The sequence below is a fragment of the Chenopodium album genome, chromosome 7 (assembly GCF_948465745.1).
Source record: "Chenopodium album chromosome 7, dcCheAlbu1.1, whole genome shotgun sequence".
In the NCBI taxonomy this organism is placed as follows: domain Eukaryota; kingdom Viridiplantae; phylum Streptophyta; class Magnoliopsida; order Caryophyllales; family Amaranthaceae; genus Chenopodium; species Chenopodium album.
In genome coordinates this window covers 73476582-73611484 of record NC_137840.1, presented here as the reverse complement: position 1 = coordinate 73611484, position 134903 = coordinate 73476582, and the positions used below count along the sequence as shown (strand labels likewise).

The 134903-nt window shown below is 34.4% G+C and overlaps 13 protein-coding genes and 2 pseudogenes across 17 annotated transcripts; 5 read left to right on the top strand and 10 right to left on the bottom strand.

The window, feature by feature from the left end:
- Positions 1–1662: 1662 nt before the first annotated feature.
- On the bottom strand, positions 1663–5027 carry LOC145638503 (cytochrome P450 704C1-like). The gene is made up of 5 exons (XM_081689480.1): positions 4422–5027; positions 3593–3877; positions 3160–3498; positions 2628–2831; positions 1663–2465 (listed from the first exon to the last, which is right to left on the bottom strand). The coding sequence occupies exons 1-5, from the start codon at positions 4941–4943 to the stop codon at positions 2274–2276; spliced, it is 1542 nt and encodes a 513-aa protein (XP_081545606.1). The 5' UTR covers positions 4944–5027; the 3' UTR covers positions 1663–2273.
- Positions 5028–5228: 201 nt separating this feature from the next.
- Positions 5229–9903, bottom strand: LOC145639503 (uncharacterized). Its single transcript, XM_081690759.1, has 5 exons — positions 9567–9903; positions 8442–9425; positions 6452–6529; positions 5630–6352; positions 5229–5532 (listed from the first exon to the last, which is right to left on the bottom strand). The coding sequence occupies exons 1-4, from the start codon at positions 9702–9704 to the stop codon at positions 5999–6001; spliced, it is 1554 nt and encodes a 517-aa protein (XP_081546885.1). The 5' UTR covers positions 9705–9903; the 3' UTR covers positions 5229–5532; positions 5630–5998.
- Positions 9904–22584: 12681 nt separating this feature from the next.
- Positions 22585–29844, top strand: LOC145639502 (uncharacterized). Of its 2 annotated transcripts, none has more exons than XM_081690757.1 (14): positions 22585–22773; positions 22921–23254; positions 23974–24065; positions 24182–24201; positions 24922–25159; positions 25299–25394; positions 25480–25595; positions 25686–25766; positions 27062–27185; positions 27337–27386; positions 28548–28638; positions 29050–29085; positions 29201–29298; positions 29388–29844. In XM_081690757.1, exons 2-14 carry the CDS (start codon positions 22923–22925, stop codon positions 29502–29504), a joined length of 1491 nt encoding a protein of 496 aa, XP_081546883.1. In that variant the 5' UTR covers positions 22585–22773; positions 22921–22922; the 3' UTR covers positions 29505–29844. The 2 variants fall into 2 exon arrangements, with proteins under 2 accessions (XP_081546883.1, XP_081546884.1); XM_081690758.1 differs by having other exon boundaries at positions 22918–23254.
- Positions 29845–30799: 955 nt separating this feature from the next.
- On the bottom strand, positions 30800–33224 carry LOC145640657 (bidirectional sugar transporter SWEET6b-like). The gene is made up of 6 exons (XM_081691898.1): positions 33182–33224; positions 32173–32209; positions 31558–31774; positions 31308–31475; positions 31063–31182; positions 30800–30964 (listed from the first exon to the last, which is right to left on the bottom strand). The coding sequence occupies exons 1-6, from the start codon at positions 33222–33224 to the stop codon at positions 30815–30817; spliced, it is 735 nt and encodes a 244-aa protein (XP_081548024.1). The 3' UTR covers positions 30800–30814.
- A 4852-nt stretch (positions 33225–38076) lies between these two features.
- On the bottom strand, positions 38077–41595 carry LOC145640656 (growth-regulating factor 9-like). The gene is made up of 3 exons (XM_081691896.1): positions 40613–41595; positions 38970–39413; positions 38077–38495 (listed from the first exon to the last, which is right to left on the bottom strand). The coding sequence occupies exons 1-3, from the start codon at positions 40839–40841 to the stop codon at positions 38077–38079; spliced, it is 1092 nt and encodes a 363-aa protein (XP_081548022.1). The 5' UTR covers positions 40842–41595.
- Positions 41596–43432: 1837 nt separating this feature from the next.
- LOC145639501 (uncharacterized) lies at positions 43433–47784 on the top strand (annotated as a pseudogene). Its single transcript, XR_014114892.1, has 2 exons — positions 43433–43547; positions 43785–47784. The product of XR_014114892.1 is annotated as an uncharacterized LOC145639501 (transcript).
- A 1726-nt stretch (positions 47785–49510) lies between these two features.
- Positions 49511–51075, bottom strand: LOC145638502 (fasciclin-like arabinogalactan protein 10). Its single transcript, XM_081689479.1, has one exon. The coding sequence runs from the start codon at positions 50993–50995 to the stop codon at positions 49742–49744; it is 1254 nt and encodes a 417-aa protein (XP_081545605.1). The 5' UTR covers positions 50996–51075; the 3' UTR covers positions 49511–49741.
- A 3644-nt stretch (positions 51076–54719) lies between these two features.
- LOC145638500 (uncharacterized) lies at positions 54720–59770 on the bottom strand. 2 transcript variants are annotated; one of them, XM_081689477.1, is made up of 7 exons: positions 59393–59770; positions 58323–58780; positions 57764–57878; positions 56014–56673; positions 55664–55747; positions 55330–55440; positions 54720–55139 (listed from the first exon to the last, which is right to left on the bottom strand). In XM_081689477.1, the coding sequence occupies exons 1-7, from the start codon at positions 59702–59704 to the stop codon at positions 54858–54860; spliced, it is 2022 nt and encodes a 673-aa protein (XP_081545603.1). In that variant the 5' UTR covers positions 59705–59770; the 3' UTR covers positions 54720–54857. The 2 variants fall into 2 exon arrangements, with proteins under 2 accessions (XP_081545603.1, XP_081545604.1); XM_081689478.1 differs by having other exon boundaries at positions 54999–55201.
- A 1107-nt stretch (positions 59771–60877) lies between these two features.
- LOC145638499 (uncharacterized) lies at positions 60878–63756 on the bottom strand. The gene is made up of 4 exons (XM_081689476.1): positions 63360–63756; positions 62411–62650; positions 62061–62278; positions 60878–61239 (listed from the first exon to the last, which is right to left on the bottom strand). Exons 1-4 carry the CDS (start codon positions 63636–63638, stop codon positions 61056–61058), a joined length of 921 nt encoding a protein of 306 aa, XP_081545602.1. The 5' UTR covers positions 63639–63756; the 3' UTR covers positions 60878–61055.
- A 2223-nt stretch (positions 63757–65979) lies between these two features.
- LOC145638498 (peptidyl-prolyl cis-trans isomerase CYP18-1) lies at positions 65980–69123 on the top strand. Its single transcript, XM_081689475.1, has 5 exons — positions 65980–66115; positions 66229–66303; positions 67854–68015; positions 68395–68553; positions 68794–69123. Exons 1-5 carry the CDS (start codon positions 66113–66115, stop codon positions 68875–68877), a joined length of 483 nt encoding a protein of 160 aa, XP_081545601.1. The 5' UTR covers positions 65980–66112; the 3' UTR covers positions 68878–69123.
- Positions 69124–69685: 562 nt separating this feature from the next.
- LOC145638497 (uncharacterized) lies at positions 69686–73548 on the bottom strand. The gene is made up of 2 exons (XM_081689474.1): positions 73391–73548; positions 69686–70999 (listed from the first exon to the last, which is right to left on the bottom strand). The coding sequence occupies exon 2, from the start codon at positions 70867–70869 to the stop codon at positions 69835–69837; it is 1035 nt and encodes a 344-aa protein (XP_081545600.1). The 5' UTR covers positions 70870–70999; positions 73391–73548; the 3' UTR covers positions 69686–69834.
- A 1244-nt stretch (positions 73549–74792) lies between these two features.
- LOC145639500 (uncharacterized) lies at positions 74793–83486 on the top strand. 2 transcript variants are annotated; one of them, XM_081690755.1, is made up of 13 exons: positions 74793–75249; positions 76851–77035; positions 77238–77347; positions 77482–77562; positions 77799–77902; positions 78041–78127; positions 78866–79068; positions 79440–79641; positions 79780–79830; positions 79968–80066; positions 80180–80239; positions 81031–81155; positions 81971–83486. In XM_081690755.1, the coding sequence occupies exons 1-13, from the start codon at positions 74983–74985 to the stop codon at positions 83124–83126; spliced, it is 2730 nt and encodes a 909-aa protein (XP_081546881.1). In that variant the 5' UTR covers positions 74793–74982; the 3' UTR covers positions 83127–83486. The 2 variants fall into 2 exon arrangements, with proteins under 2 accessions (XP_081546881.1, XP_081546882.1); XM_081690756.1 differs by having other exon boundaries at positions 74794–75249; positions 81034–81155.
- A 10003-nt stretch (positions 83487–93489) lies between these two features.
- Positions 93490–106038, top strand: LOC145638496 (kinesin-like protein KIN-UB). Its single transcript, XM_081689473.1, has 19 exons — positions 93490–93917; positions 95565–95665; positions 95799–95921; positions 97511–97696; positions 97855–98076; positions 99502–99649; positions 99866–100015; positions 100271–100359; positions 100701–100904; positions 101070–101192; positions 101395–101529; positions 101670–101801; positions 102058–102193; positions 103321–103413; positions 103540–103665; positions 103774–103899; positions 104414–104557; positions 105234–105362; positions 105456–106038. The coding sequence occupies exons 1-19, from the start codon at positions 93767–93769 to the stop codon at positions 105614–105616; spliced, it is 2679 nt and encodes an 892-aa protein (XP_081545599.1). The 5' UTR covers positions 93490–93766; the 3' UTR covers positions 105617–106038.
- A 3871-nt stretch (positions 106039–109909) lies between these two features.
- LOC145638495 (AT-hook motif nuclear-localized protein 22 pseudogene) lies at positions 109910–111798 on the bottom strand (annotated as a pseudogene).
- An 18531-nt stretch (positions 111799–130329) lies between these two features.
- Positions 130330–134491, bottom strand: LOC145638494 (NADH dehydrogenase [ubiquinone] 1 alpha subcomplex subunit 2-like). The gene is made up of 4 exons (XM_081689471.1): positions 134333–134491; positions 133942–134038; positions 133642–133748; positions 130330–130748 (listed from the first exon to the last, which is right to left on the bottom strand). Exons 2-4 carry the CDS (start codon positions 134025–134027, stop codon positions 130645–130647), a joined length of 297 nt encoding a protein of 98 aa, XP_081545597.1. The 5' UTR covers positions 134028–134038; positions 134333–134491; the 3' UTR covers positions 130330–130644.
- Between the last annotated feature and the right edge of the window lie 412 nt (positions 134492–134903).

The following is a 134903-nucleotide window of genomic DNA, read 5'->3' as shown; positions in this document are numbered from 1 at the left end:
ACATAAAAATAACAATATGTTCAAAATTATACTAAAAATTTTCATACACAAAGCTTCTACTTTTTTTTTTTTTTTTTTGAAGGGGAGATTAAAATTCATTAATAATAAGCCATACGGCACTTACATAAGAAATCGTAATCGAACAATACAAAGGCAAAAGAACCAATTACAAGTTCGAAATAAAGGAAACTACAATTGCACTCGCAAAATGACTTTCTGAAATACCCTTGGCTCATATAACGTTGTCCTATGCAGCCTCTTGCAAGGGGGTCTGGCAATATGTTGTAGTTTCTGACGTGAACCTTCATTGACTCAGAATCCCGTACTCCTCGACCAGAAATCAAACTTGGTGCCATACACTTCACCATTGACAATACAATCTCTGATTCAAACACGGACCCCAGCTTGGAAGCATAACCCTTCAGCCCAAACCAACAGAAGATCAAACCAAAGCCCCATAGCCAAAAAACCCGGTTCAAAACATGCACCAGAAGATCAGCACACCGATCTGCACACCCCATAGCACACAAACGCACCACACAAGAAGAAAAAATAACAAACCCTAAAGAACAACACACACAACGACTAAAATAAGAAACAGACAGAAAATTAAAAACGAGAACTACAAACGAAACCCTAGCAAACGACCCCGCAGCCAATCCGAGAACCACCATCCAAGCACCGAGGTTCACCAACCCAACCCATAAACCACCGTACAGGAAAGCCCGACCCGCAGGAACCCGCCCGAGAAGCCCAAACCCCACACAACCCTGAACCGCGGCAACGACGGCTGGAAACACCAGACTGAGAACGGCCCTACACGAGGGACTTAGAGGGAAATAACTCTCCCTCCCCGTTCTCCTGCAAAACGTCGCGACGACGACGGCCAAGGCGGCGGTGGAGCAGAGACACGACGGGGAAGCGGGGAATAAGAGCGGCGGCAAGCCGGCAACAAGGCCGGTGAGGAATAGCGGCGGCCGAAGAGGGGAAGCGGCGCAAAAAGCTAGGTCGGCCGGACAAAAAACCAAAGCGAAAAAAGAAAAAAACACCTCAAGGAGGTAGATCGGAGGCTCGCCGACATAATGGCATGGGCGGTGAGCCGCACACCCGCCGGCGAGCCTCATTGCCGGAGCGATTTTGAGAAGACGGTTGGGTTTTTTTTTGGGGGGGAGAGAGAGAGCGTTTCTAATTTTGTGTTTTGGGTTGCTTTTTTTGGGCACAAAGCTTCTACTTCATCCTATTATATGTGTTACAAGTATCAAAGAGTCATACATAGTTGTATCTATCCAACATGAATAAAATTTGTTTATCTGCATCATCTATTCTACGAGTATTTTTTACTTTACGTCTTTTTATTGTATTATCTTTACTAAAATTGAAAATACATGTATCTAACACTCCCTATGCTCAATAATAGCTGTGAATCAATGTATAGTAGCCTTGTAGGTGATACTTCATATGCTCCATAAAAGCACCCCTTATTCACAGATAAGTTGATGGAACTTAGACATGTAAATGTGCATAAGTTGGATATTGATTAAATGGAGCTTGTTTTGAGCTATTGCTCAAACTTTTTTAATATTGATTAATTTAGTGATTAATCAACACTTACATGAATGTCAAAGATGTCATTTGCCTTAAAAATATGCAAAACAATCCTGACGAGTTTTGCAGCACTTCTCCTGAATGCAGCACAGCTGAAATCTCGGAAGACCAGGTTAGACCTCAGACTTCAGAGCTCGAAAGCTTCCTCTGCTGCCTCCACCAATCTCCATCAACAGCAAAGGTTCCTTCCCCAAACAGATCTCTTGTATACTTGTCAAAACTTGTTTTCAGAATGTGTTCTATGTTTCTGACATCAGTTGTATAAAATTAATTGTGGTCAGGAGCTAACAGCCGAAAAGTAGGATGCTTTCTGGCAGTCTCAGTTTGTTGATCATACAATGTGTTGAAGTACAACAGTTGGCTACTGGTGGATATTTCAGATAACAAATCTGACTTACTGGAGTACATTCTGATGATTAGAGCAAAAGCTTGTAGCAAAGGTGACCAAACATCCTTAAATAGTACACGTTCCTATTATTATCCGAAAGGGGGGTATAATAACATTCAAAAGGTACGAGTAAGAGGATTGTAGGAAATAAAACTACAGAAGAAAAGGGCAGAAAACCCCAAAAGACTAGCTACTCTTTTAAGTCCTAAATTTGTTCTTTATTCTGTTCAACAGATATGCAGTTGTATAGCTACTGCTGACCATGAGTAGAATCCTTGCATTACCGAATTTCTGTCCTTGGCAAAGCGCAAACATGGAGACCTCCATCAATGTGAAGTGTAAGCATAGTTCTATAAGTAACCTTTCGACTCTCATCCCCCAACTTAAAGCGAAAGAATCGAAGAAGTGCAATGGAGACAATCTTCATTTGTCTGTAAGCAAAGTCTTTTCCCAGACAAATCCGTGGACCCGCCTACCAATATCAAAATTTTCACATAATATTACCATACTCATATCAGAGAATCAAGATATGCAATTATAACTTCTGTTTGGTTGTAATTATCACATTATTGATTCAATTTGAACAACCAGCGTGTTTGTTCCGGATGGAAGGTTATAAAATCAGAGCACTTACATGAAATGCTATGAATTTGAAGGGTGATTCTTGTTGGAAAACTCCATTTTGATCAAGCCATCGTTCAGGGCGAAACTCCTCTGCATCATCTCCCCATATGTAAGGCATCCTTCCCATAGTATAGGCCAAGTAGTTTACGGTTTCTCCCTTCATAACCTTGTAACCATCTGGAAGTACATCATCTTCAAGCGCTGTCCTCCCATCCTGCCATTATGATAAGTTTGCATGACATCAAACTAAAGAAGTTGAGTGTATCAGAAATTAGTTCACAAAGCATAACACCATACACTGATTTCTAATTTTTCTACTTCAGATCAACTATCTGAAGCATAGTAATTAACTAATAATTAGCCTAAAAAAATTCCAAAATAAGTCTACAACTACATGCAACAATCAAAATGCTAAAAGGATAGTTAAGGAGGTAATAACAATAAAAATTACCCTAATCAAATGTGATCTATTATTTGGGAACGGATGAAGTAATAAATTCAAAGACAAATTTCAATACATAAAAGAGATGCATGGAAATTACCACTGGAACTCCTGGATAAAGCCTCAGGGTCTCTGTAAGAGCAGCATGAAGATAATGCATCTTTTCTAGTATATCATCACTAATTTGATCCACAAAGTCATCGATATTGAAATCATTGTCTGTTCCAGCAACATAATCATTCACTTCTTGGAAAATCTTTTCCTGTATTAATGGATTCTTACAAAGCATGTAAAGAAACCATGAGATTGTATTTGCAGTTGTATCTTTGCCAGCAATCATAAAGTTCAGAATAATGTCCCTCGGATATTGATCAGTCATCTGATCCGGATCTTTCTTGCTTGCCTCTAGAAATCTATATAGTATATCTTCCTTCACATTCTGCAATATGGCAGCAAAAACAATATCGTTATACAACCCATTCAAATTATGTTCGACTATATTTCATTATTAATTTGCTGTAAAGAATACTGACAGAATCTTGTTGTTCAGCCAGTTGTTTCTTCTTTGTGCTGATTACTCCATTTACAAATGCGTCAATGACTTTGATGTTTTTCTTAAGCATAGCCTCAGAACTGATGTTAAGGGCTCGCTTAAGCTTCCAAAAAGGATCAACATATCGCCAGTACACAAATGCATTAGCATCATCAAAGGCCTTCATAAATTCAATTCCTTCCTTGCTTGATCCTTCAAGGCAGTTCAAGTCAACCCCAAAACCAACTTTGAATATAGAATCTAAGGTACACCTCATTAACATATCCTGCAGTGTTTTGAAGTATTATAAACATAAAGTTATGAACTTGCTGAATCATATACTTTAATCCTAACTAAACCGTACTACTTTAAGCATACAATCTGTTTTAAATCAAAGAAAAACTGAGTTTTTTATTTGATGCTACTGCAACATCACTACAGCATCTTTACAAAAGCTCTTATTCTACTAGGCATAATAAAATGGAAAATCATTGCTCAAAGTAATTTTCAAAATTTGGAAAATGATACTATATACAATATAAAACGACAAACCTGTCAATGAAAATCAAGCCATTCAATTTGTAAAAACCATTTTACTCGACATTAAAACAACTTTGATCACATAGTATTGGTTTAATCAATAATTAAGCAGTTCGGTTGTATTCAGGTGAAGATAACAGCTCCTTTGTAGCTCTTATTATTCGTGGTAATAATAATAAACAAAAACACAACCTGAAGACAGTGGATTTTTGAACATAAATAAATATTGGCATCAATTCTATTCCTTTTAACAATCTAATCAGAATCAATATTAGCTATTTAACACTTACATGGATGTCAAAATTGTTATTTGCCTTTGATATCTGCGAAATAATCCTGACAAGTTTTGCAGCACTTCTACGGAAAACAGCACAACTGAAATCTCTGAGGACCCTGGTTGAGAACTCGACACTCGACAGCTTCCTCTGCTGCCTCCACTTATCTCCATCAACAGCAAAGATTCCTTCCCCAAACAGATCTCCAAGTATATCTCTGTCATGATCACCTTTTGTGTAGTTGTCAAATTTTGTTCTAAGAATATGTTCGATGTTTCTGACATCTGTTGTGTAAATTTCACTCTGATCAGGAGTTAGAATGCGAAAGGTGGGATGTTTTCTGGCAATTTCAGTAAAATAGTCATATAATGTGTTGAAGTAAAACAATTCATTGAAGACTGTCCCTTCCACAGGAGGATAAATTGGATTGCTAATCGACTTCCCGGAGTATACTTTCAAAATTATAGCAAGAACAAGTACTAAAAACAAGAAAAGAGCAGTTGTTATGAAGTAAAAGGTGGCTAAGAAAAGATCCATGTTTGTTTTGGTTGAAGTTGTGCCAAACAGCCAAAGCAAATATGGAGTATTCTATATTGATAATGAAGAACAAAGTGTGTACAGTGTATGTTCTCAGTTTCTATCGTTTAAATTTAAAGACAAATCTGAACCGTTCATTTATTTGCAATGGTTGTGATGTACAAAGCTTTGTATTTATTTATCATTGACTGATTTATTAATGTCAAGACTCAAGAATGTCATTTTCAGTAGAAGTCAACGAAAAATGGAGATACAGACTTAATAAAGCAAACTGAACAACTCCACTGAAAACTATGATTAAACTTGGATTAACAATACTAGTACTCCATAAAACCATGGGCCCTAATAAGCAACTTATAAAGCAACCAGCGAAAGTGTTGAATCCAACCAAAAAGAAGTAAAGAATAACACACCAGGACCAAGGAACGAAGACAAGCGAAAGCAAAAACAGCATACAATTACGAATAAGAATGTAGCATGCTATCTAAGTACATAGAGAGTACAATTTATGGGTTCGGACATCACATTCATCGTCGAGAACATGATCTGAAACTCCATCAAAACTGTAGCTGACGATCACCAAGCGCAGCTGCATGAGTCAGCAATCAACAGAACATGTAAATCTCACAGAAAAGCTTTTTGTCATGCATCATCACAACTTCGCATAAATTAGGAAAAGGAATTACCTTAATACTTGCAAATGGCTTCGACTGGGCTCACCTGCATTATATCATCACATACATCATCACTTGCTTTACTAATTGATCATTTGCATACTAGATTTTGACATCGAAATTATGATGACTTCCTCAGTATTCAAGGGTGGTTTTTTCTACTCAAACCTTCATTGCTATAAAGCAGAAGGAACAATTTAGCTGTTAAAAGATACTGGTAATACAGATAAGGTGACTAAATTCGATACCGAATGATGATAATGCAATTACACTTTCTTACAAATAACATTAGCGTCTAATTGAGTCCTCTACAAATTTCATCCTCTCTAAATAAGCACTAGACCTAATAATCAACATAATCAACAAACTTTATCCTACATCTCACAATTGTGCTTCACTTGACGGTATCCAACTAACTGGCTGTTGGGCTTCAATGGTCGGAGGTGGTCCGTACAATGGTGCCGTTTCATTCATTGTGGGTTCAGCTATGCTAAATGGTACAACAGGTGGGACCATAGTTGATACAGTAATATTCTCTGTTTCAGGTTGGACTTCAACGGTTGGATTCACATATGTAGTTGTCATTGGAGGTTCTTCGGGAGTTGGAGATGGAGATCCAGTTAAACTCATTGTTGACAGATGTTCGAGTTGTTGCAATGCAGCCAATGCATCAGCTCCACCCTCATTAGGTACAAAAGGCCTAAGCACACCTACAGCATCTTTGATTGTTGCTTGCTGCAATCAAATTAAAGACAAGGTTTAACATATAGGTCAACTTTTAAAAGGGACAGTTCCAAATAAAACAGAAAATATGAATATACACATATGACTTACCATGTTTTCTACCTTCTTCATCAACTCTTCATTTGCTGCCACTTGCTCAGACGTTTGCTTCCCCACAGGTGAAGCATTCTGACAGTTGAAATTAATCAGCATGAGAAATTTTAAAAGATCACATGATATTCTTCACATGCACATTAAGCAAGATAAGATTTGTGCAATAAATTAGTGCTTTAGTAAAACAGCAAGAAAGCTTTTAGAAGAGTAGCGACAACACACCAGCATGCAGCATGTAATACAAGAGCAGAAATATGTTGCAAGTGAATTGATACTTGATGTCAAATTGAAAGTGCCTACATACTATCTACTCTCATAACCATATTCCTATGACATCAACACTGTCTCTTTAATTGCCATCTATCTAGCTTTGAATTACTGTTGTATGCTGGGTATCACATGTCGGATCCTCCGACACACCATGAGCAAAAACTTATGAACTTTTAGAAACAGATGCATCTTTCAAAAAGTTCATCAAATGTTCATTTACTGGGCTTTATTAAAGTGGTCAGACCTTTTATCCCCAAATTTGTTAGGGAGAATATCCTGGTTTCTAAGAAACCAATATTCTCTCAAAAGGTTTACAGAACATAGAAAGATAAAATGTAATGAAAGTTACAAATCAATCTTCATGAATAGAGGAGCTACTTAGACCCAAGCTGACAAATTAAACCTCCCTCCATTTTACTAGCATGCCCGTCCAGAATAAAACATGAAGTAGAATGAATCTTGATTTAAGAGTTAAAGAATTAGCTACATATTATACCTCTCAGACTAACCTCCCAACCCACCAGCCTCCTCACTCTCCTGTTATACTATTAATATGGTTGGACTGTCTTCATATGTTTGTATAAACATCTATTCATCTCTATTAAAAATAAAAAAAAAAAATTTTAAAAAAATTCAAAGCCAGCAATCTGACAAAACCTGAACTCAAATGGCTCTCAATTTCCCCCAAATATAGTATTCTTGTACCAATAAAAATGATTGCGAAGTAACAGTTGCATAAGAAGGGAAATTTCTGGGTGGGGGTGGAGAAGGCAGGGCTTGTATATAATGAAGTTAGCCTTCCATCATCGTCATATAGAAAGACTAGCAGCAATATTACTCCCCATGGTAACATAGAAACTGATACATTTCAGATAACTAGTCAGTCCATTGCCTGCTTATCTGCTGCTCTAATGCAGTAATGCACTAACCTAGAGCAACCTCTACAATAGCCTAAACACATATCACTGCCTCACCACTGCAACCTACTTAGATTGACAGGTGATTATGACTATTACTACATTGGAGTATGCTTCCACAAAAATGCTCACAGCAGAACATCTAACCAAAAATTTCTCAGGAAAGCCTTGTACAGTTATAAAACTATAACTACAAAGCTGTACCCCTAGAATGGGCCGATCTTTAAGGGATGGAGGGAGTAATGTAAATATAAAATGTTGACTCCCCTTCACAACTCAACTCAACTCAAAATTCATGATTAATTTATTTATTAAAGGAGTCCTACCCAATAAATTAAATATATTTACAATTTCATGCAATATTAACTAATTCAATTTGTATTCAGATAATATGACAAAAACCACAAATAAAGATAGTCAAACAACAATGTTGATAATTAGAAAACAAATCCAATTTTATCTACATTTAATAACAAACAAGAACCCAAAATAAAGACTTTAAATTTGATAATAACTATAGCAAAGAAAGGCAAGAATATCTTATAAAGATAACATAGTACTTGTATTCAGCTCTAATAATTTTCTTTTTCTTCTCAAATCTCAATGAATGGACTCAACAGAACACATCAGCACTTTACTATTCCAATATTCCTCAACAAACTAATTTCCAATTATGCCCCTCCAACATCCATATTTAAACATTCAAATTATATAACATGACAATTAATTCAAAGGTGCCAAAATTCAAATTCAAACAAACTCAAACTTTAAGAGGGAAAAAAAGGTCACAGCACTATTACCTTCCTAGGCCTGCCACGGGGCTTGCCAGAATACTTCCTCGCCGGTTTCGGTGGGGCCACACTCGGGACACTCCCCCTAGGAGGCCTACCGCGCCTCTTCCCACCAGCAACACCGCTACCAGGAGCCACTCCCGCTTGCCTAGGCGGGCGTCCACGCGGCCTTTTCCCAACCGGCTTCGCAACAGGGGCTAATGCACTCCTTTTAGGCCTGCCCCTAGGCTTACCACTCCCTACAGCAGCAATTCCGGGGGCAGCAGCCCCCTTAGCCTTAGGCGGTCGCCCTGGCCGCTTCTTAGGAACCCCGGAAACTGTACCATTCACAGGAACAATCGACAATTCTTGCTTAGCAGGCTGGAATTCAGCTTGTGCCTGATAAATCGGCTGCGGCACCGGCTTATTCTTGAAAGGGCGGCCGGGCCGCCTCTTAACAGACTGTCCATTATTCAAACCAACATCTGGTGGTGGTGGAGCATCATAAACAGGCTGAACAAACGGCACCTCCGCAACAGCCGGCTGCTGCTGTTGCTGCTGCCTTGGCGGCCTACCTCGAGGCCTTTTACCAGTTGAAGGCCCATTACCAACTCCAGCCGCAGGGGCCGGAGATGGGCCAACAGGGACTGGACTGGGCTGGCCCAAAGGCTTAACCTTTGGCGGGCGACCCGGTCTCTTTTTCGGAGTCATCGAATCTTGTGACTGAGGATTCAATTGCGAAGGTGGTGCAGATCTAAGAGGAACAGCAGCAGCAGCAGCAGAAGCAGAGGCAGCAGCAGCCGCAGCAGCAGCAACAACAGGAAGTTGATAGGAATTCTTAATCATAACGAGTTGACCAGAATTCTTCAACCGCTTCAAATGGTGAGTCAACAAGGCCGAGTGAGTTGGAGGAAGATTGGTATAAACTCGGTCAATATACTTTGCTATTGCTCTCTTGCTTGATCCTCCTGCTTTCCCTTGTGAACTGTCCCACATTATTGCTGCTGTTATCATCTGCATAAATTATTAATTACCCATTAAAATTAATTAAATACCCACAAAAATTAATTAAATACCCATAAAAATTAATTAAAACCCATAAATTAAAAATTAAAAAAATAAAAATTAATTTGGGATCTAGAACAAAAATTAAACCTCGGCGTAAGAAGGGTGAGTTGGAGGGGGGAGTTGGGGCTGAGTTGGGGTTGGGTTTGCGACGGCGGAAGGCTGAGCATCGGCGGAATTCACGGCGAACGGCGGCGGAAGGCCGCCAACTTGCTGGTGCTGCTCCATGGAAGAGGAATGAGAAAGAGGAGAGATTTTCGGGACCCCGAAAATTGGGGTTTTCTTTATGTATTTGTATAATTTTCTGGGTATTTTCTTGGAAGTGAAAAATGAAAATGAAAATGGAAAATTAAAATTAAGGAGAGAGAAAGAGATAAAATAGGGTTTTTGAAGAAGGATTGGATTTGTGTAATAGAAAAGGGTTTTTTTTTTTTTTATTGTTATTTTATCTGTATAAATCTACAGTTGTATTTATACTCTGTATGATGTTTATTTTTATTTTTATTTTTGACGGGATGATGTTTACGAAGTATTTACTTACTTTGTTGTTTGGATCTGAAATTTTGATCGGACCGTTAGAAATGCTTTTCTAGTGATAGGAACCAACTACATGACGTGGCTTTTTTTTTTTTTTTTGAAGGAGGTAAAAAACTAAAAATATCTATTAAAGGGTTTTTCACTTTTTTATGAGGAAATGAACTTTTCCTTAAAAAAAATGAGGAAATGAACTTCACAAACTTTATGATTAAAGTAGGTGAATCAACTCAATATTATCCTTCCCAAAAAAAATCTACCCGGTTTTTAGCAAATGAAAATAAAAATAAAAATTCTTGTTGAATGTTTAGACCAATAAGGAGATAATTTTAGACAATAATTTGAAAAGAAAAAAAAGAATCAAAGTATTAAGATTGAAAGAAAATTATTTTTTATGTTAGAAATTTTAAATTATGATTTTTAAAAAAGTAGCTGTACATAAAACATCTATTATTTCCTAAAATTTGATCAAAAGTTACATTTGAAATGAATAAAAGTTTTCCTTATCTATTAACTATTATTAAAACAAATTTTATTTTTCATAGCTTAACAAAAAATGCTCTCGATGGCCGCAACTGGTGAAAATGGAAAATCAAATGAAGAACATGACCAAATTGCTCGTTCTACTAAGAAGCCTAAGAGAAAAATTATTCATCAAAACTCTGGTGGAAGCCAAGGTTTCAATGATGATGTGATGGAAGTGGAGAATTTGCATCAAGGGGCCAATTCTAAGGCTATGGAAAATAGCCCTAATGGTGTGTTCAAACCTGCTGAATTACCAAAATCCCAGCCCTCGTTTAGAGATCTTCTGAAGGGATATGGTAATACTCAACTGATGCATCAATCTTTGACTATTGGTAGGGAGATTGAGGATGATGAGATTTCGGATGATGAGGAACCTCCGGAGGAAATCCTCAATGACAGCAGGTGCCCTGTAATTAGCCTTTCGAAAGAGGAGAAAAAAAGACTAAGACAACCATGGACTACTTCCCTAATTATCAAGATGTTTAGTGGAAATCTTGGTTACATGGGCCTGATGAGGAGGTTAAAGAAGAAATGGAACATTCGTGGAGAATTGGCTCTGACTGATATTGGCTGCAATTTTTATATTGCAAGATTCACTAATGAGGCTGATTACAATTATGTTCTTACTCAAGGCCATGGTTGTTGGATGATAATTATCTCACGATTCGAAAATGGGTCCCGAATTTTGTTCCTGATGATGCACCTATCAAGGTTCTAACTGTATGGATTAGGATACCCAATCTTCCAGTTGAATACTTCGATATCAACTTCCTTAACAAAATAGGGTCGAAAGTTGGTAAGGTGTTAAGGGTGGATAAAACAACAGCACAAGCAGAAAGAGGACAGTTCACAAGAATCAGTGTTGAAATTGATTTATCTAAACCCTTACTCTCGAAATTTTGGCTTAAGGGAAAGGTTTGGAGAATCCAATATGAAGGAATTCGTATGGTTTGTTTCAAATGTGGTAAACTTGGACATGTTGAAGATGACTGTAAGCCAGATGAGGCTTTTGAGAATAATCCTCATGTTCGAATTGAAGAAAATCCCCTGTTTAATCAACAAGGAAAGCCTGAGGAATTGGAGAACTTTGGCTCATGGATGTTGGTGAAAAAACCAACTAGAAAGTATGCTCCTCGTCAACCTAAGGGTGCACCAGCTGCTGAAAAACTCAATTTGGGTGGTAATGGGGTGGCGCGTGATGCTCAGAGAACTCAGAAGGAGGGTGAGATGGTTAAGGAAGGTAGCGGATTTCAAGGGGGAGGTTCTAGATTTTCCATATTAGATAACCATGATAATATGGAAATAGAGAATAATGGGAGTGATTTAAGGGAAATTGTTAACTTGGATGACCCTTCACAGGCAGGTTTAGGAGATAAATTTGCAAATTTTGATGTTGGTAATATTGATGTGGGAATTAGGAAGGATTCGAAAGTGACAATTAAGAAAAAATCTTTTTCAAAAAAGATTGATTCGAAGATAAGCAAGGATATTTGCAAATCTTTTTCCCAAGATTCTATCACTCCTCTCTCGGAAATTAATCCTAACATTCCAAGAAGCCTTTCCCCCTCTGCTGTTATTCATGCCAAAAATAAGGAAACTACTTCTCTTGACCACCAAGGCGTATCTTTGAAGTCATTGCAAGTCAACCCAGGACACTTCGAAGCTATTGAAAGTACTACTCAAGCCATCGATAGCCAAGAAATAGCCAAAACTCATGTCTCCTCAACTTTCCCCGATAAGTTTAGTGATCCCTCCAGACAAAACACTATGTGTGGGGCAATTAATGGAGAAGCCATACTTGGTGATGGTGAACCCCCTGATCCACACTCTGGAAATCAGGATAGAGTCCTGGATGCCACCGGTTTCGGACCCCCCGGAGCTGGTAATGATGATGGGTATACCTGTTGAAACGCAACGCTTGTTGCGGTTAATAAGTCAAGCATATGTGACAACTCTCCCATCGATACCTATGTCTATGGAAGATACTCTACCTAATTTAGCTCCAGATTCCTTACCAATCACGTGCTTGGTGTGGAATGTTCAAGGTGCGGGTAATCGCAATTTTTTATCTATCCTTAAGGATTTAATTCGAGAGAATAAACCCAATGTCTTTGTTCTTGTGGAGACACACATGGGTGGTGCGCAAGCTGAAAAAATTGCCTCGATGGTTGGCTATTCGGGTCACTCAAGAGTAGACGTTGTTGGTTTTAGTGGTGGGATTTGGGTTTATTGGCGACCGGATGTTGTTACTGTCAATCCCATTCATAAACACAAACAATATATCACGATGGATATTTCTAGACAAGGAGCTGTCCCCTGGTACTTCACTGCTGTATATGCGAGTCCGGACCCTTCCCAACGCCAAGAGTTATGGCAAGAATTGAAAAACTTTGCAACAACCCACAATAAGCCTTGGCTCATTGCGGGTGATTTTAATGATACGAGGTTCCCCTCGGAGAGGAACTCATCCTGTCGAGAGACTACTAGGAGGTCGCGTTTGTTCAATGATTGGGTGGAAGAAATGGATCTCATTGAGGTTGAATTTATGGGAGCAGCCCACACTTGGAGCAGGGGCAATTCTGAAGAGACGAGAAGAAGTGGCAGGCTCGATAGAGCGTTGTGTACTGACAATTGGGCTCTTCGATTCGATAAGGCCAAGGTTAAACATTTGCCTGCTATACATTCTGATCATTGCCCAATTTTTATCTCACCAAATGGTTTTGTACCTTTACAAGCCTTACACCGTCCATTCAGATTCCAAGCAACTTGGTTAACGCATGAAAATTTCAAGGAGTTTGTATCTCAAAAATGGGATTCGAATGGTACACTCATGTCTTCTCTGTCAAAGCTATCGACAGACCTTCAATGTTGGAATAGGGATGTCTTTGGAAATGTGTTCAAGCAAAAGAGAAATTTGATGGCAAGGATTGCAGGGGTTCAAAGAAAACTTGATGAGATCAGATAGAGGTCTCATTAAACTAGAAGCTCGTTTGCACAAGGATCTTGATGAGATTTTGGATCGTGAAGAAATTATTTGGTATCAAAAATCCCGGGTTGACTGGCTTAAAAATGGGGATAGAAATACTACATTTTTCCATTTAAGCACCATAGTACGAAGGTGGAAAAATAAGGTTGTTGCCATCAAAGATGAAAATGATGTTTGGTTGGAGGATAAATTGCAAATTCAAGACCATATTGTTCAATACTTTGCCAAGCTGTTCACAGAAGAAAATGAGCCGAGTTCTTTTGATATTCCCCAAGACATTTTTCCGGAGCTTTCTACCCAGGATTGGAGTGGGCTGGTTCGACCTTATTCGAGACTAGAAGTTGAAGCTGTGATAAAGGAAATGAGCTCCCTAAAAGCTCCGGGACCGGATGGATTTCAAGCCCTTTTTTACCAAAAAAATTAGGATGTGGTAGCTAACACGGTGTATGATACAATTATGCCTATCCTAGAAGGTAAGGGTATCCCTGATCGCCTCAATGAAACATACATCACATTGATACCAAAAATCGATAATCCAGAGCTTGCGTCTCACTTTCGCCCCATTGGACTATGCAATGTGGCATATAAAGTGGTCACCAAGGTGATTGTCAATAGACTTAAACCGGTCCTGCCTCATTTAATCTCTAATACTCAAGCTAGTTTTGTACCGGGACGCCAAATCACGGACAACATTGTCATTGTGCAAGAAGTAATTCACACGATGAGACGGAAGCAAGGAAAAAAGGGGTATATGGCAATCAAGATCGACTTTGAGAAAGCATATGATAGATTGCGATGGTCATTTATTAGGGATACCATGGTACAAATGAACCTCCCTATTTTTATGATTGAGGTTATCATGGAGTGTATTTCCACAGCTTCTTTGCAAGTATTATGGAACGGTGAGCCCTCAAAAAGCTTCAAACCAAGCCGAGGTATACGGCAAGGGGACCCTCTTTCCCCATACCTCTTTGTAATGTGTATGGAGAGGTTCTACCAAGTAATCGAGGAATCTATTATTCAAGGTAAATGGAAGCCTATATACGCCAGTCGAGATGGTCTAGCCTTATCGAACTTGTTTTTTGCCGACGATATAATTCTTTTTGCTGAGGCTACAATTGAACAGGCAGAAAATATTCATAAATGCCTAGACCGATTCTGTCAAGCTTCTGGTCAAAAAATAAGCTTTGCCAAATCACGAGTTTATTTTTCAGCAAATATGGATGATGATTCTCAACAAGCGATAAATGTAGCCTTGCGTATGGAAGCTACCCCTGATCTTGGTACTTACCTCGGTATGCCCACGCTTACAAGTCGAGTCACAAAGGAGACGTTCAGCCACCTCTGTGAAAAAATAGATAGGCGATTGTCGGGTTGGAAATCAAAGTATTTGTCGTTGGCGGGCCGTATCACTTTAGCTAAGTCCTCCATCTCAACCATGGCTCTTTATTCTATGCAATCGGCTAAGATTCCGAGATCAACTTGTGAAGAAATTGATAGAAAAACCCGTAGATTTATTTGGGGTGGAAGTGATGAGAAAAGACGAGTGCATTTGCTGTCATGGGAGGTGCTGCAACGACCCATTGAAAAAGGTGGGATTGGTATTTTCTCGGCTAAACAGGCTAATGCGGCTTTCTTAACAAAGCTTGGTTGGAGAATTCTCTCGGAACCTAATGCCTTATGGTCTAGAGTGTTGAGAGCTAAGTATTGTAAGGGCCGTTGCGATATGGATATGTTTGAACATAAGGTGGGATGCTCTAATGTGTGGAGTGGGATCACAGAAAATTCGAAAACGCTTAATGAAGGTCTAAGAGTTGCGGTGGGCAATGGTGGAAAAAATTTGTTTTGGGATCACAAGTGGGCTACTAATGAACCCTTCAGAGACCTCATTACCCAACCTCTTCCAATGGAATTGGCAGGTTCGACAGTGGGTGAGATGTGGGAGGATGGGCATGGATGGCGTTGGAACATCTTTGCCCCATTCCTTGATCAAAGTGTTCTTAAGAAAATTCAAAATTATGAGGTGAGACTTGATTCCTCGATTGGTGATTTGGTGTATTGGAAGGATGGTGATAAGGGGAAGTTCAAAATCAAGTCGGCCATTCAGATTATGCAACATCATACCGATGTCGTAGATGAAGAATGTTGGGATGCGGTTTGGCATGCCCCTGTCCAACAGCGTATTAGAGCTTTCCTCTGGTTAGCTTGTCACGATAGGGTGCTTGGCAACTCAAATATGTTCAAGAGGCGCATGACTGACAACCCGAGGTGTTACATATGTGGTGGTGCTGATGAGAGTACCCTCCACATTATTAGGGACTGTGCGGCTGCTCGAGTTGTGTGGCGTAATGTGGTGGATGACTCAATTAGGGACAGATTCTATCATGGCAATTTGAAAGAGTGGATCACTGAGAATATAAAAGAAGACTCTTTGGAAGGAACGGAGTCTTGGGCAACCTTCTTTGGAGTTGCGGTTTGGTGGATATGGAGATGGAGGAATTGCTATGTTTATAATAGACGCAATGAACTTCCCATTGATGCGGGAGCGTTTCTTCAAGTGAGGTATGAAGAGGCTAGACGGGCAATTTGGGATGCATTGGACGACAGCAATGCAAAGCCACGCTATAAGGTGCCAGTCAACATCACTTGGCATGCCCCCCCTATGGCTGGTATGTGCTTAATTGTGACGGAGCTGCTAAGGGATGTCCTGGGCCAGCTGGGGGAGGGGGAATAATTCGAGATTATGCTGGAAACATGGTGTCTGCTTTTGCAGCTAGCTTTGGGTACTGTTCTGCATTTCGAGCTGAAGTGTTGGCCTTAGTTCGAGGGCTAGAAATTGCTCGCAATCTTCAGATTGACAAGCTAGAAGTCCAAGTTGATAATCAGGCTTGTGTACACGCTTTGAACACGCAGCAAGTTGCTTATGGGGAGAATATCCATGACATCAGGCAATGTTTAGATCTCCTTAATGACAATCGATGGCAAGTGAAGTTGGTCCATGTGTTCCGGGAGGGCAATAGAGCGGCGGATTGGTTGGCCAACCGCGGAGTCATTCAAGACTCTCAACTTGAAAATTTTAATAATAACATTCCGGTGGAGCTTAGTCGTATTTTAGAGGAGGACATTCGAGGTGTGGCTATGCCACGGCTAATCCCTCCTTAGTTAGTTTGCTTTGCTTGTGTTTTTTTTTTTTTTTTTTTTTTTTTAATTTCGGTATTTTCTTTTTCTTTGGATGTAAGCATCTTCACTTGGATCAAAAAAAAAAAAAACTATTATTAAAACAAATCATTACTGACATCATCTCTTCTCTAAACTATATATGTGTCGCTTTCTTATAAAAAAAAATTCTGCCTAAAACTATTGATGATGTCATTTTTTGTGATAATTTTTTTTAAAAGGATTTTTTTTCCTTTTATATAATACTTCGTAAACAAGCTTAGTAAGTTATTTCAACGACTTTAATATAGAAAATCGAAGTATCGTAAATTGAAACTATATTTCTTTCTTTGGATTTAAAGATCTATCATTCTCTCTCTTCAATTTCTTAACACTAATATTCAAACATTCAGAAATTTCCTGAAATATTCAAACTGTATTCTATTTAAGAAATTTCTTTCCCTAAATTTATGGCAAAATTTAAAAGATTCATTATATATTAGTATATACGAGTTCTATACTATTTTTTTTTTATTAAAACCGTGCATCGCACCGGAATAATCTAGTATACATTAAATTTACTACACGTATAATACTAATTATTTGGGTCTAATTTACTCCAATTAAGTTGGTCTAAAATGATTCAATTATCAAGCCCAAAGCAAAGGTTCAAGTCATGCCAAGTCAGTCAAAGGCCCATTTAACGTGGCAAACCCACTTGACTCAAGGTCTATTCCTCCTATTTGTGCATAAAAGCATCACTTCTCTATTACATTCACTCACACAAAGCCTCAAGCAATTAATAATCTTGCATAGCTTTCTCTCTATAGACATTGTACTGACTTCGGCATCAGAGCGGTCTTTCTCGGCACAATCTCCAAGGCCAATTTACGTGTGTTTACTTTACAGAAAATCCTCGGTCCAGTCACCACTTAGCTTGGACCGAGATCAGTCTTTGACCCACCGTAAGGACCTCATCCGTAGGTCCATTGTTTTCACCTAAAACACTAATAACAATTATATATATTTTGTGAATAAAGTTAAAGCTTTAAAGGATTGAAATCAAATCTCAATATATTAACCTTATTTCATCCCGTCACCCTTTAAAAAAATAATAAATAAATAAAACTCTGTAAAATATTAAAAAAAAAAAAAAAAAAAAAAAAAAACTTTGCCTATTTTACATCAAAATCTTATGAAGTTTAAAGTTTTTCTTTTTTTTTCTTCTCTCTATTTTGAGACAACCTAAAGTTTTTTCTAATCTTGTTTAAGGTCACCAAAAATAAATACTAAATTTTCCTTATTTTTTTGCTGAACTGAAATTATTTTTACAGAACTGAAATTATTTTTGGTGAAATTAAATTATTTTTACTGAATTGAAATTATTTTTGCTGAACTAAATTTGTTTTTACTGATTTCATGTTATATTTTCTCTTTAACATTACTGATTTTTATTGAAATGAAATTATTTTTACTGAACTGGACTTATTTTTACTAAACTGAAAATACTTTTACTGAAACTATTAAAATTAATGTTTTTAAACTAAATTACAGCAAGTTTAAGAGTTTTTATAATGCTGGAGTTTTTAAGTAGAGGCTAGTTACCCATTATTCGGGAATAAAAGTATGTGGTTTAAATTAATTTTCAACATATTTTAGAAAGTTTAAAAGTGATTTAAAGAGTGTATATATTGTTGGAAATTTATTTTTATTTTTTTGGTGAAAAAATATTAATTAAATTTATTAGGAATAGGTATTAATGTCCCTTTATAATTTTGAGTGGTAGGAGACTTTCAAGTTCCAAGTGAGTAATTTTCATGTAGTCGTAGCGATTTTGAGATCATATTCGAGGTACATTTGTGTACTCGGTAATTAATTAAGTGGGTAGAGGCATGTTAAAATTTGTTTAATTAATTCAAGGTAGTATCATGATAGGGATTGATTAGAATTGTTAATTGGATTGATTTTAGTGATTGACACAGAAACACGTCGGGTATTTGCTGAAGCTGAGATAGGTTTGTAGTGGACTGAATTATGAATTATTTGAGGTGAATTGTTGATTGGAATTAATTATAATTTAAACTTATCATCAATTTTACTAGTATGTCATTAAAAATTTGAATAGAGTATAGCACTGGCAGAGCAAGGGACAGCTTCCCCCACTTTTTTAGAAAAAATTCTTTATATTTATTTATTTTGCTAAATGATTAATAATATATTTAGTGCAATGATCGTATGTATTTTTTTTATTGTTTTTGGTAAAAGTCAATATATTTTCAAACAATCATTTTCTGTCTCTTTTAGTTCTACATGAATAATATCCCAAATTCATGTTGCATTCATTTTCTTTTTTTTTTCTTTTTTTTTTTTACTTATTTTTTTAATGTAATATATATATATATATATATATATATATATATATATATATATATATATATATATATATATATATATATATATATATATTTAACAATTATGCCATATATATATATATATATATATTTTTAAATGTAAAATATAGTATTCTTTTTTTTTTAACAATTATGCCAAATTCTGGTTATAATAGAGATCGAATTATGAATTATGCATTTTATTCAAAAATTCTAAACCAATAAACATATATTAATGGAGGAAGAGTTTGTACATGATGTTGGAAGACCAATAAGTTCTCTGTATTTTGGAAATTTTGAGTTGTAATACTTAAACAATTTAAGTATATGTATGTTCCAACATATTTGTCTAATTAAGTGAATTTTATTTTTTTTTCCCCCGATTTGAAATTCCCGGCTACGCCACTGAGCCATAATATTATTCGGAACACAAAATTGTAATAATGCGCATAAAATCACATAGTGTATAATAGGGCTAATGTCTTAGATAAGGATTAGAAGAGGGGTATATTGCTCCAAAATAAGCCCTAACCAGCTAACGTGTCATATTTATAGGCGAGAGGAAGGGTGTAGATACTAGATATATCTACACAAATTTTCTACAATAAGATTCTAGAATTCTAACGAACATTCATTCTACCATTCTTCCAACCAATCATTGTGCTAAAACTTTCCAAAAAACTTGAGACATGAGTAGCTGGGCTTAAAGGAAATGAGCCACACTAAACCCAACAGAGCTCAGCATCACGTAATTGATTACTTATGTAAGAAATTTTCAAGTTATCATCAAAACCATAAGGAATGACAATATTTGACTGTTAATTTGTTTAATGAAAAATAGATTAATAGTCCTGTAATAATAGAATAATTGTACAAGTATATAACAAGGGAATGCCATTTATATTATGAACCAAAAAAAAAAAAAAAAAAAAAAAAAAAAAAACAATTTACTCTACAAGACTCGACTACTTCATATTATGTACTTTAAATGGAGAGAAGGGTTAAGCGTAGTCTAGGTTAAGGGGGTAAGGGCATGTTCACATTTATTGAGCTGAGCTGAACTAAACTGATTAGAGCTGAACTGAATAAAACTAAAATAAATATTTTATGCGAGAGAAATTAAGAGTTGAACTAAATTGAATTGATTGTAGCTAAAATGAACTGAAATTAAGTTGAACTGAACAAGCCCTAAATTGATTTAAATTATGAAGAGGGATTATGAGCAAACAAAGAAAATTAAAGTGCATTACAAGATTTGATCCAACAACAATTATTGTGAATTCAATAAATAGTCCTTAGGGCCAACAAACATGTGAATATGGGCCTATTCACATTTACTGAATTGAGCTGAACTGATTGGAGCTGAACTGAACTGAACTGATCTGAAATAAATATTTTATTAGAGAGGGAAATTAAGAGCTGAACTGAACTAATTGGAGCTGAATTGAACTGCTTGGAGCTGAACTGAACTGAACTGAAATTAAGTAAATGTGAACAGGCCCTATGTGAGTATGTAACCATTGTGCTTAGCTTAGTCAAATTTTTATTTGATAGGCAGATTTTACAGAATACAGAGTAGTAATTTTTTTTTTTATTCATTTTTTATTTTGATTTTTAATACACTAGACTTTTATGTCAAAAAAAAAGGGGGACTTTTAGGCCTTTAAAATTTGGATGTCTTATTTTATGTCTCCAACAGTCCACATCCTATTAGCTATATTTAGAGTATGCTAAAAACCAAGTTAATATGCTTACCTTTTTTTACTTCAATCAAGTTAATATGTTCACCATTTTCATCTCAATTAGCACCAAGTAATTACGTTTGAGATCCCATCACAAAATATTTTTACAAGAAAAGTTATTGGCATTGTTTGGCATAAAAAGGCAATAGATAACAAATTATGACAAATCTTCCAAGAATATCTTCATATAATTATTGTAATTGATTTTCATGTGATTTGTTCGCAATAAAAGTATTATGGTGTAACATTCTAATCCATAGGTCAGAACGATTACAAGTATAAAAGGAGTATAACTGATTATTTAGATGCATATCATTCCTATACCATTTTTTTTTTTTTCCTTAAACAAAAACTTCAGCCATCCATTCACATTACTAGGCCTAGAAAAAAAAAAAAATCTACAATGGCATCTTCACAATACATAGCTCCAATGTTGTTACTCTTACTCCTCGTTAATTTTTCAGGTAATTATTTTATTTACTTTGTCTTGGTTTTTTAAAACTTACTTTACAACTCAAATTATTACTTGGTAGTATCATTCATTTTGATTCACGTATTATTATGAGATATATTTTGTACAATGGATATAATTTTTATGATGGTATTTAACACTTTTTTTTTTTTTTTTTTTAATATCTTATTGTAAGAAAAGTCTACTACCGCATCATATACTCGTAATACGTAGTACATTATACTTGAATTGAGGTTGATGTAATTATAATGGTTGTTATGTTCAAAACAGGTATCTTATCAAGATCATTGATTTCAATTGACGAACTATCTCAATGTCAACCTAGTAAAACTCGTCCGGGATATAAACTTATTGAATGTTTTGCCGATGGGTCTATATGTAACCCAAATGTGTGCCAAGAACATGCCGAACGACTTTATAATACTGCAGAAGGCATTTGCGAGAGTAAAACATGTTGCTGCTCTTATTATACAAAGTGATCTTAAAAGATTGGAATCTTATGTCATGTAATTCACGTTGACTCAAATAATATATCTTTTTTAAGGATTAATGTATGTACTTTTTATTTTGACGAACTTTTCTAAGTTATAAGGATTAAGGTATTATTATAAGTAGTATCAAGAAAAGGTTTAAAAACACATGTATGGTTGATTTCATAGTTATATATTATGGAATATTTTAAACGATTCATAAGTTAAAATTGTGCAATAATTCATTTTTTTTATATAATGAAACTAACACTAAACATGCTTGCACAATTGTTGACTTGGAAAACAATATATTGCTTTCTCTATTACTCTATATTGAATAGAGTCTATACTATACACATCTATTACTATTTTCTAAAACCAAAATGTGAAAGTCCTCTGTCTGTATCTTTCATGCCTATAAAAAACCAAAAATAAAAGCATAAAAAATAAATAAAAAATTCCAATCCATTATAAATCATTTGATTGATTCTAAATTAATTTCAAGTTTGGATACCAAAAAATCTAAATCATGTATAAATAATTTGATTTTAATTCTAAATCATTTTAAAGATGTTATAAATTACGGAAAATACTATGACATTATATGGTATCTTTAGGATTATAAACAAGCATTTTATGATCTTTTCTAATTTTGTATTAATTTAAAAATTTGTAACAAAATATACACAAATCAGTGTATTTAAGAGTATTATTTTTCATTTTTTTCATTTTTATAGTATTTTTAATATTTTATTTAATTTTTGAAAGAAAATGCGCATTATACTTTCGAATGAGCAAATAAGGAAATACTCCAACCATAATACGGAGTACGAATAAATATTCTAGGATTTCGTATCTTTCCTTTTGCTTCATTTCCTACAATAATCACTGTTTAATTTAATTGACCTTTCTTCTGCATTAAATATTCCGATCATCAAATCCGCCATTTTTATCTTCTCTCTTTACTACTCTTCTTCTTCCTCTTTACGATGAACTTCTGCAACAATCTCCATCTCCAGTTGGTAAGCACTTCTCTCAATCTCTCTTAATCGCATAATTTTTATTTTCCCCTTTAAATTTTTTTTTTTTATTCACAAATTTCGCATTTACAATCCACAATTCTGATTCAAAAAACCCTAATTTTGCATTGAACTTGCTGTAATTAGCAGATATGAGCTTCTGGAAAGGATTAATCGATTCATTGAATTCGGTATTCTCAAATTCTGATACTTTGTATGATTCGAACTGTAACGGAAACCCTAATTCTTCAATTAATCGAACTGGGGAAACAATGGAAGTAGGTGTAGATGGGAGTAAGGTTTCGAATGAGAGAACTGCTGGTAAATTGAAAGGCTACTTTGATTTGGCGACAGGAGAGATTGATAAGGCTGTTAGAGCTGAAGAATGGGGTTTAGTTGATGATGCAATTTTGCACTATAGAAATGCTCAGCGTATACTTGCTGAAGGTGCTTCCACACGGCCTCCGTCGTTTATTTCGTCCAGGTAGTCGGGAAATTGATGATCTTTACTTGGCTGTATGCAGTTTTTGTGTTTGATCATGCTGTTATTTATTGGTTTTTCTGGCAATATACTATTTTGGAATGCGCGGAACAAGTTTATGTATTGAATTTGGATGAGTAATGTGACTGAATCTTATGATTGCAATTTATGATCACCTTGAATTTTATGGGAGATTTTGAGCATGTCAAAAATATGTCTGGACAGAGAGAGTGTGCCTGTGTGAGTGTGTGACTGTACTTTATTCTTCTTCTCAGTGTGTAGATTTCCCTCATATGCTTGTATGTTTTGCTTGGAATGCTTGATCAATGAGTTGGCTACTGCAGTTATATCTATCAAACGAAGAAAACCAATTTAGCTACAGAATCGGAAATATTACTGCATAAAGTTGATTAAATTTTGTAGTTTTATGAGGCTGTACTCTGTAATTATGGTTAGAATTCTTTTGTTATTGGCATCTTTTAAAAGTTTTTGTTATGAAAAAATTGGTACAACTCTTTAAATCAGAGAAGGATTTGACTATGTATGATCATACCGTAACTCCTTTCTGCTTAATATCCACATTCAAAAGATTATAGAAGCTAAGTGTAACAATATATAAGTGTGCATAAAAAATCTTGTACTTTTGAACTGTTTGAGGGGTTGTTGTGTTATGTGATTTGCCTGCGGAAACTAAATTTGACTAATTCTTCAATTTGCTGTAGTGAACAGCAGAAAGTTAATTCCTACCATCAGAAGATATCGAAGTGGCAGGGACACGTGTCTGAGAGATTACAAATCTTGAGTGCAAGAATAGGTTCGGAAAATGTGTATGCTCTATTCAATTCCCTTTTGTAGAATTTTCATAATATGTTTGATCCTTGCAAAGTAATGATTTTAGTTCTTATCTTTTTTCCTTCTTTTGCTTTTCAGGTAGCAAAACCACCAGCAAAGTATGTCTTTGTCTATGTTATGGCCCTTATGGTTTTATGTAATTTGCAAGTTGATTATTTCATTATATATTCGTTGTCTTGAAACTTTTGCATCATATGGGTCAAAGCTTCGTTTGATCAACTGATTTGCTTCCCTTACTCCTCTATTACATTGTATCTGCTGTTTGGTGTGGGACCAAGTTACTTTGCTTCTGGAGAAGTTATTGGTGGTTTTAACTTCAATGCGTGTAAAATGATGTGACATTGCATTTTGCTTGATTATTTATCTGGTATTTGCGCACAAACAACCTGAATGTGGAAATCGTGACTAATGCAAAATCTTGAATTTGGATACTACAACCTCATAAATCTGTTTGGTCGTGGCTGGAGACTCGTAAGCAAGACATTTAGAGTCCACTTTTAGAACATATGTTTATTTTCCAGAGTAAGGCATGTCGTGAAGATATAGTCCACCTCTCTATTTTAGTTTGTCCCTGCTTGTTGTCTTCTTTGGCTAATAAGTGTTTATTAATCAATCAATTTTCTCTGCACTCTACTAAAATATTTTTGGTTGATTCCCTCCATTCTTCATGTGTACTTGTTAATATATGTGAAATGTCAACAAAGAGTGTATATCATGTTGGTGTATATCCTCTTGCCCATTTACAATTAGGTCTGTTGTTTTTATATATCATGCTAATAAATTAAATTTTTTGAGAAAGTTTTCAATCCACCTTTCAGATTACTTCTTCACTACCACAAGCTTCTAAGGGCTTCTCAAAACCATCAACTTCAATAAAAACTGTTCCACAGAGGCCATCAATTGTTACAAAAAGCAGTTCACTAGCTAGAGATCGAATGGATAAATCTGGAGCATCTAAATCAAACCAAGATACTGGTGGTTATGATGCAAAATTAGTAGAGATGATAAACACAGTAGTTGTGGATAAAAGTCCTTCTGTCAAATGGGAAGATGTAGGTAAGACGAGTGGGTTCTTAGTTGCAACTATTCAACCTGCTTTGTGCTTTGTTTAATCATCATTGAAAGTTTTGTTATTTGACCTTGTTTTATAATCTGTACTATGTGCTAAATTATCATTGAAAACCTTTTTTCTCAGCTGGTCTTGATAAGGCAAAGCAAACTTTGTTTGAAATGGTTATCCTGCCCACCAAAAGAAAAGACTTATTTACTGGCCTTAGGAGGCCCCCCCGAGGTATAGTGTTCTAGACTGCTAATATGAGATGTGATAACTATGCCTAATTACTTTTGTGGTAATTTTGAGTATTTTCTGCTTCTAGGTCTGCTTCTTTTTGGTCCACCCGGCAATGGGAAAACAATGCTTGCTAAAGCAGTTGCTTCGGAGTGTAATGCAACATTTTTTAATGTGTCTGCGTCTACCTTAACATCTAAGTGGGTGGGTGTTCTAGCCTCGAGTGCGTTGGTATATTCTTGTTTTTCTATAGCCTGCATGTCATGATCAATTCCTGTGCTATGGTCGTGATAGGTTGGTGAAGGTGAAAAGCTTGTCCGGACCCTCTTCATGGTTGCTATCTCGAGGCAGCCTTCTGTAATTTTTATGGATGAGGTATGTTTCTGTTCTGAATTCCAAAACTGATTATCTAGATGGTCAAATTCTTCAAAAACTATGTGAACAACTGTTCTGTAATGTTGTATGTTGTGTTTGGGTGCACGTGATATATATACATGTTTTATCATTTGCAAGTTAGAACCCCAAATATACCATAAGTCATTCAATAGAAAACAGTAAGATGTTACTCAACCCAGATAATTGTTTGCCGCCTTTGGAATTTGTGGTTCACCATGTTTTGCATTACCAAAATTCTAAACAGGGCAAGCTAGTTGAGTTTAAGGAATATCTTTATTTTTTGTGTGAGTGGTAGTCATGAAATGGTAAGTTTAATCTTGAAAGGTCTTATTGTGCCATAATGAATTAATGATAAAGAAGTTAGGCCTGTGAGTTTAATCTTGAAACAAGTTGGATGACCTGGAAATGTCTGGCTATTTTTTTATTTTTTTTAATGATAAGTCATTGCCATGAATGTGGAGCAGTCTGATATCTTTGTTTTCTTGTTTACTGAAAGTTATACTCTCTTTTTGGTTACAATGCAAGCCTTTGTTAACCTATGAATGAGTTCATCATATGGAGTATTATTGCAAATTTATGCCCTTGTGTACCTCTCAGGCTCTCACTTTAAAAGACTGTGAAGCTTCCCCTTTTTATGTAGCAAACACGTTTTGAAAAACCTTCTATAATAATTGTTCATTTACTACTGATTATATTATTTTTCTTCATTTATGAATGTTATCGATATAATTTTGAAATTCTGTTGCTATTAATTTATTTTGGTTAGGGGCTGGTAAGATCAAAGACTTTGTTTCTAATTAATGGATATTATGCTTTTCACTCTTTGGAATATGTTGCCCATTATCAGCCCATAGTAATAGAAAACTGTATGGCCATCCTTAGTCCTTACGATTACGGATTAATACCCCCTATCAATTCAAAATTATACTTCGTAGGAAAATATTTTGCTACTACTTAATAAATGTTCTCCTTGTCAATTTTTTCCAAGGATTCTGATGTCCAATCGTAGTTTCTGATGAAGCTCCTGTGTATTTGGCAAATAAACAAAAAAACATGTATGAAGTGGCAATTTCGTAAATAAATCAACAAAAAAAAAATCTCAGTCAGCATGGCATTGGGCCCCACGTTTTAATAAAAAGTTGTTGATTTATTTATGGAAGTGCCACTTGAGAAACAGTTTTTTATTTATCTGGCAAATAAACTTGGATTTTCTTAAATTCTTACCTTAAAGCATCTACTGATTATGAGTATGTTCTGCCTTTTTCTTTTGGCAGATCGATAGCATGATGTCTACTAGAGAGGCTAATGAACATGATGCCAGCCGAAGGTTGAAGTCAGAGTTCCTTGTTCAATTTGATGGTGTCACCTCAAATCCTGATGATCTAGTGATAGTAATTGGTGAGCTCACTACACTTAAGTAGGTTGAAAAAAAGCTGCTTTTCAGAAATGCAGAGAGAGCAAACCAAAATAGTGCGCCTTCTTATAAAATAATCTTCACATAGACTTATTTCTTATTTTGTTTCATCCTCTCTTTTCTTTTCCTATACAGGTGCAACTAATAAACCACAAGAACTCGATGATGCAGTTTTGAGGAGATTGGTACTCTTTCTTACCTACTCCCCTACCCCCCAAACTGTTTTACCTGTTTCACTTTATATAATAAGTCTTCTCACTTTGATATATTGTCAAAAATTCTTGATGTTGTATCTACATTCATTATTGACCTCACTGTGACAGAGAGATCTTTCAGTGATGTTTATCCTGGTGTCCGAGCTTGGATTGATTTTAATTATTAGCTTATACCTAGGCAAAACTCCACTTATGTTTGTTTCTCTTCTGTTTGGTCTTCTGTGCTCATATAAGGTTGTTAGGCCTGGCATATAGACCAGCATATGATTAGCAATGCTTGTGTATATATGAGCTCTTGTGTTTCTGAGATAGTTTGTCATGGATCCAAGTAACCCACACATCAATCCGGGGTCAAACCTCAACTTGGGTCAAACCCAGCCTGGTCAACCACCTTTAGTGGTGTATACGAGGCACAAAGGAAGGAGCAAGCATGAGCAGCAACAAGCAACAGCAGCAGGGGGCATTTCTTAGCAACAAGACAAACTCCATTAAGAAGAATAGAAGGAAAGGAAGGCAGCTAGTTTCTTTGTGTTCTATTTATGTTTTTCTAAATTAGCTAAGTATCACATGTTAGCCTTAATGTCAGCTTGACCATTTTAGTATAAGTATGGTAGTATGGGTAACATAGAAGGCAGGCAGAAATTGAGTGAACCTCTTGAGAGACTTGTAGCCTCAAGCTACTAGAGAGATTTGTAGCCTAAAGCTACTGAGAGATTCATAACCTCAAGTTATGGCTATCCTTATGTAATCCAACCTTTAATCAATCAAATGTTCAAGCTTTTAGCCTTAAATTACTATTAATCGTGCTTAATTAAATCAGTAGAATTCAGTCTATAACATAGTTTCTGATGGCGAGGACATTTTTATTGCTTATATCATTAGGTGGATCTAGGATTGTCATTGAACCTGGTTAAATTTATGCAAGTATTACTTTATTCGATCCATTTACTTAGCCTCCCTTGTTTAGCAACTTCATATGTTCACTGTGTACTCAGTTACGGAGTATATAAGAATCTTATGTATATATATTTGGGGCTCTTTTGGCTGATTATAGTGTTGGGACTTCTTTATATGTACCACTATCACATCCTTGGTTGCTTCTATGCTCATGTTATAGCAATCTTTGGCCAGGTCAAGAGAATATACATTCCATTGCCTGATCAAAATGTCAGGCGGCTTATTCTTAATCAAAAATTGAAGGGTCAAGCATTTTCCTTGCCTGGTAAGTATAATTTTACTCCATACAAGATATTTTTTTTAGTCCTATCCTCTCTGCGTTTTGTTTTGATGTATAATTATTCATTAAGTATATTGTACAATGATACTTGTATGCTGTTCTTATACAACTGTTTTTACTTTAGCTGTATACATTCAGGAGCTTCTTGTTTATTCCCACCATCTACTAGTTCAAATAGCACAAGTCTAGATTACTTAAAAGAATCTAGTTTGATTATCCAACCTTGTATGTTTTCTTGATGTCTTCCAGACTATTTTAAATGCTGTTATAATGTATTTGAACACTCTTACTAATGATTGTTTAAGAATCCATTCATGTACTGACCTTATTTTTTCTTCTGTATTCATTACTCAACTGAAACACTATTTTGACCCATCTACTGTTTTTTCTATGCAGGCCAAGATTTAGAAAGGCTTGTGAGAGAAACAGAGGGTATGTTATTCTTGAGTCTCATCTGTGTTCTGGTTTTATGGCTTCAGGTATTACATGCCAGTATAGTTTGTCAATATTTATGTTTTAAGTTGCTTTATGTTTTGTCTATCTTTAGGATACTCCGGAAGTGACCTGCAAGCCTTGTGTGAAGAAGCTGCCATGATGCCAATAAGAGAACTTGGTCCAAACATACTCACAGTCAAGGCTAATCAGGTTGCTTGATTGTTATGCGGGAATCATTAATTTGTTTTATTAAGCAATGATTCTTAGGTATTTATTTGCTTGTTTATTTGATATAACAGGTCAGACCTTTGAGATATGAAGACTTTCGGAATGCTATGACTGTAATTAGACCGAGCTTATCAAAGAGCCGATGGGAGGAGCTTGAACGGTGGAACAAAGAGTTTGGATCCAGCTAACCCACCATTTAATATGGTTAAATTGTATTTTGCTGACCAAGCTTGATCCAACTGAAGATTAGTTGTGGGTTGAGACTTGAGATAGGGAAGAACATAAGCTTGGATTCTTTTTTTGTTTTGTTGACTATTTATGTAAATCTTGTAAATGAATAAACTTTACTGATTAAAACGAAGACGAAGTACATAAGAAAATAGGTTGTAGGAGGTTGGCTGTTATTGAGCATATTTGGTCAATATATATATTTCCAACCTGCTGTTGGAGGCTGGCTGTAACATCTTGAAAGTTGTATAATTGAATTAATGTTGTTGACATTGGCTGTAACATCTTGAAGCTGTAAAATTGAATTAATGAATGGATAACTAGAGGATTTGCGCACTGCGCTCCTTAAAAAAAAAAATAAAAAAATGATAAGCTTGTAATAGCACACGGATAATGTGGAACATATTTCTACTCCCTCCGTCTTTAATAGAACGATCTTTTTGGACATTTTTCACAGGAGTACAATTGTACATTGACCGTAACATATTTGATATCTAACCTGACCCCTATTGTACATTGACCGTACCAAAAAATCTAAGCAAGCAAATATTGAAATGTGGTCATAGGCTCATAGCTCATGGAGAGAGAAAATAATAAATGTACATAGTTTTAGAGACAGAGGGAGTAAAATACGGGTAATAAAAATGCCAAACATCTCATGAAGTGATTTATATAATTAATCACTTGCATAGTAATTGTCTATCCTTCGTAACATTTCTTACCTTTGTGCTGTAATTATTATATCAATCACACACCAATGTGACCAATCTTCGATAAATCAATAATACAAAAATCGAAGAAATCCTTATTTTCCACATAAATTATGCTGGATTTGTTAGAGGTATCAACAACTAACTATGAATTGAACTAACTACTCATTTTCCTTTAGCATTATCTCTCTACATGCATAGATAATGAAAACATCGATCAATAATCGTTTTTGGTTACAAGTCATTAGAACTGAAATTAAAAAGAGAACTTGAATAATGCAAAGTAAGAACAAAGGTGAAAGGATAAAAGGTTTGTTTATCATATTTATATTCCAACCCTATCATATGAAATGATTAACCTCTCTTCAATCTTAAGAAGAAAGAACGCTCGAATTAATTAAGGTAATCAAGAAATTCCTACCAGAAAACACAACACAGAGTACTATTACTGTTTTTAAGCTATAACCAAAACCACTACCTACGCTAGCAAAAAACACACAAGCTAGCCAACACAAGAACAGATTAAAATGGCTAGGGACAGATTAAACTGAGTATCATCTTTAGACGGCAGAAACAGTCATCTGCACTTGTGGTGCTGTTGGCTTCACCGGGTCCTTCACGGGCTTCCCCTCCTTCGGTGTAGACCCATAGTAGCAAGCGTACAAGATCAGTTGTGCTACGGCAAGTATGGCTCCAACCCCATTGCCAATCTGCGTGCAACAAAGACACATAGGATTAGGATACTAATTACAAGCATTGTAACATGCACATTGAGAATGACTAAATGAAATGAGGTATAATTGATTACCAGAATGTAAGGATCAAATCTGATGAAGGCGTATGCACTCCAAATAACTCCATTAGACAAACCAGCCAATGAAAGAGTCAATGGCATGAATTCAACACTCTTCGTTTTAATGACCTTGTACTGTTGCGCCAAACAAACAAATTTTCATAATTCAGGACATGATATACATGTATAACTCAAGTAATTAACAGCTACTTTACAAAGCTAACATCGAAAGAATACAAGTACAGATGCAAAATTCATACCATAACAGTGAGAGGTGCACCATAGAGAATGATCCCAAAGACGTCACAAAAGATCCCAACAAAGGTAGACCTCGACGTATGAGTGTGGAACGCAAGGAGTGTGATGCAGATCAAGGCAGCCAAAAACACAACTTCCGCAAGATAGTACATGAACATTGATTTCTGAATTACAACAACATAAACCAGTAATCATCATCACAACAAAGAATATGACTAAAATTCAGGGGAATTAATTTTCCTCAATTCTTACCCTCTTCTGATTGTTAGCATATCTCAGGTATACTATGTTGTAGCAAATGTACATAACAAGTCCAACACTGTTAATGGTGGTGACAAGAATGCTGTGAGGATGCACGAATGGCATCGAGTAAAACACCCACATGAAACAGTTGATTATACCAGCTACAATAGGGTGAAACTTGAATTCCTCCACTGATTTGTTCTTAAAAATCCTCCACATTGTAGGCCTGTTACATACCATACATCGTTCATATATACATTTCTCGTTTTAATCAAAATCGTACCATACATTATATATTACCGCGTTACAACTAATATATATACTCAATCTAAACCTCCATACTTTGGCATAAGATTCAATCAACGTATGCAAAAATTATAAATTAGATTCATCACTAATCTTTTGTTAAATTGGTGATATCACACACATCCAATATACATTATCACACCCTAGAATCACAAGCAATTATTATAAACGTACACATTCAAATTAAAATTATTCAATATAGTTATAATCCAGTCCAACTTAATTAATTCAGTAATTATCTCACAATTAAATCACTAATTAATATAAAAACACAAGAGGAGAGAGAAAGTATTATAAAAAATAAAAAAAAATACATACGCAGGGGAGCAAAACAAGCAGAAGGATGTAACATTTCCTGCAAAATTAATCAAGGAATCAAAATTAGTTACTAGCAGTAAATAATTAAACAGTGTGATTAAACAAAATTAGTTATTATCAGAAAATAATTAACAGTGTGATTAAAGAAAATACAAAAAGCGTGGTAAAGAAGAAAACACACAAAAAGTGTGATTAAGCAAACTGAAAGTTGCACTCTAGTACTCCATAGTACATGCATCAAATTTTGGTAATAAATACAAATTTTAATAACAGAATTACTACTTGTAATTATAACAACAACCTTATATTTCGCCGATTTTTTCGCTCGCCGTTTTACTCACGACTACCTCAACTCTTCAACACGCCGTATTTTTTACTTTTTCACTCAATCATTACCAATTATTAATGAAAATTAATTAAACTACACTGTCTTTTTCATTATTTTGGAATTTTGATCAAGATTTATTATTAACAATGACCTATTTTGACGTAGCTTAATCAAGTTTTGGATACAAATTAACTCCATAATTACGACATTTATAGAATTAATTATTAGCTAACTTCTTGATTATAGTCAAGACTAGTATAAAAAAAAAGGTGATTAAGAGAGTTTGATTACTGTAAAATTACCAAAAAAAAAAAAAAAAAAAAAATCCTACTAAGAAAGTAAGTAATCAAAATCAAATCGATATTAACCTAATTTTCTTTTTTTTTTTTTTTTTTTTTTTTTCATTTTTTACTTCTTGATTTAAAAATAAAATTTTTTAAAAAAAAACTAAGCAAGAATTTCATGATAATTTATGCAATTTGAGCTACTATTACTACTACTATAACGTAATTAAAAAAAACTATTTCGATGAATTTCATGCATTTAAATGATCAGTAAGATAAGTTTGAATTAATTGCATGTAATTAATAGAAGATTTTCAAGAATAATAATGCTAATTAATACAATTATTTTTTTCTAAAAAAGGAAGAACAAAATTAAAGTAGAGGAAATTAATCATACCAATAATTCCGAGAATACTACGAATAACATCAGGATTCACCATTGTTGAATAGCTTCAAGAATCAACAGAAAGAAGACGAGAAAAAGAGGAGAGAAAATTTAGAGAGAGAATTTAGAGAGAGAAATTAGAGAGAAAAAAAAACGAATGAATTGAAAAGTGAGAGAAAAACCGAAGAAAATTGGCTGAATTTATAGAAAAAAGTTTGACTCAGAAAGACTTGCACTTAACCCTTATTTTGTGTTAACATTATCGGATTATAATTAATATTTTACCATATATATAATGAATAATGGGAATTGTAAATATTATCCAATGTTTAAGATCTTAATGTAAAAGGACTAAAATCTCATTAGAAAATAATTATCTATTTTTTCTTTGTTATCTTATAAAATATAATTAATTTATCTTTAATATGGATACTTATAATGGTGTTGATCTAATTATTAGATAAAAATTTCAAAGTAATTAAGACTAGATGAAGCCTGTGCGATGCAATAATTTTTTTACATATATTTATGTGCTAAAATTTGTCATATATTTAGATAAAATTTCTTATATCAATATAATATTTTTATATTTAGTTAATTTAAACTGGAAAATCTCTCATTCGCCAATTTTGCTTACGTGTCATTTAAATTATTTAATTCTAAAATAAATTAATAATCTCGTATTTAATATGGATACCTTATAATTTAACCTATGTTGATCTAATTATTAGATAAAAATTTCAAAGTAATTAAGATTGTGATAGTAGTAAAAGATTTCTTTATTATAATAAAGATAGATTAATTTTATTGGATTCTTGTTTGAAGTGGATCGACTCTGATGCACGATATAAATGCTCCATGCAACTTATTTTCTGCTCCTAAAGCAATTAATAACTGAATGTACGTTTTTAATTTCTGTTTGATAATCGAGCAACTGAATAATGTTGTTGCATGCAATGCAATATGAGTGAGCTTGAGTGCTTGACCACATTTCTCGTGAGAGTCCGGTTTTGTCCGACCCGTGTAATTCATGCGTGTGTGTTAACATGTGACTACGTGGTGAACTGTTGAATGCGTAGTCTCATATGCACCGTATATATAAACTTTACTATGTACGATCTTATCCCATCGTAGTTAATAGTTGTCGTACGTACGTAGGTATTGATTGAATTAGATGCAATGTAAGAGCTAACTAGGTTGCACATGTTTGGCTAGACGAGTCCCTTAATAAGAGTAGTTATTGATTACGCTTGCATTGAAACACGTGGAGAAGCATAGGGTGCATGCAACTAACCCTGTGCACAGTAGAGAAAGCTAATTAAGCAAAGGTTCACATTTTGAACGTTATAGTGTGTGCATTCTATGGATGTTATAGATACACGATTTATGTATGAATTTACTAGCTAAACCAATTAACAATAGGTAATGTACTATAGATTTAAGTTATGGATTGCTTGTACTTATAAGCTACAAAAAAGGCTTGTACTTTTTTATTTATCCATTAATAAATTAGTTTATATACACGTAACAAGTTTTAAGCTCTTCGATCTCTCTTTTTCTTTAAATGGTACCGCCAACTTTAGATTACTTTTTATTGATGCAACAATTCTTATATATAATATTGATTGTATTGTATTTAGTATTTTCACAGATTAATAAACCTTCACAACAGCACAAAATAAACCAATTAAATTGAAATCATTGGTAGAGAATGAACTTCTATGATAAATCGATTCCCTTAGATAATTTGTTAATTATTAGTTACGATTAAGAGACTCGTCTACGTATTAAACCACCCTTATTAAATTCAATCTAAAGGAAAAGACAATTTTAGTAAGCAACTAACATATTTGTTATCTAACATGACCCCTCGTACAATTGTACATTGACCGTACCAAAAAATCCAAGTAAGCAAATATTGATATTTGGTCATAGCTCATAGCCTCGTAGTCATAGGAGAGTTTGCAGATGAAAAAATGTACTCTGACTTATTATTATATCAGTATTAATTGTTAGCTTGGTTACAACCATGTTATCTTTTAATAGCTCAATAAGTCAATGCAAGAAATTTTATTATTGAATTTTTTTTCAGAAATTTTAAAATTTCTATGAAGTTAAATTGGTTTGAAAATTACATCTATACTGATTAGGATTATGACATCTATATTGACAATTTTGTGCGAATTACATCAGCATCGACCCAAATTCCATTTGTGCGGAAAAATGTAATTAGTGTTTGTGTAAGTTTAGTATCCCAAAAAAAATGCAATAGAACCCTATACTTATCTTATCCTACGAAGTAATTAATATAATCCATAGAAAGCCAAACACGTACCTAAAAAATTAAATGGAATGCCAAAAACTATTGTAATTTGTTGCCTCTATAAATATATACCCTGTAATTAAGTAGGTCCTTCATCCGTCTTTAAATAAAAGTCTAATTTGCCTGTTATGGGATTTGGTTAATCAATACTCCGAGATTTAGTTTTGTTGATTAATGTGGATAATTTTTTTTTTTTAAAAAAAACCTAAGGTAGAGTTTGATTAATTTAAATTCAAGAGTATAAAAAATATTAAAATGAGGCTTTTATTTGAAAGTGGACAAAGAGAGTATAGAGTATTATTTTGTCTATTCTAACTAAATATAGTTCTTTCAAAAAAAAAAAAAAAAAAAAAAAAAAAAAAAAAACCCTAAATATAGTTAATACGGAGTAGTATTTATCATATACTTTGCGATGTCAAATAGCTAGGCTTGTATGAAATTTTTGGCAAATTATCCTTCCATACAAACCAAGTTATCCAAAAATTTTACCAAATAAACTTTATAATATACGATTAAATACTCTAATCGACGTAGATGGGCACTATAATAGTAAGAAAGCACTTAAATTTGGTGAAATGGTGAGTGTATGATCACTCCTACATAAATTTCGCCCATCATACGCAGACGTAAATGTAATGGTACAAGCAAAGTCACAACAACCTCAAAATTGGTTAATTATATAAATTAGCTCCTAATTACTCCGTATGATATTGTACGTATACGTGCCTTCGTCAGCACGTATGATATTCACAATGAGATTTTGTATTACGTACCTCCTTGTCTTCACAAAAGATAAATTTTAATAAGTAAAATCACTTAATTTATTATAGCAAAATCAATTATGATAAGTACAAATTAATTTAATTATGGTAAAATATTTTAATTGTAGGTACTTTCTTTATTTTTTTTTTTTCGACGCAACAATTTGAAATTTACATATATGATATACATACAATTCATGTATACTTGTATAGTCATGTGCAATATATTGTAAGATTATTCAACTCAATTTGTAATTATATTTATATACTCCGTATTAGATTTTTATGATTTTGACATATTGATATACTTGTATAATCAAAGATATTCATGGATAAAGTCCTTAAAGATATACTGGTATATTGATATGCATAATTTTTTTTTTTTTAAAATGGAATCTCTCATCTAAATTAATAAAAAGGTGAAATTTAGAAGACCAATTATTTACAATAAATTTAAATAAACTCATGCCTTATAATGCATGGCAGGGCAAGAAGGCCAATTATTTTTTTAAAAGCAAAATAAATAATAATACACACCAATCATAAGTTTATAATAACAATATCATTATCCGCGATAATAACACATGAAGTCCATCTATCCGAATGTCCCATTCATCACGATTATCATGTCTTACCAATGCTTGAAGGTTGTTTGAGGGTTCAGCCGTTCAAACAAGACAATGTCTATGTATGAGTATGACTAGTATAGTAGTATACAATTTAGAAAATAATCCAAGATTGAAAAAAATTTGTTTTGATATTGCAGATTGACAATGTGTCATTTGGATTCACATTAATAACGATAAAGTTGAAGATATTAATGATAAATTTTTAATTTAGAGGAACGAAAGTAAATGAAACATTGCAAATTACGTACTCCATCAATTTCAAAATATTTGACCTGGTCGAATAGTCATATTGAAACTTGTCAGCATAATTTCAATGTATTCATTTACTTTTTTTTTTTTTAAAAAAAAAAAAAAAAAAAAAAAAAAAAAATGTTGACTTTGGAGATTTTGTGATAAATAAATTAATAAATACACATTTACAAAGTCATAACACCACCCAGCCCACAAGGCCACTCAACCAATGGTCATAACACGGTAATAGCACCACCCAGCCCACAAAGCTACAATTAACCAAACCGCCACATAACAATAGCCAAGTGCTTCATGCAATAGTTCTCAGCGCTTAACTCCTATATACGAAGTCATCAATATAATTTTACGTGATTCAATGGTCCGTAAAAGTATTTTTAAGGATTACAATGTTATTTTTTTACGTACCACTATGTTGATATATACTCTGTAGAACGTTAAAAGTATATGTCAATATTTATTTACAATGTTGTCATCCTATTACCGATTTACATTAAAACACATAGGCCCAAAAATTCCCCGTGTTTATAGTTCTTCACAATATCAATACTAATCGATGGTTGTCCTAGAGCCCAAACACGGCCATGTTCATATTCGGGGGCAAGCAAACCTGCACGACTATGCTGGCTTTAACCCAAACTCAGTAACGACTTAACAGAGGGAGGGGATCTACATTGGACATCTTTGAAATACTAATGTGGATTGGTTTTTTATTTTTTTTAATCAAACATACATTCAAACAACCTCAGTACATATATTTCAATATTAATATGTTCACATCTGATCAGCAACATCAAATTCATGCAAAATGAGGTTAAAGTTTCAGCATTAGTACTCCCTACAAAAAGCTGAATGCAAGCACAATGATACTGACCTATTAGCTGCCCTTTTATATACTAATATATACATTTTGTTGAGCTCCAAAAACTACGCGTTGTTAACCTCTCAAGAAGAAAGGACAATTATGTCTGAAACATCCATGCTCTCATCACTTTCAGTAGCTTCAGTGCTTGAGCTACTGCCACCATTCTGAGACATGCTTCCTTTGAAGATGTTCCTTGGATCATCTAGTCTTGTGGGAAGCGAGATCTTCAGCCCCAAGCCGACTTTGGCCTGTCCTGTTCCATAGATTTTGGGGCTGGATGTAGAACCATAGGCAGCTTGGATTTCCCTGGAGGATGATGAGCCTATAGATCGCTTCTTTGAGCGATATCTGCCTCTGTTGACATGTTGTGCACAGTACTTTTGATATGGTAGAACTTCCTTCTTGCACCGCCATTTCTTCCCATCTGTTCTCTTACACCTTGATTCAGATTCTGTGTTGCTCTGGCAACTTTGAACACTCGGGCACCTCATTCCTGTATCTAAAAATAGACAGATAACATAAACTATTAGCAGGTAATGAGGTAAATAAGAGAAAGAATACAAGAATTATTTAGAGTCAAGAGAAGATTCATCGTGGCCAGATCAGAGCTCCTAGAGTAGACTAATCAGCTAGGATACAGTATATATACCCTCAATTCGCGAACGTGGGACACAAAATAAAAAGATGCAACTAAATGTCTAAAAGTATAAGAATTAACAGCAAGTCAGTATAATAGAGTTTAGAAGGTTTGCTGTCAGAGAAATATACATTCTTAACAAATGACCCACCAAATGATGCAAAAACCAGTGGAATATTTATCAGGTGACGATTGAGGTCAATGATGAATTGATGATGAATCTTGAATTCAAACCGAATCATTTATATATTGTGGAACACATACATCAATAAATTTTTCGTAACAGGAACGACATTTCAATACCATAAAAATAGTCTTGTAAGAAAAAAGGCTAACCATTTAGAACACTTTTGGGTGAGAAATCCAACCCTGATGTTTGGTTGATGACAGCAATCCTATCTTTCGCAACGACACACTTTGCCTCATTGTTTTGCTTGTTGTTCCCATAGCTCACTGCAGTAGAAGTGCCTAAGTCCTGAGCTCTCTTCACAACCTTAGCTGGCTCTTTCGGACCTATATTTTCTGAGAGTTTTGGCCAGATGTCTTTGTTAAGATAAATGTTTTTGTTTAAGTTATTGAGGTTGGTGGTTCTAGAATATGGACAGGCTTCCACAAGCTTTCTTGAACGATTACTGCCTCGATGCATGTGCTTCTCGCAGTATTTCCCATTAGGAATCACAGATTGGTGGCACCTCCATTTCTTGCCATCAGTCCTCCTGCATCTCCCAGGCTCCGGATCTATCATCTGCCGGTGATGATCAGATCTCCCGCAGAAAATTGCTACAACCACAAATCATGATAACACGAAACAAAATCAACAATACTCATACACTCATCGCCTCAGGCACTCAACGGTCAACACTCAACATCATTCAACAAAATACACTAGCAAGTAGGAAGGTTAAATTCTTAAGATTGTCTTTATTTTTGTCATTATTATTATTATTATTATTATCAATTGCAAAAGTTCAATATTGTAGGCAGAAATGAATGCAAATATAGCATAACTAGTAAAACCAAACCTCCTACATTCATGATTGCTCAAGTACCTATATAATAATGTAAAACTTAAGTAATCAGTAATGAAGACGTTTGAGTATAAGCGACATTGAACAATGATTCATAGACAATCATAGTACATTTGGCAATCCCACAAACTGTAAATCCGTAATCCATTAATCAAACACATCCATTAGCACTTTGTATTACAAACTCATCAACCAAAGAGTAAATGCACACAAGTACCCAACTTTGTAGTACAAACACATAATTTCCTACCTTAATTGAAGATCAATCTCTAAAAGGAGACTAACACAGTAGGGTTTTAGCATCCCCTCACAAAAAGTCATCAAAGTGACCAAACCCACAAAAGACCCTAGGTCCTCATTTGAAATGATAACAAGAAAACACACGTTTGACACGTAAACCTTATGTTAAGGCGCTACTCGGTTAAGTCTCAAGATATTCATTCAATAGTCCCCTACAAGGGACAAATTCTGATATGACATAGAGAAATTCGCAAATTAAATCCCAACTATTGTCCGTTTTCTCATAACAATTCCAACTACAGGGAATGTATTCCCAACATAGTCTTCAAAATAATCCTATAACCTTTATCAACCGATTTTGAAAAACACATGTACAAATAAATAAGCAAATAAGCCAAGTCAACATATTAGCAGTATATACCTAAACCAACCAAGAATTGCAGTCCAAAATGCAAACTACAAACAAAAAACAACAACAACAAAATGAAACATATTTTACAATTTATAATCCAAAACTTAAATTAAAACCATAATTCACATGCATATTATCAAAACTTCCAAAAAAAACTAATTAAATTAAAAAGGGGAATTATAAATGAAACAAAACAAAAAAATAAACATATAAATAATTACAAAATGCTACCGAGTAAACAACATAAACATAATTAAATTGAGAACATATATCAAATAAATTGAAAAAAAAAAACTTACAAAAAGGAGGAGATGATCTTTTGTAGAGGTAAAAATGAGGAGGAAGAAGGTGAAAAGGAACAGGTAAACCACAAACCAAATACTTAAATATCAATAATTGTTTGTTTAATTCTTGAACCTGATCCTCTGTAAACCTGACCACTGAATTTATCCTACACCCTTTTCTCTCCACCACCGCTTGATTATGATGATCATGATCATCAACTTCCTTGTTCTCCTCTTTCACCATTACAATCCTGCCAAAGCTGTTGTCTTTTTCTCTCTCATCGGACCCACCAATCCCAAGAGCAAGACTGATCAACGGTTCTGATTCTTCCTCTGTTTTTTCCCCCTGTTTTTCTTCTGTTTTTTTCCTCCACCTGTCCTCCCCTTCTCCTTCATCACAATTCAAAAAAAAAAAAAAAATCAGATCATTACAATAAAATTAACCAAAGATGTTAGTGTTAGTCGTTATGTGGTACACCAACAATGTGTTGGCTACATTTGAGAAAGAAAAATGTGTTACTGACCTGAAGAAGTGGGGAAAAGGTTAACAAGAGGCTTCATTGTGATAATTTAGTACAGGGAAAGAAGGTTGATATGTGGGTGGTTAAATAAAAATGAAGTAGAAAATGACAAACACTTGGAAAAAAAAAAAAAAAAAAAAAAAAAAAGGAAGGCCTGAAAAACCAAAGTCATTAGAGATTGTCAGAAGGGGTGAGGACATCTGACAACTGGAGAGGATGAAAGGAGGAGAGAGAGAAAAATGAGGGGTTTTGGCAGGAAACAGAGGGGGCAAATACTTGTCAGAAAGAGTGAGTACTGAGTAGTGAATAAATAGTGAGTGAGTGTGGTGTCAATATTTTTGTTGTGTGTTTTGTTTGATTGATTGCTTTCAATATTTGTGAGTGGAACATGCTCCATAAGATAGATCGATGGATAGTCTTCTTACCTTGACATGTAGCCTTGTAGGGAGGGAGGGATTGAATTGCGATTTTTCTTACCGTCGTTCTTGTATAATCGCAACACGTTAGCATGACATGTATTTAAAAGATTGGAAAAGGCAAACTAACCTAGGAAAGATTTGTCCATGTACTCATACCCCACTTAGAAAAAGAAAAAAAAAATAAAAAAAAAACTTATACTCTATGCTTGGTTAGTGCGTTACTCGTATAGTTTTTGGGTATTATAGGACATTAACATTAATCATATCGATTTTCAAGTAAATAATCTATCAAAAACAATTTGATTAAATCAAGCTATAATTAATTAGTTTTAACCGTCTTTAATATGGAATCATATTACAACTGAAATTAGAAAATTTAGCTTTGGGCCTAAGTGGACTTGGCCCATTAATCATTAAATTTGATTAATAGGTTTCAATTATCTACTTAATTTTTAGAGTTTTTTACTAATGTTCAGTCCGAGCTTTTATTGGCATATTGCTTATTTAACATTCTCACTACTGTTCTCTTCAAAAAAAAAAAAAAAAAAAAAAAAAAAAAAAAAAATCTCACTAGTGTTTTACTATGTCAAATTTTAATATTAAGTTTATAAAATCTAAATCTACAAAGATTATCAAAAGATTTCAATGAAATGTGGGTCAAAGTAGGGTGTATAGATGCAAAGGTTAAAACATTCAACTAAACCCAAAAAGGCTTCTTGAAGATTCGAGTTCATACAAATTGTGTTGCCCTCCTTGCTCTTCTTCCCCCTTCTGGTCCAATGGAAATTTCAGCTTGGTGGCTCATTTAGGAGTTGCGGACTTCGGTTCAATCTTCTTTTGTTTGCCAACTTCGAAAGGTTCCCCGTTTATGGGTTACTCCAGCTCATTGGTTGGATAATATGACTTTTTCATTTTTAAAAATAAGAGAAGACGAAATGTTTATCCAGAACCTCAAGAGATCTTAGAAAGTCATTTGGATAGTTGTAAATACACTTTGCTTTTGATCTGTCAACTTAGCAATTTATGTGCCACAGTACACATTTTCTTTCATCAACTCAAGACAACCGCATATCATTAGTCCATTACGTGATCAACTAATGATCGTATGTGGTTCCAAACAATATTACTTGTATATGACATTAGGATGTAATCCTCGTCGTCACTTGAGTTTCAACACAATATCTAAAATCTCTGAAAAATGGTTTGATTTTGTGAATAAAATAACCTTCAGATTTAGTCAATAGAGACTATTTATGGATTTGACAAACTCAAGCATTGAGGTACTCTTATGGTTTCCAAAAATGTCTCAATGGCTCTAATTGATATCTGGAACCGAAACCATCTTATTCAAGCCTTGCCCTTGTCGGCAACGAGGGACATTGTTTATCTTGCCTTGCTTGTTTGTGTTGTTGCCATTGTTGGCTATGAAGGACTAGAGGTAATCAACTATAGCCTGACACATAAGCCCGACCCGATCCACCCTAAAAGCGGACGAGTTTGAACAAGCCAAAAAACACAATTCAGTTAAAAAAACCCAATCCGATCTGAAAAAGTTTAGAGCGGCACTTTTTAACGGGTTTGGACATGAGTTTCCTTAATAAAGTCCGTCTAGTTTGAATTTTGATCACCTCTATATGGGACATTGTTTATGTAAACTTTATTTTCAAATTGTAATGAGGAATTAATCCAAAAAAAAAAAAAAAAAAAAAAAAAAAAAAAGAGGGTGTTTTTGACGAATTTAATTTTGGAGACTTTGCCCAAAATAAAAATTTTCACTAAATCAGTTTTATTACTATTTTACCCTTTTCCAATCCTCTCTCCACCGCCACCCCCTACACCGTCATAGGGCCACCCAGCACACAACTAACCAAACCGCCACATAACTAACAATTACCAAAAGTTTACATCTTTCATTTTTCCTTTTTTGTAGGGGTTTTAGAAACCCTGATTTATTTTTTTCCCTCTCTAACTTCCTCACCATTATCGCTCACTGCATCTCTTGTTTTCCAGGTATCTAATTCTCTCTTTAGATTCTTGTTTTTAATTGCTGCTCATACTTTTCTGATTTGCAATTTCAATTCAATCTCTTATTGTATTTCTTTTCTTGCAATTTTTCTGTGAATTTGTGATTTGATTATTATAGCATGATTTTTCTTCTTTGATTGAGATTATTGTTTGTGTTTAAATTAATTAATCGACTGAATTTTGCTGGTTAAACTCATTAGATTTTATCTGTTTTTGATATAGATTTTTGTTGAAGTAAATTGGAACTAGGGTTATCAGTTTAGAATTGAGAAATGGCGTCGATAGACCCAGAAATAGCGAAAACTCAGGAAGAGAGGAAGAAGATGGAGCAGGAATTAGCCTCTCTTTCATCTCTTACCTATGATACTGATCTTTATGGGAGTAGTGGGAGGGAGGATTATGTTCAGTCAATCCCTGTTGATGATGATGAGGATAATACGGATGCTATGGATAATGAGGTGGCTCGTAAGTTGGCTTCTTATACGGCCCCGAAGTCTCTTTTGAAGGAAATGCCTGGTGCTGGGGCTGATTATGATGATGGGTTGAGGAAGCCGCAAAGGATTATTGATCGTGAGGATGATTATAGGAGGAGGAGGCTTGACCGGGTTATTTCTCCTGCGAGGCATGATGCTTTTGCCATGGGGGATAAGACCCCGGATGTTGGTGTCAGGACTTATGCTGATGTGATGAGGGAGGAGGCGTTGAGGAGAGACAAGGAGGAGACGTTGCGATTGATTGCTAAAAAGAAGAAAGAAGAGGAGGAGCAGAAGAAGAGTTTGGAAGAGGAGAAAGGAGCTGCTGCTGCTCAAGCTCAGCCTTCTCAGAAGAGGAGGAATAGGTGGGATCAGTCTCAGGATCAGCAAGGGGATGAGGGCGTAGCAAAGAAGGCCAAGTCTTCCTCTGATTGGGATTTAGCTGATTCTACCCCTGGAATTGGAAGGTGGGATGCCACTCCCACACCTGGGAGACTTGGTGATGCTACACCATCTGCTCGGAAGAATAGGTGGGATGAGACACCAACACCTGGCGGTGCACAAGATTCTGATGCTACTCCGTCTGCTGGTGGGCTCACTCCTGGTGCCACTCCTGCTGGATCAACGTGGGATGCCACTCCAAAAATCACTGGTATGGCAACACCGACACCAAAACGTCAGAGATCAAGGTGGGATGAAACTCCAGCTACCATGGGGAGTGCAACACCCATGGCTGGGGCAACTCCTGCGGCTATGACCCCTGGTGTGACACCTGTCGGTGGGGTTGATATGGCTACACCTACTCCTGGGCAGATTAATCTGCGTGGCCCCGTAACTCCTGAACAGTATAACTTGATGAAGTGGGAGAAGGATATTGAAGAGAGGAACAGACCCTTGACTGATGAAGAGCTTGATTCCATGTTCCCACCTGAAGGATATAAGATCTTGGATCCTCCTGCTTCATATGTGCCAATTAGGACTCCAGCAAGGAAGCTTCTTGCCACACCCACTCCAATGGGGACTCCACTTTATCAAATACCAGTTGAAGACAGGAATCAGCAGTTTGATGTTGGAAAGGAGCCTGCTAATGGGTTGCCATTTATGAAACCAGAGGACTATCAATATTTTCAGGCGTTGTTGAATGATGAAAACGAGGAAGAGCTGTCACCAGAGGAGCAGAAGGAAAGAAAGATTATGAAGTTGCTACTTAAAGTTAAAAATGGTACTCCTCCTCAGAGGAAGACTGCGTTGCGGCAACTCACTGACAAAGCAAGAGAATTTGGTGCTGGTCCGTTGTTTAACCAAATTTTGCCTTTGCTTATGCAGCCGACATTGGAAGACCAAGAACGACATCTTCTTGTGAAAGTTATTGACAGGGTGCTGTACAAGCTTGATGAGTTGGTTCGACCTTTCGTGCACAAAATTCTTGTGGTTATTGAGCCACTCTTAATTGATGAAGACTACTATGCCCGTGTTGAGGGGAGGGAAATTATTTCAAACTTGAGTAAGGCTGCTGGATTGGCCACTATGATTGCTGCAATGAGACCGGATATTGATAACATTGATGAGTATGTCAGGAATACAACCGCGAGGGCTTTTAGTGTTGTGGCTTCAGCTCTAGGTATACCTGCTCTGCTGCCATTTTTAAAGGCTGTCTGTCAAAGTAAGAAGTCATGGCAAGCTAGGCATACAGGTATTAAGATTGTCCAACAGATAGCCATTTTGATTGGTTGTGCTGTGCTGCCACACTTAAGATCTTTGGTGGAGATCATAGAACATGGTCTTAATGATGAGAACCAGAAGGTCAGAACAATTACTGCACTTTCTCTGGCAGCTCTAGCTGAGGCTTCAGCCCCGTATGGTATTGAGAGTTTTGACTCTGTATTGAAACCGCTGTGGAAAGGTATCAGATCACACCGTGGAAAGGTCTTGGCTGCATTCTTGAAGGCCATTGGTTTTATCATTCCGTTGATGGATGCTCTTTATGCTAGCTACTATACAAAAGAAGTTATGTTTATTCTTATTCGGGAGTTCCAGTCACCAGATGAAGAAATGAAGAAGATTGTTCTGAAAGTGGTTAAGCAGTGTGTTAGCACTGAGGGTGTAGAGGCTGACTACATTAGAAGTGATATCCTTCCTGAGTTCTTTAAGAACTTTTGGGTTAGGAGAATGGCTCTTGACAGAAGAAACTACAAGCAGCTTGTGGAAACTACGGTAGAGATAGCCAACAAGGTTGGCGTTGCTGATATAGTTGGTAGGATAGTGGAGGATCTTAAAGATGAGAGTGAACCCTATAGGCGTATGGTCATGGAGACAATAGAGAAAGTGGTGACAAACTTGGGGGCATCTGATATTGAATCTCGTTTGGAGGAGCTTCTGATTGATGGTATTCTGTACGCCTTTCAAGAGCAGACAAGTGATGATGCCAATGTCATGCTTAATGGTTTTGGCGCTGTGGTCAACGCCCTCGGCCAAAGGGTCAAACCTTATCTCCCCCAGATATGTGGTACAATTAAGTGGCGTTTGAATAACAAGAGTGCAAAAGTAAGACAGCAGGCTGCTGATCTTATCTCTCGAATTGCAGTGGTCATGAAACAGTGTGGAGAGGAACAGCTTATGGGTCACTTGGGTGTGGTTTTGTACGAGTATCTAGGAGAGGAGTATCCAGAAGTGCTGGGTTCAATCTTGGGAGCACTGAAAGCAATTGTTAATGTCATTGGTATGACCAAGATGACTCCACCAATCAAAGACCTGCTACCTAGGCTGACTCCAATTTTGAAGAACAGGCATGAGAAAGTACAGGAGAACTGTATTGATCTTGTGGGACGTATTGCAGATCGTGGAGCAGAGTTTGTTCCTGCAAGAGAGTGGATGAGGATATGCTTTGAGCTTCTGGAGATGCTCAAGGCTCACAAGAAAGGAATTCGTAGAGCCACTGTCAACACCTTCGGGTACATCGCCAAAGCCATTGGACCTCAGGATGTCTTGGCTACTTTGCTTAACAACCTTAAGGTGCAAGAACGTCAGAACCGTGTTTGTACAACCGTGGCTATTGCAATCGTTGCTGAGACTTGCTCACCTTTCACTGTTTTGCCTGCTCTTATGAATGAATACCGTGTTCCTGAGCTTAACGTGCAGAATGGTGTCCTTAAATCTCTGTCTTTCCTCTTTGAATATATTGGTGAAATGGGAAAGGATTATATCTATGCCGTGACTCCTCTCCTCGAAGATGCTCTTATGGACCGGGACCTGGTTCATCGTCAGACTGCAGCTTCTGCTGTGAAACATATGGCTCTTGGTGTTGCAGGTTTAGGCTGTGAAGATGCTTTGGTGCACCTGATGAACTACGTGTGGCCCAATATCTTCGAGACTTCACCTCACGTAATCAACGCTGTTACAGAAGCCATTGAGGGAATGAGAGTTGCATTGGGTGCCGCTGCAATACTGAATTACTGTCTGCAGGGTTTGTTCCACCCAGCAAGGAAAGTTAGGGAAGTCTACTGGAAGATATATAATTCTCTGTATATTGGAGCTCAGGATGCTCTTGTTGCTGCTTACCCGACTTTGGAAAATGAAGGAGAAAACATCTATAGTAGACCTGAGTTGTTGATGTTTGTGTAAAGTTAGATGATGCATTTCAAATTTTGCAGATCTCGCGTTCCACCCTTTGAAACTGTTGCTTAACAGAACTGTTGTAGTGACCTATGCTCAGTAATTTTTTAGATTTGTGTTAAATATTTCTGTTGCTTTTGTTTAGTTTTGCTGAATTTTCACTCTCTTTTTTAAGCAGAAGTCTGATTTCCGGAAACAAACGTTTTGTTAGACACTATCCTCCTGAATGAGCTTCAAATACTCAAATAGGATTCCAAGCTGAAAGATGAATGACTGAACTGGTCTGTCTTCTGATATCTAGCCTATGTCTTCAGATAGAATTCATTTGGATTATTATTTCTCTTTGTTACTCGTTTTATACTTCTTTGTTATATTGGGCCTATTAGTAATCAGAGATATTATTATTGCAGGAAATTTGTTTGATGATTCATATCTGTAAGGCTGTAAGTCTTTAACCAACTTACAGTACTAATTCCTGAATGTCAAATAGGATTCCAACCTGAAAGGATGAATGACTGAATGAGGCTGGGTAGTCTTCTGGGAACTAGCCTAGTCTTTTTTTTTTTTTCTTTTTTTTTTTTTTTTTTGCTAGGGAACTAGCCTAGTCTTCAAATAGAAACTATTTGGATTAATATTTCTCTTTATTAATATACTTCTTTGTATAAATAATAAATAAGTAGTATAATGAAAATTTCACCTTAATTGGCCGTATTGTTGATCAAAGATTTTTATTGCAGGAAATTTGTTTGATCATTCATACCTGTAAGGCTGTAACCAACTCACAGCATTATATTCCTACCTTATCAATTATCATGGATTTATTGGGATTTGGGAACCTTCTGGATTATGTAATTTCCATAACTTTATTTACACTTTTTATCTTTTTAAAAAATGAATTTGAACTCCACTCCCAAAAATTTTCAGAATAAAAAAATGAATAAAAAGATAAAATAAAAATGAAAGAGGATGACCAGCTCCATCGTTTTAAGTTGCTTACAATTGTCACCTTGGCAATATCTTTACATAACAATACTTGATATATATATTTATGTATGGGATTTTGTAATGAATAATCATATTTCAAGACCTAATAAATAATACTCCTTCGTCCCTAAATTACATTCCTGTTTCAAGCATTTACTCCTCACATAATAGAGGAAAACAGGAATGTAATATAGGGACGGAGGGAGTACTGTAATTCAATAGAATCCATATCCAAATTTCAAATCGGGTAATTTTAATTACCACTAGAGTCAACAATTACTCTCATCTCACATGTCAACATAAATGCAATACATAATGTACGTTAGCTAGCTAAAAATAACATACGAATCCATAATAAACAAAATACTCCGTAAGAGTTACTAATGCAATGTTAAGCGTAACAGCAGTCAGTAATAAGTACAATAAGTGCAGTCTTTAGTTACAGTTTATTTTACTCCTACTTGCTTAATTACTGTCCTAAACTCGTAATTAACGCATTGCAGTAAAAATGCATGGTTACCACGTGGATCATCTTGAATGCATCGTCTCAATATCATTTTTTATCATGTGCGCCTCCACTCACCTACCTACCACCCATTTATTAAAGTGTCCATTTTCTAAAATTCGACACCTGCTTACAAACAAACTCACGTGCCCCACACTGTCCAATAATACCAGTTTCCGCCGTTGGATTTTCCCCACTAATAATAATAATCTTAAAAATCTTTATAGAATAATTAAATCATTATTTAATTTAAATATTAAAGAGTCCGGCTTAAACTTGAATTGACATAGAGCTGAATTTCATGGTAATGGTCACTCTATCACTCGTAATACCACAAAATCACGCAATGTTAAATTAAGATATGGAAAAAGAAATAAAAGAGAAGAAAAGACACGATTAAATTAATTAATCACAGTATCATGAACAAGTGGAATCTGTCTCTCTCAGTCAAACCCAAGTCCAAACCATACTAATAAATCTCACTCTTCTATTCTAACTTAAACCAAATAAATTAATTAAAAAAAAAGTAAAAACGGTAATAATAACATTTACTCGTAATTAACAAACCGAGGAAAAGGACGTGGAAGAAAAAGACAATCCTATCCCTAAAGTACCAACGAAATTACGCCGAATGCCACTGATAAAACAACTGCAATAAACAACGTGGAACCTTTTCTCTCAGCAACACCATTCTTCGGGCTACTGTCGTCGGCATCGGTTCCTGGACCTTCCGCCGGAGATTCACCCGCCGGTGACTCAGCTGATGCCGGAGAAGGCGGCGAAGATGCCGGAGTACTCGCCGGAGAAGGAGAATCAGCTTCCGGTGAAGGAGCAGGAGACGGAGAATCACTCTCCGGAGCAGGTGCCGGCGCCGGGGACTCTCCGAACAACGCCACCGGTAAAAGCACATTATCGACGGAGTAAACGACAACAGGAGTTGAGTCGAGCAAAGTTCCGGCGACTCTAGAAGAATCGACGCCAGTATGAAGCGTAACAGTATCACCGGAAGTCGACGGAGATAGATCGTACTTTCCGCCGCCGGGAGCCAACGTGGCTAACTTACCTTTCGTCGTTTTTAGGGTTCCGACGGGAGAGTAGCTGCTAAGCGCGTGAAATTGGAGGAGAGAGACAACCTCAGCATTGCTCAATTTGCTGAGATCTGGAACACCTTTCGCTTTGAAAGCTTCATCAGTCGGCGCAAAAATGGTGATTCCCTTCTCCATTTGATTCTGGAAAATTTTCAAAACTCCACTCGACGAAATCAACGATGCAAATGTCTTGCAACCGGCCTTGTCCAACACCGCCGTCAGATTCACGTCGGAGCCGGCGGCGGTGAGCAGCGCCGGAGCAATGATCGGAGCACTGATCTCAAGTACAGAGATATTGTACGGAATCTGCTTGACAGATTTCGTGTACGTAGAGTTTAGCTTTGACCCGGATTCACCCGACCCGAACCCGACCGACCCGCCCTTGAGATCAGTGATATTGACCTGACCCTCTTGGGCGGAGGCGGACCCAGTGGTCTGATACAATGTTGTTGTCAACACCGTGCCATTGGCGATGGAGTGGAGCTTCTTCGGGTCGTAGTAATCGAGCAATACATGGAGAGATAAAATGTTTTTGACAACTGATAACGGCTTGCCGGAGGTGAGAGTGGACATTGCGCCATTGTCGAGAGCGAGGACGGTGATGGTTTGGCGGGAATTGATTTCGTCGTCGAGTTTTGTTTGTGTGAGGTAGGAATTAAACTGGGAAAGACTCGGGTCGGAGGAGAGGATTTCAGTGATGTTGTGAGCGTGACATACGGCGATGATCGAGAGGAGAGAGAAAATTGCGGTGGTTTTCATGGCGGAAGCCATTGTTAATGGTTTTAGAGAGAGAAAGAGAGGGAAGTAAGGGAGTGTTGAAAATGAAGGGGTTTTTATAGGAGGATTTTAACTAAGGTTGGGTTTAACTGGGGTTTAAGGGAGTTAAGTTAACTATGGTTAAGTGTGGAGGTTTTATTGTTTTAACTCAAACAGCTGGTGGGAAGAGACTGAGGGTGGGAGTGTGTGAAATGACTAAATTGACCTTGGGTTTGATTTTAGTAACGGTCAAAAATGGTAATAGTAATAATTTTATTAAATTAAGGAAATTAAAGAATAAATATATAGTGCAAGTTGGAAAAAAGAAAAAGGGATGAAATAGGGAAGGATATGATTTAATTTCTAAATGTGGGTAAGGTAGGAATCATGATCATTAAGATGGGATATAAAACTAGCTGTTATGTGTGTTTTAGGTTTGAATTGAAACGTTTTAAAGTGGGAAAAATGTTGAAGAAGGAAATAAAGTGTGGAAAGTATATGCTTCTAAAAATGATGTGAATTGGGATGGCCCTCAATAATAGTGAGAAAATGGACAAATGTGGTGTCAACACCAAGCCAGCAAATATGAACCATTTTGATGCATATTTGCCATAGATGGCTACGGATACGGATTTTTTTCGGGTGATGATATTTCTAAGATAATATAGTATGTAATTTTTTTTATTGTTTGTAATGGAATATTAAGAAATTTTGTCTAATTAATGATGACAATTGTCTTGAAAAATCGACTTTCTTTTTACTATAAAAATAGTATAAAGGCTACATTTAAGAAAATTAGAAAAGAAATAATTTTGAATAAATAAACATTGACTCCACCGATCCACTCATATTAAAACAATTTTAGAAAATCCAATCAAATTTGGATAATTGGATGGCAGATTCATAGTAATGGACAATGCATTTTATATTATTTTTTTTTTTTGAATAATGCATAAACTTTTACAATTGGAAAGTGTATTAAATCATTCTATATAAATTCCAATGATTAAATATTGGCTTAAATGTGACTATTGGTAATATAGCAACTAACATTAAATTGAATGGGATTGTAAAGAGGAAGGATTATCAGATAATGCTAATTTGGTTTATCAGATAAATTATAGTATGCCATTTGCTTGGGTTTTATACATATACAATTACTTCTATTAACCAATTATATACTACTTTTGTTTGGATTTTTTTTAATACACAATTACTTCAAATTAAGCTATTAACAATCATATTATTATCGGATATATCTAAATTGAATTGGAAAACTATCTAGAAAGTGCTTGTAAAAGTGTATTACACTATGTTGTTGTGGTGGTTGTTATTACTTATTTTGTCTAAATTGCACATTATTTATTTTGTCTGAACCTAAGTATATTTGAATTCATCAAAACTTTTTTAATCATTTGGATTTATTAGTGCAAAATAAGTTCAAATAAATAAATATTTAAAAAAAAAAAAAAAAAAAAAAGAAAAAAAAAAAGAAAAAAAGCGGCAACCTTTTAGGCAGGAACAGCACAATATATCCCATCTTATTGCTTACTCTGTGATCAAATCATTCGGCATAAAAGGAAATAGGGCTGGCAAGCACTTATTATCAATGCCCTTCCATCAACCAATTATTTCGTTTTCTATAAAGGTTCATGAATCATGATTTTATTTCATCATGCTGATACACATACAACCATTGTATGTGGTCCTATATACAACACCATTAGAAATTTGACACATTACTAAAAAAGGGAGAAAACTAGGAGTCAAATATAAATTAAATTCAAATGAAACTTAGACCCATAATTCTAGCCAATAAAAACATGACAAATTAAGGTTGTATGTAGGGACCACATACAACGATTGTATGTGTAGCCTTTACCATCATAGTATTACATGACTATGCTGTAGAAAATAAGGATTTTCACCTTTAGTAGAAAGAAACAACACCATAGGATTAAATTGAGTAAATATTTTGTCAAAAAAAAAAAAAGAAAAAAAAAGGGAGTAAATATATAGCAATTGTTGAAAAAGGTGCCTTGTAAATTAAAAAAATAAAAAAAAATACTCATGTCTTTTACGATATAATTTTGTTGTTTTAGTTACACAATGTGTAAAGATGTAACCCATAACTTCAATCGGTTTTACATACAACTCTAAATCGCATATTGAAGTATCACAGTCTAATACAGTTGTTGGTTAATTCCAAAAATGAGGAATAGATTAAGCTTTTTTTAATTTAAATGGTAAGTTTACTTGATTAATTGTAAGAAAACGCTTTAAAAGTGACACTTTCAAACAAATTTTGTTTAACAAATAGCTTCAAATTCATCACACGTTTGCGAATACAAACTGCAAGGAAGAGTTGCATTATTGCAATTTTTCTTACACTTGAAGATAATCTATTTGCATCATGATAATAAATAATGAAAACATAAAAACAAAAAAGAATCTACTTCCAACCTCTTAAACACTCCTCTTTGAGAATGAACTAGAAAAGTAATGCATTAAAGAAACAAATACAGTACAATAGGTTGCCCTATAAATAATTAAAACTTGTCCGACCCTTAAAATGTAAGTCACTTGGCTAAAACTTTGGCCTTTTGCTCTTTGGTCTGTCTGGTGGTGGTCATGGAATAATACCAATCTTTATTAATCTGCTAATATTATTATTAGTACAGTAAGATTTTATATTTTATAAATACTTTTTGTTTTAGAATGAGGTTATAGAACAATGACAGATAAAATAATAATAATAATAATAATAATAATAAATAAATAAATAAATAAAAATAAAGGCACCAAAAATATTCCAAAATAAATGAACACTCGTGGGAGTAAACACTGTGAATCTATGATCATGGCAACTAATTTGGTACTCCGTGCTTAAATTTTTAAGACCACTCCAACAGCCTATCACCAGTTCATAGACAGAAAGTACTATACAAATTAACAAATACCATAGGACTATCTCACTTTCTTGACAGTAAATGTAAAACTCGTCCTCGTGACATTGGGAATTTGGGATGGTTAACGGGTAGTTGTATATTCCTCTTGTTACTTAAAGATGCTCAATTTTTTTCACTCACCTCATATCCTTTTCCTTTCAAAAAATTTCAATAGCTCCAACAATATCGCCAAAAAAATAAAATGAAAATAAAATTTACAATTTAAACTAATTTTCGAACAAGGGACATGACAGTGCTGTATAATTTAAAGCAAAGCCGAAGAGGAAGTAGCTTCCCTTCACTAACAATTTGACGACAATTTTTTTTTTTTTTTTTTTTTGTGATCCCTATTGAATATTGATGATTACCGAAAATTCTAGAAACTATGGTATATGCTACACAGTCGTGCAAGGTAGAATGGTAGATCCTCCAATAACAGCAAAAAGAAAGGGAAATACGAACTATAATATCAATGATGTGAAGGGAGGGCCGATGGGGACCGTTGAGCATGAGAAGCAAATTTCACGAGTAGCCTCGGCTTGTTCCGTGTCGGTGACAAAAGAAGAGAACTAGATTTGCCATCAACCAAACATATCAACTTCATTACAATCAGCAACATTTGTTTTCATATGTTTATTTCTTTCTTTCTTTTTCTCTCTCTTTTTTAATGTATTTTATATCCTTGTCTTAAATATCCTTTTATGTACTGTACTCCAATCAGATAGGTCAGAGTTTAGTGTGTTTTTACTGTAACAAAATGTCAACAAGACTGATCTTTCCCATGATAAATCTATCTCAAAAAATGTGGTATAACTGTAATTGATATGATTGTAATACAGCATTAAATTAAAGCCATTAACATAATAATGAACAATATAGATTGAAATTTCTACAGTAAAAAAGCACTGGGTGAAACTCTAACCAGTTTGCTAACCATCTTCAAGAAATTCTCTGTGAACTTGCATGCATGTTGTGCTGCAGTATTTGTAGTTATATCGGTGGAAAGGAACTTTACCCACCAATGATGCATTACAACAGGAGCAAACTGTGTCGGTACTACCAATGTTGGTTTTTGGTTGGGAGGAGCTTGCAGTAGTAGGGTTACTGCTAGCCCCTTGAGCATTAGCAGCAGCAGCAGCCAAGGCAAGTCTTCTTTCAGCTGCAGCAGCTCTCTTTTCTCTCTCCTCGATTTGTTTCCTCTTTAGTTCCTCCTAAGCAGAAGGAAAATACAAGTCAGAATCGCAAAAGCCCCAAGGCAGTAATTTGGTTCCTCCTAAGTAGAAGGAAAATATGAGTCAGAAATTCAGAATCGCAAAAGTCATGAGGCAGTAAAACAAAAATTCCCTCAAATATCATGATAATTATGAATGCCAATATGCCATGTGATTCATATATGTATACCTCTTTGGACAATCTAGCAGCAATCACAGATTGAACTGTTCTAACTGGACGTGAAGCAGTACTTTTGTTCTCTGCGGCCGTTGCTATCTTCTGGGATTCTGCAGCCTTGACCTTCATGAATAAACTACAACGTTAGAGAAGGATACACAATGCCGGTAACTGATAGGGCCGTCACATTGACAAGAAATTCTACGTGCTAATACTCCTACAATGTGAAAAGTGTGCATCTCCTATAACAACACAACACCAGGATCCAGCAGCTGGCAAGTAGGATTGATAGCACAGTGGAATAGAGGAGTTGGTACAACTCTTGTCAAATCGAGAAAAGAATTACCTCAGCTTTCTTTTCCCTTTCCCTTGCTTTCCGCTGTTTCTTCAATTCCTTTGCTTTTGCTTTCCGCTTAGCATCTTTTTCAGCCTACACATTGATGGCCGGATCAAAATTATTACAATAAACCATGTCATACATCAAGAAAACATGCATAAAAAAATAGAAGATAAACATAAATCACACCAAAAGAACTGAAAATTACAGCTCAAAAATGATATACAAGAGGAAAAAGACCATAGAAGATGACAATGATGCATCAGACTAGTCCAAGCCAAAAGCATCACTTTATAGAAAAAGAATGCAACCACAAATGTACTACAGAGCTTGGTGACTAAATATTTGAAGAACAGTACCTGCTTTGCAGCCTGGGACTCCTCCATCTCTTTAGTCAACGCACTAGGAACATTAGCAGCATGCCAATCCCATTTTTCAAGATTTAAAGCCATAAAGCGTCTGAAAGTATTTCTGACTTCCTTATCAGTAGCCGCCATGTAGGGTGTTTTCCCTCTTTCATCTTTGACAGTAGGATCTAAACCCTGCTCTAGAAGTTCTAAAACCTTTTCAGGACTATCAGATTTCGCTGCTTCATGTAATGGAGTTGTAGTGTGTCCGAGTTCTTTATCACCTTCTTCTGACGAGGATTCTTCATCAGAAATTTTGCCACTTCCAGAAACTTCATCCTCCTTAATCACCTTTACTTCACCCCTTTCGGCACCCTTCAATATGTTTGCATCACTTACACAACTTACATTTAAGTCAATCTGCTTGATATCAGGAAGCTCTTCCTCATTTTCATAAACAACTAGGCTCAACTGGTTATATATCCGTCGTGCTTCCTTTAAGGTAGGCCGCCGAACACTAAAAGGAATATTCCTAGCATCACACTGTTGGTTGCTGAAGAGTGGGCCCTCGCCATTATAGAACATTTGGCGGTTGCTTGAAGGTGCATAGATGAAAACACAGGAAGATGCATCAAAATAAGGCTTCCAAGAAGCAAGTAACTCTTGAATATCCTGAACAAAATAAATGTGTCAACAGCTATGACATCACGGTTAAAAACCATTTGGAAAACAGAAGAGAGTAAGCAACATCAATTTGATTTCCATCAGACAAGAAAAGATGGATCAAGTATAACTTGATGAGAAAGCTGTATAGAGCAGCTAAAATCAGAACAAATACAACTTCAGCTTATGAAATAGTCAAAATTAATTAAATCCTCCCTTTTAAAAAAAAAAATTAAATTAAAAGACAAATATATGTTTAATCTAAACAACATCACTTGCAAAAATTTCTTTCAAATATGTTAGGAAACCTCAACACGAAACTGATTTGGCCTTGTGTCATTGTTTTAAAAAGGCATTACTAGAAGTTAAGATTGGTCTTACTTTTGCATTAAGAAATTGCAGTCTTGCAAATCTCCTGCTATTCACATAACCGCTGGGCTACCTAAAACTGAGCCGTCCAAAACATTAGGTAGTTCTAGTTTACATTTAATTAAAGGTAAGCACTAATGAGTAGTTTGACTAAACTTGAAACACAATTTATAAGCATTAGGGAACAGCCTGAAGTAATCATAAAGGGAGAAATTCACATGAAGCTAAACTCGCCCGTGAATAACTCATACAATTCTGTAGATTACTTCACTGTAAAGGATAGAGGAAATTTTTTATCTTGGAAACAGTCGGTGCTCAACTAAATATGCATACAAAAGAATATAAGGAAATGGTCAAAATTATATAAGGAAATTCTGTAGGGGAAAGAAATAAATTCACAAGGCAGGTGCACCAAAAATTGTGGTAAAAAGTTATGTCCTTTAACTTTGCACGTCCTGCACAAGTCACAAGCAAACCAGCGAGTGATTCCCATATACAAAGCAAAGTTCTAGGCATTATGTTACATTTCCAAATATAGTCAAGTTGGACCAAATCTTAGTAGGGTGTTCCTAAAGACCTAGATCCACTTCTTCCATTCAATTGCATTTGCAGGGTATGATATAAATATATATACTACAAGTCATCTTGCGCCATGTTCAAACAATCAAAATATTGCAATATGTATCATGTTCATGTACAGCACAGCGATAACCAGTCATTAGGACAATACCTTCTTCAAAGCAAGCTCATTATAGCGGCGAAGTGATGCTCCAGCAGAATGTATAGATCTGCCACTTGCATCTTTGGTTGACTGTCTTTTACCAGCCTTGGCCCTCACAACATATCTAATACAAAAGGCATCAATTATATACCAAAAGGAAAGAAAAAGTCACAATAAACATCTAAACTTAGCATTAAGAAAAACAGAATATATGCATTATGCGGCACAGTTTACAGCTAAACTTCTACCTGAAGAATAGAGACAACAGTGACACAAATCAGGTTTAGCATATAAGACAAAATCTAATACACTAGATATGAATGCACAAATACAAACATCCATTAGACAGAATAACTAGGGGAGAGCCAGGAAAAATAAGCATGAAATAAAAATCAAAGTTTTATTAAAAATCTGCCTTCTATGCAATCTCCACGGCTTAAAGTTGGTATCTTTGATAGTTACATCAAGTTCAACAGACCCATACATTGAAATCAAAAGAAATGCATTAAATTAGAAAGGAGAGACAAGTAGTAGCAGCAAAAGTTATTTTTATAACAAGGCAAGGTACCTGTGGAACGTCTTGTAAGTAATAACAGTGTTGCCATCAAAGACACAACCAGCAAAATGTCCTCCACTGGCCAGCAATACAATCCTCAAGTGAGTATTATCTCTTGGCTCGTGAGTCAAAGATTTCAACCTCTCTATTACTTTCAAATCGGGAACACGTCCATTGTCATCAACAACCACTAACTGATTGTTCTCATAGTAGACATCCTCGTTATCTTTCAAAAGAAAGCACTTCCATATTGAGACTTTTTCTCCTGACTGAAGATGGACACATAATTTCTGCTTAATACTTTGAACCGACATGTCCCTTGTATTATTCCTAACACGGGATACTCTTTCATCTTCATCTTCTGATCCCGATATACTTGAAACATCAAAGTCTTTAGTAAAAGAGTCTGAAGTTAACTCATCAAAGGCATCCTCATTCAAAACAACTTTTCCCGCTAGGTTTAATTTTACCTACAAATGAATATTGAACAAATAATCAATGACACTACAATCAAGTGATAGGATACTCACCCAAATACCACTTCTTTTTCACTCTCCATTTATTTGTTTAAACCAAAATATATTCTTCCTAAAATCTATGTTTCCCATAATTTCAGATGAAGAAAAACATTCAATACCCCAGTACATACTTCAGCAATCTTAAAATCATAAATTCATTACATATTACCAAATGCCAATACTATTTCTACTATTGCTTTAAATAATGCAGAAAATGATAATCCAACAAAAGGTAACCTTTCGAAAATCATGCAAAAACAAAATTGTCATTCCACTAATATAAGAATACTTTGCCATCAAATTTCCTCCTAAACTCACCTTTCATTGTATATTCTGAGCTAATCAAGATATTTTTCATTATATATTTCGATTCCAAACAAAGCGAGTAAGTTCAATTTACATTCACAAATTCAACATAATTATGATTATTGCAAAACATTATCAAAATTACAAAATCAATCAAATTCTACCACAAACATTATCAAATCTCACATAATCAATAACATAACACTTCATTATCAAAATTAAAAACGAAAATAGATTAAAAGAAAAAAGGAAAATTACATTGAAACGATGAAGGTCGGACTTGAAGTGAGAGCGCTGGTCAAGAAGAGAGTCGAATTCAGACTTGCAAATATTGCAAGACCAAGTATTCATACTAAAATTACAAGTATCATTCAAAACTTCATCATCTTCAGGAATTTCTTCCTGCAATTGCTGTTTCGAAGTTAGGGCTGCTTCGGTGGATGAAGAAGGAGGATGATGATGGAGTTTGGCGGGAGGAAGAAGACGGCAACAGTCGAAGAAATCTTGAGAAAGGTCGAAGATTGATTGCGGCCGTTTATCGGGTTGTTGGCTGCCGCCGGTGGTAGCCATGGTTGGCGTTTGGTTTTGCTCTCGATTGGGCTTCTTGGCTTTTGCTACGCAGTATTCCTATTTTACGCTAAATATTACAAGTTTTTCAACTTACTTGCGTTGCGACTCTTGCGAGGGCAGATCGGATAAAATCATAAAATTGACTCGTATCTGTTATTTACTCAACCTAAGTATATTCGATTTAAAATTTGATTTTTATTGGGCTTGAATTGAACTAATCTAATCTCGAAATTAATTTACTCCTTAAAATATTAACCGAAAAATATTACATTCGTTTGTTTGTTATGAAGTAGTAGACTCTTATTACTTTGATTTCTATCATCCTATGCAAGTATGCAACCCAATAACCCATGACAAGATCTTATTAATCTTTCTAATTATAGGAAATTTCGAATATAATTCGTGTTGTACTCAAAATATTCTTATTATCAAAATTCAAATATAGATTTTGTGCCAATTCCATTTAAAAGCAATTACACTAAAATGCCGTTTAATTATAATAATTAAGGCCTGTTCCGATTGACTGAACTGAACTGAACTGAACTGAGCTGAACTGAACTGAGCTGAACTGAACTGAACTGAACTTATTAATTAGTGATTTTTAACTACGGATTAGTGATCTTTGATTATTTATTGATTATTTATTACTATACATATGTGTATATACAAATGTACATATTAAAATATTTACGAAAAATATACTATATAATTATAAAATGTATGGAAAATATATTATAAAATGTATGGAAAATATATTAAAAACTTGAAACCTCTAAACATTTTAAACACATATACTATTTATTATTATTATTATTTATTGATGATTATTATTATTAGTATTATTATTTCAATTATTATTATTATTATTATTATTATTATTATTATTATTATTATTATTATTATTATTATTATTATTATTATTATTATTGTTTTTGTTGTTGTCGTCGTTGTAATAAGAGCTTAAAAGGATGAAATTTGGCTTTATATCATTAGCAATATCATTAGACATAAATTAAGAGCTGAGCTGAGCTGAGCTGAACTGAACTGAACTGAATTTCAACGGAACAGAACAGGCCCTTAATTAGTAAAATAGTTATTAAAATCCTTAAATATTTTTTCAAAAATTCCTTCAATCATAACTTAGTAGCTAAAATAAAGAGCAACTATTTGATATCTCATTGCACATCTCAAAAATTCTTCATTTGATCAACAATTTTGTCTTTAATACCAAAATATGTACACTAGATGTATAGATATTTACATTTTGAATAATATCCAAAACTTGGGCATTATCTCCTACTTTATCAAATTCAACGTGGAAGAATTGTGCAAGTCTTTGAAGAAAGATCTGCTACCTCAATTGTTGTTGCTCCTCTGCCTGTTGAAGTTGTTTCAATCTCCGTTTTGCATAAAACCCAATGGCGATGGTGGATACCGCAGATAAACAGAAGCCTATGCCATCAAAAATCAAATGGTATTTTGAAACATGAGTATGCTCCTCCATTGCTTGTGCCACTGTGCGAAACAGTTTTCCACTACCAAGGAGAAGATCAACAATGTCAACAAGTGTGACAAATAGCAAAATCTTGTATGAGATAATTTCAAATTAATGTAATAAAATTGAAAACATTTTACTATTTCACAGCAATGAAATAGCGTGAGACACTTCATCGATTGCTCATGGCATTTTTCGGACCCCCCCCCCCCCCCCTTCCCCCACCAACAACCTCCATGAGACTTGTAACCATAAGCCATTTAGATGTAAATGTAAATGGAACAGACTCATCAAAATCTGTTTAGTTTTAAGGTTCACTACTAGTGTACGGATCAGGAAATCAATATGCTCCTAACTCCTAAGCCTACTGAAAAAATTCAAAACGAATTCAATATCGAGTTGTAATCATAGTAAGAGTACAATTACACAGTACGTGTTAGTTTCAGTACACATGTTACACTTCAAACCGTGTAGCATTGCAAATCATACATTCATACACATCCTTGTATCAGATTCCTGTGAAAGAGTGTCACAGTTACGGAATTAAAACTGATGAAATTCATCTGATGCTATAAGAACAGAAAGTATAAAATACAAAATTGAAATAAGAGTCATTTGGTAGCTTCAATCAGCTTCAGCCTTTGAAAAAGCATTAAGCCAATATCAGAAACAGAACACACTCCATTATATTCTTAATACATAAATCATTAACATAATTTATTAGGACTCTAAAGGGCAGATATGTATAGCATCAAGAAGTATACTCGACACTTCGACAGGGTGAGACGAGAAAATCAGTTTGAAGGAATGTAGTTCATGAATTAACCAGAGATTTTTCAAAATCAAAATGCAAAAACTAACCTGTACATTGCAAGCAGTACATCAGGCACCATCCCTATCAGAGTTCCCACCAGGTAAGAACTATACTTAACACCGGTAACCACAGCAACATAGTTGAACACCACATATGGGAATGGAGAAAGTCTTATCAGAGCAACAAATCGAAACTGATGAGACCAATCGCCTTCACCAGCAAATTTAACAAAGGCAGCTTTTTCAGGATGATTAATCAACCATTTCTGACGTAAATACAATAAGCAAAAAACAGCAAGCAATAGTTAGATAAGCCAAATTAGAAATTTCCTCTCATGAAAAAAGTTGGAATCGAATAAATCACTATCAGAAAACACGGGAAATGCTTGCTATCTTACTTCGATCTTGTGAAGAAACAGATGGTAAGCTATGAAATAAGGCAAAGAAACAGCAACAGTTACTGCAGCCATGATCAGCAAGAAGCCAATTCCATAACCAAAAGTCATTCCAACAATCCACTTAAACTGCACAGTCGGCAAAAGTAGAAGCGGACACAAGGCTATTGCAGCAAACAAAATAGCTGCAAGCACGGGCGGACTGCAAGTTTGTATCAGCCAGAGTACTACAGGAATAACCTCCTACGAAAAGACGAAAGACAATCTAGTTAAGTATCCAGTTTAACAGCTAAAACATTTGAGTAGTCTTATGTGCATATCCCATGTGACAAAATTTCCAAGCGTAACTAATCACAGTATACTGCAAGTGTAGCTAATAACACATACTCCTTCACAAATTTATTGCAAGTGTAGCTATCATATACTTTTACAGGTCAATTACTTGAGATTCAACAGTATGTCATATCACAAGGAGTATATTATGACTTCTTCTAAGACCAAGTCTCCTGTCTATTCTATATTCGGGTTTATCTGTATGTCCATTCTATATTCGGGTGTATCTGTATGCCTCCTCACTAAGTGCTCGTGCACGTCATAGGAGGAGCATTGTGAGATAGGTAAAATCACATGGATCGTTAAAAACATATTATTGCAACAATTCCATCAAAACTTAAAACTTGCAAACAAAAATCTCTCCCTTTCCATATTCGGAATATCACAATTTTTACTAATACTAAGTTTTCCAAAATTGGAAAGTGAGCTGTGAATTACCTAAAATCATCTTCATGCACTAAACAAAACCTGCCCATTACAGTCAAAAAATTAATCTGCAATAATCTTAATAACCCTTAATCAATTTCAAATTATAACCCTAGAAAACCCAAAAAAAAATCAAGAAAATCAAATTCATAATACCCTAAAAATCACAAGTATGAATGAGAGAGAAAAGGACCTTCTTGGCGAAAGATGGGGCAAAACGTTTGATGATTACAATTGCAGAAATTGCAATAACAGTACCCAGAACAATCATCAACCATGTTAATGGCATATTTAACCACCTTCGATTAACAACACGATTATTATTTTGAATTTCATGATTAATTGGTAACAACAAAGGAGATTCTTCGTCGTACTGAACGCAGTCGTTTTGAAGTATCTGGTAATCAGCGTTGATTACCTCCATCTTTGCGGAATTTGGGGGAGAAACTTCATAGTTTAGTTTATCTTGCATTGTTTTTTATATAATTAAGCGATTGAAGAGAGGAGTTATTACTCTGATAGAGTTTTAGAAAGACTAAATAACTGTAATTAGTTAGGCGGTGATGTCATTCATACCAACCATAAGTTTTGTATTAGGCGGACTTGAGTTTTGTTCAGGCAAAACGCTTAATTTGAGGATAAATTTAATAACTTTACCTCATACTCTGTATTATAATAAGTTTATAAAAGTCCGCCTTAATTAAGAATTTGTGTCATATTAATGTGAATATAATATGAATTACGGAATACATGTTTTTATTTTTATTACTTTGTGATTTTTTTTTTTAAATCTCTAGTTTCCTATGGAAAGTAGCGGTAATTTTCTTTGTACGAACGTGTGTATCGTGTTAGTCGAACATAATCGGTTATTTTATTATAAATTAAATTAAAAGTTTTAAAAATGATTTTTATATAGATGTTTTATTATATTACTAATTTTGTTGATTTAAATCAACCACAAGAAAGCTTTTTATTTTAAGGTGGATTTAAGCATGTGTCAATCATAGTATTTGAGAGTGTATTAAACCTAATAATAAGCAAATGTATTGTGGACATGTATATATTAACTACAACGTTAAACATTTGGAAACTGATAGCTTATGGTTTAAAAACAACTATTTAATCTGATATACGTAGTATTTTTGATGGAAGGTAGAGTGCAATATTTTTCGTTTTTTGGTCTCTAAGGGCCTGTTCTGTTCCGTTGAAATTCAGTTCAGTTCAGTTCAGTTCAGCTCAGTTCAGTTCAGTTCAGTTCAGCTCAGCTCTTAATTTATGTCTAATGATATTGCTAATGATATAAAGCCAAATTTCATTCTTTTAAGATCTTATTACAACGACGACAACAACAAAAATAATAATAATAAATAGTATATAAAAATAATAATAATAATAATAATAATAATAATAATATTAACAATAATAATAATAATAATATTAACAATAATAATAATAATAATAATAATAATAACAATAATAATTGAAATAATAATAATAATATTAACAATAATAATCAATAAATAATAATAATAATCATCAATAAATAATAATAATAATAACAATAATAATAATAATACTAATAATAATACTAATAATAATAATCAATAAATAATAATAATAATTATCAATAATTAATAATAATAATAATAACAATAGTAATATTGATACAATTCATTGTTCAAATGGTTCTATTTTTTTGAAACATATTTCTAATGTTAATCTCATTGAGAAAATTAGAGTACTACACAACTTAAACTAATTTTCATAGTCAGTTAGTTCTTCGTCTTCTTCTTGTCCACCAAACTCCTCCATTACCTCGGCATTCCTCTGAACTGACTCCCATATCTGATTCAGTTATTTCTTGTCGTACAATATCCATAGCTGCTTTTCTGTTAGGATCGTACATAGTATGATCTTCTCTTCGCTCCATGACTTCAACTTGGTGCGTGATTGGAATCCCTAGTTCATGTAAGTGTTTTGTGTTCTTTTGTCCTAATACTATTTTATTTTTGAATTAAATAGTATATGTGTTTAAAATGTTTAGAGGTTTCAAGTTTTTAATATATTTTCCATACATTTTATAATATATTTTCCATACATTTTATAATTATAATTATATAGTATATTTTTCGTAAATATTTTAATATGTACATTTGTATATACACATATGTATAGTAATAAATATCAATAAATAATCAAAGATCACTAATCCGTAGTTAAAAATCACTAATTAATAAGTTCAGTTCAGTTCAGCTCGGTTCAGTTCAGTTCAGTTCAGTTCAGCTCGGTTCAGTTCAGTTCAGTTCAGTTCAGTTCAGTTCAGCTGAGTTCAGTCAATCGGAACAGGCCCTAACTCTCAATTATAAAAAGCCATACATTGTACCTATAGCAATTTGACCATACAAAAGATATTTCATCCAAATCCAAAAGCTAGTTACATAATAATTTAAGATAGATCTCATTTCATTATCATACACAAACACAAATACTATTGTATCACATAAGTTGATATGTAATACTCTCTCCGTTTTTTTATGCTTCACTTAGGTTTATACATTTTACAAGACATATCTTTAAATATCAATATCTTTATTTTGAAATTAGTAAAAAGATTTTATAAAAATAATTAATCCAACAACATATTACGGAGTACGATAACATATATTTATTACTTTATACGGAGTATTAGTTAAAAATTAAGTCAAAACTAATAAATAATGTAAAATCTAATGTGAGCATTAGAAAAAAAGTAGACCTTAAACGATTAATGGGCTATGGGCTGGGCCAAAACTTATAAAACCGAATGGGCCTGTTCCCCTAAATTAAAGTCGGCGAGAAAATTCATTTCCATCAACGATCAGCATCGATGATTAATCTCGCATTCTAAAAAAAAGCCAACCATCAAAACTTGAATTTCTTCTTCACTGTCTCCTTCCTTACAGTAAAATGGTATTTTTCTTCTTCTGTACTCATGAATTTCGTCGTTTTTTTTTTCGTCGCTTAAACCTAACGCTTTTTTTTTTCGGCATTAAAATTGGTGTTTTGAATATTGATGCTGGCAGTCAGTGACACTTCACACTAATCTTGGCGACATAAAATGCGAAATCTTTTGTGATGAAGTTCCAAAAGCTGCTGAGGTATACTTCATGAATTTGTTGATTTTTTTGTATGTATAATTTGAGATGTCTTAGTTTTACTGGGAACAATTATTTCTTGTTGATTAATCTAATTTAATGGAATTATTGTACAATAGACTGAAATTTCTATCTTTGAGCTGATTTTTTTTATTTTTTTATTTTTTTTAAAATGATTTTATTGTTGTTCTCATTTTCTCCGTATTTATTTAATGGTCGCGTTGATGGTGTAATTTGAACGGTAATGACTTGGGTAGTTTACAAGATTGCTTTAGGGTTTAAGGCGTTTATAAAATTAAAATTAGATATTTTTGGGATGTGGGGTTGTGAATACTGAATAGATTGGGGTAGCATTGCTGTTTTGATGAGATTGGGAATTTGGAATTTGGTTGCATTGCATTGGTTCTAACTTCTAAGTATAGGAGTAAATCATGGATTGGATAGTTGGAGACTGCTAACTATTTGTGAAGTTTGTAGTTGTCTTACAAGGATGGTGTTATGAGATGTGAAGCCATGAAGGGCATTGGAAATTATATGGGCATGTGTGTATGTTTTTTGGACAATCGAAGTTTTATTGCACTCCATAGTTATCCCTGAAGGACCTTTGCTAATGGAAATGGCTCGGGTTTGTATATGGAATATGACTCTATACAAACATGCCAACCTTGATAAAGTTTTCCAATGTAATTGTGATTGGGGTTCCTTGTACTCAATATTTATCGATAGAGATTAGAGACAAATCTCAATTTGATGAATACTCCTTTTGAGATCAAACTAGAAGAATTTAAGTGTTTGTTTTGTCATTTTGTGTGCTTGGCATGGATTTTCTGCACGGTATTCTATTTTTCAGAATTACATGCTTGATATTTGGATAAGTTGATAGTGAGGTGTTCATTCTTTCTCCTACACATATTTTTTTGAAGAAAATATATGCTATATGTTGTAGGCCATCCAATGAGCTTAGGATTTAATAGGTAGTGGGAAGTTTAGGAAGCGGGAGAAAATTAATATGCACTCATCTCCAAAATCACCTATCCTGAAAAAGATGAACAAGAGGGGAGGAGAAGTGGGTAGAGTTATTGTAGATCAACTTATTCAAATGCAAGAAAAGGTTCTTAGAACTTCATATGTTTCTGGTCTTCGTGTCCGAACAGTTGGGGGGCATGAAGAGTTGTATTTTCCTTCTTTTCCTTTCCTCAGTACTTTTCCTTCCCTCTCCTCTGAGGCCTGAGTCAAACAACTCTAATTAGTTTTTATTCATTGTTCATTGTCCTTTATGTTGGCAAAAGCTTTTGTCTACCTTGCTTTCCATGTGATAAAATATGTAGGTGCAGCACTTTTTTTTTTTTTTGCTTCAGTTTTCCTGATTCTTTGTATATAAAAGTTATACCTTCCATTACCTAACACAAAATCCTATTATGGATTAAGTGAATGTGATAGGTGTTGGAGATGATTAGAACAAAAAACCAGTCATATTTTATAGATATACTTCATTCTAATTTGATATCGTTTGTTTCTTTGTCAATGATTCAAATGCCTTTTTGATATTCCAGAACTTTTTGGCTCTATGCGCCAGTGGGTACTATGATGGGACCATATTTCATCGAAACATAAAAGGTTTTATGATCCAGGGAGGAGATCCAACTGGCACTGGCAAAGGTGGTACAAGTATATGGGGCAAAAAGTTTAATGATGAGATAAGAGAGTCTCTTAAGGTATTTTATGAACTATAGTAGCTTATGATTTCTATCTGGATATTAATTCATTCCTTGTTCATTCAAATTTTGTCATCATACATGAGTTTGTTTGGGACCTCTTGGTCGCTAAAATTCACCATGTGTCTGTAATTCTTGTTAAACCTTACCTACCTACAAGTCGTGTTGTGTTTTACTCTGTAAGGTAACTTCATATGATTAAGTACTTAAGTTACTCCATTGTTCGATTAATGTGTGTGATATTGAAGCAGAGACTGATTTGCCAGAAAAAGCTGTAAATGTCTTGCTTTTCTTTTCTTAACGATGACAAACTATTGAGAACAAGAAATAGAACCTTAAAATTAATTCCTCTATAATATTCTGTATATTTCTTTTGCAGCACAATGCTAGGGGAATCTTGGCGATGGCTAACAGTGGTCCAAATACCAATGGAAGCCAATTCTTTTTAACATATGCTAAGCAGCCTCATTTGAATGGATTGTATACTGTGTTTGGAAAGGTGATCCATGGCTTTGAGGTTCTTGATCTTATGGAAAAGGTAATGTTGGATACTTGAATTTGATATCTGCTTGTGCTACCATTTGTCATGAAACTGTTGTTTTTGCATGGTTTCCTATATCTAGTTTCTTCATACGAGGCTACATCTTTAGTCTACTGTTGTTTTTTCCTTCTTTTTTCCTCTTTCTAGGGCCATGATGATGCTCTGCCTTGTGATCTTTTTGCAATTCCTCAATGACATCTGTCCCTAATAATTTTTTTTTTTTCCTGGCATATGCAGACAAAAACAGGTCCAGGAGATCGCCCACTTGCTGAAATTAGGCTCAACCGTGTCACCATACATGCTAATCCCCTTGCTGGTTAGCATTCAGGGGCAAGATGCGACTTCCTCATCATATACTATGTAGATGACAGTGTATTCACTTTAACCTGCAATTTTAGTGACTAGTTGAACGATATCAATTGCTCTCCTGCACAATGTATAGCACAGTGGGTATTGTAATTTCATTGGCTCATAGTTTGTGAAAACCATGTAAACTGTTCAATTGGTTAGGATTTAGTACACTGATGATTAATGATAATCTAACATTTTGAGAAATGTCGTTCATGACATATTGAGATGTTTCCAATTTTACAAGTTTGTGACTATTGGCATCTGATGCAATGGGTTATGCTTGAGTGATTATATAATCAAGGTCGGTGAGATGAGCTCCAGAGTGTTGAGTTTGGACTAGCGAAAGCTGGAGTACAGACGTCAGACATAGTACATGAAACTTCATTGTCGAATGTGAGAAGTTTAAAGATTAGCTTCCCGTATTCAAAGAGGGGATGGAAAACTGAAAATCAAGGTTGACTTAGTGGTTGAGGGTCTTCGTCTCATTCTTCTAACCCTGTGACTCTGTGAGAGAGGTTCAATTCTCACCCTATACTTGAAGGATATTTGTTTCAGTCTTCTAACCCTGTCATGAGCATAAATTTGAATCCAAACTTGCCTTTATAGTTTTATTTTTTTCTCTAACTAGTAAACAAAGTTGTGACTGAAAATCAATTCTTTGATTTGAAATTAAAAAAAAAAAAACCCTGGGCAAAGATTTTGTTGAAGTTGGCAAAATTGGAGAAGTAATACAGGCACACACCCTGGCGCTGAGTTTTTCTCAAGAATGACATTATAGTTTTCTCTTACAAAATGTAGGACTTCAAAATCTAGATCATAACTTCATAAGTAAACATGCCTAACTGCCAAGTTAGTTTCTATATGTAGTTAACACTGTCAACTAAACAACTACAAAATTTGTTGATTGACAAATTAACAAAGAAATCATCAACTGTTCATTTTCCATGCTTCAAAATCAGCCAATCTTAGCAGAAATGAACTAGCATTACGATGTCCACCACCACCATATTTCTCTGAAATAGGAGTCGTGTCTTCACTTTTGACACTCCGAAGACTGATTTTAAACATCTGGTCATTCCCAAGCTCGGGAACTTTGTAAACAATAGCTCCGATGCCCCTTAAGTTCTGGTCTTGGCTCTTACAAGCCAACTGATTCCCAAGTTCACTCCTTAATTCTGAAAGAGCTTCATCTGCGATGACAGCTAGGCAACGACCGAATGCCCCACCTCCAAGGTTGATTGTAAAAGATTGCTCAAGAGCATCAGTAATCAACTTTTGCTTATGATCTAAGCTTATAATACCTTGATTTATAACAGATTCAAGGTTCAGTGAGAGCAACTGCTGAAACACAGAGGGATTTTTCTGAAAATCAAATTCTAAATTCTGGTCCTTCAACCCACTGCTGAAAGCTTTGCTATTCTCAAGGCGCCACTTCCAAAGATCTCCATCCTCGATGTACTCGAAAATTTTTCTCATTCTATTGAACTCAGCAAGCACGGACTCATGACTGCCTCCATTTCCTTCACTAAGCTTCTGCTTGAAGTAATCATAAGCAATTGTTGCCCCACTCCTCTCCATATCTAACACCTTCGTTACATTCTCACCCAATGAGGTTTCATCACCTAAAGTCTCAAGTGCAGTTTTATGATGGTCTAGAATGATCACTTTCTCCACCTTGGATGAGAGATCAGCAACAAACCCAGAGGGTCCAACAAAATCTAAAAGATAAACATCACCGATTTCTTGCAAAGGCAACTGGTCTGCCTTGATAGGACTGTAGACAGTGTTTGGAAAAAATTGAACTGGGGAGGAAGTAGCAGAGAAATAAAGGTGTGCTGCAAGGGCCGCGAAGGTGCCATCAGGGCAAGGGTAGTGGTAAAGTACAGCAGCTTTCTTCTTTGTGTAATTCATGGCTGCAACTATTGGGTTTCTAATCATGGGTGAAGCAATGCTTGAGAGCATGGATTTACTTGAGTTAGCTGTATAAGGTATAAAAAGCACCTTAAACAATGATTCCACACTTAAAATTCCTGCTATTCAAAGGCAATCCAACTTTTTGCTCTTTATTAGATCTCCTCCAATTTCGAAACACCTGACAGATTATAGAATTGATTATACAAAGTATATCAATATAATTAACAAATGAGCATGAAACTAACATCAGTAATAGTACTCATAGTAGCGAAGTAAACAAAAATATATTTAGAAAAGAGTTAATCAATGAGCATGAAACCAACATCAGTGAAGGTTAATAATTAAATATGAGAGCAGATCAGCTTGTAAATCCATTTCAAATACTCAGCTTGTTAGTAGAGATATGTAATTAAATCCCTTTCCTTCTCAAACGTCATAAGATTTGGACTTGAACAAATCTTTTCCACAGAAAGAGGTGCTATCAATTACTAACTACCCCTCCTAGGCAATTTCTCAGAAGATAAAACACAGCAACTGACCTGCCAATCCCATAAACCCATCTTTCTAACTGTTACACCTAACATATTTTCACTTTCTAAAATGATAAACACTTCCTATAATCTGATATTGGTTCATATGATCTTATACTACGTATTTTCTATCGACTGATGATCTGATAGCAACCATCTTATTGAACTGTCATTTGCAACTACCCCATCGTTGCTACAAAAACTCTTTCATAATAGCAAACATGAAGCAATATCTTTATCAGCACACATTTTATTCCGGAATTTTGCGATAAAGAGGACGGAATTTGCCTTCCTTGATCTTTAACAAAGAGGGCGAAATATTACAGTTGCCCTTTGAAACTAATACAAGGCTAAGAGGGCAAGCATGAGGGCGATAAATGTATCAAAGAGGGCGAAGTAAATCGCCCTCCTTGACCTGATTTCTTGTAGTGTCCAGCACTAAGTAGGGTTGTGCACGGTGCGGTTTGGTGTGGTTTGGATCTCAAACCGCACCAAACCGCAAAATTGCGGTTTGTGATTTTTTCAAACCGTACCAAACCGCAATTCTATACAAACCGCACCAAACCGCACCGCAAAATACGGTTTGGTGCAGTGCGGTTTGCGGTTTTTCCATAATTTTTTTACCTCACAAATAATGATTATTTGCTAATCTTTTGTTATGAAATTTTTACTTGGAAACTGTACAACTATGCAAATAATTCAATAAAGAAGTAGTGCTTTACTTCAATGTTAATAGTGACCCAGTAACATGCCAAGACAAACATGGAGCAAAATCATTAAGTAAACCACAACCACTCCATTACAACTCCAAAGCACAAGAAACGGAGAGTAATAAGAAAGGAAAACTTTGGTTTTCTTAATAATGACCCACACAATTCAGTACATATAAATACAATATAAGAGTCTTTGCATTAAATTGCGGTTTGCGGTGCGGTTTGGTTTGAAATTTTTTCGAAACCGCACCAAACCGCAAAACCGCGGTTTGGTCAAATTTGAAAACCGCACCGTAATTTCCAAACCGCACCAAACCGCAAAATTGCGGTTTGGTTTGCGGTTTGGTGCGGTCTAGACCGTACTCTGCACAGCCCTAGCACTAAGTGCCAACAATACAAAGTTGGCAGATACAATTAGATTATCTAGTAAAAATGGCTTCATTTTACGAGTTGCAACCAACCAACTAGCCTTCACTACCCTTAACAAAGATTAAATCTTGTCTAAAGAGTAACCCTCTTCAATAATTGTTTATGAGGTAGAGGGAGACCGAAAATGACTTGGTTGGAAGGAGTTAGGAAGGATATGAAGTATTTGGATTTGCATGATAATGAAGTATTTGATCGTAAGGGATGGAGGAGGAAGATTTTTGTGGATGACTATACGGAAAAATCATTGGTTCATGTAGCTGATCCCACTTATGGACTTAAGGCTTTGATTGATTGATCGGTTTTGGTCTTGTTAGACAAGCACTTTAACTGGGCAAACTTAACACTATCACCCTCACAATTTCCCTATACTTTACAAACCCTAGAAGGTTCAAATATAGCAAATCACAGAAATTGATAAGCAAATCATAGCAATTATAAAAAAGACTCAATTTTTATAGCAGAATAATGCTTCTCATTCACAAGAAAAATCACTAGCAATAGAATAACTTAAATACATATAGATATCACCAGCAAATTTAGCCATACACAAAAAATTAGGAATTCAATAGAAAAAGAAATCTGAATTAATGAGTGCTAATTAGATTCACAACTATAAAAACACCTTAAAGTTCAGCACTTTTTAATCTCGTCTACATCATTGCCCTTTGTAGCGGGATTTATGAAAAACAAACAATCTACTCCATTGACAGTAAGAAAAGGAGTGCGGACATTACTAATGAAAATAAATCAATAAGGTTTCGACTTTAGTATAAGCAAGTCAAGAATATCCCTATTCTTATGAAATAATCTGGATTTCATGCCCAGAAATTCAAGCAATCGAATTACTGGGAAATCAACAAGTACAAGAAAGTGAAAGCTGTTGGAGAAAATTAGTACCTGAAGTTTGAACTCTGAAGAACTGCGGGAACAGTTTCCCAATCTCTCTTTCTAAAGCTATGTTATACTTGTATTTTTATATGTGTTGTGTCTCGTATAGGGGTTAGGCCTCAAATCAAACTTTGTTGCAAAAGCAAAACATGTTACGTATTAGTGAAGTGACTATGGTTTGATGTGATAATTTTGTTAATTTATTGTGAATCAGTAAAATTTTTAGGATTTGGGTGAAGTGATTATGGTTTGATTGTGTTGTTTTTGGTTTGCCTTATGTCTTTCTCAGGGGTTTGCCCTCTCTTTAACAACCAAAAATAAATGTTAAAGCTGTTGTCAACCGTAAAGTAGAAAATACAGAGCAGAGTAAAAAAGAATATAATTTTTACAGAGTATATTTTTATATTTTGGGCAGTTTTTAAAAGGAAATTGCTCCTAATAAAAATGCTTTTTTTTATAACCAAAAAAAAGTGTAATGCTTTTAAAAAAATAATCACATTTTTAAAGGCAAAATTGCAATTATTGACATCAGCTTTATGAAGTTTTACAATTATTGACACCAACTTATTTTTTTATTTTTTTTTGAAGAAAAACGAGCTTATCATTAATTAATAGCAAGGGAAATCCATGAGTACATATAGGGCTATTTCTTGGGGGTAATGATTCTCCCAAGATTGTTCGACACCAAAAGATTTTTTTTTGAAGAAAAACGAGCTTATCATTAATCTTGCCAGGCTTCGACACCAACTTATATTACTTGCTAAATTGACACCAACTTGCTACACAAATTACAAAATTGACATAAATGACACTCAACAATTAATTTTGCATAACTTTTAACACTTGTATAAGTATAAAATTTCTTTTATACAATCACTTGTTTCAAAAAGTTCTTAATGTGTTGGAAAGATAAGACTATATAGATGTCATATGTAGAGCGCTATTGAATGTTTAGTGCCTTAATGTCAATTTTATTCTTTTTTGAGCAAGTTGGTGTCAATTTTACATGTGACACTAGTTCATGTCAATACTTGCAACGTACTCTTAAATTGGTGTCAATGAATATAATTTTGCCATTCTTAAAAGCAATACTTACAAAAACAAAAAAGTATTAAAACATACTCCGTATAATAGTACAAGTACAATTTTTAATTTTACAATACACAAAATCTAAGTAAACTTGAAAATCCAATCTTAACCTCAATCCAAACATTATTAAAAATTCAACCTTGTTGTTCAAAAGATTCTAGTAATTCGAACTCGATTTTGGACCCATGTACAACCCTAACCTAAAATCGTACTCTGTATTATCACAAAGTTAGTTTTGTTAGGTGGGGCCCGCCGGTAGGAAATTATTTGGCGGGTATTTTCTCTCTCCTCAAACTTTCAGCGTACGATTGTCACTCTTCTTCCACCCTCTTAAAAGTGCTGACAATTCATGTTCAAGGGTTTACGCACACATACACTGCTTTTACCAACGCCCTATTTTCTCTCTCCTCTTCAATTCTTCACTCTCAAACACTAATTTTCTCTTCACATTCCCTAATTTCTTCCCCAAATTCACAAATTAGGGTTTCGCTGAAGCTTCACAGTGGATTTCAATGGCGATTGTAGAGGAAAGGAGGCCAGGAATCCAAGTTACGCCGGAACAAAATCCGAGCCCTAGAAAGGTAGAAGAAGGTCTAGTTGTATCTCAATCTAGCTCTTGTCAACCCAAAGATGAACCTTCGACGGTTAAACCTGTTTCCCCTAAAGACGCCATTATCGCCGTCGCTTCCAAAATCGCTGCGCAACCTCTCCCTTGCTCTGATCCTGATGTTTGGGGTGTTCTTACTGCTATTTCGAATAATGCTCGTAAGCGGTCTCAGGTAATTGATTCGTAAAACTGATGTATGATATTTTGTATGCTAATTGCTAGGGTTTTCTTGTTTTTGAATTAGGTATTGTATTGATTACTGAGAAAAAGGTGTTAATTTTTTTGTGTAGTTTGAGCTAGAATGTTGCAAATATTGAATCTTCACTTGGGTGAGATTAGTTATTTAAGATATCAATGTTATTAATGTGGCTTAATAGTAATTCACAATTCGTAACACTCCGGGTTGAGCCTGGATTTTGAATGTTGTTTGTAGGTGGAAAAGGATGACACTGAATATATGGAAGGAACTAATGTTGGAACATTAATGAAATTGGTTGTAAAAGTTTGAGTGTTGTTTATGGGAGGGAAAGGATGAGTGGATGTCGCGATTTATTTTGAAGGGGAACATTAACTGGCGCATGTTGTGACCAATGATGAAGAAGATTATATAGGTAGGTGTGAGAGTTTTTTACGGATGTTAATGATGATGCGGAATTTTCAAAGAGGAACTATTTTAGAAAACCTAAATGAGATTGATTGTGGCATCCATCATGCCTGGGAGAACCTCTCGTATAGAAAATTGTTTTGTACGGATAAAGTAAGGAAAAAGGAAGGGGAATACTGTTCTTTTCATTTGGGAATTAGGGTGAGATCTTTGATGTAACTGAATCTAAAATTGTCAATTAAGGGCTTTACGATCATTGACAAATGACAATCTTTAGTCAGATTACTGACATAGTGAGTCTAAGGTGGATTGGGTTTTGGAATAGACTAATTTTTTGGTTTATGTAATATGTATCACAGGAAATGCAAATGTTGAGGATGAGGTGCTCTTAAACGATTTTAAAATTTACAGGATTCTTTAGGCAGAGAAAGGTTAGGGTTGATGAGACAAAGTCTTCCTTTTTAAGTAATCCTTCCTTAATCAAACGAGAAAGTATATTTAATTTTGTAAGTTACAAGGGTAGGGATAGAAACTGATTTCCTTTGTATGATAACTGTCTTAGCATGTTGTTGCTATATTTAGTTAGAGTCCTTAGAGATGTTTGCCATCTATTCACTCCAACTTCATCCACATGCTTCTTTCATTGGGAAAAGCTATCACCTTTCCAAATTTAGTAATTACTGATAATGGATCTCCTTAGACTGTCCCATGTTAAATTGAGAGATGAAAAAAGGATCAAGTATACACTACTTTTGAAGAGGTAGTTCACAATAAATAAAACTGTTGAATCCTTAATTATGAGATGTGTGCATTTTATGTACCCATAAAGGTTCTTTTTGCATTGGCAATACACTCATAAAGTGAGTTAAGAGTTGAAAAAACTGTAGCTAAGCGCCTACGCTGAACAAGGCCTTGTTATATTGTAAGTTTCCCATACATTTGAAAAAAGAAAGTAATTTTGTGCGATATGCCACAACTTGTATAATTATTCTTCTACCGTTGTTGACCTATTTTATTTTAACATGTCAGTTTATTTCAGTTACTTTCTGACGTGTTTTTGTGGTCATATTTACCGTGCACTGTAAAATCAAGTCCTGGTATTTATTATTTTTTGAATTTTTAATCCAACGTTAAGCACTTTAGCTGATTAATGGAATATCTGTGAACAGGGAATAAATATTCTATTAACCGCCAATGAGCATTGCATTGGACGAGTAGTAGATGACGTGCGTTTTCAGATAGACTCAAATGCAGTTAGTCAACGACATTGTGCAATCTCTAGGAAAAGAGTTCCTAAGGAAGATGTTGAGAATCCTTCTGGTTTCTGCAATGCTGCCTTTCTAAAAGATACAAGGTTTTTCTTTTTCGAAGACAGGCATTTGATGTTATAAAAATATATACCTCATATTTCTAGTGATGCCCCGATACTTTTTTTTTAAATGTGCAAACTGCAAAGGCTCTTAGTATATGAATGTATTGAGAAAGATTTTACTTGTATATCATGTGAGATTGTGAAGGTTAATGAATTCTGACTTTAAAATCTTTAACCTTGTCAGCACCAATGGATCTTATCTGAATTGGGAGAGATTGAAGCGAGGTAGCTCTAAGTTTGAAGCTAAGCTTTGTCATGGTGATATCATATCACTAGCGGCTCCTCCTCAGCATGGTATTGTGTTGCTTGTAGATGATATATATGTACTATGCAGTTATTTCGATCAAGCGTTGCACTTCAGTCCTTGAATTGGTAAATATGTCCTGAATTGCACTTTTTACATCTCTGATTCGTGGTTTTGGCTGTAGAGCATGCATTTGCATTTGTTTATCGAGAAGTCTCATCATCTGTCCCTTCATCTGATGGTACCACATTGAAGAGAAAAGCAGGTATTAGCTATTACTCTTTCTTTTCTTTTCTTCTTTTTTTTTTTTTTTTTATTTATTATTTTTAAAAAAAAAAATATACTCGCTTCACTTGCCAACAGAAACTATGCACCCATGCAAAAGTGGTGCTAGTTTTTGTAAAGTCTGTATCCATTCTTCATGGATGGTGGATCAGTAATTATACATTAAGTTTCTAGGGTGCTTGGATATGAAGTATGTTACTTGTATTTGTTTTCCAGAGGAGTTTGGTCCCGAAACCAAAAGACTTAAAGGCATTGGTATTGGCGCTACTGAGGGCCCTGTTTCTCTTGATGACTTTCGAAGCCTTCAACGTTCAAATACGGTATCGCCAGATACAATTTACATCTTTGTCTGAATTCAAATTAGCTAAGAGCTACTTTACATGGTTTTTTTTTCTTCTTTTTTTTTCTTTTTCCTTGGGATGGAAGACCTTATATGCTTATGGATTTGGTTTCTGCAGGACTTGAGAAAGCAATTGGAAAATCATGTACTTACAATTGATGCATTGCGGAATGAAAATCGTGAAGTCCTTGAACGTCATCAAAATGTATGCTCTATGTATCCCAATTTATCCTTTACTAGGTATTGTTTGGCTTGTGGAACTGTAGAATTTGAACGTGACTGGCTGAATGTCTTTGTTTCTACACTGGGGATGGTGTGTGCAGAAAGCTGGAAATAGAGTGTAGATTCTGTTGAAAACAACAAATTGAACCAAGGTGACCATGTATCTGTTAGCTATGTCCTAATTGTGAGAAGAGAGTAGTAATTTCCACAGTACTTAAATAGTTAAATGGGCTGTTTTCTCTCTGCAATGCCTCTTTTCTCCTAAAAATATTGCATGTATGTATCATACGATGTTTTTGTCCATTCTTGGTCCTTTGTGCATGAATCTCATCTAGATTGACTTAAAATATTCTTGGTATGGATGAAGGTGGGGAGAGTAGGATACTGCAAATTAGCTTTTTCACGTCATACATTTTTTCTGTATACATGCACATCTATCTTAGATGGTTATCATGCTTATGCCCTTCTCATTGTTGTTAATTATCTTTTTAGCTATATTATTCCTTTTTTGGGTACATTTTATATGGTTAATGATATAAGCTGGCTGCAAATAAGCGTTTAATATCTATCCTAAATTGGTATTGATTTAGTAATGCATAGCAGAAGTCGATTGCTTTAATTATTGTTTCATATTGCTTATTATTGTTTGCTGTCCTTTGGGCTTTATATATCATTTTTCATTTTATAAATATTATTTATTTATTTTTGTTGGATCCTGTAGGAGATGAAAGATCTCAAAGAGTCTGTTTCGAAGTCTTATAATGATCAACTGAATGAACTAAATGTGTCATTGGAATCTACAAAGAAGGAATTGACTGAGGCCAATAAAAGTTTTGCCGAACAAAAGCATGTTGTTGAAGATCTAAATGAAAGACTTTCTGCTGCTTTGCAGTCATCTACTGAAACAAATGAAATAGTGAAAAGGTATAGTACTCTTGGCAGGACATTAGATCTAAAATTGAATGACTAAAATTTTGGTGCAATGGCCACTAACTGTTGGTTGCCAAGAATCGCTCTTGATGCTGCGGTTTTTTTTTTCCTGGACTCAGCTTTCTTTTGTGTATGTGTGGTTCTGAAGATCCCAATATTCCCAAAATTTCTCTTAATCTATAAAGCTCGACATCAGAGTTGTACTTGGATTTCATGGTTTATTTTAATGCTGTGATGTTAGAGTTGGTTAATTGATTTGCATCTGGAATGCTGTAACTTGTATTCTGAAGGAGTGATATCTGATATGCAATTCTGAATAATTTCCCAAGGCAGAAGGTAACCCTTTTATGATTTGTTTGTTGCAGCCAAAAGGCAACTATAACTGAACTGAAAACACGGCTAGATGAAGAGCGTGACCAGAGAAGAGAAGAGCGAGAAAAGGCTGTTGCAGATCTGAAAGCTTCAATTCAAAGGGTTCAGTCTGAGGCTGAAGAAGAATTAAAACGAGTATCAGATGCTGCTTCGAGGCGAGAAAGAGAACAACAAGAAATTATTAGTAAACTTCAGGTTGCCATGATTTTTTTATTTTTTTATTTTTATTATTATTATTATTATTATTATTATTATTATTTTTATTTTGGTAACTTCTATTTCATCTGTAGTTATAAACAATAGGTGATGTACTTGTTTTGTTTTTATTATCAGGAAGCAGAAAGAGAGAATTCATCACTGGTGGAGAGTCTGAGATCCAAATTGGTATGGGTGTCTTTGAACTTTGTATTCTCGATAGGATAATACCTTTTTTTGGGAAGAGGGAGTGGTGACTGGGGAAGGGATAGGTCCTTTTGAGCAGTAATTACGTCTTACTTTATTTACAACTTGGCTCATGACAGGAGGAAACTAGACAGAAGTTGGTCTTATCTGACAATCGAGTTCGCCAACTTGAGGTTCAAGTATCAAACGAACAAAAGTCCTCTGCTTTCAGAAAAAAAGTATGTGTTTTATTGTGCAATCTCCAACTTTGTCTGTCTCTGTCACATTGTAATGCTAAATGATGTTGATACTTCATTTTTATTAGCTGATTATATTTGCACTTCTTATTTAGCGAGTGGAAGAACTTGAAGTTGAAACGAGGAGCATGAGGAAAGAGCTTGACAAAGAAAAGGTACAAGGGGAAACTTTACGTCTCTCTCTTTTCCTTCTTTTTCATTCTGTCCTTTTTACTTTATTTTGTACGGAGAAAGGAAGAGGGGTGGAGATCGGGACTGGTTAATCTTTATGGTGGTTTCTGCTTCTGATTTAGCTCATTTATGGTTTGTTTGGATAGCAAAGTGGAAAGGAAAGGGGAGGGAAGAAGAAGGAAGGGGAGGGAGAAGGTAAGATTGCATTTTCCCCTTCAATTCTTCCTAACATTAAAGAGCGAGGGAATATGAATCCCTCTATTTCCCTTCCCTTCCCTTCCCTCCTATCAAATAGTATCCAAACAAGGGAGCTTTCTTTTCTCCTCTCTTCCTTCCCCTTCAATTTTTCAATCCGAACAAAGTTTTAGTCATTAGGTTTCTATTCATTAGTTGTGCACATTGGCTCATCTCAAATATTGGGGCTTCATAATTAATGGCTATGTTTGAGCTTGAATTAAGTTACTATGTGACAATTGGCCATCTGGTGATTGGTCAATCCATCAGTTTGGATCAGTAAGTAAGCATTATATTTGGGAAAAATTGTAAATAACCACCCCTCATTAACACCAAATTTTGATTTTACCACCTGTTTTTTTTTTTTTTTTTTTTTTTTTTTTTTTTTTTTTTTTTTTGAATAACAAACCCACAAAAATGCAAAATTTTATATTTTAATGGATGATTTGAGCTTATCAAAATATCAAGGCAGTTCAACAGTAGTGAAAACCAAAAATGTTTATATTGCTTATATAAAAAGGTGTTATTTTGATGGTGGTAGCAGGCAGCTCGGGAAGAAGCATGGGCCAAGGTCTCTGAACTTGAGCTAGAAATAAATGCTGCTATGCGGGATCTTGAATTTGAAAGACGAAGGTTAAAGGGTGCTCGGGAAAGAATCATGCTGCGGTAAGATCTTGAATCTTAGGCATTGGTCTGTTAGATTTTTTCCTGTGCAAGTAATAGTTCCATGAAAGTTGAATTTATTTTGATACATACTCTATGATGATATGAATTGAAACTGAACTTCACCAATTTGTGTTTGTATTAGTAAATAGGAGTATTTTGGTTGTTTTCTCTTGTTTTGTCACTTCCATATGGTAGATTATATGTAGTAGATATTTTGTATATGGCACGGCTGTCGGGCTGTGTTGTTGTGTCTTGTACTCTTGTGTGTTTCGCAAACTTTAGTGAATATTCTGTTTTGTTGCATAAGACTTTCAGTGAAGCTGTTCTGATTGTGCATGCTTATGTCCCTGGACGATTTCATAGTACATATCAACTATAAATTGGAAAGTTTAGTTGAACTTTGATGTGTGCCTGGCACCTCAGGAGTCATTCTGTAGAGAGTATGCATTTTTCATTTAAGTTCCTTGGGGCTTTTATTTTGTCAATCTGAGTGGCAGCCAATATTCTGGAAAGTCAGGTGGCACCATCAGATCGTTGATTCTAAGCCCTTGTATAATTACTTGCTTTTGATTGTTAAAATATATCAGTGATAATCATTTGAGTCTCTGTGCTTTCTGATATATTATATGATTTCACACATTCCAGGCTTCTTATATATTTGAACTTGTATCAACATTTTGGTTGTGTAGTGCTTGCATATTCCATGTGAAATGATGCTTTTTAGATGAAGCTTAATTTATTTTAGAATTGAATTTACTTGAAATACATCTTCTTGAACTTTTATCCCAACTCCCAAGCGCATGTTCTCTGTGCAGGGAAACACAGCTGCGTGCGTTTTACTCGACGACAGAGGAGATCAAAATGCTGTTCACAAAGCAGCAAGAACAATTAAAGTCTATGCAGAGGGCTCTAGTAGATGAGGAGGATTATGACAATGCCTCTCTAGATGTTCTCTGCCGTGCAGCAGAGGAGAATGATGATGTAAATGCTGCTGCTGGAATTGAAGCTACAAGTAACAGAACTAATGCTGCCGCTAAGGCCGGCCCTAGCTATTCAGCGAAGAGACATGAACAAGGTGGAGTGGCTGAGACTTCCAGCGAAGAAGGTAGCGCCACTGAGAAGCATGACTGTGATAATAGAAACCAAGATGATGAAGATACCCAAGAAGCTGAATTTTTCGTTGATGAGGGCATGGTTAAAGCTGGGTTTGGGTCTGACATTGATGGTGTTGGAACAGCTCCCATGTTTGAAGGTGATGGTGATGGAACTGAGCGAGTTCTTGAAACTGAAAGCCCTGGTGCTGATGGTGAAAGAAAGACAGAAATGAATAAAACTGGTGATATTGCTGGGGACACAATGCAGCTTGATGAGGACACAAATGTGCAAGAAACTGAGCAGCAGATCCCTCATAGGTGTGAAGACAATCTTCAAGACTCTCTCTTGAGTGACAGAGAGGAAGCAGTGAAGGCTACTGAGGATGCAAAACCTGGATGCATCGGAACAGAAGATCTTTTGGCATCAGAAGTTGCTGGGAGCTGGGCTTGTAGTACGGACCCTTCTGTATATGGAGACAATGAATCTCCTCACAACGAGAGAGAAAATCAAGCAGTTACAAATGATTCCATTACTCAGGTGGCTGAGTCTCAAAGTTTACCCTCTGGTGCTCTTGCTAGGACAACGCATTCAGACCAAGAAATTCAAGCATTGAGTAATATGATTGGAATCATGGCACCTGATGTAAAGGAGCAGTTCAAGAGTTCTGTCGGTAATAGCTCTCAAGAGAAAAATGCCAAAGTCTCTGACTCTGAGTCGGAAACTGATGATGAATGTGTTGAAGCTAGCAAAATTGTAGATGCAGATGATGGGTCAGAATCAGATGATGAAACACAGGCTCATGACCAAGCTAATAAAAATGAAGACGATGAAATGGAAGAAGACGATGATGATACCCAGGAAGACTCTGTGGGATAATTATTGTGGTCATATTTTCGTTTCCCGTTTTCTTCTTCCCATCTTCATTGCATTTCTTGTTCAATCAGTCATTGCTGATTGGTGAGTTACAGAAAAATAAGTGTAAATATAGTGTATAAGCTGTAATTATTTAGAGGTGTCTTTAGTCCCACTTTTATTTGTTTAGGAGCAGATTGGTTACAATTTTTTAATTTTATTTATCGGAGGAAGATGTTGGCACCTATATCTAAGGGGCATTGATGGTTGTTGTAACTAATTTAGGATTCTTAAGAATTATTATGAGTTTAATCATTTGAGCATGTAAGGGATTAGTACAATCCAATTCAACGATAATTGATAGAATTGGCTTTGATGCTGCTACATTTTGTTCGTTCAATTTGGTGCATTTTGTTAATATCTTGTCAAATAAAAGAATGTGATGGTGGTGGAGAAATCAAAGAGGACTACCTTCTGCCTTCATTATGCGATTGCTGAATACTCCATGTTAAAGTTGTACCTTTTTTTTTATATGTATAGAGAGCCGCAAAGTTTTTGATGATACAGTGTTTGATACTCCGTATCATATTTTAGGTACCGCCTTCTTAAGACTATAAATTAAGCTAGTTAACATCCTCAGACTCAGTAATAGCTTGTCCAAAATAAGGAACTTTGAGACTAATACTTTGTTATGAAATTTCTACCCCATTTGCCAAATAATAAATATGGTCCCTCATATTAATGAAAACCAAAACTAGTAGTACTACACCTATCAATAGTTATGACAAATGAATCATTTACGCGTAGCAATTATACTGTTCTTAACAAGAATGTATTGAAGTTGGCCTTGGCAATTATTTCGTACATTAATTAGTATTATGCTAAATGTCTATGTATCCAATTGTGGGTTACAACAGGTTTTCTTCATTGCATATTAATGCCCTCATGGATGTTGTATGACAAAAGGCAGAATGTCTGAAAATATCCTTAAAATATTATCTTTATCACCTTATGTTGCTACTTACTAGCTAGAATTATGTCTAGAACTCTTCGTCTCGCCTCAATTACTTAAATTACTAATGTTTTCGACACTTTTATAACGATATGGACACTTTAACAGTTTAATTTAGACCAAAATCACTGATCATTTTCACAAAATAACCAAGTCAGACACTTAAACATGTACTCATATCTGACACGAGTATCCAAATCCGAATAACATAAATACCTAGCTAAAAACGTAGGGAATTAGTTGATGAGCTACTAGTAGGAAGTCATTGTATTGTATTGATTACATGCAAGTATTGAACCGTTAGTTTTCCAACTAAAATGATGATGAATTACATAATGGACGTCAGAAAAGTAGAAAGATAAACGAATGGTGCGAATATATTCATCGTCCAAAATCATAAAAAAAAGTAACGTACATGAGCTTTTCCTAATCGATTACATGAAGAAAAAGGACAAAAGAAGAAACCTAACAACATTGACTTATTATATCTCTTCTTCAAAATCCAATGAATGAATTTCCTCCATTTTCGTTAACACGTGCCTCTTTCGTGGGTGTCCATGTGAAGTAGTATGATGATGAAAATGAAGGTTGCCATTCAATTCAATTTGTTCACTGCAAATACAATCAAATTCAGATCAAGAGTCTGTGACCCCTTTGCCATTTAATGCATCTTGTCTCTTTGCTTCCTTGGGAAATTTTTGATAGGGATCCCTATGCTATGTTTGATTTGATTTTATTATATTACTTGTGGGAAAATCGTTGGCCGAAGAAACGTATATAGTCCTAAGAATTATGGATAAGAAGGTACGAGTAAAAGCAGATTAAACACTCTTCAAGTCCAAGGTAGCTTAACCACTCTTAATGAAATTAGTATTTATTAGTTATAGAAATAATCTATATTTGAAATGTAACCTATTTCAATGTAGTTTTTAATAACTACTTCACAAGCATATCCATGTATGCACACTACAAGAAAACGCGACCAATATTACCGACGAGCACCAAATTAGCGATTGGTTTTATAAACGATCGATAATTACCGACCGTAAAGAAAATCAGTCGCTAGTTATCGACTTTTAAATTTTATATCTTTAATAACAGTAATAAGCCAATATCAATGATTAAAAGAAAGATCGACCTTAAAATTTTGATGTAATTTATGTCATAAGTAGTATTTCATTTTAATTAAGGAACAAATAAAACGACGATTGGTTGTGGAGGAGGAGGGGGTTACCGACTCGCCGGTCATGGCTTCACCTCGCTCCCCCACAAATTGAATTAACTCTAGGACATAATGAAGTACTCACTATATATATAGTATACGCATAACATAATAATATAATATATATACACTTGACACATTTATAGTGACATTTTGGATGAACTAATTAACACGATAATATACATACATACATAGTTTTTTTTTACTAAGAAACTAAGATAAGACCTTAAATCAATTATGATTGTAAAATACCTTGTATTAGATGATTGTCGTGAATCGTGATTGTGAAGTACGTAAGTTGCCACATCCCAAACAAAAAATGACATAAGAAAAAGTAAAACCTTTTCTAGCTTAGTCTTCTAGAGAGACATAAATAATAAATGCAAAGTCCTAAAAAAAGCCAAGATGGATAACGATACTACTACAACTATTACTTTACCTCATCGATCAATCGTCTTCTTCATATTTTTTCTGGCCTATTATCATCATTACTTTTATTGCCATCATTGTTTACAATTACTATCATAAAGTGGGCACAAAAATAAATATACAACAAAATCACAGCAAATTATTACTCCTTTTGCCTACTTATATATATTCACACAATACATAAAGCAAATTAAACCAAAAAATAATTTTTTTAAAAAACTCTTTCTATTTTCTTCTACACCTAATTTTTTTTTTTTGCTAATTATGTGTATGAGTATCAAAGAAATAACCCCTTTTAATATCTTATATTATAATCATCGTAGAAAGATGAGAAGCTGCAATATTCACTGGCTAATCACAAGGAGGTACGTAATTAATTCTATATATAAATATAATATATATCAAAGTATTTTATACAATTTCTAGTACGTTTTTTTTAACTATTAATAAAATCCTTTGATTTATTCGTTATTTAACATGATAATGATACAAATGTAACAGGAAGATGAGAAAATCGTCATTGAATAAGATGTTATTAAAGAAAAACATGGAGTTATATTTGAAGAACCAAGATATATTGAGGGAGAATGCTAAGCTAATGAAGAAAGTTGTTTATCTTAATCAAGAAAACAAGGTTCTCTTAGCTCAACTACGAAATTGTCGTCCTCACAACAACAACAACAACAACAACGACAACAACAACTCAGTATGAATCTCACAAATAAAACACGAACTGAGTCGATCCGATGAGATGATCAAGTAAAGTAAGGTTGAAGTGCATCCTCAATGTTTTAGATACATAAATGAGCAGCTTTATAGTTTGATAGAGTGCATTTAGAGTAAGCTAAGCTAATTTTAAGCTTGTGATGTAAATCATACTACAACACTTGTTCTTTTCCTTTTTCTTTTTGTTTTTTGAATAATAATATCGTTTCAAACAAGAGAGCAATGAAGTTGATCGATAGTATTGGATGAATTATGTTGCTCAAACCTTTATTTTTGAGGTTTAATTTTTACTTAATACTTAGTCGTCAAACAATAGGTTTAAGGAATTTATCCCATAATTGTTTAATAACAAGTATTAACTTGATTATTACATTATTATACTCTTGTTTCCAAATTAAAGCATATCATAACTTTAACAGGATTGCTAAGGCAATGACTTATGTTGCAGTAACAAACTAACAACAGCAATAAGTTTTGGGTAAGGCTGAATTTTAAGTTTATTAGGTTATGTTATAATATAATTACTTTCCAATCCCTCTTTTCTCATGCTTTGTATTGTTCGATAATTATCTAAGGGACATACAAATCCGACAATTTATTCAATTAGGAGATATTTATTTTGAGGTTTAATAACAATAAATGAATAAATTGTACATAATGGTTCAGATATATCATACTTCGTATATGTATAGTTGTATTGCTATAAGGACAAACACAACGGTTGAGATACTCGAGTACAAAGTTAGAATATTACTTAAATAATCATTTTGGGATCAAATCGGAGGAACAAAGATTAATAGATTATGGATCAAGGACTTGAAGGTGTTAAATTTTGTACTTGTACACAAGTATTTGTTTGTTACATCACTACACTTATATGGGGTATTTGGTTTGTGCTGTCGTTCTTTGGACCCGAAGGGATGGTCTTCCTCGTTGGGCCTTTAACCTCTTTTACCAGCAAACTAGGCCCATTATAAAGCGTGGGGATGCTTTTTAGTTACACTTTCGGTCCAAATACCTACGTTTTTATACTAGGTAGGCCTAATCAGATATCTGATCTTATTCAAATTTTTTGATATCCAACCAATTGGTTGTTGGTGTAGTGTTGATTGGGACTACACTTGGTAGGGAGGACTCGTGTTTGATCCCCCGCAACAACAATCGGGAGGGGACTAGAACCTAACCACCCAGAACTGATCCCGAATCCAGATTAGCCCAAAGGGTGAACCAGGTGGAACACCAAAATTTTATTTTATTTTTTTATATCCTTAAACACCGAATCTGATTTCAACTAATTTGACTTTTATTATCCCCTTAATATATTACCCCTAATCCAAGCATGTCCTCAGAAGTAGAGGGGATGATAAAAAAATCTGCACCCTAAGTTGATAAGATTAGAACTTGAGAACACTAGTAAAATTTGGTATTCCGTATTTTTTCCCACTTTTTTCTCATTAATTTTTCACACATTATAGGATTTATAGCGTATAATTTTGAGTTTCACCACAATTTTAATTACTCCATATAAATCTGAAAGGTTCTTATTGAAACATTGTTGACAAATCATATTTTGGCGCAAATCCATCTTCCACAATTATTTTGAAAAGTTAATCCTATTTCGGACTAACGGCCAATTGACCAGATTGGTAAATAAAAAAGACCTCTAGCGACAATTTGGTAAAAAAAACTTACTCCGGCGACATTTTGGTAAAAAAAGCTAACAATGTTAGGCTTGAGCAAAACTATCTGATTATCCGATAATCCGAAGATCCGATCCGCACCCGATCCGACAATTTAGGGTAACCGATCCGAAATTTTCGGATATCGGATATCGAAAATTTGAATTTCGGTTATCTGAATATCCGAAAATAAAGTCGGATATCGGATTTCGGATCGGATATCCGATCCGATATCCGAAAATTACTTTTTTTTACCCATATTTAAAGTTCAAATATTATCCATATGCCCAACAGCCCAAGCCCAACAAAATCTCAACTTACCCTAATTTCAAATCCGCCTCTTTCCTCTTTCTTCTCACTTTCTCGGTTAGTCTTCTCAGTTTCTCACTCCTCTCTTAGTCTTGTCTGAGTTCTTTCTCGATCTCTCCTCTCTACTCCTTTTCTCGATCTCCGACCACCTTCTCAGTGCCTCACTCATCCACCAGAAGCAGCGGCGCCTCACTCATCCAGGCCACCAGAAGCAGCGGCGCCCCTCACTCCTTCACCAGAAGCGGCGACGCCCCTCACTCCTTCACCAGAAGCGGCGACGCCCCTCACTCCTTCACCAGAAGCGGCGCCCCTCACTCCTCCACCAAGGTAATTAACCGTTTTCCTTTTCCTCTTTTGAATTTTTGATATAATTTATAATTTTAATTAGTTAATTTGGTTTTCAAAATTCTATTGTTATGTTATTTTGCTTCTTCTTGATTTTTAGGTTCTATTAATCTATTGTTGTTGATTAAATTTGGGGAAAACGTTAGACATTAATTATTAATCTATTGTTGTTGAATTATAGATCAGATTTAGTATATTATACCATTAGCTTTTAGCTAAGAATCTTAGTTATGAGATTCAAGTATAATAAAATCAAAGTATCTTCTTAGTTTGTTTTTATTCTTATTATTCCTTTTCTATATTTTTGTGTAGTGAATATGATAATTAATGACTAATATAGATAGAATTAGAAAAATGAACAGAAAGATTATACATAAATTATAGGAATTTAGGATTAGTATTTAGTAGATTACTTAATGTTTAATTGTTATGGTGTTGTTAAAATTTTCTGTTTTAAAAGTTTCATATTAATTGTTATGGTGTTGTTAAAATTTTCTGTTTTAAAAGTTTCATATTAATTGTTATGGTGTTGTTGAACTGTTAATTTTCTGCTGTTATGTTGGGAGAAAATTTCATTATGTTTCTGTTCCTGTCATCCTATGCTCGTACTTCTGCTGAATTGCTGATTTAGTGATTTAAATTAGTCTGTGAAAGAACTTGTGATTGAAAAAAAAATAAGTAAATTCAGTTTTATTTTGTCAACTAGTTTACATTTTGATTTATGTGGTTTAGATGGATGATGCTACTGTAGAATCTGCTAATGTAGCAAATCAACCAACTGAAGAGGAGCCCTTGGCGTCAACCGCTGCTAATGAGGAGCATGCTGGAATTGAAAAACCACCACAGCCACAAAAAAAAGGCCTTCAACCACTACTAGTGATGCTGATGGAGCTGAAAAAAAAGGTAAAAAGAAAAGATCTTGGCTTTGGGATCATTTTGAGTTAATAGTAAAAGATGGGGATAAAAGATCAAAATGTGTGTATTGTTCTGTTGATGTTACTGGTGACTCTAAAAAGGGTACAAGTGCTATGAAAAATCATTTAGAAAGGTGTAAAGAATACCCCCTAATGTGAGCAAATCCCAAATGCTTCTTGCTTTTCAAAGTGAGCAAAGTCAGCATCCATTAGGAGATGTTAGTGTAGGTGATAATGCAAGTGGGGAAAAAAAGGGTAAACTAGAATTTTGGAAGTTTAGGCAGGAGGAGGGTCGGAAAGCTTTTGCTTAAATGATAATAATGGATGAATTACCCTTTAGGTTTGCTGATCGTGAGGGTTTTCGCTACTTTATGTATGTTGTTCAGCCTAATTTCATTATCCCCTCTCGTTTTTACAGTAGCTAGAGATTGCTATCGTGTGTTTTTAGATGAAAAAAAAAACTGAAAAGTTATTTTAGCAAGTGTTCTTCTCGTATTTCTCTCACTACTGACACATGGACCTCTTGCCAAAATCTGTCATACATGTGTTTAACAACCCATTTTATTGATCACAACTGGAACTTGCACAAAAAAATTTTAAATTTTTGTCCAATTAGTGGCCATTCAGGTGAGGCTACTGGTAAAGGGGTAGAAAAATGTTTTCTTGAGTGGGGTATCACTAAAGTAATGACCATTACCGTAGACAATGCAAGCTCAAATGATGTAGGGGTCCAATATTTAAGGAAGAGGTTACTAGGATGGAAAGATGGGACTGTTTTAGAGGGTAAATTTGTGCATATGCGGTGTGCAGCTCACATTCTTAATTTGACAGTAAGAGAAGGTTTGAAAGAATGTGATGAATCAATAAAAAAATACGTAATGCTGTTCGGTTTGTTAGATCTTCACCTGCCAGATTGCAAAAATTCAGAAATTGTGTGAATCAAGAACAAATTGAATCAAAACGTCAGCTTTGTTTGGATGTTGAAACTAGGTGGAACTCCACCTATTTGATGTTGGAGTATGCTTTGATTTTTCGTAAGGCTTTTGATTTGCTTGAAAATTCTGATGGTGGGAAATATTTTTTAGAGTTAACAAAGATGTCAGGTGTTCCTACTGATATGGATTGGGATCGTGTTGCTTCTTTTATTCCCTTTCTTAAGATTTTTTATGATGCTACTTTGAGACTCTCGGGGTCTTTGTATGCTACTACTAATGTGTATTTGTTAGAACTTGTCACAATTGGCAAGATGATTAAAAAAAAGTGTGAAAGTGTTGATGTTAAGGAAAGGTCAATGGCCAATGGGATGAAGAAAAAGCATGACAAATATTGGGAAAATGTGGATAACATTAACTTGATGTTGTATGTTGCTGTTGTGCTTGACCCTAGACGCAAAATGCATTATGTTAAGTGGCCTATTAATGATCAATATGATTCTGACAAGGCCACCCAGTTGTATGATATGGTGATGGAAACTTTGACTTCTTTGTATGAACATTATGCTGCTTTACAATCTCAAAATGTGTCAAGTGTTTCTGAAAATATTGATTTGACTTCAAAAGACTTCGAAAACTATAATGATTGGCATGATCAGGCTGATTTTGAGTTTGAGAGGGATATTGGTGGACAAACAGTTTTTGACAAAAAAACTAATTTGGACAAGTATTTGATGGATGATAGAGAACCTAATATTATCGGTAAGAGTTTTGATGCTTTGGGATGGTGGAAAAAAGGGGTGGATAGATATCCTATAGTTGGTCTAATGGCTAGGGATGTATTAGCCATTCCGGTCTCCACGGTTGCATCCGAATCTGCATTTAGCACCGGTGGAAGAGTACTTGATCCATTTCGTAGTTCACTTTCTTCACATATGGTTGAAGCTTTGGTTTGTGCACAAGATTGGATGCGCACTACACGTGGTCCACTTATGATTGAAGAAAGTATCGATGAAATTCAACAAATTGAAGAGGGTAATACTTTTTCCCTTTTTTTTAAAAAATTTTTTTATTAAATATTTTGAATGATTATGACTGACTTCAGTTAATACTTTATTTGCTGTCTCTCTCTTTTTTTTTTAATCATGTCAAATGGTCTGATGATTCTGATCAGTTTAATTTGTATGTTCTGTAATCTGTATTATGTTCTGATCAGTTTAATCTCCTATTTTAGCATTTGTTTTGTTTTGTCTTTTGCTTAACAATGTATTTTCATCGTGTTTTTCGTAGAGTTGTCGTCTCTTGTTGATCCGCCTTCGGTTTCTGTCATTGATGATTACTTTTAGTATTAGAAGGTAATACCTTTTTAGTTTGAATATTTAAAAAATTATAGTTTAATTTCTGCATCTTTTTTGTTTTTATTTATCTTATGATTATCTAATATTTTGATCTCATATTTTGTAGAGTTGTTGACTTGCCGTATGCTCATACTTTGTTGATCCGCTATCGGTTTCCGGCGTTGATGACTTATTTTTTAGTATAAGATAAAATGCATGTATTGACTATTGACGTATTGTTAACTATTTGGACATTAATGTATTTGGACTTTAAATTTTCTTTGTCATATAATTTGTACTTTTGTAGCACTTATCCAATTAGTTTGCATTTTGGCAAATTGGCAGCCATGGCAGGTTATTTGTATTTTGTTATTTCATTTTTTTTATTTTTTTATTTATTTATTTTTTTTTTTGAAAATGACTAAATTAGCTGTGGACAGTATTTACAAGTCCATTTTTTAATAGGATAATTACACATCTATTTTCTCTCTCTTTGTTCAGGTTGTGAGTAACATGAGGAGAAAATGGGTAAAAAAAAATTTCAATTTTGCCATTTAAAACAACTCGTAATCAAAGTAGTCAGATATAGGATATCCGATATATCCGATCCGAAAAATTCGGATATCCGGATTTTCGGATATCCAAACTTTTCGGATCGGATACAAATAGCAAATATAAGTATTCTCGGATACGGATATCCGATCCGAAATCCCCTTTCGGATCGGATATCCGACCGTGATCAGGCCTAAACAATGTGCGACAATTTGGTAAAAATAATAAACTCCGGCGACATTTTGACCAAAAAATCTATTTTTTTTCCCGACAAACTCTTTAAAAATCCTATTTTAATTTGTTTTTTTGTTCTTAAATTTATTTTTTCCATTTAAAATATTGAATTTACATGTCATCCCTTTTTATTTCCAACCCCTTTTTTAAAAAATTTTGTTAATAAGGGGTATGAAACTTAAGTGAAAATTGACACTTAACGTTTTTTTTTTCAAATTGTTATTTCCGTAAAAAAGGGTTGGTAAAATAACAAGAAAAACGAACTATATTAAGCATTCGCGAGTAATTTATCGAAATTTTTTGTATTTTTTGGGTTAAGTGTTGCCTGACATTATTTTATTTACCAAATTGTCGCTTAAGGTTAGTTTTTTTACCAATTTGTCGCCGGAGTAAGTTTTTTTACCAAATTGTCGCTAAGGGTCTTTTTAATTTACCAATCTGGTCAATTAGCCTCGGACTAACATTTGTGGTTTAAACATAAAGCATTCCAACAAAAACAGTGAAATAAAATAAAAAAAAAGGTAGTGTACTGAAAAAGAAAAGGAGGTATGACAAAAACGCGAAAAGTAAGTAATTAACACTAATCATAAATTCATAAGCACACCACCGTCAAAATTAACTCCATATTCGGTACTTAAAACCACACTTTAAATTCTCACAGTCTCTTCATGTCCCCGCAAATTCAGTAACCCCACCTTCCTGACACACCCCATTCTCTTCTCCTTTTTCATTCAAAACTCAAATATTTCACCATTTTTGTTGACCATCTCTTGACCACCTCCTCCTCTTTTTCTTACACTCTTATTTCAATTTCATTCATTTCAATTTTAAAACAAATTAATTAATTTCACAAATATTCAAATAAATAAACACTTTTATTGATCTTGTTTGGATGATGTTTCTGGAATTTCCAGAAGTATATTCATTTATGGTGTAATCTTTCTCAACTGTAAACAACTGCTTCAAACAATTAATGGCTACTAAAAATGGCGGTTTTCGAGGAGGTTCCTTAAAGCCGTCTTCTGCTACTAATCATAAGTCTTCTTCCTTCAAATCTAAGCCTCCTGTTCGTCGTACCGCCTCCCTTGGTGCTGCTGCCGCCGCTGCTAGAGATTTTTCCGACGGTTAGGGTTTCTGCTTTTTTTTTTCCTCATTTTTTTTAAATTTTTTGTTCTTCGATCTGTTTCGTTTTCTGTGATTGATGATTTTTTATAGCTTAATTTGTGTTTGTGTTAATTATATTTTGAAACATTGAGTGATTAAGTTTTGGAGCAAATTAGTAAATTTAGTGTTGATTTGAACAATGCCTTTGTTTTTAATTGATTTTGTTGTGAAGCTTGTTTTTTGTTTGTGATTTTTGTGTAGTATGTAAGAATTAGTGTAATGTGGTTGGAAGTGGAGCAAATGATGCTTTGATTGGTTAACTGAATAACTGGAATTAGTGATAGTAGTGGTATGTGTTGCGTGATTTTTGTAATGATCAAGGTTGTTTTTAAAAGGTGGTGTTGAGGCGGTAGAGGTAGACGAGCTAGGTGAATTGCACATTGTAGTTAAAATTAGTCGACCGAGGTGAATTACTGAATTTATGACATCAAATGCAGAATGGAGGTAGGAATGGGATTGGCGAAGAGCTTTTCGTTGCCATTATTACAATCTTTTACCTAGATTTTCTTTGCGGATGGGAGGCATGAGAATGTGTAGTATGGTATGAGTTGGCTGACGAGTTGGTGGTGTGGAATGTGAGGTTACTCTGTGGAGAATGTAAATGGATGGTTTATGACTTCTGGAAGATAATACTGAAGTGCCATTTTACTGGAAACGGTGGACTATTTGCAAGGAGAAAAACTTTCATTGCAGACTTAAGGTTTTATCACTACGAATTTGTTTAAAGGCATGGCCAGAATTGGACGGATGAGCTGCACATTTGAAATTTGTGACCCAAAGTGAGTAGAATCCTAATCACCATAGAAAGATGTTCAAATGTAATTTTGGATTACGCAGATTCTGTTTGTTCAATTGCTACTCTCTAGTCCCGCCTTCTATGTATACTAAGCACGTGAGTTTAAATGTATTAGACTCTTGGTTGGTCAGTGATTTCTTGGATGTAGGATATTGTATATTGTTAGAATCAGGAGATCATTGGTGTGATAGTTGTTCTTTTCCAAGGGATTACATAGTAGGGTGCAAATTTTTTATCTGAGAAGACCAGCTTCTTCTCTTAAGTGGGTGTATCCATGCTTGAGTAAGAAAACTAGCAGAGAGTTTGTTAGGATATCAGGAAAAAAAACAAAAAAACTAATCACATTATTTGGCTGTTATTGATTATATCTTCTGGAGCAGCAATTCTGTCTCATAGCCTGATGCAGTTGATAAATAGGCTGTTTGAAGATGCATTCTGCTGCAGTTCTTGTGTCATTGTCTCGATTTTAATCCCAGAAAAGCGTAGTGTTTATGATTATAGGGAAGAAGCTAAGACGTATTTGTACATCATCAGTTGAATGACTCATTTATTATGCTTTTAATCTTTATCTGTTCCTCCTAACAACACCGGTATTATATGATTCTGTTGGGTCCTATTATAGGGACAGTTTAACAAGAGAATTCTTGTGTACAGTAGAGTTCTGTACGAAGTATATTCTAATTTATCAGCATTTTTTATCTCTACTATCTCCTCCATCATATGGTCCAAAGACTTTCTAGTTGCAAGTAAATATACTTCTTTTCTAGTTTTCTCTCTCCTGCTAATTCATTCATTTACTTTATGTCATCAGCTCCAGGCAGAGTACGAGTAGCTGTTAGACTGAGGCCTAAAAATGCAGAGGAATCAGTTACAGATGCAGATTATGCTGACTGTGTAGAGTTGCAACCAGAGGTTTTCCCCCTTCCGTCTATGTATCTTGCACAAGAACTCTGTATTTTTGCATTAACTTGCATCTCTTTGTATATCATCATAAAGTGTTTGTGGTTTGTAGTATTACTGCTAATCAATTGACGTTCTATTCCAGCTCAAGAGGTTGAAGCTTCGTAAAAACAATTGGGACTCAGACACTTATGAATTTGATGAATTGCTCACTGAGTTTTCATCCCAGAAGCGTGTCTATGAAGTTGTTGCAAAGCCTGTGGTTGAGGTGTGTTGTCAATGTGTTTGCAATTTTTAACCTCAATTAAAACCCATATTAATGTGATGCATATATATTACTGTATTACAATTGACAAAGTGGCTCTGGTGATTGTGGTGAAGTGGTTTAATGAGGACATTTAATGTCTAGTAGCTTTGTATGTAGTTTTTTCATTAAAGGATATCATTGTTGTTGAGAATGAGTCAAAGAGTATTGCATTGGACCATTCTTAGATGTCCTTTGCACAATAAGTGGCTGGAAGACCTAACTGAAGTCTGAGTGTTTTTGGTTGTCAGGTTTCTCTTTTGTTGCTTAATTGTCTTCTTCGATTGTTAATTTTGTGACCAACAAGTAGGCTGCACTGTTGTTTAACTTCCCATTTCTGCTTCCCTAATTAAGCATTACTTCTTGCTGATTTTGTATGGTTTCTAGTATGTTTAATGTGCTTCTTATACTTTTTAATCAATAGTGGGATGTTAAGATTGTTTCTTGTGATCTGACTTCTGAGAGGCACAGTGGGTTCTTTCACATTTTTTATCCGTCTTTATATATATAGGGGGAGGCTCTCGTGAGAATTTTTCTTATGTGAGAATTTTTTTTATGTGAGAACACTCTTTATGTTCTAAATTTTTACTTGTATGTTCTAAATTTTAAATATGATGTTCTAAACTTTTCTTTAGGTGTTCTAAATTAAATCAAATGTTCTAATTTAGTATTCACATGTTCTAAACCATAAATTAGTTAAGTTTAATATCATAAATTTTAAATAACTTGTTACAAAATTTTAACTTATATGTTCTAAATTTTAAAATGTGTGTTCAAAGATTTTTAATTATATGTTTCAGATTTTAAAGCGTATGTTCTATATTTTTACTCATATGTTCTAAATTTTTTACTCACACTTTCTATATTCTATATTTGTTTGTTCTAAATTTTTATTCACATGTTCATAATCTTAAATCAAATGTTCTAAATTTTACTCATATGTTTAAAATTTCATAAAGCAGATTTTATAAATTTTTAATCACTTGTTCTAATTCTTAAATCAAATGTTCTAAACATATTACTCACTTAGATGTTCTAAATTATTACTCAGATGTTCTAAATTTTAATTTCAAACGCATGTTTTAAATTTTTACTCGTATGTTCTTAACTTTTACTCACATGTTCTAAATTTAAAATCAGTTCTCATATAAGTATAAATTCTCACATATGAACCTATTCTCACCGGATCCCTCCCCTATATATATATATATATATATATATATATATATATATATATATATATATATATATATATATATATATATATATATATATATTTTTTTTTTTTTTTATTTTTTTTATTTTTTTTTTTTTTTTTTCTCATCATTTCTGTTGGGATGTGATTTAATTTTAAAGTGCTACAAATGTGGACGGCTGGACCAGATGTATGCTTATCGGTTCATCCTATGTGAGGGATGTAGGGCAAACACAGTAATTTTTGTTTCTTCTTCATGACTTCTGTAGTCTGCACTCCTTACTTTATTCTGCAGAATTTGTACTTAAATTAAGAATTTGTTGTGTGAGTGACTGATATGTTTTTTCTGCTTTTCTAGAGTGTGCTTGATGGTTACAATGGAACCGTGCTGGCTTATGGCCAAACCGGTACAGGAAAAACTTTTACTCTTGGAGAGTTGGGAGAAGAAGATGTTTCTGATCGAGGTATCATGGTCCGTTCCATGGAGGATATCCTTGCTGACATCTGTTTAGATACTGATTCAGTCTATGTATCATACATACAGGTTGGTTGAATTTATAGTTGAAAAAGCAGCATACTTTATTAGTAATGTGCATTTTATAGATTTCCTTATGGCTATTCCAAGCTAGCCAAACTTTCCTTGTAAATTTTTTTTAATTATTTTTTCTGTTTTGCTCTTACTAATACATAAATTTTGTGCAGCTTTATATGGAGACTATTCAAGATCTTCTTAATCCTGCAAATGACAATATTCCTATCACAGAGGATCCCAAAACAGGAGAGGTTTCTTTGCCTGGTGCAACTGTTGTTGAGATAAGAGATCAAAACAGCTTTCTTGATCTCCTGCGATTAGGGGAAGCTCATCGTTTTGCTGCTAATACAAAGCTGAATACAGAATCTTCTAGGAGCCACGCCATCCTTATGGTAATAATATTTTCCCTCATCTATTTCATGCTAGCCATTTCCCTAGTATCTTCGTGTTCTCTGATTCCATTGTGTTCTCATCTCTTTTTATGCCTGGAAATTAACACGTTGAATATGGAACATCTGGTATAAAATGCTGATTAAAATTAATGCTGCTGCTGGTGATGACAATGATAATAATAATTGCAGACAATATATGAATGACAGTATTTGTGAAAAGTTTGCCAAGTCTTGAAAGAAATATCTCATGTATCTGAATGACAGTCCCATCAATCACTCGAATAGTCACTTTCCGTCCTACTTATTTCCAGCATAACGGTTTAAAATGTTAAATTGTCAAATTTAAGTGGTTGTGCTTCAATAATAATTACTAGTATGTGATTCTGAATATTCATTCGAGTAGTGCTTAAAGCTAAAAAATATGATGTGCTGTTGTTCCCCCACTACTTTCTGATCATTTGAGAGACACTAAACATGAATTGCACAATATTCCGTAGTTTTATTTTTGTTGGATGCAAAATTAACTACTGCTATGCTTTTAGTGTGAGAATTAATGGAGAACATTATAATGTAATGGCCTGCCACAGATATTGTGGTGCAAAATTGCATCCAGAATTCCAGGTTACACAAAGTTTTATTGTGCAATAACAGTATAATTGCTTCAATGTATGGACTACTAATAGGCATAAGATGGACTAGATTGTTCCAAAGTGATTAGTACTCATTCAGTTGTTGAGGCATTCAAAATAAACTGAAATTTGATTATTCAATTAAACTCGGTCCCTGGAAATCACACCATCATAGTGCGAAAACTCTGCATGGTCTAACATATTATTTAGTTAAGAACCAAGAAATTACACCAGCAGAATATTGAGAGATAACGTTTACTGGATTTTGTAAGATTAGGACATTAGAAGGATTGGCAACACACAAGGAAGGAGAAAAGCTTACTATCTAATCTCGTAGAAGTCTTAGTATTGAGAGATTACGTTTCTGGATTTTGTAAGATTAGGACATTAGGAGGATTGGCAACACACAGGGAAGGAGAAAAGCTTACTATCTAATCTCATAGAAGTCTTAGTTATTAAGGCTTGAGAATATAAATGGTGTAGAGGGTGGAACACGGTTTCTTCTCCAAAAGCAGCTAGAGCACTGAGAGTACCCTGTTTGTCAGCTGTTAGATTGTCATGGATGTAAAAGATTGCTATCGTCTGGAAAGTGGGTTGAAGAGTTGAATACAAAGTATATCTTTTGCTTTTCTTCCATTCAATATAAAATATAGTATGGCAACTTGTTTGGAAATTCTTTTCTTTTATAATTATCTTTTTCATTCATGTGAGTTGCTCTTTCTATTATGTTTCTATTTGCTTGTAATAATATCCACAAATGTGTTGCAACATGTTTGGTGTTGATGGCCCATTCCAGATACAAGTTAAGAGGTCCATTGGAGGAGGAGAGCCTTCTTCTAGTGAGGATGAGAACCAATCAGTGAAAAACTGTGATCCACCAATACTGCGGAAGGGCAAGTTGGTGGTGGTAGATCTTGCTGGTTCTGAGCGTGTTCACAAGTCAGGTGCAGATAAGAATAGTCTACTACTTTTGTAATATATTGTGGTGCATTTGTATCTTGCATAAGCATTTCCTACTTATTACTTAGTGTATAGGTTTATTGTTTTCATGTATTTATATGTTTCCTGGCCTATATTCATAATTCTGGATTGTAAATGATTACTTTCTGTTTCAAAAAAGCGATCATTACTGGAGTTAATTTCCTTTTTTTTGCTTGTAGGAAGTGAGGGCCATACCTTGGAGGAAGCAAAGGCTATCAATCTCTCTCTTACTGCATTAGGAAAATGTATCAATGCACTTGCAGAGAATAGCCCTCATGTTCCAGTACGTGATTCCAAACTCACGAGGTTGCTTAGAGATTCATTTGGAGGTGAGGCATTATTGTTTCACTTTGCTGAAATATTGAGGGTTTTAATTGGATCTAGTGGATTTCATGTGATATCCATACTCGTTCAGCTATGTGCACGATGCTAGCTGTTTTCACTCAAATGAGTCAAATCTCTTGGCAAATGTTTTGTCCCTGTTGTGTGTAAATCTAAAAAGAAGCTGGCTTAGAAGAAAAGAAAAAAGAAACAGATATTGAGATATGTTAAGAAAGTTTTCATGTACTTCTTTTGACATACAGGGTCTGCGAGAACATCCCTGGTTGTAACAATTGGTCCTTCACCCCGGCATCGTGGAGAGACTACAAGCACTATATTGTTTGGGCAAAGAGTGAGCAGCCTTTTTCTCTGTAATTTGATGTGATTGCACAATGCTCTTTTACTACTTAGTATAATTTCTCACATCCGTTGTGGTTAGGTTTTGTTGTGCTCTGTCCGTTTCATATTGATTAGATGAGTGGGTGTAAAGAAAAGATGGATAAAGTAGGATACAGACAGTAAAAAAAAAAAATAGATATGCTTTTCTTTTGGGAAAATTTGAAACTTCTAATAATCTGAGGATGATGTAGGAATATATTGAAATTCATTGAAAATGGGCAACATAGTTGAACTAATGTATGAATAATATGATTGGTATCTGTTATGTTAGATGCTGAGACTTCTCTGTCACAGGCCATGAAGGTTGAGAACATGCTGAGAATAAAGGAAGAATTTGATTACAAAAGTTTGTCCAAAAGACTTGAGGTACAACTGGACAAACTTATTGCTGAGGGAGAAAGGCGGCAGAAAGCATTTGATGATGAAGTCAGAAAAATAAGTCTAGAAGCTGAGAACCATGTCTCTGAAGTTGAAAGGAAATTTTCTAATGAATTAGAGGTTTGTTGAAAATGTTGGGTACTTTGCTTTTTTGCTACTGCACTCTTGTTTTAGAGGATATTTTGTGATTCTAAAACCTATTCATCTTTGAAGTGGGTGGCTCTCTGCTTTCCATTCCTTTTGAGGTGTTTATTAACCTTTTGAGTTTGTTCTCTTGAAACCCAGAAAGAAAGAACAAAGTGTCAAATGGATTATTTAGAGTCCATAAAGAAGCTTGAGGAGAAGTGGATTACGAATCAGCAAAACCAGCAGAAGAATGGGTTCAGCAATGGTCCATGTGATAGAGAGGTATACTACTGCTAACACTTGTTGCATAGTGTTTATTGATTTCACCGGTATAGCGTTTGTTAGTTTGGTTTCCATATGTTTTCTTTTCACAGATATATACTTATATATAATTGGCTTTGAATATAATATGTACAACATTTGCTGAATATCGTTTCCATAAGCATGTTAAGTGCATTGATTCCCTGGTGCCTCGTTCATTTAGGAACAAAATGTGTCTCTATCAGAAGAAGTTGCTGAAATTAAAAAGCTTCTTCAAAATGAAACTCAATTACGAAAGGCAGCTGAAGAGGAGGCCAAGAACTTGAAAAATCAACTATCTCAGTTGACATCTTCAGAGGTGTGTTCTCACTTTAGTTTGGTGGTGCCTGTGATCTAGCATCTTTTACCCTCTTTTTCTTCCTTTTTTTTATTATTTTTTTTAAAAAAATTTTATATATATTTTTTTTATTCCTCAACCTGATTTTTTTGGATTTGCAGGGAGGTGGAACTGCTGAATTTGTTAGACTTCACCAGATGCTGGAAGATGAAGCTTATGAGAAGAAAAAGCTTCAAGAAGAAATCACATCTTTACAAAGCCAGTTGTTGCAGCTTACGTTTGAAGCCGATCAGGTATTTATCTCTCTTTTTACGGCCTTGTATCCTTTTTTAGCCGTGTGATTGTTATTGCATATGCACATAACAATGCTAAGCTATTTGAGCAAGAATTAAATTGTGATATTGGTGTCACATATTTTTTAATTGGCTTTGTAATCTCTGGAGTTTGTGTGTTGGAATTGAAGGAGTGTTCTCTTATAGGTAGCAACACTATCTATCTCTAATTTGGATACTTTCTGACTTGATCACTACTTGAACTTTGTGTCACTAGATGCGGAAGTACATTGAAAGGCTTGAATCAGGAAATGGATCTCGTCCCCAATCACTCACGTCCCCAAGTAGACAATCCCAAAACAAAGACAGAGAAAATGGACCCAAGTCATCATTTAATTCACTCTTTGAACAAGGTGAGAATAAGGTGTGTATTTGATGCATCTGATGTTTGGCATCCTGAATCACTGTGTTTCAATTATCATATCTTGATTGAACAGATCTATGCATACTAGTGTTGGATAGTTTGGCCAATAACTCTTGATGTCATTTGGAGATTAAAGCCTTTAACAATGACTAGAAAATTATAGAACTATCTCCTTGTTTGGTGACCAAGATCGGGAAGGGCAGGGCTGAAATGATGTATTCTCAAGATTTATCTTCTGAGCAAAGTGCTATCATAATTTTTAAGCTTTTCAACTTCCTATCACTCTATCTGTCTATCAGTTTGTGGCTTTCACGAGGACATTTAGCATACTTTCTTTCTTCTGATAATCTTTGCAGTCTAGCCCTTAATGATTTAAATATTTTTATTATTGTATAGGAAATTATTGCTTTCTAAATGGCTCTTAATCCTATAATATCTCTGGTTGGTAACCAAGGTAGTAAAATGCAGTATATGTTCTAAATATTCATCTTCTGTACTAAGTGTTTTTTTTGCTCTAGCTTTTCTGGGATTGATATTCTATCAGCATGCTGTGACTTCTGACATCTGTGATTGTTAGTAATTTTCTTACGGTCTTCCACTTGCATAGTGACATCTTCAGTATCGTATATTGTCAGGGTCACTGAAATGTATAGGTAATTAGACAGACTTTCACAAAGGCAATGCATATTAGGGTTCACAACTTCACATAAACAAAAGTAAACTCATGTCTGGAAATGTGGCTCTTTCTGATTCAGAACTATGAATATATTTTTTACAAGGGAACTTTGCTGTTGATTAAGATTCCACACTTAAGATTATCCTTTCTGTTTAGGGGACCTAGTGATCAGAGTTAAAGCATCAACAATACCTTTATTTTTGGATTTGTTTTAGTGGAAAACAGGAATGCAACTTAGTACAAGATAATGATATTTTGGCTATGTAAATGCCATCAGATTCTTTCTTTTCTTGTTCTTTTGGGGCAGGGGAGAGTAGAGGATATAATGGAACTTGAACTAATGAAGTACTCCCAAAAAAGGATGATACCCGGTTGCTGTATTTATGTTTATTTTTTTGTCAGGTTAGTTTCATCTGCTCATTGTAAATTCATTATTGCAGTTGGATTGCAAAGAATCTTATCGATGCTTGAGTCGGAGGATGCCAATACACGTATTCATGCAGTGAAAATTGTGGCTAACCTTGCTGCTGAAGGTTGTAAGATTTTCCTTATTTCCTTTATGACTTGTTTTGCTGTTCATCTCATGTGTAGATTTTAAGTAAACATCTCATGAATCATATATTAAGTTGAAACCTAAAAGAGTAATGTTGGCTATGTAGAAACAAACCAAGAGAGGATTGTAGCTGCTGGTGGGCTCACTTCCTTGTTAATGCTTCTTAGAAGCTACGAAGATGAAACTGTTCGCCGTGTAGCAGCTGGAGCAATTGCCAATCTTGCAATGAATGGTAAATGGATTTTGTGTGTGTTTTTTGGTTTCTTGATGACCATGCATTTAGTTGTTCAATTGGTAGTTTTGCTTTCATTTTCATGCTGTCTCTTACTGGTACTTGCAGAAGCCAATCAAGAACATATAGTTGCTGAAGGTGGAATTAGTCTCTTATCAATAACAGCTGATGATGCGGAAGATCCACAGACTCTTCGCATGGTTGCTGGAGCAATGGCTAATCTGTGCGGGAATGGTAATTTATCTCATCTCTTGTGTTTCAGCCCATTCAGTGTACAGTCTCGTGCTGTAATAATTTTACTATAGATTCCTTCTGTCAATTATGATCAATTTCAGAAGTTGTCTTTTCCTGATTTAGTTGCATTTAGAAAAATATGTGAATTCAATCTTCTCTCTCCCATTGATTGTAGATCTCAATCAAAGGGTATTTAGCAAATAAAACAAATTAATTGCAGTCACAATTGTGACTCTTGTATATCTAACCACATATGATTTTAGTAGCTAGCAGTGACAGTCTTTTTGTGCTTTGTCAGTTTCTTTTTCATTTTCTCCTTGCTGTAAAATACAAATAACTTCTATTGTTCCTACTGTTTAGGAATTGTTAAAGTAGGAACCTCCATAGAGCTATGAGCTATCCAATAAGTTCACATCATAAAGTGATTCCAGTCTGATATTATTTTCTGTCTAATTTATGTATGCAAATTATTTAAGCTTTTATAGATTTTAAAATTTGAGTTTGCTTTTTCCAGATAAGCTACAGGTCAAGCTACGAGCTGAGGGTGGTATCAGGGCATTGCTTGGGATGGTAAGATGTAGACATCCTGATGTTCTTTCTCAGATTGCACGTGGAATAGCAAACTTTGCTAAATGTGAATCTCGGGGTGCAACTCAAGGTATGTGGTTATGTGCCATCTTTGCCTAGTTGAGTAACTTGATTAAGCAAGAGGCTAGTCTCTCTCCGACTGTTGTATTCGGACTTGTTCTGAACTTTTGTTGCATGAGCTTCCAGGGCTTCCTAACAGTCAAGGGCTTGTTTTTCTTATGTGTGCTGTTAGAGGACCTGTCGTCATTATCTCATAGAGTCAAACAGTTTCAGTATTTAAAAGTGATTCATGGCTTTGAAGTTTAAAATTATCATCAATCTTTATTACAAAATACTCGCACTGGTATTTGTTCTGATAGTTGATGAGTAGAATGTGTGTTTAATCGGTTATGTGGTGGAATGTGATCATCAGCTTTAGGGGGGAGAAATGTGTTTCTTCTTGTTTTGTCCCAACTCCATTCTTCATTCCTGTCAGGTGTCCACGGAAATTGTAGTATTGGACTTTTTACCAAAACACCTAGGTTTTGAGAAAGCCCTTGGAAAGGTGTCATGCACAATTAAATATCAGTAGTATTAAAGTTCCTTTGTGATAGTCCCAGGCTCCCAGCATCAAATCTGATTCAAACGTACATTGCTCTTAATGGTCCAACAACTAGTTTGAGTATGGAAGGAGAATTTGCTGTTTAGTAATTAGGATTCGATAGGTTCCTTTGATGTTTCTCATGCTTGTGCTTTGTTTACTTTAGGGTCAAAAACTGGAAAATCTTTACTGCTCGAGGATGGTGCACTTCCTTGGATTGTACAAAATGCCAATAATGAAGCTTCACCGATCAGGCGGCATATTGAGCTTGCATTGTGCCACTTAGCTCAGCATGGTGAGTAAAAACCTATCTTTTTCAAACTGCGTAAAAAGAAATGGTATAACTCAGTGAAATGACAGTTGAAAATATTGTACATTAATTCCGCAGAAGTAAATGTGAAAGATATGATTGCTGGGGGAGCACTCTGGGAGCTGGTACGCATATCCCGGGACTGCTCACGGGAAGACATTAGGACTCTTGCCCGTCGAACCCTTATTTCCAGCCCCACTTTCCAAGCAGAGCTGAGTCGGTTACGGGTGGAGATATAATCTTGATGATGATTATATATTCTCACCCATAAAGTGAATCCAGATAGGATTCTCCGGATGCAGTGCAGTGCCTCTAGTATTATGAAGAGGAAATATACAACGCCAAACAAGTCAGTAAGGAGTTTTTCGCTAGTCTGACGCATACACAGTGGTGGTGATCAGTTTTGTAATCCTATAGTTAATGTATACCGTTTCGAAGGGGGAGCTCCCCTGCCACCTGCCACACCTGAAATGATTCTCACTGGGTTCTTGTGGAGCTGTGGTTACCGCCATGGGATTCCCAGATTACATCTATGAAAGTAAAAAAAGTAGTACAAATGTCATTATTGAGGTCTCGCCTAATGTATTGTACGGAATAGCATTTTATCTATTTTCATTTCATAATTGTGTAAATTCTAATGTAAATTGTTCCATTTTTTTCCCTATACAAGTCTAAGGTTGTGTTCTCTTCAACTAAAATAAGGTCATCTAATTCCATTTCTAAGCTATATAGTCTAATATTGTCTCTTGATTTAACGAAACTTTGATTGTATTTGTACTCCAATATACATATGAAGTTGAATATATCAAGTAGGGATTCTTTTTCTCTCTTTTTTTTTTTAATACTCGTTCAATTTTATCAAATAAAATACTACCTCCGTGAATTAGTAGTACTGTGTGTAACCTATATTTTATATCTCACAAATAATGTTCTAAGTTGTATATAATAAATACTAATAACCGGAGGTAGTATAATTATTTGGCAACAAGCAACCGGGAAAAAGTATGCTCTACATTTTCTGATATGTTGTTAATAAGAATAAATACTCGTAATACATGAGTAGATATTTGAAGTCTCTAGGTCATTTTGGGGCTAAGATTTTGTTATCGTGATTTGTTGTAAACTTGTAGTATACACTTCAAATAATATGAGTAAAATGAAACACTTCGCTCCTCGGCTGTCCAACTAACACCTCCTGCCATCTTACCATGCTGCAACCAATTTACTGTTAGCTGAGTAACCTTACCAACTTCCAAGCACTGCTACCCTAGCTTCTAAGTGCTTTTTTTAAAAGTGTTTAGAGAATCATCACATGGGCGGGTGATGAGAATCTATCCCTCATGGAATCGGAAGGGGAGCTCAAACCACTTGAGCTATCCCTCACTCTTCCCTAGGTACACAGCCGTGAGGAGCGCGACGAAAGTAGTGGGGGGTGTGACCGTGCGATGTGTGGTGGGAAGAGCTGGCGTGATTCACGTAGGGTGGTTTGAAAAACAAAAAAAAAAAAAAAAAAAAGTCGATGTTTGGGTATGAGTGAAATGTAGTGGTTGAATTAACATACATACATTAAGATCCTAATTATGGAGTAAGAAACATGAATGTGTATTGTAAGCAAAAGATTGAATATCGAGGTTGGACAAGAACAACAATAAACCCAGCGTCAGTACTTGAATGAAGCTTAGTGATCGATAACCCATGCATTGTCGTCAAAGCTTAAGACAAAGACAAAGGATAATTATTTTATCTACTTCATTTATCAAACTTTACCAAAACGACAAGGAAGATAATACGGACAAATGACAATTAAGGCAGCTCATCAAGGTTAGGATTCACTCAACATGATAGCTCACAAAAAAAAAAATGAAATTAATACTATCTCGTTTCATATTATTTGCGACGATTAGATATTTTTTACTCACACTTTATGTCAAATCATTGCAAATAACATGAAATGGGGGCAATATAAGGTTTTTTCATTAGGTCATTCTTGACACATCCTTTAATAAGCGTTAAAGTTTATGGAAAGCTGGATAGGGTTTCCATGTAAAACTTTTTAATTCGTCATTCTTTATACATATTTTGTGCCGGCCTTTTTTTTTCCACTAATATTTGTGGAGTTACAAAATAACGCAAGAAACAAACCTGTTGTCTCTTTATTAGCTAGCCATACATTCAAATCAATAATATTTGAGAAAATGTACAAAGCATTAGGACTAATTATATTATCTTACTCGTAAAAACATAGTGAGCTAAAATGGCATTAAACTCAAATAAAGTTTAATAAACCATAACTTAGCTATTTAGACCTTGATGGAAACGATAAATGACTTTGTTGTAATTTGTTCAAAGTCCAAAGATACTTCCGTAAATCAATAGCAAAGCCTTGTGGAAATCAAAGTATAGCCTCTTAGTTGTTCAATTAGTATGACACTGAAATCAATACACTACTAACCCCTAAGAAAAGCTTAATTAGTGCCACTCAATATAATACAATTATAACTCAAAATTATCAAAGAGAAGATCGGTTTGAAAATGTAAATTAATTCATTTGAGACAATTCTACATTGCAGCTAATTACTACTGGGTATTATAACACCTAACACAAAATAAGTATACTCATTTGATAGCTATATATATGTAGGTTACGATAGAGGATATATTGTTCATATAAATGAAGGGTTTGTTCATATTTGTTGAACTGAATTGAACTGAACTGATTGGAGCTAAATTGAACTGAACTGAACAAAGCTGAAATGAATATTTTATGAGAGAGGTAAATTAAGAGCTGAACTGAACTGATTGGAACTGAACTGAACTGAACTGAAATTAAATAAATATGAATGAGCCCGAAGTAAAAGATCAACTTATATACTCGTATATACATGGGAATTTGACAATAAGTAGTCTATAATATATTGGAGACTGAATTATATCATTGAACTAACTATGCTTCATTAGTCAAATTCTTTGCTAAAGATGATCGCCGACAAGTAGAGGTTAACGATCTAAACGGTAAAGATAAATAATTCTAAACATGCATACATACATCTTAAAACCAAGAAATTTAAGTAGCTCAATACACTTTAATAAGGTCAGATATTTCAGTAAAACAATTCGAAGTACATATGCTTCAACGAGATTTAAAATATCCTATTGTTATCATAATCAAAAAATACTTTATTACATTAAAAGTGAATATAAAGGGTGCACTAAACTAGAATAAATTTAATAAGAGACAAAAACAGTGATGTGTAGTGAACAACAAGCTTCCACTCTTACACAACCTCTCAATTTCAAACAAGTAAGAAGAGAGAGAAACAAGAGAGAGAAACTAAATGGTTATAAGCTTCACAAACTCTCAAGCCGGAGAGGTGCGTGGGTGTTGCTGTCTTTTTTTTTTTTTTTTTTTTTTTTCTAACTTACATACTTCTTTTTTTAAGTGCTGAGCTGTGAATCTGTTCAGTCTTTTTTTTAAAAAAAAATTTAATTTTATAAATAAATTTTTAAAAAATGCCTCGAAAAGGAACTTTTTTAGCACCTTAAAATTAGTTTATTCAGAGCATCAGAGCAGCAGCGCACGTGCAAATGTGCAATCCTTCAGTCAGATCACCAATATATTCACTCATTAATCACCTTCTTCTATGCACACTACTCAGTACTCACTACTTCTAACCTTCTCCATTCTTCACTCTTAATTCATCATATATCCCACCCCCTACATTAATAGTAATGCTTATATACAGCCGTAAAGGCCATATATATAGGTGTACCCGTGTAGTATTAATTCCGCGTTTTAAAACATAATCATACACCGTCCATTATTCAGTGTTAAACTTTAGCTTCTTATGTACCACTATCCAACAATGTTGTATGTGATGCCCATGCTATATTGTCTAGTGTGTGTTAAGTTGATGCTAAAATCTATGATTATGGTCATGTAACAACATGTTTAGAATAGTAATTAATTTGTTTTTAATTATGTGATAAAAGCGAAGTTATGGGAATGAATGATGGTAATGCGTGCAGTGAGAAAAAGTTGGTGGGCGCTGAGTTGCATGTGAAGTAAGTACAAAGAAAGTGATCAAAGACTCTCCCTACTTTTACTCTGCTTATTCATTATTTTTTGTTTTCCTAATATATATGTTTAAATACTCCTTTCATAATTATAATTAAAGATGGATCATAAGTAGTTTAAGGTTTTGGATAATTGACCCACCTTTTCTAAAAACAAAAAAAAAACAAAAAAAAAAAACCAAAATATTTAATTTGTTAGATTATACTCCATAAAATTTATAATACTTCATCCGTTTCATTTTAATTACTCTGTTATTTTTAAAAACAGAAACAAAAAACTTGATAGTTTTATATGTTTATATTTAACTCGGCCATATAACAATCACATAGAACATGGAGAGAAATAGTAGAGGTACTGAAAACGTGGAAAATTTTAATTTTTAAAATTATAATTTTCTTGTATATATATATATGTTATATGATCAAGAATTCAAGATGAAGTGTAAAACTTGAAATTAAGCAGTTTTACAAATTAAATTTCACACATGGACATTAGCATCACTAATGTAAGTTGATGGTTTATCACAAATCAAAAACAAAAACAAAACCCATGAAAATTATTAACATCCAAACTAATGTAAGATAAAAGAAAGGAAAATTAAACAAAAGAAAATTGTCCAAACAAACATAGATAAGGCAAATATAAGGAAATAATAAAGCAGGAGATGATGAGGGATAAACTTTCTCGCTCTCTACTTAAATTGTGAGTAATAAAAGTTTCGACCTTAACAAAGAGCTTCATTCATTCATTCAAACAAAAGAAAAGAAAAACATTCATTCACTTATAATTAACCCATAAAGGAGTAAAATGTACTAACATTTGATCATAATAATCTCAATAAGGAGGTCGATTATTAGGAGTACCCCAAAAAGCCTCAGGTGGCAATGAATTCAACAAGTTTGGTGGCAACCCTTGTAGTAAATTCCCTCCTCCTCCTCCTCCTCCTCCTCCTGATCCTCCACCACCTCCGCTTCCATTATTATTATTATTATTACTGGGATCGCCCATGACTTGCCCTCCTACTCCTCCAGGTGGCGGTGACCCTAATCCACCGCCACCATTATTCCCAGGGCCTACTCCTGGCATCTGGGCCCCACCTCCCTCTTCTTCCTCTAGTGGTAATCTCTCATAGGCCGCGTTCCCAAAAGACGCGGCCATGACCACTACAGGCCCAGATGCCAGAAGAGGCCCTACAACCCCGCCCCCAACCACCTGCCCTTGACCTCCAGCCAGATAAATGGTAAGTCCAGAAGCGGCAGGTGGAGCTGGGGGCGGTAAAAACGACCCAGATAGAGATAGAATTTCAAACCTCCCATGTAAGGTAACAACAGCACCCGGTGCCCCAGGTTGCCGGAGAGTAACATTTGCAACAGTTCCCGTTCCACTCAAGATACAAACCCCTCTTTGCTTACGACGAGCAAAGTTAGTTATACTATCCATAATATCACACCCGTTAGCAACTTCCATAACATGAGATCTAAGAGCATTAGCACTATCTCTTGTAATAATAATAGGTGGTTTGGGTTTGTTCTTGGATCCTGCTGGTCTTCCTCTAGGCCGTCTTTGGATCTCTCTTTCGCCGTCTCCTCCGCCTTCATTCTTGCTATCAGCAGCCCCCGAGTCGTCTCGTTCCCTCTTTAGACTCGATTTAAGGTCGCTACTACTTCCGCTTTGCTCAGCTTCCGAGCTATGATGCTGCTGTTGTTGTTGTTGCTGTTGTTGTTGATGATGTTGTTGAAGTAGAAGTTGCGGTTGTTGTTGTTGTTGCTGTTGTTGCTGAAAGTGGTGAAACTGATGATGAGGGTTTAGATGAAGACTATTGGAATGAAAAGGAGGAGGAAGAGGCCTTCCATGAGCAGTTACTTGATCCATATTATCGAAATCGATATCGAAATCAATAAAACCAACCTTGAGGATGAAGGACTTGTATGAATTATTAACCCTAATTAACTAGAACAAGAAAGAAAGAAAAAAGGATGATAAGAAGCTAATAAGAATTAAAATTTTCATGGGATAATAATATTTGAATGAAAAATGGAATTGATGGAAAAGATAATTGGTAAAATTAGGGTGAAAAGAATCACGTAAAAAATGCAAGAAAAAGAGTAGAGCAAGGTTATAGGTTGAGAATGAAGGGAGAAGAATGAAAGTGTTGGGAGAGAAGAAGTTGAAGATTGGGTTAAGTTTGAGAGGAGAGAGAAATTTTAAGAGAGATGTGTGCTTTGATGATGTATTTTTTGATGAGGGGTAACAAATAAGAATCAACAAAAAAGGGGGGAAATTTGGGAGAGTTGGGTTAGGGTTAGGTCTTAAAGGGTTAGGATTTTATTATTTTTAGTTATTTATTTATTTTATTTTTTTATTTTAAATTAAATTTTGTTGGGGTGTAAGAGGGATTAAGGACATAAGGTTGTTAGAAGATGGGTTATGAGAATTTGTGTAAGGAGAAAGGAGGAAAGGCAGCATGCGCATGGGCGGTGACTACTGACTAGTGAGTAGTGAGTGAATGAAAACAAATTATTAGATGGTGTTAGGATTTTTTTCAAAAATTTATGGTATTTTGGGCTAAATTTTTTAAATTGTGAAGATTAGAACTCATGTGATTTATAAAACTTATAGATTATGTGTTTTTTTTTTTTATTCCATTGTATTTGAAATAAAGGAGATATTGTTATAAACACTATCAGAGTGTATGGTACACTAAGTGTGTTCTATTCAGGTTAATTTCAATTCAGTTTAGCTTTAATTAGTTCCATCAGTTCAGTTTCAATCAATTCAGTTCAGTTCAATTCAGCTCCTAATTTCCTTCTCTTATAAACAATTTAGTTCAGCTCCAATCAATTCAGTTCATTATTAAATCATCAAACTAAAACAAAACTAATATAAATTTGATTTAGTAGGGAACATCATGCACTCAAGTATATATGAAAAGTTCTAGAAATAAACACCCATGTATATGAATTCTGAACCTACAATCCTTGTAGTTAGTTTATTTTACTCTATAACTTAGATAATTAATTGGAAATTATTGTATTTGTATATTAAGTTTGGGTAATTCTTATTTTACCTGAATTAACAAATGTAAACTCATTTAATTTTGATCTTAATTTGTTTAAAATTTATATAAACTAAATTATGTCAAACTCAATTTATAAGAGCTTAATTGTCTCAAAATTAATGAAAATTAGTTGAAGGAAACAAATCAATGTTCAGTGGTTTAGTTTAATGTGTTGAACCTAATTTATCAGAGATATATATTATAATCTTATTAAGTATCCTCTTTATAAAAATTATAATACTTCGTATTCTTTTTTTTGGGAAGAATAATACTTCGTATTCTTAATATATACTGACTTTGAAAACTCATTTATACAATCAGATCGATACAATTTCTACTATACAACCGAATGTATAATCTGATAAACTCCCTAATCAATCAAGAATATGTAATTAATGATCATTAATTTAGGGGAAGTTCAAAAAAAAAAAAAAATGTATGGCCAAATGGGGGTTGTATCGTATGAATTAGTGTGAGGAAACAAAAGAAAAGAAAAGAAAGTGCTCCTCATCTCAAAAATGGGACCCTCCCAGATACACTCCAAATTTGTCCCTATCCTCATATTTGGTTGAATGATGTTGACCCATTTTATTAATATGACCTAATTTAAACCCTGCCCCCTAATATATCATCCAATTAAACACCCCATAACCCCACCAACCCAATAATTTAAATTATTAATTAATTAAACTTGTTCTTAATTTTAGCTCCTGTTAATAATTAGGTTGTACCTTAATTAAATGAGTTACATACAGTTAAGTACTCGTACATAATAATATGTTGTCCCTTTTACATCCCTCATCTCTCCATGTCTTATGTTATACGGAGTATATATACACCTTAATTAATTATCTAATTACAGTACTGTCTTTTAATTTTAAACTATTTATTGTCTTATTTTTGCGTAACTTGTCACGTACCTCGTAACAAATTATTGTGTGCCATTTTATAATACTCCAAATAAACCAAGCAGTAGTTTAAAAATTTAGCAGCCAAAATAAGTGGACTAGAATTGAAGTACATTGTATTATGGCATTATATGATCTTGTATTACTATGATTTCTGCTAAGGTATTTTTGGGGATAATGATTACCGTATGATAGTTGTGGCTAGTCTACTATGGCTATGTATGAATTTTTGCCACATTTACTGTTTTCTTTTGATGTTTTCATTTAAGACCAATCTGGATATCTGCATACTAAATTTTTTTTTATTATCACAAGATAATATATCAATAATAATTAATAGATGTATTGTAAACAAATCTAATAGGGTTCCATATTTTTCACTCAGTTATGATTATAGGGGAAAGATTAAGGATAGAAGAGTGTTAATTAGATTCGATCATATTCCTAAATGATCAAAAATCAGTCAGTAACGTTGTTCTGATTTACTAAACTGAGCTGAACTGAACTGAACTGAGCTGAACTGAACTGAGCTAAACTAAACTAAACTGAAGTGATTAGAGTTGAACTAAACTAAACTAAATATTGTATGAGATAAGTAAATTAGGAACTGAACTGATTGATACTGAAGAGAACAAACCCTTTAATATAGTCAAACATTGATAACAAGAAAACGACAGTCCAAACAAAGTCTTTGAACTTTGAAGACAAAAAAAAAAAAATACAAGTATAAAAAATAGGCCTTATTACAAACAATTACCTGATATAGAGGAAATGAAATAAAATTGGAAAAACCAGGAAGGAAGAGAGAGAGAGAGAGAGAGAGAGAGAATGGAGCATGTGGAAGAGCTAAGAAGATGATGGGGGGATGATCTGATTATGGGAAATTGGAGTCGTTTTACGGGTCTCAACACCCTTTCTTGCTCAGGCCGTGTCTCATGGCCGTCTCCCTTCTTCTTTTTGGGTCCCACTCTCCCAACCCTTATCATATGCTTACCACGTGTCCCTTTTCCCCAATTTCATTACCATTCACTTTTATTCCCATCTAGGGATTACTGTTTGTATTATTGACTTAGGTCTTGAATTAATAGTTACGTTGATATGATTTATTATGTGATTTAAATTATTACAAGTAGTAAAATGATACATATATTGTGGCTTAGATGTATGGAGGATTAACTTGTAACTTTGGATGGCCTAGTGAGCTCATATTAGGTACAAAATATATAATTTAGGCTGAAAATTTTAGCTGATTTTCGTTGATCTAAACTTAGGATAAATGACCTTATTATAACTTGTATTTTAAGTAGCTCTTGTTAATACTTCTCATAACTTATTTAACATAAACTTATCTTATTTAAACTTATTTCAACATGTTTAATAGAACACAAACTTAAGCTAAAGGTGGTGGATTGGTTAATGGTTACAAGTCTTATTAATTAGTGACTTTATTTGACAGTTCAATCCAAATAAGAAAGATGCTCGTTACATATAACTTAGGATTAGTTATAAAGATGAGAATAATGTACATAGTTTGTGCTGTTAAAATTAGTGTAACGATAAAGCCCTTGTGTCAATTCAATAGTAGTAGATGATACAAAGTAAAGTTTCCATGTAATATGAGTCAAATATTCCATTTTTTTGAAATAGTAAGAGTTAATATTAACTTTTCCGATGAAGATTATTGTTACACACACGTATGCATTAGCTGTTGAAAGAAACGATACAAGTTTCGACACTGAAATCAGAGTCTAAAGTTTGTTCAACGGTTATATATGGGCCAAAATTCAGTTTGAATACAACAATTCCCAAAATAGGAGTAGAAAGTATTTCAAATATTACATAAACTTGATGTTTACTGTAGGAAATTGCAAAAAAAAAAAAAAAAAAAAAAAAAAAAAAAAAAAAAAAAAAAAAACTTATTTTTCACTAACAAACGTTTGATCTGATATTTGTTTATGTAGTAATGTACACCCTAGAGTAGTAGTAGTAATAACAAAATTTTAAAATATGGTTAAAAAAATTAACATGAATATTTCATTAAAGGCTTTAAACTCTATTCAATATACTTTCTCCGTTTTTCTTTTATTGCACCCTAAGGACTTTTACACTATTCACTTAATCTTCTTCGATCACTATTTGTGACTTATCTATTGGGAAAAACATATTCATGTGGATCTAGTTAGATTCGTCTCGAAATTTACTTTCTAAACATCAACTTTTTATAATTTTTACAAAAGTATAATTAAAGATAAAATAGCTTAAGTAATGCATTAACAAGCGCGAAACCCCTTACGGTGCAATAAAAAAAAAGGGAGGAAGTATAAGAAGACAACATTATACTACTATATTACTTAGGGCCTGTTCAGCTTAATTTCGGTTCAATTCACTTTAGTTAAGCTTCAATCAGTTTAATTCCTAATTTCCTTCTCTCATAAGCAATTCATTACAGCTCTATTTTGTTCGGTTCATCACCTCCAATCAGTTCAGTTGAGTGCAACTCAATTCAGTAAATCAAAACGGACTCTTACTTAGACTAATTCAAATTAGAGCAAAATGAATCCCTAATTGACAGGAAATTTTCCCGACTGACCGACAAATAATTTATTGTGCAGTGTCTCATGATCAAATTATTCAAATATAAGACCTTCAATTAAGTTGAAACAATACTCTTTATCAGCCAATTCAAATAGGTAAAGGTTAGAGAGACAATATGGCAGCAATGCAGCATATTTATTATGTGAAGCATTTGGGTAGTACTGATTATAGTTACAAGAAACAGTCAAGTCATAACTCATTCACGTGCCCTAAAATTAAGAAACAAAAAGAAGTTAAAGCGCTGCGCATTAATCGTAACACGGTCTTTGCCACCTACAAAACGCTGCGTTTCAATGGCGGAATGTAAGGGTAAAGTGGGGAATAGAAAGATAAAGGGAGCAATAAGGCTTATCTGCTACGGAGTAAGGAGTGTGTACACATGGATTTGGACATGCTCGTTAAGCTATTATGTTATGTCTGTCAGATGCATTGCATTTGCTGTCCTTTTTCTTCTTCTTATTTGCTTTCATCAACAACTTACTGTACATTGGATAATTCCTAAGTTTTTATTTCTTGCTTTAGACATAAGTATTAAAGAGTTCCACCAAGGTTATGATGTCTTGGAACTAAAGGTGTCGATTTGGGGATCTAGTTCAAATCAGATCGGGTATGCATAGTTGGTCTATTTCACATTTGAGTCATGTTGTATTATTGTATCTATACAAATTGGAATTTCAATCAAGTTTTATTTAGGTTGGATCGAACAAGTTAGTTTTTGACATCTTTACTTAGGAAAAGATGAGTTCGCAAATATAAGCATGCAACAACTAGATTTGTCAATTCGGGTAAACGGGTCAGGTTTGGGTCTGGTAAGAGTGGGTCGGGTCAATTCGAATTAATTCCATAACCTATGCGGGTCGGGTTTGGGTTGGGTCATGCTTAAGTCTGGTCACGTCGGGTCATACTTCTTATCGGGGTTAGGTCGGGTTATAACATGTCGGGTTACATTCAGGTCGGGTAAACAATAGGTCGGGTTTAATTTGGGTTTTCACGAGTTAAATCGGGTTAGGGTAATACTCGGGTTCGAGTCGGGTTCGGTTCAAGTCAATAATTTGCGGGTTATAATCAGGTCGAGTCATTCTCGGGTTTGAGTCGGGTTCGGTTCAAGTCAATAATTTGCGGATTATAATCAGGTCGGGTCACTTTCAAGTCGGGTCAATCTCGGGTTTAAGTCGGGTTCAATTCAAGTCAATAATTTGCGGGTTATAATCAGGTTGGGTCATTTTCAAGTCGGATCATTCTCGGATTTAAGTCGGGTTATGTTCAAATCAATAATTTGCAGGTTACAATCAAGTTGGGTCATTTGTAAGTCAGGTCATATTCGGGTTGAACTAACTATAAATAGGTTATCAAGCTAATTATTTCCTTTGACTATCAATAACTATATACTTAAAGACACACCAGCAATGACACATGTCAGTTTCTGGTGTGTCCTTAGTATTTTTTTTAAAAAATTTAATAGGAAATTTATTTAAGGAAATTATTTGTAATTTTTTTTTTTTTGAAACAAATCAATTCATTAATAAAAATCCATCCGGCATCTACAAATGAAATCTAAATTAACAAATACATAAAATTGAATCAAATTAGGTTTTCCTTCATCAGAGCTACGATCGTTGAAAAGATCTTGCACTGTGGTACATCTCTCGCACACATCGCTGGAATATACAGCCTTTTCGCGCAGAGAGACGGTCTAACGATTTGTTGTAGCCGTAAGGATGATTCTCATGTGATTCGCCTGAACGCATTTGAAAATTTGACAACCGTTGCGATCCCGAACAAATCTTTACCAAAAAACTGACAATATGGCAAAAGAAAGATGATTACTTTTTTGATGAACCCTAACACACAAACAAACCCTAAACAAAAACAAACAACTAAACTAACGAAAACTAACGACTTCGCCATAGGGAGACACTCCACCATAGGGAGACGGATGAATATCCACACTACTTGTGTAGATTTATTGAAATTCAAATTGCAAAACTAAATAAAATTAAAGGAAAAGGGTCGGAAATAGTCTAATTTCCGAAGAAATTAGACTATTTTCGGCCTAAACGGCCAAGATTTTGGAGAAACCCTAGAAGAGAGGAGGAGAGGAGAGGAGAGAGAGCATGTTTGTAAAATTTAATTACTATATAAATAGAAATGATATTTACCTTCTTTTTTTTTTATATTCACATTCAATTAACTAATTAATATGGAAAATAGAATGACAAAATATAATCTTTGTAAATATTGTTAAAAAAATACAATCTTCTACTATAAGTTTTTATGTGGCAAACATAATATCCGTTTCAAGGATACAATTGAGATAGACAAAAATTAATGACTAAAAACGAGATATTACAATATATGACCACTGATAAGTATATACGTACATAATTTTTTTTGTCAATAATCGTGCATGGCACGGGACCTAACCTAGTACTATATATGACAATGTACTAGGGAACTACAGTCTATAATTTAGGAAGATAATTATCTACTTTGACCATACAACAAATATATACTATATTTAATTAACTCTTAAATTTGAGGATGATTCTCCTTTTTTTTGCTAGCCTAGACTGACTTGGTCTCCCTAGACAAAAGGCTTTGATCAACAATAATAAGGTGGTCTAAATTACATTTAAAGTGATTTGAAATCGGGTCAGGAACAACTTGGGTTGAATTTAGGTCGGGTCAATAACAAATTGTGTTAATTTCGAGACGGATTAGTAACATAACAGATTGGGTTGAATATTTGGGTCGAGTAAGTAATAAGTCTGGTAAAATTCGGGTCGGGTCAATAACAATTCGGGTTGAATTTGGGTCAGGTTAATAACAAGTCGGGTTGAATTTGGGTCAGGTTAATAACAAGTCGGGTTGATTTTAGGTCGGGTTAGGAACAATTTGGCCTGAATTCATGTCAGGTTAGTAACAAATCGGGTTAAATTCGGATTTTGACGGGTTAAAACGGGTTAGGGTCAATTTCGGTTCAAATCGGGTTCAATGCAAGTTAATTAAATTGGTCGTTGTAAACCGGTAAATCGGTGCAAGTTGTAAACCGATAAATTGGTCGTTTAACAGCAAATTGGATAGTTCCACACACCCAATTGGACTCCCGTAGGATATTAAGGACCATGGTAAACATTTTGACAATTTTTATTTCCGAGCAAAAAAAAGTCAAAAAATTCCAAAATTGAATCCACGCTTTTTTAGAAGTTTTGGAGCTTTCGGGGCCCGGTGTTGAAAAACCCTTGATATTTTAGGGAATAAATCTCGGGGTCATATAATGACGTTTGAAACCATATATGATCATTATATGTTGTCATAAATGTTCGTGGTAGGCTTGATTTAATGAAATTGGTGCATGTTACAAACTGGTAAAAAGGCCGTTTAAAGGCAAATTGAATAGTTGCACCCATGCACCCAATTGGACTCCCGAAATGACGGAATGTATTAGGTACCATAATAAACATTTCGGCAATTTCTATTTCCGGACGAAAAAAAGGTCAAAGCTTCACAAATTGAAGGCTAATATCCACGTTTTTTTGAAAAAAATTATATTAGGGGATACATCTCGTGGTTATATAATGTCGTTTGAAACAATATAGGATCATTATATGTTGTCATAAATGTTCGTAGTATGGTTGAGATAATGAAATCCGTGCTAGTTGTAAACCGGTAAATTGGTCGTTTAAAGGGAAATTGGATGGTTCCACCAACCCAATTGGACTCCCGGAAAATATTAGGGACCATGGTAAAAATTTCGGCAATTTTTATTTCATGGCAAAAAAAAGTCAAAAAATTCCAAAATTAAAGACTAATGTCCACGTTTTTTGAGAAATTTTGAAGATTTCAAAGCCCGGAGTCGAAAAGTCTTGAAATTTTAGGGGATACATCATGGGGTCATATAATATCGTTTGAAACCATATACAATCATTATTTTTGTCATAAATGTTCGTGGTAGGCTTGAGTTAATGAAATCGGTGCAAGTTGTAAACCGGAAAATTGGTCGTTTAAAGGCAAATCGGACGTGCTTCCACCCACCCAATGGGAATCCCGAACGGTATTAGGAATCATGGTACACATTTCGGCAATTTTTATTTCCTGGCGAAAAAAAGTCAAAAATTACAAAATTGAAGGCTAATATTCACGCTTTTTGAGAAATTTTAGAAGATTCGGAGCCCGGTGTCAAAAAGTCTTGAAATTTTAGGAGATACATCTCAGGGTCATATAATGCCGTTTGGAACCAAAAATGATCATTATTTGTTGTCATAAATGTTCGTGGTAGGATGAGTTGATGAAATCGAAACAAGTTGTAATCCGGTAAATTGGTCTTTAAAGGCAAATCGGATGGTGCTTCCACCCACCCAATGGGACTCCCGGAAGGTATTAGGAATCATGTTAAACATTTTGGCAAATTTTATTTCCGAGCGGAAAAAAGTCAAAAATTACAAAATTGAAGGCTAATATCCACGCTTTTTGAGAAATTTTGCAGGTTTCAAGGCCCGGTATCGAAAAGCCTATAAATTTTAGGCGATACATCTCGGGGTCATATAATGCCGATTGGAGCCATTTATTATCATTATATGTTGTCATAAATGTTGGTGGTAGGCTTGATTTAATGAAATCGGTGTAAGTTGTAAACCGGTAAATTGGTCATTTAAAGACAAATTGGATATTTCAACCCACCCAATTAGACTCCTGGAGGGTATTAGGGAAAGTGGTAAAAATTTCGGCAACTTTTATTTCCAGGCAAAAAAAAGTCAAAAAATTTAAAAATTAAAGGCTTATATCCACGCTTTTTGAGAGATTTTGGAGGTTTCGGGGCACGGTGTCGAAAAGCCTTGAGATTTTAGGGAATACATCTCGAAGTCATATAATGACGTTTGTAACCATATATGATCATTAGATGTTGTCATAAATTTTCGTGGTAGGCTTGTTTTAATTAATGAAATCGGTGCAAGCTAGTTATAAATCGATAATTGGTCGTTTAAAGGCAAATTGGATGGTTCCACCCACCCAATTTGACTCCTAGAGGGTATTGGTGACCATGGTAAAAATTTCGGCAATTTTTATTTTCGGGCGAAAAAAGTCAAAAAATTCCAAAATTAAAGGTTAATTTACACGCTTTTTGAGAAATTTTAGAGGTTTCGAGACCCGGTGTCAAAAAGCCTCGAAAATTTAAGGGATATATTTCAGGGTCATATAATGTCGTTAGGAATCATATATAATCATTATAATTTGTCATAAATGTTCGTGGTAGGCTTGAAATAGTGAAATCGGTGCAAGTTGTATACCGATAAATTGGCCATTTAAAGACAAATTGGATGGTTCCATCCACCCAATTGGACTCCAGGAGGGTATTAGGGACAATGGTAAATAATTCGACAATTTTTATTTCCGGGCGAAAAAAAGTCAAAAACTTCCAAAATTGAAGGCTAATATCCACAGTTTTGAGACATTTTGGAGGTTTCGGGGCCCGATGTCAAAAAATCTTGAAATTCTAGGAGATATATCTCAGGTTCATATAATGTTGTTTGGAACAATATATGTTCATTATTTGTAGTCATAAATGTTCGTGGTAGGCTTGAGTTAATGAAATCGGCGCAAGTTGTAAACTGGTAAATTGGTCGTTTAAAGACAAATTGGTTGGTTCCACCCACCCAATTGGACTCTCGGAGGGTATTAGGGACCATGGTAAACGTTTCCTCAATTTTCATATTCGGAGGAAAATAAATAAAAAATTTCCAAAATTGAAGTCTAATATCCACGCTTTTTAAGAAATTTTGGAGGTTTCGGGGCCCTTTAACGAAAAGACTCGAGATTTTAGGGGACACATCTCGGGGTCATATAATGAAGTTTGGAACCATATATGATCATTATATGTTGTCCTAAATGTTCGTGGTAGGCTTGATTTAATGAAATCGGTGCAAGTTTTAAATTGGTAAATTATTGGCCGTTTAAAGGCAAATTGGATGGTTCCACCCACCCAATTTGACTCTCGGAGGATATTAGTGACCATGGTAAACATTTCGTCAATTTTTATTTTTGGGCGAAAAAAGGTCAAAAAATTCCAAAATTGAAGACTAATATCCACGTTTTTTGAGAAATTTTGGAGATTTCTGGCCCGGTGTCGAAAAGTATCTAAATTATAGGGGATATATCTTGGGGTCATATAATGCCGTTTGGAACCATATATGATCATTATTTGTTGTCATAAATGTTCATGGTAGGCTTAAATTAATGAAATCGGTTCAAGTTGTAAACCCGTAAATCGGCTTAATTAAAGGCAAAATGGATATTTCAACCCACCCAATTGGACTCCCAGGAGTATTAGGAACCATGGTAAAAATTTCGGCAATTTCTATTTGCGGGCGAAAAAAAAGTCAAAAAAAATTCAAAAATTGAAGGCATATCCACGCTTTTTGAGAAATTTTGGAGGTTTCGGGTCACGGTGTCGAAAATCCCTGAGAATTTAGGGAATACATCTCGGGGTCATATAATGATGTTTTGAACCATATATGATCATTATATGTTGCCATTAATATTCGTGATAGACTTGATTTAATGAAATCGGTGCAAGTTGTAAATCGGTAAATTGGACGTTTAAAGGCAAATTGGATGGTTCCACCCACCCAATTTGACTCCCGGAGGATATTAGTGACCATAGTAAACATTTCTGCAATTTTTATTTTCGGACGAAAAAAAGACGAAAAATTCCAAAATTGAAGGCTAATATCCACGCTTTTTATGGAACTTTGGTGATATCGAGACCCGGTGTCGAAAAGCCTCGAAAAGTTAAGGGATACATTTCGAGGTCATAAAATTCCATTTGGAATCATATATAATCATTATATGTTTTCATTAATGCTCATGGCAGGTTTGAGTTAATGAAATCGGTGCAAGTTGTATACCGATAAATAGGCCAGTTAAAGGCAAATTAGATGGTTCCATCCACCCAATTGGACTCCCGGAGGGTATTAGGGACCATGGTAAACAATTCGGCAATTTTCATTTCCGGGCGAAACAAATCAAAAAAATTCAATATTGAAGGCTAATATCCACACTTTTTGAGACATTTTGGAGGTTTTGGGGCCTGGTGTTGAAAAATCTTGAAATTTCAGGGGATATATCTCGGGGTCATAATGTCGTTTGAAACAATATATCTTCATTATTTGTTGTCAAAAATATTTGTGGTAGGCTTGAATTAATGAAATCGACGCAAGTTATAAACCGATAAATTGGTCATTTAAAGGAAAATTGGATGGTTCCACCCACCCAATTGGACTCCTGGAGGGTATTAGGGACCATGATAAACATTTCCTCATTTTTTATTTCCGGACGAAAAAAAAATAAAAAAAAATCCAGAATCGAAGTCTAATATCCTCGCTTTTTGAGAATTTTTGGGGGTTTCGGGGTCCGTTGACGAAAAGACTAGAGATTTTAGGGGACACATCTCGGGGTCATATAATGTCGTTTGGAACCATATATAATCATTATATGTTGTCATATATGTTCGTGGTAGGCTTGAATTAATGAAATCGGTGCAAGTTGTAAATCAGGAAATTGGCCGTTTAAAGGCAAATAGTATGGTTCCACCCACCCAATTGGACTCCCGGAGCGTATTAGTGACCATGGTAAACATTTCGAAATTTTTTATTTTCGGGCGAAAAAAGTTTAAAAAATTCCAAAATTAAAGTACAATATCCACGTTTTTTGAAAATTTTTGGAGATTTCGGGGCCCGGTGTCGAAAAACATTGAAATTTTAGGGGATACATTTTGGGGTCATATAATGCCGTTTGGAACTATATATGATTATTACATGTTTTCATAAATGTTCGTGGTAGACTTGAGTTAATGAAATCGATGCAAATTGTAAACCGGTAAATTGGTCGTTTAAAGGCAAAATGGATGGTTTCACCCAGCCAATTGGACTCCCGGAGGATATTAGGGACCATGGTAAACATTTCGGCAATTTTTATTTCTGAGTGAAAAAAAGTAAAAAAATTCCAAATTTCAAGACTATTATCCACGTTTTTTTTAGAAATTTTAGAGGTTTCGGCCAACAACCCATTAAGAAAGTACCACGTAGTAATAAATTTGCTGCTAATTAAGTAAGCTCAATATGACATTCTCGGTTGTAATTAACATGCATGACAACAAGAAAAATAATAAAGCATAAATTAATAATTGAACAAAGTACACATACATCTTCCAACATTACATTAAGTCCTTAGGAAGATCTTCCAAATTGCTTCAAATAAATTGCCTTAACAACATCCAGGGCATCATATTCAAGCTTGACATCAGTATTATCCCTGCCAATCTGTTCACAATCATGAGTGTGTTACACTAAGCTAGCTCATCCACATTTCAGCCTGGCCTCTCATCATCTCATGCTGCACCATACCGATTACCAACCTACTATACACCAAGAGCTAGGAAATCACCCGATCCAATAATCATACTACGCGCCTAGCTTAACCAACTCTTCACATCCAATAATATTATTGTGCCCGAACTTATCTTTATGACTTATTTTGTTCAAACTTTTGACTGTATCTGAACTTGTTATGTCTAAAATTATCTTACCTATTTTTTTTTTTCTTTTCTAAAGTAAGTCAAAATAATATCGTTACTACACGGAGTAGTTTTTAATATCAAAAAAAAAAAAAAAAAAAATTCTCTGAAATTAATTACCCAATATTTATTATACTTGAGTTACCCTCTCTATCTTGTCTCGTATAAGGTTGTCAACCCTCACACTAACCAAATCTCCTTTCACATAATTACATACATTCATACTATAATTAGTCAAAGATGAAGAAAAATAATATCCACAATTTTGTTACCCTAATATAAGTTCAATCATACTCTTCGAAGTCAATGGAACTTAAATTTATATTAGATTTGTTGATTTATAAAAAGGCGTTATTCAATCAAATCTATCAAACTTCCTAAAAGGCTAAAATAATAGCTTCTCTTCTAATTACAATGATTGTTTCTTTAGATTATGAATTTAAATTAACTGTTTTATATAAAACAATTTTTTCCATGCTATGTAGTCAAAAAAAGATTATATTTTAATTATTATATATACCAAATTGTCTCACAAAATGCTCCAATATCGAAAGAGACAAAATCATACGGAATAAGCTATTATTTAACCATGCAACTCCACTTTTGTTAGTGATTTATAAACAGTTTTTTTTTTTTTTTTTTTCCTTGATATTGTAATAATAATAATAATATGAAAATGAGTACAAGTATATATAAAAAACATTCCCCTATAAATATACCCTCTCGTGCGGTTTTGATGTGACCATTATCTAACTTTCTATTTTCTTATAAAACTCTTCAAATAAAAGTGGGGAAAAAAATCTAATTGATATTATCACTTAACAAATAATTAAGGGTTAAGAGACATGTATGTAAGCATGAAATCAATGTTAATATTAGAATATTAGACCCTTCGTCATGTCATTAATTTAAACTAGCAACTTTGATCTAGCAATTGGCCAAGTTGATCGAAGAACTTTAGACGAGATGTCAGAGTTTGATGCTATCAGACTCGCATTTAATTTGAAAATTTCTCCTTTACTTTTCCGGTCTGTGTTATAATATGTCATTTATCTTCAAGAAAATAATATTATAATAATGTTGGCATCTAATTATTTAATCAAACTAATCATTAATCTAATAAAATAAACGATGCCATGCTTCACAATCTCTAAAAACAAATAGATTAATTTTCATTGAATTTAGTGAGCAAGAAAACAATTAAGTTTTGGTGTACAAAAACAGCTAAGAGAGCATTCCCTTTGGAGAGAAGTAGCTAGCTTAGCAATATAGAGATAGACCTTGAAAATTGTAGCAACTTGCAATTATATGGTGAAATATGCCAACTCAAACAAATTATTTTAATTATTTTGGTAGAAAAAAAGAAGTAATAAACTAACTACTCTAAACCATGTCTTAATCAACTCTTCTTTAATTAATTAACTTTAATTTGCTAGATAGTTATCACTACATACACATAAGAGTGAAGCATAAGAAATCAAAGCCCATACTCCACTTACCAATAAATAAACTATAGTTTTTATATGAAAGCTACTTTATATTATGCAAAGATACATTACATTTTATACATGTATTATTCTATAGTTTATGGACCACATTAAGCAAAAACATAGAAATAAGTTGACATGTGATGAGCACCTAATTAAGTTCCCTCGAATCTTGCATAATGTTGCATGTTCTTTACTTTTTTTTTAAAAATTTTTTTTATTTTACACATTTTTTTATTTAGGGTGGAAAGTGATTTTGAGGTTGTTCCAATTTTCCCGCCCCTAACACTTATCCTCCAATTACAAGACTTAATCCAAAAGTGGTCCTTTAATTATAGGACAAAACCTTGATTAATTAAATGTAATTAAGAGGATTAATAAAATAATTGGGCACTTGCGTTGAATTTAGTGAATAATAAAAGAATTAAACAACCGACCAAAAATTAAGGTGATGAGGTCTCCATGTGATGGATAGCGATGTGGTAATTGGAATCATTCTAATCACAACTTCAACTTCAACTACTACTTTGTTCATCAATAATCTCTCTCTTTCTTTGATCTATTTCTTGCTGGCATTTTGTCAACGCTAATTGTTGTTTACATATCATAGATTCCTTTGTCGTATTGTTAATTTTAACCCCATATTATTATATTAATTAATATTGTATTGTTATATTATAAGTATGTATGTATCGGAAGAAGTTTTAATGTTATATGGAGTATTTCTTCCGTCTCATCATAAAGTTTGCTTGGTTTTTGATACTTAAGGATTTACATGTTGTAGTTTTGTTACATAAATTAAACCTATTATGATAGTTCTCTTCTTTGCAATTTTCTCCATCATATCAAAGATAATATAGTACTCAAGAAGCTAGCTTATAAGTTCTGATAATAAATCCAATATTAAGTTAGTCAAGTTGAATTTGCAGTATCTTTAACTATCATATGTTTTAAGTAAGATTATATTTTGTTCACCTTATATACAATTATGAAACACTAAATTTAAATTAAGGTTAATATTCAGTTATTCACATACCAATTATAACTACTCCATGGTAATAAAGGTTTGTTCAAATACCAATTACAACTAAATTAAGTTTTAATACATTCAAATAATTAATTAAAACTTTGTGAATATGATGCACTTTAATTAAGTAAGGGATGAATTAAAAGATTACATACATATTTTGTTAAAAAAAACCTCTTACTAGAGCTACAATCTTCATTAGATAGTTATCCATTTTCCTATTAATAAAAAAAGCTTAAGCCCGTTCATGATGGTGTCACAAATCCTTTTTTAATTGAGATAAACAACTTAGCTAGGCATGAATTCCAAATATTTAGTCTTAAGTAATGGCCATGTTTGATATATGGACTTTTAGTTGGTGTTCTAATCAATTATTGTTTTTTTCTTTAAAGGGGTACTAAATGTAGAAATGATTCTAAATTATGATTAGGAAATTTAGAAAAAGTGTTGATAAATGTTTTTTTTAGCTTGGTTTAAAATCTAGCTATTTTCACCTAAAAAAAAAAATCTACCCTTTCTAATATTTTTTTAGCATATGATATGATTTCAATATCTCCAAATAACTTTTCTATCTAAACTTCATAAATAAAGATGATAAAATATATCGTATTTATATTTTATAGGTCACTTTCGGTTAATATAAAATTTAAAACAAAACGGGTGTACAATTAATATTACATTGGTCTTCAAACAATAAATAAATAAATAAATTAAAAAATTGTACATTGAAATTAAAGTTATTCTAAAATAATCAATAATAATTAACTAATTACTTCGATATAAATTAAAATCTATGGAGAATCTATAATTTATAGTTTAATTAGTCTATTTACACGAAATTAACCTTGTAATTTAAAAACACTCGTTTGTAAAGTAATCCTTAATATTTTCTACTAAATTTTAATAAAAAACTATAATGAATAAGAATTACCCTAAATTAGGTTAAGTTACCATAAAGTAGTAAATAATTACGATGTATTGTACAACTAAATTAGGTAAAGTTTTTGCAGTCAAATTAAATTAGCTAAGTGAAACAATCTCGGATACTTTTTCTAGAATAAAAGAGGTTTGATCAACTTTCCTAAATCCCCTGATGCCAGATAAGTATTCATGATTTGACCCATTGATAGGCATGATAGCAAAAGAAAGTAATAACAAAGCATTAACAACTAATTATAATCCTCAATAAGATTAAGAGCCTTAATTGTCTTACCTAAAAGTGTTCCGTGTCTCCCAAACTAAATTATTGATTTGATACTTCCTATTGGACTGGTGCTAGATGAGCATTAATTAAGACCTACATTATTTGCATGTTATTGTTAGAGGAGCTTAGGGGGGACGGGTGCGTGGAGCCCCCGACCTTCCTGCTCCTCTAATACAAATAGGATGTGTTATAACTCGAAAATAAAATGTCAAAATTGTTTCGATAAAATGAATATTCTATTATTTGTTTAATTAAAATTTTTTGAAATTTTTTATTTGGTATCACCAAAAAGGAAATAAAAGTTTTTGCTCGAAACTTATATAGATAGTTATATTAGATGAGTAAATTGAGTATTAAGACCATTGATTTAGTACATGTTATGTCGACCTATTTATAACAAAAGATGTCATGTTCATATTAATTATTATGGGAATAAATAATTTTAAAAAAAATAAATAAAATAAAAATAATGCACATTTTAAATCATAGTACTAGTACATTTATTTGTGAGAGACTAGGCTCATGTTTAATTATGTAGTTCCAACTTCATTGGAAATGTTATAAAAATTGGAACCTTCCATAAACATAGCATAGGTTGTATGCAAACAAAATCAGGTACTTGCATTTTTTAAAGCATTTAATTATTCAGTAGCCATTTATAGGCAAATCTTTCGACAACTTTGTACTGATAAATTAAGAGAAATATATGTTTGTCCAATATTTTACTACAAAAAAATATAGTTTATCTCTGAAAAGTTTTATATATGATTATATGAATATGAATAAGATAGTCTCTAATCTAGTAATCTCCAAGCAACCAATATTTTTTTTTAACATTGGAAAGAGGCTAATCATTACCTACGACAATTGTTCAAAGTGTTAATTTAATTTAATTATCAATCTTAGAAAGAGATCTAATTAATTAATTTTAATCAAAAATTTATCCGCCTAATCTAATTTTAAATTAGTAAAAGTGGTGCTTGATCTAGACCTAATCAACTGACATTTCTTACCTATTGGTTATGAATATTATTTCGAGGAATGAATAATGCACTTTCCTTATTTATAAAGTAAGATATGATGTATAAAAATAGAAAGATATTTTAGGTAATTTAATTAATAAGATGGTAACCAACCATATGACAGACAATGAAATAAGTACACTTTTGTAGAAAATGATCAATTTAATTTTGAATAATTAAGTAGAGAATCACATTGAAATTAAAATATAACCAATTGGATGATAGTTGATGAAGATTTAGCCAAGTAGCTAGTGGATATGAGGTAATGTTTGACTACATAAAGTAAATTTTGATTATTGAAAAAATTGAAGTTCAATTTTGTTAAAACAGTGTAAGTAAAGAAGAATATAATTTACTATGCTAGCAACTCAATAATACAGTCTATTTGGCAAATTTCGTAATTATAATAGTTTTGTAGCTTCTCTTTATGGGTGCATACGATATCTTATTAATCTGATTTGAACTTATTTTTATTTAGCCTAAAACTAGTAGCTTATCAAAACATAAGTATAATTGAGCTTATTCAAATTAAACTGTCATAAAGTTGACTTGTCTAAGATACTAAATAAGGTGAATATAATAAGAAATTAATTGTGTAAAGGAACACCTGCAAACAGCCTGATTGAGTGAAAATTTTACAAGGGGTAGAACAGGGACCAAAAGGAAAAGGACATCTCCAATTTTTAATTTATTTATTTATACTTCGTAAGATGTATTTTATAACCTCATATACAAACATTTAAAAAAAAAAAAAAAAAAAAAGAAGTGTATATTCAAGAAATAGTAATGGGGGCAATTAACTACATATAAGGTATCCATTAGTTTAAACATGGACTAATCAGTAATCACTAGCTCAGATTAGATCTTTCTTTCAAAAAATATAAAATAAAAACTAGCTCAGATTAAAATATGGGCCTAGCCGTTCTTCAATGGGCTGAGAAGGAATTGGGCTTGGTAATTAAGCATTGAGTCCTACCCAAAATAACAATCAAGTAGATCTTAACTTGTTATAGTAGACAAAAATTTTGGTTAAATTTGCTGAACAATTCCCAAATGATGGTGAATTTATAGGATGCTTATTACAGTTTACAACTCTGAAACAGCCAAGGAGGCAACAGTTGAACAGTGACTGTAGCTCAATGCCCTTCTGCTGCTTATAATAGAGGACACATGCTAGTTCATTTCGATAATACAGGGGAAATAAGAAAAGAACAAAATGCAATTCACTCCCTTAAGTATGGCTGAAGCAAAGAAACTGACAGACAGTTCGGCTCATCTAGCAGAGGGGTCCAACTGCTCAAAGAAGAGCTGAAGAAGTCTCAAGCTTTAAGAGCTTCCCCAGCTTTCACAAGATCCTCAAGCGCCTTTGAAATCTGTCCCTCATTCATGCCATCCAATCGGACGCCTTTTTCAACACCAAAGTCTACACAAAACAGTGCATTATGTCAAATTTAGTGGTGAAAACTTTCACAAGTAGCCAATGAAAGAGTGAAGACATATTGCTGGGACCAAAAATGCCACAGATGAGAAACATATCATTCACAATTTTTCACTCTTCCAATACCAGTTTCAAGCATCAGATTTGACATCAATCCTAAATGCCAATGGAATTGAAAAAATCTATCTACTTTTGACATATCTACAATGTGTGATTTCCTAATCTACTACTAGAACAGCATAGATAGCAAAGTGCTTCCATCGTTCATCATGTGAGTATCATGTACAATTTAACATAAGTGCTTTTAGCTGATAGCCTGAACTAAAAAGCCACTGTCTAATTAAGGTTTGCTTTGTTTGACATCAGACTTTGGCTGTTAACAAATATTTTCTCAAGTAATGTAGATAAACACTCTCTATTAATTAAGCAACGTCCAACATATTTCTAGAAAACTTGAAATGTCCAAAACAAGGTAATATTACAGTGTATCGCAATGCAAGTATAAAGGGGACATTGAGGGTCAAATTATAGGTTTGATTTATAATGAAAAGTATGCAGAAATAAAAGGTGAAGGTCCCCAATAGTTAAATTCTTGATAGCTACTTCCACCGTTTCTATTTAGTTGACGCGTTTGATTTAGGCACATATATTAAGGAGAGGAGAGAGAGTGAGAGAGAATGAAAAAGCAAGTGGAGTAGCTTGTAAATGCAAGGTAAAAAAGTTACCTCAAAAGGACACGTGTCAACTAAAAAAACTTCCTAAAAAGGAATACGTGTCAACTAAAAAGGAACAGAGGTAGTATATTGTACTCTTAACACTGAATGTGAGTATTTACGAAAAAAAATAAAAAAAAATTTGAACGTGAGCAATTGAGAGGAATTGAATATGAGTGGTTCATTAAATTGGAATGGATTGGTATGGAATCTCATACTAAAAAGGTGTGGATTCTAAAACCCATACTAATCTAAAGTTTTTTTGTAATGTTGGAATAGATTATATGCTTTATACATAGTATAAAGTGTGGATACCGGGGGGAGAGGTGGGTATTGGGATTCCATAGGTATGGGATAGAGTTAGAAATGCCCTTAGTTGATTGGGGGAAGAGGGCATTTCCATCGCGAAGGATTCAATCCAGCCCCCCCCCCCCCCCCCCACCCCCCGGGATATGACATTCCATTCTTAAAAAGCTGAACCAAAGAAAAAAAAATACTACCTTCGTTACATATTATTTGCAACGATTTGACATAAAGTAGAGACAAAAAATGTCTAATCGTTGCAAGTAATATGTAACAGAGGTAGTAGATGGAATGGATTCCAACTCTATTCCAACCCATTCCATATGATCCAACCAAACAACCTCTAAGTTTGTTAACTTCATTCCCAAGCACTCTGTTGTGAATCAAGGTTTTATGGATACAATCTTCAGTTAGCACATGCTCACTCACAAACCGCTGGTCCTATGACCTTCAGGATATATAGTTAAAACATGGCCAGCTTAGCAGTCTGTTATTCCTTGTGTTAACCAGCTCAAACCACTTACTATGGTCTAGGAAATTTTTTAAAAGGAGCTACATTAGGAGAAATGAGGGTCAAAACTGCACATATACATGCATATATATTGCATTATTTTATTCCTAACAAAATATATATATGTAAAAAAAAATTCCAAATATCATCCACCATGTCATTAGATCTGCCGGTATCTTAAGATTTTGGTCAGAAGATCAAAGCTACAATGAAGTCTGGCATAAACATAGTCACCTAACCTGTGGCCATGAGCACAGCAGAATGCTCAAGAGTTCCTTAACTGGAATCCCTAAGTCCTTAACATATTGGAACTTAAGAGCCTTCAAAGTGGAGAGAGCTCATGACCAAAAATATCCTAAAAACTTGAGCTGCGAAGATTAATCAACAGGAGCATCATAACCGTTTTAGGGTGATTTGATATGGACTGAGATAATTAGAGACTGGCAAGAATTTATGACAAAATTAAGAAAAGAAAGAAGGCATGAGAAAATAGAGAAGCAGAAGCTTTATTAAAGGTGCTATTAGATCACCAATCAACAATACAACCCAAATGAATGAGAAAAGGACTACATTCTGGAAATCCTTCCTGATTATATACCCCCTTTTATCAATACTATATTCATTCTCTCTCCTATAACCGCATTCCATGCCCAGCTCATGCCAACAGCAAGGCCTGACTGAATTCTGACAGTATCAAGGTGGTTTTTCCCCTCCACTCACATAGCATAAGAGTGAAGTGTGAAGGATTAGTGGAGGCTGAGGTCAATGTTTAACAAAAGGTAGAAGCATACAAGCTCCTCTATGTGGATTCAATTCCTAAAGGTGACAGCCTCAGGTATCATCACAGAGCGGGCAATCCTAATTCTAGCCAAAGTGCAATGTTTTCTTGAACTTCACAATTGGGACCACTAGCGCTGACATAAGGAGTTAAGGACCATGGACAGGACTTCAGTAGTGATAGATTCCCTCAAACAGATTGTCCAGGCTTAAGATTTTCTTCCCAATGTGATTTTAAGAAAAGGGTAAAAGGGCATCAGAATGAAAGCAATGAATAGAAACAAAGCGAAATTTAAGATATCACAGGAAAGAAATTTGGATTACCCTTTTTAGATCAAACTGCACAAATTCAGTGACTTACAAAACCAAGAAGAAAATATACGAAGTACGAAAAGAGACTTTCACAGTTTCACCATGAGAACAAAATAGCAGAAATGACATACTGATAGGAATACTAATTATCTTAACCAGCATTTCACATGTATTCAGAATTTGAAAGGCCATAGATGAACATGAAATGCAAAGAGGGAAAAGGATAAAATCAAATGTAAGAGTAGGACTCCTTAATCCTTACCATATCTAGCCCAGAGCTGGGGCTCAACACCACGGCTCTCACGAATCAAGATCGGCAATTTAGGATTCAATGTCTTTAGCTCCTTGTAATTCTTCTCAACAAAAGTTCTAAGACAATTCAAAGGCAAGTGTAAGAAAAAGGATATACAGCTCAAATCCAAATTCACAAAAAAAGCAGCTTAATTGTGACTTTCCCATTATCATACACAACATCATTATACAAAATAAATATTCAAATCCAAGGAACCACAAATTTAATGGGGTAAATTAATCAACAATCCAAAAATCCTCGAAAGCATACCGTGCTTCAGCACTTGCAGGAGAAGTTTGGCAAAATAGGACCCGAAGCTCCTTCAAGTTCTTGGATAATTGTCCTCTCCAAGCCATGACTATTCAAACTACGTTGATAAATTCCCAAAAAAATTAGAAAAATTTATCTTTGAGTCTAAAATCTACAAGAATAAGAACCCAGATTCAATTATCAAATTACGCTCGAAAATTAAGATACATTTTCTTCTCTGGCATTAACAACAGTCGTTACGATCTTTCACACCTTAGTAATTTATAAGCAACAGTTCAATAATCGACTTTAGAAGAACCCTAAATTGATTATACTAGAATTAGATCAACGATAAACCCCAGATTGCGAAATTGAAATTCAATGATTACAAAAAAAAAAATGAACATCTTACCACAGATGCTGCTTCAATGGAGGATAGAAATATGAGAAATCGTCTCAATGGAGAATATGGAGTGTGCTTCAATCAGGTTTACGGGGTTTGGTTGGTATGGTCAATGTTTGATAGGGATCGCTGTATAAAACCAATACTCGTATAATACGACTACTATTATAAGACCACTTTTGCGAGTCACTGCCAAATGACCCTATTTCGGTTCCTCTATTTTGTTGACCCAAGTCATCCAACCCATCTAAAAGGTGATTTTAGGATGATAACAAGTAAATCGTTCTCATTTAAGATTGGTAAAAAATGTTAAGTCTAGTTCGATGACTTGATCCAATCAATTCGTAAACTATATGTTCAATTGTTATAATACGTGATTTGTGACAACTAAGTTATAGACCTGACGTGGTTCTTCTTACCACAATTTCACTTATAACTTCAAATGAGTTAAATAATTAATTAAACTCTTAAAAGTTCAAATAGCTAAGTTTTGTGCAAATGAGTACTCCATACTAGATTCAAATACTGAAATCAGAAGTTTTAAATGCAGTACAAAATAACCTAAATGCATAATGTAATT

Excerpts from the sequence above, each read along its gene's own strand:
- LOC145638503 (XM_081689480.1), bottom strand. The coding sequence starts at position 4,943 with ATGGATCTTTTCTTAGCCACCTTTTACTTCATAACAACTGCTCTTTTC. Across the intron at positions 3,878-4,421 it reads ATAACAATTTTGACATCCAT|GATATGTTAATGAGGTGTAC; the intron begins GTAAGTGTTAAA and ends AAAACACTGCAG. Across the intron at positions 3,499-3,592 it reads TGGCTGAACAACAAGATTCT|AATGTGAAGGAAGATATACT; the intron begins GTCAGTATTCTT and ends GCCATATTGCAG.
- LOC145639503 (XM_081690759.1), bottom strand. The coding sequence starts at position 9,704 with ATGGAGCAGCACCAGCAAGTTGGCGGCCTTCCGCCGCCGTTCGCCGTG. Across the intron at positions 9,426-9,566 it reads CTCACCCTTCTTACGCCGAG|ATGATAACAGCAGCAATAAT; the intron begins GTTTAATTTTTG and ends TAATTTATGCAG. Across the intron at positions 6,530-8,441 it reads CCCGTGGCAGGCCTAGGAAG|AATGCTTCACCTGTGGGGAA; the intron begins GTAATAGTGCTG and ends TTCAACTGTCAG.
- LOC145639502 (XM_081690757.1), top strand. The coding sequence starts at position 22,923 with ATGAGCTTCTGGAAAGGATTAATCGATTCATTGAATTCGGTATTCTCA. Across the intron at positions 25,596-25,685 it reads CTACCTTAACATCTAAGTGG|GTTGGTGAAGGTGAAAAGCT; the intron begins GTGGGTGTTCTA and ends TGGTCGTGATAG. Across the intron at positions 28,639-29,049 it reads TCAAGCATTTTCCTTGCCTG|GCCAAGATTTAGAAAGGCTT; the intron begins GTAAGTATAATT and ends TTTTCTATGCAG.
- LOC145640657 (XM_081691898.1), bottom strand. The coding sequence starts at position 33,224 with ATGGTGAATCCTGATGTTATTCGTAGTATTCTCGGAATTATTG. Across the intron at positions 31,476-31,557 it reads ATGCTAACAATCAGAAGAGG|ATTCAGAAATCAATGTTCAT; the intron begins GTAAGAATTGAG and ends TATGTTGTTGTA. Across the intron at positions 30,965-31,062 it reads GATTTGATCCTTACATTCTG|ATTGGCAATGGGGTTGGAGC; the intron begins GTAATCAATTAT and ends TGTTGCACGCAG.
- LOC145640656 (XM_081691896.1), bottom strand. The coding sequence starts at position 40,841 with ATGGTGAAAGAGGAGAACAAGGAAGTTGATGATCATGATCATCATAAT. Across the intron at positions 39,414-40,612 it reads AAGATCATCTCCTCCTTTTT|CAATTTTCTGCGGGAGATCT; the intron begins GTAAGTTTTTTT and ends TTGTGGTTGTAG. Across the intron at positions 38,496-38,969 it reads ACCCAAAAGTGTTCTAAATG|ATACAGGAATGAGGTGCCCG; the intron begins GTTAGCCTTTTT and ends GTCTATTTTTAG.
- LOC145638502 (XM_081689479.1), bottom strand. The coding sequence starts at position 50,995 with ATGGCTTCCGCCATGAAAACCACCGCAATTTTCTCTCTCCTCTCGATC.
- LOC145638500 (XM_081689477.1), bottom strand. The coding sequence starts at position 59,704 with ATGGCTACCACCGGCGGCAGCCAACAACCCGATAAACGGCCGCAATCA. Across the intron at positions 57,879-58,322 it reads ACTTACAAGACGTTCCACAG|ATATGTTGTGAGGGCCAAGG; the intron begins GTACCTTGCCTT and ends CTTTTGTATTAG. Across the intron at positions 55,140-55,329 it reads CTGCTAGATTGTCCAAAGAG|GAGGAACTAAAGAGGAAACA; the intron begins GTATACATATAT and ends CCTTCTGCTTAG.
- LOC145638499 (XM_081689476.1), bottom strand. The coding sequence starts at position 63,638 with ATGCAAGATAAACTAAACTATGAAGTTTCTCCCCCAAATTCCGCAAAG. Across the intron at positions 62,651-63,359 it reads CCCCATCTTTCGCCAAGAAG|GAGGTTATTCCTGTAGTACT; the intron begins GTCCTTTTCTCT and ends GTCTTTTCGTAG. Across the intron at positions 62,279-62,410 it reads TGTTTCTTCACAAGATCGAA|AAATGGTTGATTAATCATCC; the intron begins GTAAGATAGCAA and ends TATTTACGTCAG.
- LOC145638498 (XM_081689475.1), top strand. Across the intron at positions 66,304-67,853 it reads AAGTTCCAAAAGCTGCTGAG|AACTTTTTGGCTCTATGCGC; the intron begins GTATACTTCATG and ends TTGATATTCCAG. Across the intron at positions 68,016-68,394 it reads AGATAAGAGAGTCTCTTAAG|CACAATGCTAGGGGAATCTT; the intron begins GTATTTTATGAA and ends TTTCTTTTGCAG.
- LOC145638497 (XM_081689474.1), bottom strand. The coding sequence starts at position 70,869 with ATGCTCTCAAGCATTGCTTCACCCATGATTAGAAACCCAATAGTTGCA.
- LOC145639500 (XM_081690755.1), top strand. The coding sequence starts at position 74,983 with ATGGCGATTGTAGAGGAAAGGAGGCCAGGAATCCAAGTTACGCCGGAA. Across the intron at positions 75,250-76,850 it reads ATGCTCGTAAGCGGTCTCAG|GGAATAAATATTCTATTAAC; the intron begins GTAATTGATTCG and ends ATCTGTGAACAG. Across the intron at positions 80,067-80,179 it reads CCTCTGCTTTCAGAAAAAAA|CGAGTGGAAGAACTTGAAGT; the intron begins GTATGTGTTTTA and ends CTTCTTATTTAG.
- LOC145638496 (XM_081689473.1), top strand. The coding sequence starts at position 93,767 with ATGGCTACTAAAAATGGCGGTTTTCGAGGAGGTTCCTTAAAGCCGTCT. Across the intron at positions 93,918-95,564 it reads TGCTAGAGATTTTTCCGACG|CTCCAGGCAGAGTACGAGTA; the intron begins GTTAGGGTTTCT and ends TTATGTCATCAG. Across the intron at positions 102,194-103,320 it reads TAATTCACTCTTTGAACAAG|TTGGATTGCAAAGAATCTTA; the intron begins GTGAGAATAAGG and ends TCATTATTGCAG.
- LOC145638494 (XM_081689471.1), bottom strand. The coding sequence starts at position 134,027 with ATGGCTTGGAGAGGACAATTATCCAAGAACTTGAAGGAGCTTCGGGTC. Across the intron at positions 133,749-133,941 it reads CCTGCAAGTGCTGAAGCACG|AACTTTTGTTGAGAAGAATT; the intron begins GTATGCTTTCGA and ends GAATTGTCTTAG. Across the intron at positions 130,749-133,641 it reads CCAGCTCTGGGCTAGATATG|ACTTTGGTGTTGAAAAAGGC; the intron begins GTAAGGATTAAG and ends TGTTTTGTGTAG.